Genomic DNA, 122,609 nt, shown 5'->3' with positions numbered 1-122,609 from the left:
ATATACCCGTAAGTTAAGATATCGCATGTCCGACCCAGCTTCATCAAAGCAAACAAGTCTACTTGCTTTGAAGCTCTAGACACAAGGGTCGTGTACCCTCCAACCTGGTCGGACTAAGAGACATATCCTCCATCTAGGGTGTCCTTAGCCCTCACATATGTCTACAACCTCAATAGCCATAAGAATTAGGAGCAATGTGGAGTAGGGATTCATGAGTAGCATCATTACCACAAGACAAAGTGAAAGAGCAATTGGTCTAAGGCGAGGAAGACCAATTGGTACCTGGGGCTACCAACTATTATAGGGAGGTCAAAGTCTCAGATTTTCAGGTTTGTGAAGGACCGTGTTTGGAAAAAGCTGAAAGGTTGGAAGGAAAAAACTTTATCTCGAGCAGGTAGAAAGGTTTTAATTAAAGTTGTGGCTCAAGCAATTCCTTCCTATGTTATGTCCGTTTTTTCCCTTCCGGGTAGTTTATGTTCTCAGATTGAGAGTTTGGTTTCAAAGTTTTACTGGAGCAATGATTCAGATAGAAATGGTTTACACTGGTTAAGCTGGTCCAAGATGAAAGCGTCTAAGCTTGATGGGGGCCTAGGTTTCAGAGATTTCAAATCTTTTAATGATTCCCTCCTAGCAAAAAATTGGTGGAGGTTGCTTAAAAGACCTGACTCTTTGTTTGGCAAGGTTTTTAAATCGGTTTATTTTCCAAATTCTTCAATTTGGGATGCTCGTAAGGGGTCTAGACCAAGCTATGTTTGGTCTAACATCTGCCGGGCCAGGTGGATTTTTAAAACAGGTTGTGTGTGGAAGATTGGTGATGGTACCAAAGTGCGTGTTTGGCATGATAACTGGATACCAAATTTTTCACCCACTCAAGTGGGAGTTTTGACCACACCGGCAACGAATGTGTGTTATGTTTCGGACTTAATAGACGCCAGATCCCATTCATGGGACATGACGGTGTTGTCTACTGTTTTTCCACCGATGGTTGTGGAGCAAATCGCTTAAATTCCTTTGCCTTTGTTCCCTATTGAGGATGATGTTTTTTGGCCATGTACCAAAGATGGTATTTACTCAGCAAAGTCTGGGTACTGTTTCATCAGAAACCATGAGAATAGACTAGCTGCGTCATCGTCCACGAGTCATGAGGTTTCTGTCGGTTTTTGGAAAAGGTTTTGGCAACTTGAGACACAACCAAGGGTCAAGGAGCTGCTGTGAAGATTATGCAGAGGCGCTGCACCTGTGAAAGCAAACCTCAACTCGCGTGGCTTGGATATTGATACTATTTGCCCTCTTTGCGAGTTGGAGCCGGAGAGCTTGGTCCATGCTTTCTTCACTTGCTGCCATGTTGTGCCATTTTGGTTTGCTTCATCTTTGAGCTGCAGGTTTGATGCTATGTCACCTCACCAACCTACTGAATTCGCTCATGTTCTACATCAGCTCTTTGAGGTGGTCGATGATGAGGCGTTGAAGGTGCTGTTCACGGGTTGCGCGGCCTTATGGGAGAGGAGGAACAAGCTTATTTTTCAGGGGGAACAACTCGATATCTGTTGGCTGCTGCAGCGGTGTTGTTCTTTGCTCGAGGTGGTCGTTGGGAAGCCTCGCGCGACGCCTCCGGTTGTTTCTTCACATGATGGTCGTTGGGTTCCGCCGGGACCTGGTTTGTTGAAGGTGAATATAGATGCTGCCTTTGATGCTTCTCGGGGGGCTGGTTTGGGGCTGGTGGTGCGGGACGGAGATGGAAGCTTCATAGCTGCTGCATGTGGCCCGATCACTACGGTTTCATCTCCGCTCATGGCTGAAACAGTTTGTCTTCGTTGGGCACTTCAGAAAGCCCGATCCCTTGGTTACAACCGAGTGGTCTTTGAATCTGATTGCCAAGTGCTCGTCAACGCATGGCATCGGATGATCAAGGAAATTTCTTACTTTGCTTCTGTTATTCATGACTGCAATATTTTAGCTTCGTCTTTTGAGTTTTTTGCTTTCAGTTTTGTTAGGAGAAAGGGTAATTAGTCAGCTGATTTTGTTTCCAAGTTGGCTTATGATTATCCCGATGTTGACTGGGTGGAGAATGCTCCCCCGGGTTTAATTGCTTTCATTCAGGCGGATGTATTGGGTTCTTTGAATTCTTAATATAATTTCGTTTCATATAATAAAAAAAAAAGAGGCCTATAGGAAAGGAACAGGTCATGTTCACCTAGCAATATTGCGATTACCAAACTGGTCGAGACACCGGTCTAAGAGGTCATGCTCACTTGTTTTATCTTTGCACTTCATATGTCAGAAAAATACAGCAGTGAATATTATGTTTTGGTTAACTAAATTGCAAGAGAGTATGTGGATAATCATTACAAAACTTACTTGCATAGACACTAGCACTTTAAAAAAAAATGTATGAGAATTGATTATGTTGGGGAGATAGAGAGCATAAAACAAGAGAACATACACCAATTGGCCAATATCGAACATCATTAAGAGACGAACACCACATTTTTACCCAAATCTTAAGGCATTGGGTTTGTGGAACTTATCTCTTATATAATCTTCACTCATCCATTCTTAACTAATGAGAGACTCAAGACATCACACTTTAACTACCAACAATCTCCCCTTCGTGTGTGAGTCACCTCCATATTACTATTCTCCCCCTCAGCGGAAGATTCGAACTTGCACTGATCGTTTGCCCTTATTGTGTTAATGAGACACGCCGCCTAACCACACCATGATCACACTAACAATCAGCTCCAATTCCACTTGTTGGAGACTTAGCCCAAAGGGACATGGAAACAAGACACTAATAGAATCGAGTACAACATATTTCTATCTGAAACCTTAAGGCATTGATTTTATAGGTTATCTCTTATTGACCACTAGACGACATTTTTCATTAAGGAACAACGATGCCAGTATGGTCCCTTTCACTTAGGGATTAGCGTGACAATGTGGAGGGACTCACACTTCAGGGGGGATTGTTGGTAATTCTAGTGTGATATCTAAAGCCTCACATTAGTTAAAAATGAGTTAGGCGAAGACACTATCGAGATGTAATCTCTATACCTAATGCATTAAGGTTTTGGGTCAAGATGTTGTGTCTAATTTTCTTAGTGGTCTTCTGTGTTGGTCTATTGGTGTTGGTTCTTCTGCTTTGGACTCCCTCTTTCTCCTCCATCAAGATATATCATAGTCGATAGTTGGTATCACCGTGGTGTGATGGCTCATTCGAAAGTCTCCATGAAAGGAGAAGAACATGGTATTGTGGAGATGACACTTGAGAGATAGATTAATTACTAATAATTTAAAGGTGATGTTTTGAGTCCCTTGTAGAGATAATATATGAGATACGACTCAAAGATTTATGTTTTAAAGTTTTAGATAAATATGTGATATTCTGTTTTCTTGATATTTTTTCTTTGGTAATGAACCCCTTGTCTGCTCAAGAGTCAAGAGATATATACATACCCCATGGTGTATCAATTTCCATCCCTACTTTTGATAATGAAACCCAAGACTATTCCTTTTAGTCCAGGCATTTCTTTCGCCACTATCATTACCTTCAAGTCTCACAATCTCTCTAACACCAAAATTGGACCAATACTTGAAGAAAGAGACGAAAAAGTAGTGGTGATAGGGCCATTTGATACTAGTAGATGTGAGGTGAAAGGTTATAAGCTATTTCTGTGACGATGAAGATAACCAAAATCAATGAAATGTTTTCATGGCCATCATTTATTAGCCCCATATTTGAACAATTTATAAATAATTGGAAAATCCTTGGATTCTTTTATCATCTTTTCTTCATCACACAACTTCACAAGTTTGGACATGCACACAAGGAAAATGCATGACCAGCCGTTTTTCCGTTTTCCATGTCATATCAACTTTATTTTCTTCCTTTGCCAATTATATGGCCACCTTCAAAATCTGTGGATGACGTAACAGGCTTTTATTTCCTCTTATTGAACCTGATCAGATGAGCACGTTTCAACTTTGAAAGGTACAAATCAAATAATAAGTATCCATAGAAGTGGAGGAAGAGATTACACAAAATAAAGGGTAAGCTGGGTAATTATGATGATAATTTTAATACAGGCAGTGAATATATAAGAAAATGCTAAATATATATCTAAATTGAGTTTATTCCTTTTGATAATACTCTAATTACAAGGACATCTTAAGATAATTAATTACGCTTATTAAGAAAAGGTGTAATGAAATTAATTAATGTATTAATTTTTGAAAAGCTAAAGCAATTTCTCACATTTACATTAATTAAACAATTTCTCACATTTACAATCAAGTTAATATGACATTGAAGGCTTAAAAAGATTAATCGCCCCACTCTGAACTTTAGAGTGCTTTAGAACATCAGAATAAGGATATCTTAGAGTTTCAACATTTAAACCGAAATTATTTATATCAATGTCTTTGTGGATATTGACAATGTTCTTGAAGTATCTTCAATTCGATGTGTTAGCTATGCAACCGTCAATTACATGCATGATGATATGATATGAAATTCATGATTGTTTCAAAAACTTAATGTATTTTCTCGCCCTTAGTTACATCATGAATGTCAAGTGATCTCACTGTACACTTCTACCATAGATCTCAATCCTTGTATTCATTGCTTCATGTCTTGTGAGAAGTTCACAGTCATCAAATGCTTGTATATTATAAAAATTACTTGACTAAGCATCATCAATAATGGACATGTTGTATTGTGTTCCACTAGTTCAATTCGGTTAACAGTAGCCTGAGATGAGATTTTAATCTTTCACATATGAATTAGCTATTGAGCAAGGAGATCCACGATCTCCCCTTTTAGCATGTGGAACCCGATTGTTATTGTTGATCCAAACAAGCACTATGACTGAACATTCTCATTGGCTTTTGTCCTATCAATTGCTTTTAATATTGTCATGAATGTCTTATTACAATGTCTATCCATCTTTCTCTTCATGATAAGGATTTAGACTTGCTCAGTTCACACAATAGATCAAAGCTGAAGACAATTACATACCAAAGCTTCAACCATCATATTAGTTCATCACTTTTTTTTTCATTACAAAAACTCACTATCTTATCCTAAGACAAACAATCATCTCCATTTACACACGATTCCAACACTTTCATATAAGCAAATTAAAATAAGTGATCCTAAGATAAACGATTAGACGTAGAGTTGTTTCATTTCATAAAATAAGTGATGTGGGGAATCCAATGGAACAACCAAAATAACAAAGGTCATTGAAGAACCGGGTTAAATAGGTTTAGAGATCGAAGGTTGAGAAAAATAGTGGAAGCACTCAAGCTAAACAGGTTAATTTGGAGATCAAAAGTTGATCTAGTGAAGGATTTGGGCACAACACAACATGAGAAACGACGACAGAGAGGCATTAGGGTATTTCACGGTGGTGAAGCAGTAGGGTGGCCACTCAATAGTGAGATCAAGTGGTAGAGGGAGGAGGGAGGAAATTCTGGTGGCCTAGGGAGAGGGAGAGGGTGAGGATGAGGTTGGTAGAAGGAGGAGGAGGAGGAGGATTCTGAGGGAGTAGGAGAGGGTGAGGATGGCAAAGAGAAGGAAGTTGGAGAGAGAAGCCTAGCGTGGGGGTGCGGGTGTCGAAGGAGGAGGGTGGGGCCGAGGAAGAGAGTAAGGAAGAGGATGGTGGAGGAGAGTGAGTGAGTGTGAGGGTTTGAGGGAGTGGTAGAGGGAAGAGATTTTAAGGAATATGAGGTAGAGAAATAATGAATATAGCGTCGGCTAGGCCGATACTAGTCTTTTGCACCACGAAATGGGTGAGACCCAGTTGACATTCTGGTCAGTGACAACCGTCGCTAATTTGGCCACTAAAATGTAACATCAATAATAGACTACAGTTAACTGTCAGAGGGTGGATGCTATGTCAGTTGGTTATTTTAGTGTCCGCTACCACCAACACTAACTTACATAATACCGACTAAGTGGTGTCAGTCTTACCAATGCAAACACAAAGCGTTTTATATGCTTAGCGTCGGCTTGAACAGCGCTACAGAGCAAAAATTAGCGTCACACAGTTTTGGACACTAAATCGAGTCTTTGTAGCATCGGCTATGAAGACCGAATATTGAGACAATCCTTCGGCTGAAATTCAGAAAGGACAAATGTATAGCACAAATTTCAGCACTAACTATAGATGAAAGATACGAACGCATAATCATGTAGTTGAATCAAATATATAGAGCACTTTCGTTCACTTCCAATCTTTTTTTTATCAAATGTATAGCACTAACTATAGATGAAAGACACGAACGCATAATCATGTAGTTGAATCAAATATATAGAGCACTTTCATTCACTTCCAATCTTTTTTTATCGGGCAAATTTTTCCACTAGAAATTTGATCCCTGGATCTTTCAATTCCCTCCCTAACTTATATATCTCTCATCTTTTATCACTTGAGCTTCACGCACTTATCCGCTTTCAATCTAATACCAACAATGGCACTAATTAAGTCACCTGAGTTCGTGACGGGACATACGAAATTATTAAAGGTTATATGCAGCATGTTTTATTAACAGTACTAGCTATATATTATCCTGCTTTCAGTTCAATGATAAAGATGGACTAACAACTAATTTTGTAAGTTAAGCTCGCAGTTGCTTCTTTTGTCAACAAATATTGTAGGAGTCAGAGTCCAAACTTTGTGATCCAAGTGATAAAAACATAAAACACATCATACTATTTGATTTAATGTTGATTTAAAAAGAAATGTTGAATGAATTATTCTACACTTTCTCCTTCCTTCTTTCTGGGTCGATCCCCAAAGGGCCTTCAAAAGTGACTTATAATTGCAGAAAAATATTTTGTTCCCATCCAGTAACTTGAAGCTTCAATCTCACTAGTCATTTCTACTGAGCTATGCTTCAAAAAACCAACCACCACTACCAAATTCTGAGTGTTGGGAGCCAATGGCTTTATCAAACAAACCAATTGGCACATTCAGTTATCTTCTGCATGTACAACATTAAGTCAGTTGTTATTATATATGTAAATGGTTTTTTCATACTAAGAATTGGTAACATTAAGTCAGTTGTTATTGACTTTATTCTCAATTTTTGGAAATCTTTCTAAAATTGATTCTAAACTGAAATTAATTGACAAGAAACTTATGTGAGTAGCTTCTTCGTGTCGAATTGATTTCAAAAAATAAAAAGTTGATACAAACTACCTTAAGATCAGTAGCTTCTGTGAAGAAAGAAGTGATTCTGAAAAGATCAAATGAGGATACAAGCATGTTGTAAGTATTTCAAAGGTTTATCTGAATGCTGTTCAAAAGGGGGAAAGATCCGTGAGAACAAGACTCTTCTGATGTGTTTCTTTTCAGCTGATAGTTCACAATTGCTTAATCAATGTAACAGCTACCTGCCAGAGTAAATTATTTGTTAGTCCTTTAATTAATTTTTCTCCCTACCCTGGTGTCGGCCAATAATGAGAAAAGACACAGGACCAAGAAAAAAAATGAGGCTTCAACATGCCTAACTCAGACCCACCACCACTCATTCACCACAAAATGATCATCATCTTGGTCACATAAACTTCTGTGCTCATTCCATTGGAGCATTATAATTAATGGATATGAACTTGCACATAGCAGGTACAAGGAAAAGAGAAGAGACTAGTACAATTGAGATTCTTTTGGATGTCTCGATCATCTTAAAAGTGACTAATTACTTTAGACTATGCCAATGAAATGGAAATGTACCAAAATATACATTATGAATCGGATATGCGCAACTTGTGATTGCTCTGGCAATGATCCATTTTGATGTGTACACATGCTATGTGTGTTTATCAGGATAATTAAAACAATATTTTGACCGTCCATGTATAATCAATAATAATCTCTCCACACCAACTCAATCTACACTCAATGAAAAAGATAAGAAGAGAAGAGAGAAAAATAAGAAAGAAGATCGATTATGTGATGGGAAAAAAGAGAGATAAGAAGAAAAAGTAAGTGAAAATGAGATGAAAGAGAAGTCTGTTGTGGAAAAAAAAAATATGAATAATGTGAAAAAAAAATTATTTACTAAAAAAGGGTTAAAAAAAATCATATTTACAAAACCGGTGTGTTTTTTAGAAAAAGCAACGACTCAGGGCCACAGTCAATAAACCGTGGCCTAAAGCCATGAAAGGCCACGGTTCCTACCACGATTATGGAACCGTAGCCTACCTTCTTCACATTCACACTAAAATCCACTTTCTTCAAAAAATTCGTATAAATTATTTCCACTTATGAAAAATGAATTTTTATATGTTTTTATAATTTCATATAAGTTTATTATATTTATTTTTGTTTTTTATAAATATTTATTTTAAAGAACAAAAGTAAATATGAGTTTTTCATATATTAAATGTTTAAAATAAATATTTTCACTAAAATTATTATATATTTTTAAAATTTCATGAATTTAATATTTTTTTATTATTTATAAATATTTATATAAAGACTCATATTTAAATCTCGTGAGTTTATTATATTTTAAACATTTAAATAAAAAAACTCATATTTATTTTTGTTCTTTAAAATAAATATCTATAAAAAAATATAATATACCCATATGAAATTATAAAAACATATAAAAATTTATTTCTTATAAGTGAAAATTATTGATACAAAGTTTTTGGAGAAAGTGAATTTTTTTGGGAATGTGAAGAAGTTATAGGCTACGGTTCCTAAACCGTGGCTAGAACCGGTGTTTAGGCCACATGTTCAGAAACCGTTGTATTTTCTGGCTTTAGGCCACGATTTATAATGGTGGCCCTGCTTCCGTGGCTTTATTCTCAAAAACACACCAGTTTGGTAAATATGATTTTTTTTTTACCCTTTTTCGGTAAATAATTTTTTTTTCACATTATTCATATTTTTTTTTTCTGTTGTGAATATATCAAAACCATGTATTAATTCCTTTTATATTTAATAGATAATGAGTCAATTTGGATTCAGACAAGACAATCTACTAGAAAAAATACTGAATAAACTTCAACAAGAACTCTTTAACATGCATGCAACAGGTTCTAACCCTCTCACTTGATATATCATATGTTTAATTTGTTAATGAATTTTTTCAATCCAACCATCAAAATTATAGTTCTTTTGAAGTATATCAAGTTAATTTATAAAATTTTACATAAATCCAAAAATATTGTATATTCAATTGAACCAGTCTATAGTTTACATAATATTTAATGTGGAATATGATATTTAATTAAATATAAGTAAATGCTTACTCTAGTTGTTCTTGCTTTGGATGTTTGTTTTGGTTTTGGGGTTGGTGTTTTCTCTTCCTTTGTGGATGTTTTGAGGGTGAGTTGCTTTTTGGGCTGCCCTTAATTTTGCTGGCTTTTATTCTCTTTTGAGAAGAGGTGTGTATTCCTGTCATATTCATCATCTATATATGCTTACCCAAAAAAATCATCTATATATGTTTTGTTAAAAAAATTATGTTATTCGAGGTGTTTTCTAAATAAGGATGATAGAATATAGAAGGTAGAAACTAAAGGATGGTATCTGCTTTCAGGTCTATGTCCTGTTTCAATTACTTAGTCTTCTTCCTAATAACACCCCACCATATGAGATTTAGAAAAAGAAAAAAAAAAAAAAAAAAACATAAACCCCACCATAGAAAGAACCATTCTCACTGGGATATTTCCTATGAAGATAAAGCTATAGTCAACAGCCTCTTTTTTTTATTGAGGTTAATATTCTCAACTTTAAAGGCTCAAATTGCAACAACTTCGTATCCCTGCCCTTTGATTTCCACGGATATGGATATGCGTATGTATTATGAAATAGAATTGTGACATTTTGTCAGTTCAAATGTCTCCACAAAATAAGTGTTGATATGGATCAATGTGAAAACTCTCGCATGTTTTTTCATATTGAAATTTTGTGTTTATTTTGTTTTTTATATATATTAAATATTCATCATCAAGAGAAAAAGAAATGTAATATTTCACTTGACAATGTCACGTAATATGAAAGGATCATAATCTCAATATCGTGTCTAAGATAAGTCCAAAATTAAAAGAAATGGAGACTGAGAACTAAAGTTCATAAACTTTGCAATGGTGCTCACTGGGCCTTTGTGATGAAATTTGCCTTATAAATAGAAAGGATTTTTTTTCAACTCTTTGGACCACTAGAGCCCAGAAGCCAGAAATGGGGCATAGCAATTTGAAGGCGAAAAAGATACAGGACAATAGTGCCTCCACATTCACATAAATGTAAATATTGTATTGCTTCCCAGCACAAGGGCCTCATGAACTATCACTAAAATTGGAGCAAGGAACTTTTAGATTTAATATCAAGCCATAGGAACTAAAATTAATTTACATGACCAAGATTTTGAAACTTATTCTTCTGGTATTTTTTTTCAAAAAACAAAAAGCATTTCAAAGAAAAAACATTTTATTTTTATTTTTTGATCGGCCAATTTTTTTTTCGGAGCATAGAGTTTTATCCTTTGCCGGGATCAATCCCTCCGCATACTCCTGCATGTTCCTAAACTTTTACCACTTGAGTCATCCTTCGAGTACAATAAAAAAATATAATCACCCCTTAAATACAACAAACAATCCACCAACATGAAACCAAACCCCTCTAAACTGATACAAAAAAGGTTGAAAGAGCCAAGCAATTACCCCTCTAAATAATACAACAAACATTATTCTTCTGTTATTGATACCTGTTTGTTTGGTTGGAGACTCTTGGTAGTAGGTACCAACTTAAAAGGGAGATAATGACATGAGAAAGACACAGTGAAACCTTGTACTGAAGATAGTAACTCTTCCAATATTTATAACTCTCAACATGGTAATTAAGATTAGTCATCAGAAACAGAATAATGTTGTCTACTTGAATGGAAGAATTATAATTGCTGACCTTCCTAAATCCAAAGAAAATCAATAATTATAATAGAGATGCAAGATCTAATTTATGGTTGGAAAAGTTATAAGCAAAGTAGTACATTCCTATTGTAGTTTTTTTATGTTTGTTTGTTTCTTATGCAGGATTTAATAATTGATTAGTGATATAAATAATTATGGAGGCTTCTTTGGCCCCCAGTGACCCAAGCAAATCAGTTAAACTGCTGGGACCTTCCAAAAGACATAGATGATTCACTTGATTGCTGTGTTCCATGTGGAATGTATGTGCAGTTCCCACTGTGCTACTCCTACTAATCCATTTTTTAAGAGACGTATCCTTTATGAGAGTCAATTCTGTTTGAGTTGGGAGCATCCATATTTTAATGGAGTTAACTTTTTTAGCGAGAAGTTTTTTCATTCACGAGATTCGAATTTAATTGAGATATTATTCGAGGGAAATCAAACATGTACTACTTGAACCAATTAATAGTTGTTTTACTAATCCATTATTGATTGCAAAGCAAGGCAAAAGCATATGGGTAGAAAGCAAACAAAAAGTCCTTGTATTTAAATCTGAAAATCCTATGATAATTGCTGATAATTATGGAGCATATGTAGGTACACTCCAAGAGCACCGCAAAATTGGTCCAAGACCGAAACTTGTTTCGGTTGCCACGTGGATATCATACCTGGATGATATCAGCATGAAGTGTGATGATGACCCAAAAGAGTGAAAAATGTATCTTGTACGTTTTTACTATTGACATTGCCTTGTGTTAATACAAAATGATAACATCAACATGTGACTTTGGAAAATTTTTTTATACAAAAACAACAAAAATATGTTGTCTCGACTACCTCCTGCCACCCATAAACCGACTAGTTATCGACTTTGCACAGACCTAATTCACCCTCCTTATTCGCTTGAGTGGTATATATCGGAAGATAATCCTAACAAGAGTAAGAGTTATATCCGACCTTATTATACTCAATAAATAGTCAATGCCTGAACATCCCCACATCAAAACAATAAATAACAAAACGCCACCGATAAACAACTAGATTCCCGCAACAAGTGCATACGTTAGAACCCGATTGTGTTCCTCATAAACCAACTGCGACCTTACAACTGCCTGCCTTGATCACTAAGGACACAAACGTGATGTATCCTCGTCATCCATGTCTCATTCATGGACAACGACCCCCTAATGAAGGAGGAAGCTTGCCGCTCAACCTTATAAAAGGCGGGTCTTAGTCTCTTAGATAAGTCTAAGGTCCATGCTCTTCATTTCTCATCCCCTTTCTTGTCACTCTAATGCTTTGACTTAGGCATTGAGTTTCTTCACAGGTGCCCACACCGACATAACTCGACGATAGAAAAGCTTGAATTCTTTCGGAGACGCACCTTAGGAAGCTCATCGTTCTCCTTCTTCAATCAACACTTCTTTGAAGTGATGAGACCAACTTATCCAATCATATGTCAAAATGAAAAAGTGTGTATGAATGTTATTGTTATTTTATCTTCCTTTAATCTCTTAAGCCCCTTTTCATTTTCTTTCTTCTAAATAAAAATATTTTCTTTTTATTTTCTCTTCTCATATCATATCATTATTTACTTTCTCTCACTTTCTTTTCTCTTTTATTTCTATCTCTCTCCTCCCTCCAACCTTACAAAGGGTCTTGAAATATTTCATACTCTTAGAATTCTTTAAGCTCAACTCTACCTCAAAAGCTTAGAGGAAAAAGTTGTTATAATAAACGCTTATTTGATCATATCTCTAATTAATGTGAGACTTCTAAACACATACACTCATTTCCTTTTTCATCTTATTTGCTCTTTCATTTTTCTCTTATTTCTTGTTACTCATTTGATCTCTCGTTTCTCTTTCTTTTATTCTTATCTCGAGTTATATATAAGCTTATTTGAGATGTCAATCGAATTTTTTCCATAAGTAAATCAATTTCAAGAAGGGAAGCTTTGGTGCAACAGTAAAAAATTACTATTATCATGTAACTGAGATGACAGAGTCAAGTACTCCTAAACCTCACGCATACTCAGAGGCAGAGCTTTGATGTGTGGGGATGTTTTAATTACTTTTAATAAATCAGTCCCCCAAAAAATACTATAAAAGAATCAGCTTTGAGCTACTAAACTTTCCCATCACAAGCTCCTTTCCAACCCAATATAGAGATCCCGTTTCGTGGCAAAGTATCTATCTACCCATCACGTTCCGTTATCCGCCGCCTTGCTTAATTGGTTGCTTGGTGTTGAGTGCTAACACTCACACTCACTAGTGCCCAAAACTTTTATCAAACATTTGATATATATATATATATTCCACAAAAATAAAATAAAAATGTATCAGCATTGTATTTGTACTACGTGATAAACAAAACATCACCTTCAGTTTCACGTCATTCATTCCCTTCTTTGCACTACACAATTCTATAAATACCACAAACGTTGACACCCACCACACCACCACCTTCATAATATCCTCCATCACTCTATAATTTCTTCCTTTTATCATCAGCTTCTTCTGATCCTCTAATGGGAGAAAATAACAACAATGTCAACAACCTTCCACCCGGGTTCCGATTTTACCCTACAGATGAAGAGCTTGTGGTCCATTTCCTTCACAGAAAGGCTTCCCTTTTGCCTTATCACCCAGATGTCATCCCTGATCTTGACCTCTACCCATATGATCCCTGGCAACTTCATGGTAATGTCTCAAGAAAGCTAACAAAATTTCATGCCATTTTGAGCTTTTTTTTAATGCGCGACAAAATAGTTATCGTGCATCTTTGAAAACTCTTCCAAAAACTACGGCGAAGCCAGAACCACTGTGGACATAAGCAAAAGTTAAGAAAAGTCGCTTTTGTCCACTATAATTTTGGCTTTACCGTGATGTTTGAAGGAGTTTCAATTATAAAATTGAAGTTGGTGTGCAGTGTAACTAAGTGTCAATTAATTGTGAATGAGCTTGTGTTGTGCATTTTTTTCAGGTAGAGCTTTGGAAGAGGGAAACCAATGGTACTACTATAGCAGAAGGACGCAAAACAGGATCACAAGCAATGGTTATTGGGTAGCAATGGGAATGGAGGAGCCAGTGGTTGCAAGCTCAAGCAACAAGAGAGTTGGTATGAAGAAATATTATGTTTTCCATGTGGGACAAGCCCCTGATGGTAACAAAACCAATTGGATAATGCAAGAGTATCGCCTACCAGATTCTGCTTCCTCTAGCAGAACATCCAGAAGAAAAACAGTTAGTACTACTACATAGTTTTTTTTTGTTTTTTTTTTTAAATTGCTCTCTCAATTTCAACTGTGAAAGCCGAGAGTCTTTATAACAGTGTGACTCTTAATAATCAAACTCTCAATCTAGTTAGGAGATTTGAACAATCTTTCTTAATCAACGTGACTAACACTTATTTGGTAGCTAATACCGCACAGATAGTACATGAAAATAATACCCCAAAAAATTAAATTTCAAGTGGAAAATTAAAGTATTATTATTGACAGTTGATTTTGTTGGTTGATTCAGGATCATAGCAAATGGGTGATATGTAGAGTTTATGAGATGGATGATGACCAAGATGGTGATGGAACAGAGCTCTCTTGTTTGGATGAAGTTTTCTTGTCATTGGATGATCTTGAGGAAGTAAGCTTGCCAAATTAGATGGTGTGCAAAGTGATATCTAGTTAGCAGCATTTTCCAAATGGGAATACATATTTAAGCTAAGCTAATTGTTGTTTTTGTTTTCATTATTATTGTTATTTTAGCGGTTGTAGTTAAATGAATCCAATACCACTTTAGCTGCCATTGTATTCAGTGAAGTTGCTATAGCTAGATTTCTATATAGCATCCCCTCCAAGTGGGGCACTAGGTGAAATTCATGGCCAAACAATATGCAGTGTGACGTTATGCTTTCAAAGATCCCATTCACTACCAAAGGTCACTTGGAAATTCTATGCTCTTTAGTCTTTGTGACAACACGTGGATAATTAAATATATGGTATCCATTCTAAGCCACTAATATATGATGATCAGCAACCTTGAAAATGAAAATGCAAATTCATATAAGATATATGAAAGAGGCTCATATCTTTTCATTTCAGAGTTTTAATTTGAATGGTTTTTAAATCTTTGTGCGCATTACGACCACAATTGTAGTTGCACCAACTCGCATATGTTCAAAGTTTTTAAAGATAACTGTAACACTGACAATCATAATTTAGAACTCCGTTTCTTTTATTTTACATGTATCATCAGCACCAAAATTTAAATTTGCACTTGACATAATCACATTTTGTACGTTTAAAATTGAGACTACAACAAAATTTATACGTCATCGGTATGTTGCATTGTGCTTGGATTTACAAATTTTTTTTAAAGAAAAATGAAGTGAACATTTCTTTTGGGCAGAGAGAGGATTACTAGGAGCTTAGATGATGAAAGCCATGGGCTTTTTTCTTTTAGCTGGGAGTTTGGGACTCTCACGTGCAAGGAGTATTGAGAAAATAAGATCTACATTTATCAAAACTTGAGGAGATGAAGAGGGTTGTGGGACCCATTGACCACTGTGGGGAATGCTTGCAATTGAACATTGGGGGCAATAGTCCTATAAGGCCTTTATAGCTTTTGCCTACTTTGATGGGCATTTGTTAGCTAGTTGTCTTGTGTCACAAAACTAAGGGACAATTTTATTTCATTTTTATTTTTTCTTCCATTTTCTTTTTTGGTTTTGATTTTTTCTTGCATATATGGATTCCTGCTTAGGGAAGCATCAAGTCATGTGTGATGCAAGCATTCGCATGCTTTGAAGCACAAACACGAGCACTATATAATAATATGCATATATATATGTCATTACAAAAGAGTGACAGACCAATCCATCATGCATACCTTATTGATGAGGTTCTTTCTCTTCACATACATATCCACTAGATCAGACAAGAATCATCACCAGGAGCTCTGTAGTTTTATGACTAAACTATGATGGGTTAGTTAAAAATGGATCACAAATTACTAGAGTTCACTACTTATTACTTCTTGTTTCTATTTATAGGGCAACTCAAGAAATTTCTCAAGCCTCTTAATATGAATTATTTTAAAGTATGTATAAATATTAATTTTACACTTAACATTAATGTTTCCACTACACAAAAAGTTTGTGGTTAAATTGTCCTTTAGCAACGGTTATAACTGCTACGAAAAATCCCTTCAAACAGATGTTCAACCACCACAAAATTTGGTGTTGCAGCTCAAGTTAATGACGATTTTGGTTATGTTGAAACCGCCAAATGAACGCATAAATTAAGCATTTCTTGCAAGCTATAGTTGCATTTATCATCAAAAGGCCCTTCAATGGTGATGTATAGTGAATGCTTAATGCTGAATGATATGTTAGGAAGGGATACCCCACAATAGCACCAAATGTGATTTTTGTTTTATAACCACTTCTCTCATTTATTTTTAGATGTTGTTTTCATATATGTTGTTTTTACTCTTCAATCACAATACAACATATGATTAAAAAAAAGTTAGGCTTAAATGCACTTTTGGACCCTCATGTTTTAACTTTTTGCGATTGTCAACCCTTATCTTTTTTTCTACGAATTGAAACCCTATTCTTTCAAAACACTGCACCGTTTACCCTTCCGTCCAAATCCGTCAAAAACTTGACGGAACACACTGATATGGTCTTCCACGTGGATAAAAGGGGGATTTAAAAAAATAGCTTAAATGCACTTTGGACCCTCAAGTTTACATTTTTTGCGATTGTTGACCCTGATCTTATTTTTAGTTTGAATGGAGACCCTTATCTCTTTCAAAACGTTGCACCGTTTACCCTTCCGTCGGAAGGCTAGATAAGTGGGTTCCGTCAAGTTTTTGACGGATTTGGACGGAAGGGTAAGCGGTGCAACATTTTGAAATATTAGGGTCTCCATTCATAGAAAATTAAGATCAGGGTCAACAATCGCAGAAAATATAAACTTGGGGGTCCAAAAGTGCATTTAAGCCTAATCTTACTAAACTTCATATTTTGCTTTATAGTTATTAAAAGCAAGGTTTTGATATATTCACATAAATTGTATCTTCCATCTTATTTTTACTAATTTTCTTTTTTATCTCTCTTTTCATTTTCCATTACATTATCTATAATTGCTCTCACTTTTCTCTCTTTTATTCATATCTCTCTATCGATGAGGGTGGGATTGATGTCAAGTCATCTGTATTCATCCACAAACAAGTGTTACAAGTGGACCTTAAGTCATTTTCTAAGTAGCATGCAACTTCTCTCTTTATAAAGGAATGTAATTTATTCACGCTCTGATTTAAGCTTCACCTTGAAAGATATAGGAATAAAAGAGTGAGAAGTGAAAATATTAGAAAAAAAATGTGAGAGAAAATGAGACGGAAAAGAAAATTAATGTAAAGGAAACAAAATTGCAACCGTAATTTCCTACCTAAATGACCATGCATGTATGTATAGGAATAGTATGATACAGCTTCAGCCATCTTATTCCATAACCATTTCATTGCATTCAATTAGGATAATACTAACAGTCATTGCCAGCAATTAGGAGTATGTTGTCTGCCTTCAATTTTTTTACATTACAAATAGAATAATAACACTCACAAGTCCCAACTCAAAACCTGCAATTGAAGTAAACCTTTTCTTCCAAGTCATGTCATACAACTTCCAAGTGAGTATGGTAATTTCTATTTTTATTTTAGTTAGTTCATGGTCACGTGGCTCATCTCACAATGTGGTTTGAAACCTTAAGACAGAATCCAACATCTGAAACTCCGTACTCAAATGACAAATTATATATACACATCGGTTTTGTCCTTTTCTCCGTAGAGCACACGAGTTTTAACACTCTTTTTTCAACACTCATTCATTAATTGATTAAAATTTATATGAATCTTACTAAATTAGATATAAGACTCATTTTTTGTGAATTTTACTAAAATTTCAGCCAATCAATGAAAGTATATTAAAAAAAATGTTATAGTGAATGCTATTAGCGTTTCGATGTTCGTGTACACGAGTACAAAACTACTCTCTATATGCACTCCAATATTTCTTAAAATAATACTATTTCACTTCACTCTTGCTTAATAAGCTCGTAACCACTGAACATCCCAATCATCTCACTCGTGCTTGCTTATTAACATCCCACATGTGATTTTCAGTGTGATTTTCGGTGGCAACTTCAAGTAGACCAAAAGCCATTACTCAAAACACATAATCATACTTTGAGGCTCTCAAACTTAGAAACTATGTGCCCTCAGTTTGGACTTGGAAAGTAGAAAATGCCAAATCATATTGGAAGTCATAATGACTGTCTGTCAATGGGCCTCAGTTTTCATCTTATTTATAAAGGTTTGGTTGATTGCAACGAAGTTTGTGTGTGTATAAAGACATAAAGGGGAGAAGACAGGGGTTTGACATGTACCAGTCTTAGCCTTTGGCTTGCTTGTTTTCTTGGCATGATTATGACTTTTTCTTCGCCCTCCTTACATTGGCAAAGAGTGCAACAAGCCAGAATGATTGTGAGGCCAATACCTAGGTAGCTTTTGAGTGAAGTTAATTTATACCAATCCATCCATGCAACCATCAAAGGTCAACAAAAAAGTTCAAAATAAGTCAACCCCACACAATCAAAAGGGAAAAGGAGTTCAAAGGTGGAAATGCTGAGTTAGTTTTGAGTGTTATGAAGGAAAGATAACTTGTGGACTAAGGGACAAGATCCTAACATATAGAAGAAACAAAATATAACAAACTCTTGTTTATCATCACACCATGAGAGTACAAGTGAACAGTAGCCCAATTAAGGGCCATAGGACAGGGTAAAGGTAAATGTGAAGTTTTTTATTGAAATCAAGGTATATGTGAAGTTGATAACCAAATAGCTTGCTTTTGTATATTACCAGACTACTAGAACATACCTTATATATAGATTGTTTATATGCGGACCAAAAAGCACTTATTGGAGCTTATCAGTGTTTTTTAGTTGATAAGCTCCAGTAAGTGCTTTTTTGTCTGTATTCAAACGAGCTCATAGACAAGAATCGTTAGACTTCAGGGAGAAAAACGGGTGTGTGTGGGTGTGTTGTTCATAAAGCTAATTACTTTTGTATTCAAAACTCTAAGAATAGGATGAAATAATACATGCTAAAAATCAGTCATTGGATGGTACAAAATCTTGATAAGAAAACCAAATTGCCATTGCAAATCCCCCAAACCAGAAGGATTTTTCGTATGTATTGAACAGATGCTGTCCTCTCTTTCAATCTCTGGATTACAATGTACTGATCTAAACCAGTATCAAACTCAACTGTATTCAGCATCAAGTACTATCTCTTTTCTATTTTTCTTTAATGACTAGAACAGAGCAGCACACCAATTTATGTGACTGTTCTTCACTAGGAGAAAAAAGTAGTAAACATTAAACACTAATCAAAAAGAGGTATCATTATGTGGCAATTAAGTCAAACTAGAAGCAAGATGGTCAACAACAAAGAAATAACTTCCTACAACCATGAATGATGCAAGACCAGAGCGAGCCATCCGCAACCCAACACCCCGGAACAAGACATTTCTGTCAGAAGGATGGATCCCAGTAATTCTTTCAAACTTGTTTCCCAGCCGTTTCCACTTCAAGAACTTTCTCTCCATAGAGACATACTGGAACAAGAAAACATGTAAAGTGAGAGATGCACTTTAGAGGGTTAAGTGCAGCTGCAAATGTTGATAAAAAAAATGGTTGAGATTTTAACAATTTCATAGTTTGTTATATATGTGTATTTATCATAACCTTAACCGTCGAATTTTCAATCTACTGTTATCCTCACACTTCATCCTCTAAAGTGTGCCCCTCACTTTAGATCCGAAAAAGAGATGATAATCTGAATTACAGATCACTTATGATAATCTGAACCCACTAGTGAGCTTAATTTGGTTCATTGGACATTATGCAACACTATTTTAACCAACTGTCTTCAGTTTTAAAGTTTTATTTCACGAGCCAGGTATCAGTACTAAACTTCTAAACAGCAAGTGCGAAAACATAAAACTCGATGGCTATCAGGAGATAATAAATATCCTATAGGTGCTTATTGGGATAATAAAGGAGCAACTCTGGAAATAAGAAATGACTCCACCCTATGGGATTTAACAGAAAACTTTTATTTGAGGGTGAAAAGGAGGCTGAGTTCTTGAACTTCGATTCAAGTTCTGACCTGGCAATCTGGGACAGGACAGTTTTTGCAACATCTTCAGTAGATGGTTCACTGCTCCAGGATTGAAAAGTAGCGATTTAAACTTTAAAGGGATTTTTTTGTGTCAAAAACTTTAAAGAGATACACTGTATAAAATCGTGTTTGTTTTTCTTTTAGTTTAAGGAGACTATCTTAACCTCCGTAACCTTTTGTACCCTTTCTATCTTTCAAATACAAATTATTTTTAAGTTAATAAAAAAAAACAATGCAGTGCTCAGAATATTATTGTAGAATGCCAAAAATATTATATAGAAAATAACTTTCCTTTTTGTGATTAAGGCATTATATGTCATGTAAGAGTAACCAAAACAAGAAGACCATAATTCACAAGATGTTTTCAAAAAAAAATACTAATGTTCATACCTTTGGAAGAACAGTACATTGTGTTCTATTTCTTGCAGTATCAAAACCATGAGAAGCAGCAGCAGCAACTGAACCTGAAACTCCAGCAGCAAGGCTAACGGCCAAAGGAGACAACGGACCAACCTCTTCATTTAACCTGAGTCAGGGTAGGCACACTTAATTTAGCAAGGATCGCATGAAAAATCCAATCATACAAACCATCACCAGATGTAAATCAGTACCTTAGGTGCAAAAACTACAGATCACTAGTTTAATTGGAAGAAAACTGTAGAGGATAAGGTATCCCGTATCCACTTAAAAATAACCAAACAGAATAGGGAGAGGGGCACATCAACCCCATACATACTACATAGTTTATTGAACAGGTCCTCAAAAAAAATAAGGGCCTTCAGACTTAAAGGTTATAGCAAGTTGCAACTCAATCTATGTACAAGGAAAGCAGAAAATCTCCCAAATGATAAACATCATCAGCTTATAGTTTGACATCTCCCAAATCAGAATTTTTTCTCATAGCTATACATCATAACATTAACATGAAATGACAAAAAACGAAAGCTTTAACAGGACATGAGAAATAAGTTGGAGTAGCGGAAAGGAGAATGTTAAGATGGATGAGTAACCACACTATAAAGGAAAGGAACCGCAATGATTGTAAAAGAGGAGATATTTGTGTGGCACCTATCGAGGAGGAGATGACAGAAAATCAGTAAAGATGGTTTCGACATGTGCAAAGAAAGTCCTTAGAAGACACCACTGAGAATGGCTGATACTTGATAACATGGTTCTTAGTCCTTCAAGGGGTGTGGAGAGGGGCCAAAAAGGACATTGAAAGATATTATTAAAAGTGACCCTATGGTTAATAATATCTCACAAAATTTGGTTTTTGACCGAGCGCAATGTCGCTGGGTGATCCATATAGCCGACCTCACTTAGATAAGACTTTCGTTGTTGTTGTATACTTCATAAAACATAGATGACTAAACAAAATATAAGAAAGAATGATAGATAAGAAATGTTCATTTAATTAATGAATAAGAGATGAACCTGGGTGGAGGATTCATCCCTACAGCCTTCCAATCAAGCATGGCTTGGTGCAAAAGTTGCCAACTTGAAAAAAATATACCACCAAACACAGAATCTCGAACAAGTCCAGAACGGAAACCTCTCCATAATGTACTCCATCCTTCCAAAGATATAATATCTGATGGCCTTCTCACATTGCAAACTGATGGTGGCTTCCCAGATCCTGTCATGGTCCATGGATACTCCAGTAAAGCACCCTCTAAGTTAGCATTTTTGGGTTTTAGGGTGGAGATGAGATCAACATATTGGTTCAAAGACCTCTTTTCTGGATGACAGCCATTAAGTAATCTTGCAACTAAAGGTTTGCGGCCCCCCTCTTCCAAAGCAAAGTTAGAGCTTGGAATGTATGAAGCAGAGCTAACTTGCATACGAAGCTTAATGAGTTCAAATGGAGAGCTTATGAATGTCTCTATGGCACCAGCTGCCATGCCAGCCAAAAGAGCCTCTGAAGGATAGACATAATTATCTTCCCGACCATCTGCCAAAAAAGCAAACGTGAGCACCCAAACACTCTCAACTTAGAAAATAAAACACTGTAAGATCGTAATTCACAGATAGAAAACCCCAGAAGATATAGAAAAAATAAAAAGACCCAAGCTCCCATGACCTATTGGTCAAACAAACAACAGGCATCTCAAAATCTGAGATTGCTACGCAATCTACCGAAATAATAACCAAAACTTCAATATTGAATGATTGATGTGGAGAGAAACATGTCTCATTAATTTAAAACAAAGTAGCGCCATTTTCTTTTATGCATATTTAAAAAAAAAATGAAAGAAAAAAAGGATACTAATCACACATAAGGAATAAAAGGAAAACAAAGGAATTACCTTTAGAAAAGGCTGCCAGGATTTCATAAACCCCAAAACGTGCTCCCAAACCAAAAGTCCTTCCAAAAGCCAACCAGCCATAACCACTGAACAGACCTGAAATTCCCAAATATAACAAGATACCGAGTTAACATACAGCGTGCATAAGTTTGTAGGCTGAGCCAGCAGGGACATGCAGTTAGTTTCTTAACACCTATAACATCAGACCAAATCCACAAAGTGCCAAAACAACTGTCACTTTATATTGATCCAGTGCACAAACTACTTAGTACATTACGTCTATTTAACAAGTTTTTAAGCTAATCCTTCAAAAACAGGATGAGAAAAAAATACTTTGGTCCAGTTCCAACAGTACAATATCCATGGAAATAGCAAGAGAACACAAATAACTATCACCCAACATTCCACGTCTTCTATGCGTGCTTACATTTATACCCAGTTGCAACCAACAAAAGTTTCAGTATTGTTATTCCACGCAACTTATCATCGAGTATGCCAAGCCCACCAGAGAGTTCAAACGAAATTAATTTCCAAAAGAAAGCATACCTGCATTACCCGACACAGAGAGTACTCTCATTAAAACCTCAGCAGCATTCAATTCTTTACCGGCACTGGAACCAACCTTTGTTTAAAAAAAGCAAAATAAGAAAAGAGACTAGTTTGAACATCATTTTTGTACTCATTTAACAGAAAGGGGGTTCTGAAAGGGAGAACCTGAGTGAGGACTTTAATGGTATCCAGAGGATAGGTAAAACCTGTGGCTAAAGCCACTGACCCAGCACCAGCAATCCCATGAACAGCAAAAATCTGGTTCTTGGACAAGTCGTCCATCTTAACACCTAAACAAGAAAAGAAAAAAAAAATGAAAATTCTTAGAGAACCTCTACATGTAGCTTTTAATTCGTTGATTATCACTGCCTAATGTAATAATCCCTTCCTTAAACCAAAGTTATAGAACTCAGATGGGTCATTGACTCCGTCAAGGTACTATGACATTGGTCAAACCGCTTAATCACCGATAGTATATATCATAACCTATAAATTGCATACTAAAGAGGGAAATGGAAACATTTCATAGCAAACGGGGTGGGGCAGGCACGGGTAGTAGTCCCTTGCCACTCACCATGTGGGCTCCGACTCAAGAGGGAAATGGAAACCACCAGTGTTGGTGGGGTTAAACAAGTCATAGCAAATAATTATGATGGAAGAACCACTGCTGCAGGTGGTAGTGATAGCGAGCAGCATCACTACAACAACAAAAGGCCTTATCCTACTAAGTGAGGTCGGCTATATGGATTACACTACGCCATTGAGCTCGATCAAAAAACAGAACCATACTAGAGCAGCGAATATTAGCTCCCAGAAACATGGAAACACACCACCATCATGTTCATTAGATTGTATTCCCCACTGCCAAGTACCAACCTAAATTGAAAAGCAAATTCACAAGACCCCAAATTTACACAAGAAACGATTTCAAATCCCCAAAACCCACATTTCAAATTTCCAATCAGGTAAGCCAAGCAGAGAATTAAAAAGCACATTCAAATAAGTAAACATGTTCAGATGAAAACAGAGGAGGAGGCGAAATTACCTGGACGTGAAACAGCAGAGGCGAGATGAAGGCTGCTGGTGACGGTGGAAGCAGCGGCGCAGGTGGGAACTCGCTGAGGAGGCGAGAGTTGAGACTGAGAGGCAGAGGAGGCAACTACCACCTGGCTCTGGCTCACAAATATGCTTTGTTCTGTTTGGTTGATGAGAGAAAGAAACAAGAGAGAAGATAGGTAGAGAGAAAAATCAGTGTTTTGGACCGGTCGGTCGAACCGGGTCAAATTGTGGACCGAAAACCTCACCGGTTTGAGTTAAGAGTTGGATCGGACATGCAGGGGAACCGACCGGTTTGGCGGTAAAATCGGTGTCTCGACTGATTTTAATGAGACAAATTTAGTGTTTTAACAAAATGTGTATTGGAAATGTGCTAACCACTTTCAGCTTACTTTCAAATCTTAACCAAACACATTCTTAATCATTGTTACTTTGTTAGTTTTAAATTTTATCGCACTCCTTCTATGTTTTTCGTGCCCATCCTTTTTGCCAACCGGAGCCTCATCTACGCCACCTTCATTTTTCCTTATGTTGTTGATTTGTTTATTTAATAATTCTTTATCTTATCTTACTTGAGTGAGGTTGAAACCATCATCAACCCCCATGTCCTTCTCCCCTCCCATGTTCACTATCATCAAAGTGAACATCAACAATAGAATTATCATTACAAATGTCTACGACTTAAACAATTGTGTCTTAGAATGCTTCACATTTGCATGCACCCTTTAGAACCTTCTAACTTTGTTTACTTCCCCAATAGACACTTTTCTTCTTGCAGTCTCCTTCCTTTTTTCCTCCTACAACATCCATCTTCTTGCCACTAATAGCCACTTTCTTTTTACCCCAAGCACCAACCTCTTCATTTTTACCCCTAGTATCAGCCCAACCACCTTCATTTGTTCTTTATTTTTACTCCCAACATCAACCTCTTCATTTGTCCCATTCCCCTTAGCCTCATGCCCTTCACCAATTCCCTTCCTCATAGTTTCATGAAGTCCACAATAGCTGCAACAATATTAGCTCTTACTTATTATGACTTTCACTAATAACACTCCCAAAGTCCCAATACTCACAACTCCCCTATGGGTTACACCCTTTGTGCGCGGAGCTGGTAAAAGCACACAACTTTGAGAAATTCTTATTTCATTAATTTCATGTTCAACAAATATAGAAACTTTACGCCTATTATCTATGGCATATGTAGCCAACACCAAAACAGCACTGCCACTCAACAACTCCCTAAACTTGTTCCCAATTGCATCTTCATTTGTTCTCCACCATAGTTTAAACTTCCCATCACACCCTAAATCTTTCGCCATATCCACAAATTCTCAAAAGACCACCTATCTATATTCAACTCATGCACATCACGAACCTCACCTCCTTTATAATGCAAGTTAGGCTCATGCACAAAAAACTCAATTACTTTACAACCACAATAAAAGTCATCCTACAACAGCAATGATAATCGTAATTATAACGATATCTATAATGCGAAAATTTAACACACTCAGACATCGATATCCACAAGACATCTTAAAGATAAAAATGCAATTGAAATAGAATATGACACACACAAACAACTTTTAAAAACTATAAGACGCTCTAAGAACCGAGGTAATGATGAACGAGCCATGAGGTCGAATAGAACCTAAATTCTCTACAACAAGAATGACGACATATGAAGGGGGAGCGATGACAAGGTCTCATCGGTCTTCATTTTTCGTTAAATGAGAGAAAGTGGAGGGAGGGGCCAATTCTAACCCTTTTTCTTTTATCAATTTTGCGGATAAAACTATGTTAATGTCATTTGACGATTGAATTAGGGTTAATTTGGTCAATAAGGGATTAAACGTTCTGATTAAATAAGGTATAATTCACTTAAACCCACTCAGATGTTGTATAAGCTAAGCTAACTAATACACCACATCACGCTTCACCATACATGCAACAACTAAAATTCAGGCGAGAACTATAATCAAACATTTCTCTAATCACAAAGATCAAACAACAATTTTGCTCCGACGAGAAACTAAAATCAAACAACCATTTACGAGATCAAAATCGTGTTTAACCCATTATGCAAACGCAATGTCCTCTTTCAGATAAAAAGAAAACACCCTTTTTTTTCAATGCAAAGATGGATCTGATTTGGGCCACAAAATTCGACCCAATCAATGTATACATACCCTACATATATTTTGTACCAAAAAGCCCAATTAGTACCACTGAACAGTAAACCCTAATTCTCAAAGCCATTAAAACAACACCTAGACACTGGTATCGTGTTTCTTCCTTTGCTCAATCGATCTTCAATTTCGCCGCCGCAATGGTAATTTCCTCTTCTTCTTCCTCTTCGCTATCTGCTTCATGCTTCACCCCTCTTTGTTGAAAAATTCCCAATCTCCTGCGATGTTGATTCCGAAATGCATTTTGATTTTGATTTGGATTTCAGGTGAACGTTCCGAAGACGAAGAAGACCTACTGCAAGAGCAAGGAGTGCAAGAAGCATACCCTGCACAAGGTTACCCAATACAAGAAGGGTAAAGATAGCATTGCTGCTCAGGGGAAGCGTCGTTATGACCGCAAGCAATCTGGTTATGGTGGACAGACCAAGCCTGTTTTCCACAAAAAGGTGAAACAAAAGCCAATTTCTTAATGGGTTTTCTTTTTTCAGTGATGGGTATTGCTCAAATTCTATGCTTTTTGTGTTTTGATTAGGCAAAAACTACCAAGAAGATTGTGTTGAGGTTGCAGTGTCAGGGCTGCAAACATGTTTCCCAGCATGCTATCAAGGTAGTAATTGTGTGTGGGTTGTGGTATCGTTTTTCTCATGTGGGTTGTGGTTAACTTTGCTAATGGTGGGTTATTGTTTCTGTTTTGCAGAGGTGCAAGCACTTTGAGATTGGTGGTGACAAGAAGGGAAAAGGAACCTCTCTGTTCTAGGTGTTCAACTACTACCATTTTGCAGTTTTCCGATTTGTTTTTCGCCCATTTTGCTTTCCATTTGGCTGGCTTTTTAGTCTTGCAGAAATACTGTGTTTGAGAAATGTTTTAAATATCAATGGATGATTTCTCCTTTTTGTCATAGTTGTTTCAATTTCATATCCTACGATGTGCAAACTATTCTTTTACTGCCGCGTTTGATTTCATTTATATTTGCTGTCTCTTCTGCACAAGGGCAACATAGCTGTTGGTTCTTGAAGAGCTTGCTTTAATATTGTTTAAAGCTTGGATGTGATTTGTTCATTTCGTTGTTGCTCTTAAACAATACTCATCTCATGGTTGTTACTTTTAGGGATGAAAGTAGGAGGCATGGTGAGATTCTATTAACTAGTCAAAATAATGCTGTGTCAGTTGATGATAAATTATTGCCATTGGATTTTGAATGCTAAAGAAATTAAGCCAAACTATAGCGCAGAGCTCTGGTTTGTATTTTTCAGGGTTGCATCATTGATCATTTTATTTTAGGTTGTAGTAGGTACATGGCTTGTTTGTTGCACTTGCTCTGTTCCTTAAACTTCAATCTTCATGCTGGGAGTCTCTTTTGGAACAATTCTATTACTAAAATAGGGGAGCCACAATTTATCTATTGAGCTTTTTGATGAATACTTTAGGTTATAGCTAATAAATAATTTGCTATTCTAGTCATATAAAGGGGAGGGGGCAGATAAAACAGAGTAATTGTCTTTACACTTGTGAGTGTTTGTTCAATTGCAACAAGTTCAGTAACAAACTTTTCTAGTGAGCTGGTTAACATTTACTGCACCTTGGAAGAGGGGGCAAAGAGAAGAAGTTGGGTCAGTTCGAACTAGTGATAAATTATCCTAATTAATAATGATAATTGCCATAGTATTGTGAATGCCCATGCCCTCCCATGTAGATATTGTTGGATTGTGGTCTTGCGAATGGAGCTTGTCCTTGTATGCCACCATATGCATATTGCTGCCACATTAACTGTTCCTCCACTAATAACCTCTGTTTCTTTTCCATCTCTGACATTTGCACATAAGCTGGAGGTGCCATGGCCAGCGAAGCTGCAAACGGATCTAAACTTATTAAACCTGAGCCACTCCCAGATATTGGTGGGGCTGGCAATGCTAGCATCGCAGGCCCTCCAGCCGACCCTAGCGCGAGGCTGCTTGCACTGCCGTTATAACCTAGCCCTTGCATAGCTGCATTTGTTTCTGCATGTTTGTACATGCCATCCAACAACAATGTATCGAAGCCACCACCCAATGCTGGTTTCTGGTTGGACAAGTTGCTAGATGATTGGACCAACGCTGTTTCCCAATCCCCAGTGTCATCGAAAGCATGCCATGGAAGAGCTTGGGTGGTGCTCGTTGCTGGTGCAACTCCATCAAATAACGCCAAGGCTAGTTTGTCCACATCTTGTTGACTGTCCAATGTAGTGTCTCCTAAATTTAATAGATCTCCTTCTGTTTGCACTATTTTTTCTTCTTCTGGCTCTTCCTTTGTCTCTTCCTGAACTTCTTCTGCCGGTTCCTCATGGAATTCTTCTGGTGCCGGCAGGGCCTTGATTGCATTCATATCCTCTTCTGGTTCTGGTTCTGGATCTTCTTCTTCATTCTTTTTCTCTTGGGGATTGTTCTTCTTAGTTTGTTCTAACATGGACTTGTCTTTGATGTACTGATCCATGACATCTAGCTTCTTGGTTGTGACCCTCTCAATCTCTGGGTATTCTGAGGAGCGTGCAATTCCAATAGTCTTGGACCAGCTGTAAAAAGACTCTAGTTCATCGTACTGCTTTCCAACACGGCAGAAAATGTCATACACCTTGATGCAATCGGGTACCTCCATGTCAGTTAAACGATCAATGAAGATACCTAGTATGTCTGTCATGTCACGATATATTTGAAAGCTCTCCTTCACAATTGGGTAGAGAGCCACTATAACAAGTCGATGGGTCTTTGCTTTCCCTGTTAGGTTAAAAATAAAATAACCGTTAGATAGGTTTTTTACATGAATATTACTTATATTATATATGGTAAATTCTGTGTTTGCAGTCCTTGATACGGTGCATGATCTTGAAACAGTGAAGTGAATGTATTTGCTAAACTAGCAATAGCAATTAGTACGTAATTAGGAAAAAAATGCTATGAAGCATCAACATGGCCACTAGACACGACAAAGAGACTTCCACATGATTAACATTCAAAAAGTACGACATTGTCAGTGCTTATATATCCACGTTCTCAATCAAGACAAGTTATTCTTTTTACGCAAATAGCCAATTAGATTGAAAAAAACAAAGACTTCATTTTAAAATGAAAGAACTTTGTCTCGGAGAAGAAGAGTTGATCTAATGGCTTTACCCTCATAGACTCTAACCCCTGTTCATCAAATGACTAATCAACAACTTGAAGAATTTTACACTCATCAAGTGATTTAAACTTCATCTCCTGCTTCGTTCCTTTTGTAAATTCCTTTATTGCATATGAAGGATTTGAATCTTTCTTTCATAGCATTTTTAAAATGCATGTAGGCTCTTTTTTCTACCTATTTTCCAACAAATATAAATATAGGTCTGGTTCTCATGCTTTATCAAGGAATTTTGCATGTTTTAATATCATTACAAACCTGTAGGGCGGCAAGCTGAAAAGCGCTCAAGCAGTAGCTGCAAATGCTGCATTTTGGAAAATAGTTGCTCATTCTTCATTTCAGGCAATGGTGTGGCTCTCACAACAACTTCCCTATCTCTATCGCTATCCCTGTCTCTTTCTCTGGCTCTTTCTCTGTATCTTTCTCTAAAACTTTCCTTGGGTTCCTCATCCTCATCAAGAGAAAACCTGCTACGCCTTCCACGCCTATTCTGCATCCTGTACTCAAGCCTCTCATCCAGATACAAAGCATATGTGCGGACAAACGCAGAGAAGTCCCACGAGTTAGATTTCGATTTGTCTCGAAAATCAGACATGTTGAGAAGGCGAGTCCCTTGCCGCGTCGAGAAGAACATCTCTTGCTCGTACGCCGGATCACCATCTGCCAGCAACCTCTGGATCAAGATAAGTGTTTTCAAAGCCACTGTCCAACTGCTTGTCTTGCTCAACCGCCTTGAGAGGGTGTTCACGCACGCGCTGATGTACGCGCGAGAGTAACATGTTAAGCTCAGAATCTCCCTTATATGCTTCTCGTCAGCCGGGTATTCATTGTGCCTTGTTGCCTTCACAATGGCTATGTCAAGGTCAGCAAGTGAGGTGCTACTTCCAACCTTGGCTAGGCCTATGCTTGTTTGATCTTTCACTGCCCCAATTGCTTTTCTGAATGTGCTTGGAGACATAATGCTTGTTGCTGGGTTTTATTTATGACTTGTTTGTATCAGGCTATTTGATGTTATATATGATTTTGGAGCTCCACAATTATCGCCGCCCCCTGCAAATTAATTAAATTATTTATCATTAAGTTCTGATTTTGTTAATTAGATGAAGGCGTAACGTTTTCAGAGAATCGTATGTTTTACATGCACTTCTAAAATGATAAGGAATGTTCGTTCATAACATAAAATTTATGGATCCATTAGCTATAAGAGAAAAGGAAGAATAAACGGGACAGTACGCTACCTGCTATGCTTTGAGAGCACAAGAGGGGGCAGAAATATGTAGGAGAATGGTGACGATACTTTTGTCAAGCCTTGCTTCTTATGGAGATCTATCTATGCAGAAAAACAAATTAGAAACAAACGCAGGAGAATAAGAGTGTTATTTGTTGTCTTTACCTCTATGCCAGATGTTTAGAGGGAACATATATAAAAATGAAGGAATGAGGTATAGAAGGTTAGATAGTTATTTTCTATCTGTTCTGTCTTCTTCCCTCTTCCTGTTCTCTGTGTTTCCTCTGGGTCAAAGCATTATGACCAGGCTCAAAATTGGCCAAGCATAGCCCGTTTTTCTAGCATGAAAATGTGGGAACAGAATGAGATGTCATGACATATATGCATTGTTGACAACCCTCTGACCTTTTCAAAAGAACCGTGATCACCTTAATTAACATTGTGGTTGGTTTAAAGAGAGGAGAGGGGTGGAAATTTTGATATTGAGGGGGAGAAAAAAATTATTATTATTTTTTAATGTCTTACCTGTACTTTTTTTAATTTAGTTTTTCATATTTTAGTTTTTCTTCCATCTCATTTTCACTTACTTTCTTTTCAATTTTTCCCCTATCACATTATATATTATATTACTTAATTTTCTCTTTTTTCCTACTATCTCTCTTAGAGCATCTCCAATGCAAGGTTCTTAGTTCTTATTTTGGAGTTAAGAACTAAGAACTAAGAACTTTACCATTGGAGGTGCTGACATGGACTCCTTAGTTCTTAAAAATAAGAATTCAGTTCTTATATAAGAAGTTTTGCTTTTTGAGTTCTTAGCTTAAAATATTAATTATTTCTCTCACATCCAAATTACTTTATCACTTTATAAGTTTTGTTTAATTACTTTATGAAAATAAAAAGCATAAATAATGTGGTTGGTGGGACCAAATGAATAGAGGTAAGAACTAATAACTAAGGGTGCATACTAGGATACCTCAACGTTTACTCAGGTATGATACAGAAATAAGTTAGGGTATGACGTGGACCAATTAGAAAGGTGCAGGTGGCAAGGAATTTATTTTCAGTTATTTCATTTTTTAATAACCGAAAAAGGGAAAAAGAAATTAAGTTAACCTTAGATAACCGAAGTTAACCCAAGGTGGCAGGTAGTCAAAGTTGAATGACTACTCCACTTTTCCCCTTGCATCAGCTTTATCTTCCCGGAGAAGCTTTACTATTCCCAAACAAAGACCAAGGTCAGTGCAACTCCGCCGGTCCTTTCTCCTCTGAACTTCAAGGTACCGCTTAGTGTTTTGTCTCACTCTTTCCCTTTCCCCTCTCTTCCTCCTTTGTCGTTACGTTTTTCAGTTTCAGTTTAAGTTTTCCGTTTTGTCTCTGATGTCGGTTTCCATTTACTTGTCGTTTTAATCGTTTGGTTTTTTGTTTTGTTTACATGCTTTGGTGCGTGTTCGTGTCTTGTTCGTGAAGGGTGGTAAAGCACGATCCTTTTGTCGCTTCTCTTTCATTATCTGACGACTGTCACAAGGTTAGTTATTTTCTGTGTTCTGAGTGTTGATGTTAGGGATTTTAGGGATTTTGTGTTGCATGTTGATATTGTTGCGGTGTTTGGCCATGGGTTTAGTGTTTGAGGTTTTGTTTTTCGATTATTGGGTTAATCCAATCTTTGTTGATATGGGGTTTGATCTGGTGTTAATGTTGGCATACCCTAAAAACAATTTTGATCTGGGATAGGGTTTGTGGTTGGTAATCTCTTTGAGTTTTCTCTGTTGTTTTTTGGTTGAGGTTTTTCTCTGTTGTAGATGTTGTTTACAGTTATGACATATGTGGCTCAATGGTAATGTGTATGACATATGCTTGTGGATAATTTTTTGATTCATAATTTTTTAGGTGATTTAATCTACCTAAATTTTTTTATTGTGAAGCAATGGATCCCTGTGGTTGTTCCTATCGTAGAAATGCCCCAATGTTTTCAATCCCTATAATTCTGGGAGATTTTAACATGAGATTGCCAAAAGTTTTTTATGAAAGTAAGAAAAACGAAATTAAGAATGAGGTGCAGCTGACTGATCCTATGGGAAACTATTTGAAGTTGAAAGTTTTGGTGGGGCCGTCTGGAGGGATTCTTTTTGAGGCTATTCCTATATTGGTTTCATTTTATGGTCTTCAAAAAGATCATGATATGGTTTTCATACATGAAGGGGGGAATAGGTTCAAAGTTGAAATTTATGATGAAAATAAAAAGCATTTCCCGTATCCAAATCATAGTGAAAAAGTGAAGAACAAAACACCAACCCATTCCCCTTCTCCAAAACCCCCAACCCCAGAGGTTATATACTTGAGTTCTGACAATGATGAAGAGGTTGTGGCTGTGGCTGAGGAAGAGCTTGTTCATGAGGAGGAGGTTATGGCTGAGGAAGAGCTTGTTCATGAGGAGGAGGTTATGGCTGAGGAAGAGGTTGTGGCTGCGGAAGAAGTTGCTGCACCTGGCCAACCTCAAAATGGAATTCAGACCTTTGAGAAGAATGTGACTAGTTCTCTTGCTAGTGGTGGTCAGACTGTGGTAAGCATCGATGTTTGTATTTTTTTAGATAGATGCTTGTAGTATATGTATATGTCTCTCTAATGCAACTTTTTACTTTATTTTTTTCAGGCATTGCCACGGTCATATGTCCATGGCCACCTTAGAGAGAACTGGCAATGTGTTTTATTGAAGAATGAAGGGGATGAAGAGTGGTACATTTGCAAGCTTTGTTGGAGGAAGAGGAATGGAAGAATTACCGATTGCCATCTTGGCGATGGGTTTTACAAGTTTGTCACTGACAACTCTTTAGCCGAACACGACCGGCTGTTTTTCAGAACTGTTAATGGGTCCAATAACATTCTGCATGTTAGGATTGAGCGCCATAATGGCAATGGTGCCAATGGCAATTAGATTAGTAGTTTTGTGGCCATGATTTCATGTTGAGGACAAATGATGTTTTCTATTGCACTGCTTATGTTTAGCGCTGGTTGAATATGGTTTGCTTAAAATAAGTTTTATATTTTACTGCTTATGCTTATGCTTAATATTTGTTTTGTAGTTAAAGAAATGGCCTCCCAATCCTTTACTTCCCCTAGATCTGGAAATTTTGTTAATGATGGAAGGCGTTGCAAGTGTGGTGTTTATCCGACCCTTAAGACGTCATGGACTAAGTTCAACTATGGGCGCACTTTTTATCAATGCCCCACTGGGGTAAATAAACTAAACCTAAACTAATTGGTGTGAAATATACTGTGTTATTCCTAATTCTTGATCTTAGTTTAAGTTCAATGTGTAGGGGTGCAATTATTTTGATTGGGCTGAAGGTCCTACTCAAGCTGTGGATGAAGTACCTCAAATGAACCATTCTACTGTGAGTAATTCACGAAGTAACATGGAGACCACTGCTGCTCAGATTGAGGAAGCCACTTTTAAAGTTTTGCTAGCTGATGCAAGGAGGAGGGAGGAAGCTTATGAGCAGGTTATTAGGGGCACTTGGGTGTTTGTTTTGGTTTGTATTGTGCTTGTGATTGTTGCAATAGCTTTTGCAAGCAAAATGGGTTAAGTTTAAGTGTCTGAAATGTAGTACGTATTTAAGACTTGAAACTTATATGTTTTGTTGCAAAAGCTTTTGGTTCCATGTTTCTACGTAGCTTATATGTCTTTATGTAATGATGTACATTGGTCCAGAACCATAATTTATGCTAGCATGAAGTTTAGTATGGAAACATGAAACATGAAATGTGTAAGTATGATTATGTTATATCGTTTTTTACCACCTTTTAATTGTTCTTTCTTTAAAAAGATCATTAGTGGATTAATGCATCTAATTAAGTAAAATCAAATAGACACCAAAACCAAATGGCAAGATCAAGATCAGATTTGTCCGAAAATAAAGTTAAAGGATTCCAACATCCAAGCAAAGATCAGATCAGAAAATAATGGCACACAGGCCAAAGTTGTCCAAGAGCAAGATTAATAATTAAACATTCACAAAATCATGGGGGCGGGCATTTTAGACAGAATTCCAAACAACATGCACAAAAGCTAAACCGCAGCTTTCTCCCCATCCTCAAAACATGCTAAGCTTTGCAAAGGCAGGTTCAATTCTTCCTAGTGAACATGGACTTCACCAGGGTCCCATAATTGTCAAAGGACTTCCTTATCAACACATCTTACATTTCGTTGAACGGGTGGAGAGCAAGCTGCAATGCCAGTGTCAAACGAGTCCCATTGTTAACCTGCAAAAAATACATACATTGATCACAGTTCTGTACCCAGTTCATAAAGTCTCAGAGCACAATTGTTAAAGTTTCAGAAAAGTAAGAAACCTGAAGATTGTAACCACATCTTCTACTGTCCTTCATCCAAGATGCGACCCAAATGCCACAATCATTTCTACAAAATTCATCATGAAAGTGATACAAAAAGTTAGAAGTGGTTAAAATGAAACAAAAAGTTAGAAGTGAGATGCACTTACGAATTAGCTCTCTGCGCTGGTAATCCCTGGGGTATGACAACCCTAAACTGGGAGCAACGTGGCCTTGGAGTTGTTTCAAGCTGGTAGAATGTGCTGTCCCTGAGCATGACCTCCATGTAGAGTGCCTGAATGAATGCAGAGTGAATTAGTGTAGCTTTAATGATAAACACATGTAGCTGAATAAGTAAATAAGACAAAAAAAAATAGATGTGAAGACTTACAACTAGCTTTGCATCTGTTATCCTATACTGTAGCCTATCAGATTGAGGGAACGAGTCTAATAGGACTACTTCTTGATTCTCAAAGTCAAACACAATCAAGTACCAGTGCTCGTTGTTGTCATTCATCGGCACAAACACCTAACATAATGTCAAAAAATACATACATTAATGTCAAAAAATACATACATTGACATAGGTAGATAGAAGTCATAGGTAACAAACTTTTGTCAAGACTTCTATCTTTCCCATGAAGCTTCTTTGCTGATGGATAGTCATGCTTCGGGGATGGGTTGTCCAACCAAGGATGTATTGTTGTCAAATAAGAAAAGGCAGACAATTAATGCATGGAATAATATAACATTAACTAACTAACATATTTCTACTACAGAGGGAAAACTTACTGAGAAGTAAGTAGGCAAGAACCAAGTGGTTTGATTCTTGTTGAAGGCTCTTTCAGTGTATGTCGACATGCAGGCAGTCAAGTTTATGATTTCTTGGTCAACACTCTTTTTGGGCTTCAGGAATTGCATAATGCGGCGAGTACCATCAACATTATTCAGGATTGGTTTGATGATTGTCTCCTTGCTGTGTTTAACAATAATAAAGATTAATAATTATTAAAAATAAAATACTAAAAGATATATATTGTATAAGAAAAATTATTAAACTAATCTACTATCTACCTGTCTGCACTTCCAGCAGTACACCTCTTAAAGATATAGCAAGCCACAGCAGCCTCCATGTAGCTTAGGGACTCTGTCACAGCAGGTCCAAACAAGCTAAGCAGCCACTGATTCAAACACAAATAAATTACAAATAAAGTAGTCAACGTCTGCTAAAATGCTAAAATTAAAATAAATAATAGTCATTCACATATGGAGAGAGTCATAAAGAACTTACAGAGGGAATATATAATGGATCAATTGGAGGGACTGGAGTGCACAAAGGAGTGTTGTCATTTGGTTTTGATGAAGGAGTTGCTGTCTTGGTGGGATCCATGTCATTTGGCTTAAAGGAAGGGGTAGCTGTCTTGGTGCCTAGTGGAACAGGGTGTATGGTTTGAAACTCAGATGGAGAGAACAGCTTCTTCACCAGTCCACTTACATCTGTGGGTTTAGCTTTCTCATTTGTTGGGTTGGTCTTCAAGAATTTGTGAAGGATTTCTTCAGTAGCTGCAGTTCGGAGAGAGTACTTTGGGGTGATAACATATTCAGTTCCTACTGAAATTGGTTTCTCTGGTGTGGCTGTATGAGAACTTATGGTGTTTTGGCTGCACCAAGCATTTGCTAAGAACCCAACAGCATGCATGAGCTTGTTGACATCTTCCTTCAATCCAGTCACTGTATTTAGAACATCCTGCACAGGGTTGTCAGAAATAATGAGAAAAGTTATTGCAAGGTGGGCATAAATAATGAGAAAAGTTAAAACTGAAATGAGAGTCACAGTCAGACATCATTATGAGAAAGAAATGCCACCACTTTCATTCTCTCTCACTCACTCTTTATCACAGAAGGTTTTTTTGAAGTTGTCAGCAAAGGACAAATAATTAAATTAAACACTAAACACATGGTAAGGTAATAGAGGTTGGTGTCATAAAGGTTTCCAAGTACTGTGAAAAGGAAGTCATTTGTATATGACAAAAAATGTGAAGACAGAAAAGTCAGGAAGAAGAATCTTCTTCACAAGTAAATGACAAACAAGACACATCACATGATAAAGAACAAATAAGCCAGGTAGGGTCCTTTTAAACCAAAGTCAGATACTGCACACACATGGGAGTTTCCTTTTAGGCCTTCCTTTTCCTTTTATACCAACAATCACTTTATAGGAAAAAACAAACAAACAAACCCGAAACCCTACAAAATCACTTTCACATGGGAGTTTCCTTTTATACCAACAATCACTTTCAAAACCCTAAATAAACCCCCCTTTTGACCTTGAATAAAAAAAACCATTTTGACTTCGCATTTGACTTAATAGTAAAATACATTTGTCAACTTCAGTGGAAGAAGATAATGAAAAGATATGGCAGATTTGTCGTAGATTTGTTGGTTTATGACAAAATCAGAATCAGAAATAAGGAAAATATTTGTGCCAAAAACCTCAACCGAAACCCTAAAAAACCATAACAACAGAAATCCTACAAATCTAAACTTGAACATACCTTTTCATTGGGGCTTTCCTTCCCTGTACAGACCTCAGGCCTAAGCAGTGGGTGTTCATCATGGTCGATACCTTTTCCTTTCACCTCATGACGGCTTCACGAACCATGTCATGCAAAAAGAAAAAAAAAATACAAGTTAGAATCCACTATCACATGACCATGTATTTCAAAGAAAACAAAACCACCTTAGTAGCGAACAAACCTGGAAGATATGGCGATGATGGACGGTATCTTCCTTGGCCTGACAGAATGGATAGAAAGGGTTGGGTGGGTGCGAGACTTCAAAGGAGAGGTGATCGAGTCAACATCTCGAGTCCTTCTCTTCCTCGTGGTCATTCTCCGAGGGGTTTTTCCTCTTCCAGTCATGTCTTCGCCGGCGATGATGGGTTTTGTGGTGGTGGGTTTTCCGGTGGGTTTTGCGGTGAGGATTGGGTGTCAAAACGTCTAGACTCGAGTCTAGAGAAGCTTTATATAGCCTCATCACGCTAGCTGGCATGGTTGAGGCCAAACGACGGCTTGGCTGATGATTTCTCACTAAAATGAAGTGGGTCAAGTGTAAATTGCTATTGAAAATTGAAAATAAACTCCAACTCCATAAACCTTTCCACTTCTTCTTCTGATTGATTTGATTGTACCCTATGCCGCCTGTTGCACTCATGACTTCCCGCGTTCCAACACATTGAATCTGACATTTTTAGCCAAAAGTAGGGGCAAACTGGTCATTTCCGGTGTTGATATAGGGGCATAATGGATATTCTGGGACAAAAAAGTAGGGGCATACTCGTTATAATAGGCCATTTAATAGGGGCGAAATCGCCCACCTGCGTGAAATAATAGGGGTATACTCGTGATTCGAGGGTCACGTTTGAACAGCTCATAATGACCTTTACACTTTTCTTTTTTAAATAATTTTTGTCTTCAAAATGTGATTTCTTCCAAAATTGATTTAAAAACCCACTTAATTAGGGCTGCAAAATCTGTGCATCACTTAAATGGTTTAAAATCCCACTTGATTATATAAAAAATCTCTGCCTCAATTATTTGATTTAAAAACCCACTTAAATATATTAAAAAATTTCGATATTAATACTAAATACTAAAGATTATTTTGAAAGTATACATAATGCATAAAACGTAAATACAACTTTTAATTTTTAAAAATAAAAAAAATACAAAATTTGTAAACTAGTAAAATATTAATGCACTGAATTTTCAATACCCATAAAATAAATGAATTGAATATGTAAATTTGTTCAAATTTTAAAAAAATAAATGAATGCACACTCGATTCGGTCCACCTACGCCATCGGGAACCCTAATCAGTCACTAAAGGTTAGCCTTGGTGGAAGGTAGCCCTAAGAGAGTGAGATTAGGGATGCACGCCGCTCTTGACCTAAGTATAAGAACTCACGAATGCACACTCGATTCGGTCCACCTACGCCATCGGGTACCCTAATCAGTCACTAAAGGTTAGCCTTGGTGGAAGGTAGCCCTAAGAGAGTGAGATTAGGGATGCACGCCGCTCTTGACCTAAGTATAAGAACTCACGGATGCACACTCGATTCGGTCCACCTACGCCATCGGGAACCCTAATCAGTCACTAAAGGTTAGCCTTGGTGGAAGGTAGCCCTAAGAGAGTGAGATTAGGGATGCACGCCGCTCTTGACCTAAGTATAAGAACTCACGGATGCACACTCGATTCGGTCCACCTACGCCATCGGGTACCCTAATCAGTCACTAAAGGTTAGCCTTGGTGGAAGGTAGCCCTAAGAGAGTGAGATTAGGGATGCACGCCGCTCTTGACCTAAGTATAAGAACTCACGGATGCACACTCGATTCGGTCCACCTACGCCATCGGGAACCCTAATCAGTCACTAAAGGTTAGCCTTGGTGGAAGGTAGCCCTAAGAGAGTGAGATTAGGGATGCACGCCGCTCTTGACCTAAGTATAAGAACTCACGGATGCACACTCGATTCGGTCCACCTACGCCATCGGGTACCCTAATCAGTCACTAAAGGTTAGCCTTGGTGGAAGGTAGCCCTAAGAGAGTGAGATTAGGGATGCACGCCGCTCTTGACCTAAGTATAAGAACTCACGGATGCACACTCGATTCGGTCCACCTACGCCATCGGGTACCCTAATCAGTCACTAAAGGTTAGCCTTGGTGGAAGGTAGCCCTAAGAGAGTGAGATTAGGGATGCACGCCGCTCTTGACCTAAGTATAAGAACTCACGGATGCACACTCGATTCGGTCCACCTACGCCATCGGGTACCCTAATCAGTCACTAAAGGTTAGCCTTGGTGGAAGGTAGCCCTAAGAGAGTGAGATTAGGGATGCACGCCGCTCTTGACCTAAGTATAAGAACTCACGGATGCACACTCGATTCTTATTCCAGTTAATTGCTAAGTTAATAAGTATTAATTTAAATGCATTGTATAACGATAAATGTGGCTGGCCCTAGTGGTAAATGCAATGTCTTTTAAGTCCCATGACATGGGTTCGAATCCCATTGAGTCATTGTGTGTATTTTGTTTTCAAATCAATTTTTATTCCAGTTAATTGCTAAGTTAATAAGTATTAATTTAAATGCATTGTATAATGATAAATGTGGCTGGCCCTGGTGGTAAATGCAATGTCTTTTAAGTCCCATGGCATGGGTTCGAATCCCATTGAGTCATTGTGTGTATTTTTTTTTCAAATCAATTTTTATTCCAGTTAATTGCTAAGTTAATAAGTATAATTTAAATGCATTGAATAGCAACAAATGTGGCTGGCCCTGGTGGTAAATGCAATGTCTTTTAAGTCCCATGACCCGGGTTTGAATCCCATTGAGTCATTGTGTGTATTTTTTTTTCAAATCAATTTTTATTCCAGTTAATAGCGTAGTTAATAAGTATAAGTTAAAGGCACCTAAGTTAAATGCATTGAATAACAACAAATGTGGCTGGCACCAACAGAACACAGTGCAAATTAATTAAAGTGTATGCTATTAGGTATCAACATTTCCATTAATCAATCCAAAAACTACCACAACCTAAACTACAGTCAATCAAAGTGTCTTCACCATCTACTCCTCCGCATCATCATCCCCAACAACATCAATCTTCTCCACTGCTATCGCTAACATAAATGCGTGCAGCCTTGGCCTTCCGCTCAACTTCATTTAAGCAACCCACAAACTGTGTCACAACAATAGTTTAGTTACAAAATCTGAAAACATAATCTTGGCAGACAAAATTTAATCCCTTTCAAGAACACATTCACACTTACAGTTGGGACTTGTGTAGAAGATCCAGGTTCACATATGCGAATCCCAGGGTATGATGGCAAAGTGAACCCATCCATGATGTTCATTCCAGGATGAAAATACTCCTGGGTCAAAGGAGTCATAAAAGGATAATTCAAATCTTGAGAACAAGCTTCGTTAACACTCTGATCCTGTAAAACAAAGTTAAATCTAAAATGCTCATGGACATGTACTGATCAAAAATGAATGACACAAAGATGGCCCACAAGGATAATACCTTGCCTTTGCCTTTTCCAGCAACTTCAAGTGAGGAGACTCCAGGCATAGTTACATTATATGGCAATACCTCATCAACCTACACACACAAATTAATTTTAAATCACTACTAAACTGAAACAAGTAGAATAAAATATTATAGTTTAAGAACTCCAAATGTATACTAACATCATCAAGCTCCACAGATGAATCACTCATAGCAGTGTCGTGGGAACCAACTCCTTGACCTTCACGCATTTCCGGGCATGTGCGAATTGTATGACCAGGCATTCTGCATCTTGAACATAACCTTGTCTTCTTCCCACCTTTCTTCTTGCGCCCCTTTGTGATCACCACAGCGGGATCACCAATCAAGAATGGTCCAGTGCGGATGGTTTTGTTTCCCACCCTACGCCTTTGAACACTGTCAGCCAACTTATATATGTCCTGCAAGACTTGAGAGAAATCATTCACATTCTCACAAGCTATTTCACTTAGTATGTTGCAAGCAGCAGAAAGCACACCCCTCCTTAACATCGCCAATTTCTTTGAATCATTGCCAGTAACAGTGTCATTAATCTGATTCATGTAGTCCACCTTAGCCGTCCTTGACCACCGTTTACAAATAAGACTATCAGGAACTTCAGCCAGTCTCTCATTTCTCATTGCACATATCATGTGAGAACAAGGAATTCCATAATACTCAAAGTGACCACAATCACACACAAACTTTGAAGAATTCTTGTCATATAACACCACATACTCACGCCTTTCATACAAAGCCTTGTTCATCTTCACCATCACCACATCATTGACCTCAGTTCTTTGGATAATATTTAAGCCACCCACATATTGAATCTGAGTTTTAACTTCATTGAACATGCTCCTTGTCAATTTATGGGAGAAACCTCGCTCAATATAACCAAGGGAAGTAGTGGGCAAAGGTTCTGTATACATTGTGTTAAAATCAGCAACTAACTCATTGTGTCGGTACTCCTTCACAGCCCTCTCAAAATTATGAATGAAATCAATCAAACTGTTTTTACATTGAACATAGCTCTTGATGAATGAATTGATCCCTTCACACATTGACGTGGTTCTTATGCCTGCAAAGAATTTGTCCCTCATAAATGCAGTTGCCCACATTTCTTTCATCCCATACATTCTTGTCAACCACTCATCATCACCAAATCCATACTTCTCCATAACCTTAGCCCAAACATGGTCAAATCTATCCGGATTGAAGTTGCCATAAATCAGAACTTTAAAATCATCCAAAAAGTCTGAATTCTTAAGTTTCTGTAGCGCTTTTTGTTGAATATGCCAACCACACAACCTGTGACGGGCATTAGGAAAGACACAACTTATTGCTTCTTTCATTGCTAAATCACCATCTGTAACAACACCTTTCGGGTGCTTCTGAAACATACACTCAGCAAATGTCTCCAAAACCCACTTATAAGTCTCGATCGACTCATCCGTAACCAAAGCACAAGCAAAAATTGTTGTCTGCCATGATGATTGTAGCCACAGAAAATCACAAGAGGCTTATTATACTTGTTCCTCTTATAGGTGCTGTCAAAGGAAATTACATCGCCAAAAGCATGGTAATCCACTCTGCTCACTCCATCACTCCAAAATAAGTCTTTGAGATTTTCATCTTCAGTTTTAGTATACTTGAAGAAAAACATTGGATCACCCTCAGCCTTAGCCTGAAAATATGACAAAGCAGCAACTGCATCTCCGTTTCCTACCCTTATCCGCTTCTCCTTATCAATGTGATTGAACAGATCCTTCTTCGTAAAACCCAATGCCTCATGACTACCTTTCTGCCCCAGCATCAAGCCCATTATGTTGCAAGTCCTCACCCCATGTAGCTTAAGGCTATTAATCTGAGCCTTGTCAGAATCATTGAGGTGCCGAAAGGAAGAAATCAAGTGGACTTTATCCACAGGTGCCAGAACATGGTTGTGATTCTTGACAAAGTGGACTTTATCCACTTACCTGAGTTGCTTTCAAAGCGAACACGAAAGCGAGCTGGACATGACACCCTGGTAATTCCCTTTGAAACTCTAACCCGGTCCCTCCGCTGCACGTATTTTCTATGCCTCACCCCCTCTTTGCTGCATACCAGTTGACGAGTAACAATGTAACCGTTAGCAGAACGATAGACATTGTCTTTCCTTACACCAAAACCATAACACTGACCATATCTTTCATAGAACTTAATCGCATCCTCTTCAGAATCAAATTCCATACCCATTATATCATCTTCTGTCAAATCTAATATGCTCTTCTCATACACAGCACCATCATCGTCCTCATCCTCCACTCCAGTAGAACCACCATTTTCCTCAGATAATTCATGCCCATTGTTACCTAAACTGACATGGGCTTCTTCCTCTCCATTTTCACCGGATTGTACATTACTTTCCATTACCTAACCAACTTCAGAATGGTACATTTTCAGATCCAAAAAATCGAAGCTATACTAAATCAACACAACAAACACAACCTAAATTCACCATTTGAGAAAGGCCTAAACTTGAAAAACCCATAAATCGAAAGAAACACACACAAATACTAAATAAAGAGGAGAAGGACTTACAGTAACACAAAACAAGAGCTTAGAACCCTAAATGTCGAATTCCGAAAGAAACTCACAAACAAACACTTCAAATAGCTTCAGGAGCTAACCAACAAGCCTTCGCTGCTTACAATGGAGCCTTCGCCGCCGTTGTCGCCTTCACTGCCATAATCGCCTTCACCGCCGTGCACTCTTTGTTCTGCTCCCTCCAAAGGTGACAACCCACTTCAATTTCCCTCTCAGAAATTCAAAGCCTCGAAATGTGTTAACCACAGGGGGACCCACATGGGTTCACTAACCTTAACTCAACTTGGATATAATAATAATGAATAATAAATATGTCTTTTTCTTATATTTTTGGAAAATGTTAAAAATTGAAACAAATATTTAAATACGGTACCAGGTGTCGATCCCCCATTGGTACACGTCATAACTCGTCAGTCGTGTACCATACATTGGGGGTATGGTAGAATCCGCCATAACTAAGAACTCATGGTTGGAGCAAAATTGCTTGAGAGTTGCTTAAACACATGTGGCAATACGGGCCCACATGAATAGTGCTAAGAATTAAGAAATAAGAACTAGCATTGGAGATACTCTTAGGTAGTGGTGAATTAAGAGTGTGAATATAAACTTTTCCTGAATAGTCCCACGGATGCTTCAGCTCTCATTTTCCTTTGAACATGACAAGTCCAACGCACACATCAGAATAAGTCCTTAAGCACTCACAAGTTGTTACAGAACCAACCATTACTTTAGCAATTAGCAATCTTTTCCAGCTTACCCCTCCTACAAGAGTGCATGGAAAAGTAGGGGTGTTCATCGGATCGGATCGATCAGATGAAACCGACGAACCAAACCGAACCAAAGCAATTGGATGAGAAAGATATTATATGCAATTCTACACAATGATATCCAGCCTTGGAGTTTATTAACCTATAAGTCTTTGTTGCTACACTAAGGGGCTTTAGCAGTTTAGCATGATGATTATGAGCTATGTTTACACACTTCATCTTCAGCAAGCGTAGTTTTTTTTTTCTTTTTCCTTTCCGAAGAATGAGTCTTTCTACTAAGATTGTGATATCAGTAAAGAAAAAGAAGATAATCAAATCACACCATCTCTATAATAAGTGAATGCCTCTTTTTCTCCCGAGGTTGTGGGTATTATTTGTAATAAGATATTGAATACAACTGAAAAGGTCTTATCAATAAAATTTCCATTTATCCAAGATCTAAGCATGGGTAGCAATCCATTCTATAATTATTTACTTTTTTTTTTCTCGCGTGAGAAAATAATCCCACAAGCATGGGTAACAATCCATTCAAATTTGTTTATCCCGGGCCGGCCTCAAAAGAGGTTTTTTAACTTTTTAGTTTCAATTGACCGTGTGCGCCCACCCAAATAGAATATGAATGACATATTCACCAGGTTTCTGGATCATAATCATTATGTAGGAGAGATGGCCGAGTGGTTTGCTTCACTCTCGGTTGCTGTCTTCACATATTGTTAATGTTAATGGGGCTTTAGCTTGCTATTCAATGAGCCACTTGAGGCAAGATTCAAACACATTTACTGCTCCATTCACCATCATATACTGAAGTTGCTGCTCCATTCACCATCCACTTTGAGTCTTTTTAAGTTGTAAAATCAAGTTGTAAAGAACACCTAAAATAGTACCGGTATACTCTTTGTTTTAAGTTTGTAAAGGCAGTGATTGTACTATGATGTAACACAGGTTTTGATTTCAATACAATATGGTATAAGTAAATTCCTTGAAGAGGTAAACTGTGATTATGTTCTCCATAAATTCATGCACTACCAACTTTCTACACATTCTTAAGCCCCCACCTTACATCACAATTTGTTCTAGATTCCGGTCTTGAATTTATTGTTTTATAACCCCATTTCAATTTTCTCTGCAACAAATAAATTTACAAGAAGAAATTGACTCATCTTCTTTCCTGAGGATATTGTTTTCTCCTTCTAAATCTAACTCATCCACCATAATCACTCCAAAACTTCAAGGAAGGCATGTTAAAAAATTAATGAGCTTTAACTGAGGTCAAACCTCAGGGAAGATCTAAGCAGGAATTTATCAACTATCAATCTCATGAAATAGAATAAAGGGTAAGAAAAGAAATATCTATGAAATGAGATGAAAATATCAGAAAATAATCACTAAATTGAATAAAAAGAGTACGGATACACTGACTTCCCTATAGTAAAACAGGTTCTCCTCTAGGATAGATAAAAATACAGAGCTGTCTATTGTAATGGTTAGGGCAGGGTCATCAAACCCATGAAGTCTAAACGTATTTTCCTCTGTATTTAGGCTTTTGATCTTTAATTGACTTAAAATCACCAGTCTCAGATAACTGATCATCAGCTGGACTGAAAACTCCAGAATGAAGATTACCATCTTCTAACCACTTCACATGGTTCTCCCTAAATTCAATGTGTTTTATCCAAGCTTCCTCTTGTATTTCCTCTGTGTAAGGACCTATCTTGACCATTGTCAGTAACACTCTGCTATAACGTGAACTAAGGATCTGCTCCGAAGAACAAATAAGTTTAAAACATGGATGCTCTGGGAAATGGATTTCCGAGAAATCGTCATCTCGCAATACAGGATAGAAAAACACAAGCCTGCCCCCCATAACAAGCATCCTGGCAGCAAGATCAAACAAATCATGCACACACTCAACTAAACTGTAGGCTGCAGTTGATGGTATGTGATCTGCTCTTTTATCATCAGGAACAGTGTAAGGTTCCACAATCCCCTTTAGCAGCTTCCGACCACCAGATTTGCGTCCACCAGCTCGCACTCCATAAGGAGGGTCACATATAATGGCATCAAATACCTTAAAAACAGCAAGATTATCAACAAGTTAAAAAAAGTTCAAAACCAATGAATAAATGCGTCCATGCAAAACTTAATGCTGTACTCTTTTCTTATAAACAAAGTTTTTTTTTTTTTGAACTTTTCTTATAAACGAAGTTAGGAATAATGCTTCTAGTTATTTCCCCAAATCCAGCAACTGATGGCAAAATTCCCCAGAAAACTAATGTTTTTATAAATTCATAATTCCCAATTGAGTTTAATCCAGATACCACTCTTATTAACTTCACACTAGTGTCCTTTCCACTCAAATCCTTGTTGTTTCTAGTTTTCTATTACTTGATAATGCGGGTAGTGTCTTTGGATAGTCCCACGGATGCTTCAGCTCTCATTTTCCTTTGAACATGACAAGTCCAACGCACACATCAGAATAAGTCCTTAAGCACTCACAAGTTGTTACAGAACCAACCATTACTTTAGCAATTAGCAATCTTTTCCAGCTTACCCCTCCTACAAGAGTGCATGGAAAAGTAGGGGTGTTCATCGGATCGGATCGATCAGATGAAACCGACGAACCAAACCGAACCAAAGCAATTGGATGAGAAAGATATTATATGCAATTCTACACAATGATATCCAGCCTTGGAGTTTATTAACCTATAAGTCTTTGTTGCTACACTAAGGGGCTTTAGCAGTTTAGCATGATGATTATGAGCTATGTTTACACACTTCATCTTCAGCAAGCGTAGTTTTTTTTTTCTTTTTCCTTTCCGAAGAATGAGTCTTTCTACTAAGATTGTGATATCAGTAAAGAAAAAGAAGATAATCAAATCACACCATCTCTATAATAAGTGAATGCCTCTTTTTCTCCCGAGGTTGTGGGTATTATTTGTAATAAGATATTGAATACAACTGAAAAGGTCTTATCAATAAAATTTCCATTTATCCAAGATCTAAGCATGGGTAGCAATCCATTCTATAATTATTTACTTTTTTTTTTCTCGTGTGAGAAAATAATCCCACAAGCATGGGTAACAATCCATTCAAATTTGTTTATCCCGGGCCGGCCTCAAAAGAGGTTTTTTAACTTTTTAGTTTCAATTGACCGTGTGCGCCCACCCAAATAGAATATGAATGACATATTCACCAGGTTTCTGGATCATAATCATTATGTAGGAGAGATGGCCGAGTGGTTTGCTTCACTCTCGGTTGCTGTCTTCACATATTGTTAATGTTAATGGGGCTTTAGCTTGCTATTCAATGAGCCACTTGAGGCAAGATTCAAACACATTTACTGCTCCATTCACCATCATATACTGAAGTTGCTGCTCCATTCACCATCCACTTTGAGTCTTTTTGAAGTTGTAAAATCAAGTTGTAAAGAACACCTAAAATAGTACCGGTATACTCTTTGTTTTAAGTTTGTAAAGGCAGTGATTGTACTATGATGTAACACAGGTTTTGATTTCAATACAATATGGTATAAGTAAATTCCTTGAAGAGGTAAACTGTGATTATGTTCTCCATAAATTCATGCACTACCAACTTTCTACACATTCTTAAGCCCCCACCTTACATCACAATTTGTTCTAGATTCCGGTCTTGAATTTATTGTTTTATAACCCCATTTCAATTTTCTCTGCAACAAATAAATTTACAAGAAGAAATTGACTCATCTTCTTTCCTGAGGATATTGTTTTCTCCTTCTAAATCTAACTCATCCACCATAATCACTCCAAAACTTCAAGGAAGGCATGTTAAAAAATTAATGAGCTTTAACTGAGGTCAAACCTCAGGGAAGATCTAAGCAGGAATTTATCAACTATCAATCTCATGAAATAGAATAAAGGGTAAGAAAAGAAATATCTATGAAATGAGATGAAAATATCAGAAAATAATCACTAAATTGAATAAAAAGAGTACGGATACACTGACTTCCCTATAGTAAAACAGGTTCTCCTCTAGGATAGATAAAAATACAGAGCTGTCTATTGTAATGGTTAGGGCAGGGTCATCAAACCCATGAAGTCTAAACGTATTTTCCTCTGTATTTAGGCTTTTGATCTTTAATTGACTTAAAATCACCAGTCTCAGATAACTGATCATCAGCTGGACTGAAAACTCCAGAATGAAGATTACCATCTTCTAACCACTTCACATGGTTCTCCCTAAATTCAATGTGTTTTATCCTAGCTTCCTCTTGTATTTCCTCTGTGTAAGGACCTATCTTGACCATTGTCAGTAACACTCTGCTATAACGTGAACTAAGGATCTGCTCCGAAGAACAAATAAGTTTAAAACATGGATGCTCTGGGAAATGGATTTCCGAGAAATCGTCATCTCGCAATACAGGATAGAAAAACACAAGCCTGCCCCCCATAACAAGCATCCTGGCAGCAAGATCAAACAAATCATGCACACACTCAACTAAACTGTAGGCTGCAGTTGATGGTATGTGATCTGCTCTTTTATCATCAGGAACAGTGTAAGGTTCCACAATCCCCTTTAGCAGCTTCCGACCACCAGATTTGCGTCCACCAGCTCGCACTCCATAAGGAGGGTCACATATAATGGCATCAAATACCTTAAAAACAGCAAGATTATCAACAAGTTAAAAAAAGTTCAAAACCAATGAATAAATGCGTCCATGCAAAACTTAATGCTGTACTCTTTTCTTATAAACAAAGTTTTTTTTTTTTTGAACTTTTCTTATAAACGAAGTTAGGAATAATGCTTCTAGTTATTTCCCCAAATCCAGCAACTGATGGCAAAATTCCCCAGAAAACTAATGTTTTTATAAATTCATAATTCCCAATTGAGTTTAATCCAGATACCACTCTTATTAACTTCACACTAGTGTCCTTTCCACTCAAATCCTTGGAAGAGTACCTGACATTAAATCCAAAGACACTACCCGCATTATCAAGTAATAGAAAACTAGAAACAACAAGGATTTGGTAGATTGCATTCTAATCTCAAGGTATAGTGGACCTTACATGTTTTCCACCTAGTGGGATAAGAACACAATGCTTGATTGTTGTTAAGCAATCACTTTAAACAGAATTCAACACTCAAATACTAAGCCCCAAACAGCTGGCTTACAATGAGCCAGAGTCAACAATGGAAATCTAACCCCCCACAATTTAGTAATTAGTGAAATAATAGAAACCTAGAGTCAGCAACACAATTACAAAATGGTAGTAAAGCACAAAACATGCTAAACATATCTGATACTTTTTTTAGATAAATAAAAGGAAAAAAAAAAAAAACAGCAGCAAAATTGCTGATATTAATAAAATTCCAAACTTGAGAGTCGAGATATACAACAAGCAATGTTCCTTTTACAGATTGGACAAAATTAATTGCAAATATAATTACAAGTACTCTTAGGAAAATTACCTCTTTTAGCCCAAGACGCCATGGAGGAAGGTTGTTATCAGCCCTTAATAGAGCAAGTGGCATCGGCAATCCATACTGCAAAATGTGCATCCTTATATTATCAGAATGAAATACATATCATAAAGTATGCTTTTTTCATGCATGTTCAGACTATTATATTTATAACATGAGATGCTGAATTTCAAGTACCCATAAAAACACAATGTTTCATACTACTAATCATAAAACAAAGGTAAGTGTATGGTGCATTTACCTGCTTAAAATTACTCCAAACATTACAGTCAGGACCACGTCCATCGCGTACTACCCTAATGTCAATGTCAGCACCCTGAACAATTAAGATCGGTTCTAGTTAAAGAGAAGTTAAGAAAATCTTCTGCATGCATTTTGACATGAACTTTCCCAGAAGATATCAAAATAGTAAAGGTAAAAGCAGGATAAGTTTAAAAGAAAAAAATCACCCAGAAGAAGAAGAAGAAGAAAGAGGGAGAAGCAGACCATGGTCATAGCTCCAAAATGAGCTGCTGCGACTAGAATACTTCCAGTTCCAACAAAAGGATCGAAAACTAGTTTCCCAGAAGTTGCTAGTGCTTGGTTGGCCATTAGAAAAGCCATTTCAGCATCCATGGCTGTTGGCCCAAGATAATTACGGCTTTTCAACTGATATGTGGGTATAAGCTTCCTATCAGAACCACCAATTTCACGACCAAAGAAGAGTCTTTTGTGGTCAATAGGAGGAAGACCATTATTAATTCCATGATTATCAATTACTATGAGCCAGAAGTTGTGATCTGGATTTCTCAAATTTACCTTTCCCTGCAAAGTGACCATACAATGATGGATAAGGAACACATTATTGACTGATCTGACTTTATCTTAGAAGAACTGTAATAAATTATGAGGAATTACATTCACTGTAACGCATCTGACTTCATAAAATGAAAATGGACCTATTTCCAGATCAAATGAAAACAAATGGGCGAGGACAAAACAACATAGGAAAAAAAGAAAAATAATGCTCCATAAAGAAGAAACATCAAAAAGCTTGATGAAATCCAACTCAGAAAAAATCCTGGTCCATATGTTTGGAAATCTGGTTGATATTAAAAAAACCATAGATTCAGTAAACCAAGAGGTAAAAAGCAGAAATCCAGAAACTTTTGACAAAAACTAAAGTAGAGCTTGCATCATCCCCAGCCTAGACAAGACAATATCACCTCCTATGAAATGGAAGTGAATAGCGATGATTCAAATTGCATTTTAAAAATTTATAGCAGTGATAAACCCCGCGTAAATATAAGCTCGCGTATAAACCCCTGCACAATATTTTCCAAATCTATAGGGCCCAACCAAAGATAATTAATACATGACTAAGGTGATTATCTGCTCATGATCATCATCCTCAATTCAGAGATCCAACAGATTAAGGGATAGGATACCCTACCTTGAAAGGGATATAAGAAAGCCCTTGAATGAGTTCCTTTTGCTCATTGAGGCTCATGGCCTTCCCAAAGCTGTCAACAGTAACCCTGAAAGTGCTATCAGATTCCAAGTACTGCAACTTCCCCTCATCTAGGTAACTCAACACAGATTCTCTCAGCTCCTCATAGCTACCCCCTTCCCCCCACAGCTCATACATTCCCTTCACAAGTATGCCTACAAAATTTCCACCCCAAAAATCAACAAAAATTGAAACTTTAAACATACCCACATAATAAAATTGATAAATCATTCAAGGGCTAAGCTAAACATAGTTCCCCCCACAACCCAAAAATTCAACAAAAGATTGAAAGTTTGAAACTTTAAACATACCCACAAAATAAAAATGAGAAATTATTCAAGGGGTAAGCTAAAAACAGGTGTAGTGATCATTGAGTCCAGAAATTTCCAAAAAAAAATTGAAAACTGAAAAAAAATTTTGAAAACTGACTTCGGTTGGCAATGTCACGAGCAAGTTGTTCAGAAGGGAGATTGACGAGGTGGAAAGGAGAATCAGGGTGGTGATGAAGAGGGAGCTTCCATTGCAACTGGGAGGATGAAACGTCGTCGTCGTCGTTTTGGTTGGCTTCTCCGAAGAGTTGTGCGAGTGATTCAACTTCGGGTTTTCGGTAATCCAACAATCTGTGGAAGAAAACGCACAAGTACCACATGCTTCGATCTTCTCTCTTTCGAAATGAATCAAGTTGAAGATTGAAGAGCACTGAGAAAATCTCAAAGGCGCCACACTGTTAAACCCTGCCCAAAACCCTCGAGGCCTGGACTTCTTCACCTTGGTGTAAGCTCCTAGCCGTTGGATATGTCAGGAAAAAAGAAAGATGAATGGTGGATATTTATTTTTTTTGAGTAAAATACACTCCCTCCCTTGAGGTTTGCCAAAATGACACTCAACTCCATTCTTAACCAAAATCTACACTCCACCCCACTCAATCTAACAAGTTAACTACATGTTAAAAAATTCTAACAGAATATTCTCTTTAATTCCAAACTAATAAATTTAAATAATAATAAAATTAAAAAATTCGGTTTATTACTTTTTATTTCAAGAAGTTTAGGATATTTACAATTAAATATTTTCACAATGTTGTATAGGAATATCAATAACATTTAAGTTTACAAATATAAATTTAGACTAAACAAATACTTCTATTTTTCTTTTAACTTATTTTCATGATTAATTGTACTAACAAAATTTCATGATTAATTAGATGATATTTATTCCAATGAAAAGCCCAAAAACAAATTTATGATTGTTCTAGTCACCTTCTCAATTAGTATATTATTAGCTTCATAGATTGGTTGCACTTGCAACATGCAATATTATCTTAGCAAATAAAATGCGAAATGCAACAAATAACAGATGATTATTACGTGAGGTGCTTGGTCTACTAGAATAACTGAATGAGGTATAGTTTCATATCTCATAAAAATGGATTTAAATTCTTAGTAATCTCAATCACATGATGTTGTATGTCCTCCAATGATAGCTCAAGTGGTAAGAGTTTGGGGATATATGAGTTGGGTATGGGCAGTTGCAATTTATCTTTTCAATGTACCAATATAAAATTAAAATATAATTCATATATGTTGAAATTATATAATCCAAGATGAATTTTATGAAGAAAAAAGTCATATAATATCATAAATTATATTGTGAGAATATTTGTAGCTTTCGTCAACATATAATACAGTAAATAGTTTAAAATAGATTATTATAAAAATATTAATCGTAAATTTCTTAAACTTTTTTAAATAAAAATAATAATAAAAGATTTTTTTATTATTTGAAAATTTAAATCTATTAGTTTGGAATTAAAGAGAATATTCCGTGAGCATCTTTTAAGATATAGTTAACTTGGTAGAATAGGTGGGGTGGAGTGTAGATTTTAATTAAGAATGGGGTTGAGTGTCATATTGGCAAACCTCAAGGGAGGGGAGTGTAATTTACTTTTTTTTTTTCCAACGACTCATTTTACAAAGAAGGACCACTTCCCCTCAAAAGATTGTGTGTTCGATTCGTCGGTTTAAGAGATATATTGGTGAACGATCAGTAAGCTACTTATGGTCTAAGAGGCTATCCCTACCCATAGCAGCCACCGGAGACGAACTCACCATAATTTTATAGTTATACACAAAAAAAAAGATATTTTTATGTTTTAGGAAATAATTTGTGTTAAGTAATATGTGGTAAAAAAAAGAGTTGCTAGCATTTCTTTTAAGGAAAATGGTTAGTGGTACGAATGCTAAGCATACGCGACCATGATTCTTTAATTTCATTTGTCAGTAAATACATACATGATGTCATTTGTTAATTCAAGTTAAATTTTAACATTTATTTAAATTACATATATGATGTAAATACACCGTAAAATTTAACCTAAATTGACAAATGACATCTAATTGTGTAATTTACTCGCAAATGATATTAAAGAATCCGCATCACAACCATACTTGAACTTCCATTATATTTGGATGGAAAACTTAATGTTAAGGACTAAAAATAAAATATTAGATATTTCAGGGATGAAAAAATTAGAATGTTAGATATTAAAAAAAAACAGAAAAAATATTTTTAATGGACTAAATTCAATTAAGAAATAAAAATATATTTAAGTCGTTCCATGTTGGCATAACTCACTTCAGGTTATGGGTTTAGCTCTCACCTCCCCAGAGGTCGAGTGTTTGAATCCTCTTGGGTCAGTAAAATCCCAGTTGGTGGGCAGCCCTCTTCGAGGAGATCCCCCGGCGCTCCTTCCAGCAGTGGCCCTCTACTGATCTACCCAGCATGCCACTAACGCCCTACCCAATAGCTTGGAGGTGCTCACAGTTCTACCATTACTAGTATTTAGCCCGTTGACCCGTGCATCGCACGGGAAATTTTAATTTGAATACAATTGTTATCATTGACTTTATATGAGTATGGTATATATAGATGGTTACCATGATATATTACTGATTATTGTTATTTTCTATTCGTATTTTGCCATATCATCTTCAATGTATACATTAGTTGAATGTGAATTGTGCTTCACACTTTGTGTGAGTGTTCTCCTGCTCAATCGTACATGTCAGTGGCAAACACATAGTTGAACGCATACATAATCTTGCAAATAATTTGTCGATGGCAAGTATATTTATGTTATGGGTTTCTAACAAATGAATTATTTGCATATAATATCCTATAAGTTAATTCAAATAAAGATGTGGAAATAATTCAACTAAAGAGATATAACTAAGTAAGAAATAAACATTGTACAAATGTTGTTTAATTGAGATAGTACACAACATAAAAGAAAGAAATTGGGTAAATTATATAAACTAATTGTTGTAAATCCTTTGAAAAACTTCCTTGAAAACAATGTTCTTCGTAACATGTTGTTGGCCAGTATCTTCATTGCATATTAAAATCTTGAGACCAGAACGACTTTTAATTCTTGAAATAGCAACATACAATTGACCATGCGAGAAAACAGGCTTTGGAAGGTAAACACCGACTTGAGCTAAGGATTGTCCTTGACTTTTATTTATAGTCATCGCAAAAGATACAATCAAAGGAAATTGTCTTCTTTGAAACTTAACTGGCATGCTTTCATCAGATGACATCAAATTCATTCTAGAAATGTATACAACCTTCCCAATGTGTGTTCCAGAAAGAACAATAGCACCAATCACATTTGGACCAAGGTATTCAACAATAAGTCTTGTACCATTGCACAAACCAGTCGAAATGTCAAGATTTCGCATGAGCATAACAGGTGCACCTTTTTTAAGAACCAACTTGTGATCAGGAATACCAGAACATCTAATACCATTTAAAAACTCTGTTGTCAACCAATCAGCTTCAATTCCAATTTCCTCATTGACTCTCCATACATAATCAGAGCTAAGATAAGTTGTTTCGTCCCCAGGAAATAATGACAATGCATATTGATTAATAGACTCTACAACATCCAAAGTAGGAGCAAGTATTGCTTTGTCATGGTAGTATTTGACACAACCCACATTTTGAAGAATGTCAAGGTACATGAAGTGTACAATATCTGCAATAGGGTTAGAAGATTGATGTATCAATAAATCCTCAGGAATTGTAATCTCAGACTCGCCATCATTATAATCACCCAACTTCCCATCTCCAACATCCAAAACCCACTTTGCAAAAGCTTTAATTTTTGCATCATCTCGAGAGGATGAGTTGTTCATCAACCTCATATTCTCAGTTAAAGTTAGAACCTTGCAGAACTTCCATAGCCTAGAGGAGTTAACAGTTGACATCACTATCTTTGCTCGCCTACCTTTGGGAATGACTGGAATAATTTGTCTAAAATCACCTCCCAAAACAATAACCTTACCACCAAATGGTTTTTCAAAACTACCATTGATTTTGAATCTCATTATGTCCCTTAAAGTCCTATCTAAAGCCTCAAAAGCATAACGACTAACCATTGGTGCTTCATCCCAAATTATTAAGCTTGCAAGTTGTAACAATTCAGCTTTGGGACTTCCTTGAGGTATACCACAACAGGAATCCTCATTTAAAGAAAGGGGAATAGAAAATAAGGAATGTGCTGTTCGGCCACCTGGGAGTAAAAGAGATGCTATTCCACTTGATGCAACATTCAATATAATCTTTTTCTCTGACCTAAGTTTATATGTTAGAGTCTTCCATAGAAAAGTTTTTCCTGTTCCACCATATCCATATACAAAGAAAAAACCACCATTGGCTCCATTGATGACTGCCATAATTTCTTCATAAACCTTTGACTGACCATTGTTTAACTTGACAAAGCATTCATTATGTAATCGAGCCATCTCTACAACATTAAAATTCATTTCATTGAGTAGCAATATATTGTCATACTCATTTAGTGTGTTAACTTGAACACAAGGCATTCCAGAGTAATCTTTTAGGGATTTTCCATTGACCATCAAAATTTTCTCAATCTCCATTAAACAAAGGTCCTTAAGACGATGTTCTTCAATAACCAAATCTAGAGAAAAATACAATAATTACAATACTAACAATATTTAATAAACATAATAATAATTTCAATGAATATAGATATCTATATATTTTATAGTAAATTGCACAATTAAGATTGGAAATAAGTGTACCTGGTTTATGATGAGTTTGTCGTAGATCATAAAGAATTCCATCAGCAAGTTCAGTCCATGTTTTATTCCAGACATTTAAAGGATTACTTAGTGTATTACCTAATAAGTATGTAACAAATAAGTTCCTGACATAAGCACCAGATGAATGTGTAGCTACATCATGGATCGCATCAATGAATTCACGATCATCTTTTAACAAACCCATTGCATCACATGTGTCTCTAAAAGTTTCATAGGTGTGATTTTTATGAGTCTTCAATTCTTCATAACTTGAACATCCACGTTGATAAGTCAATAAAAGCCGCAAGTAGTATAATTCGCCAGATCCTGGTGCAACAAAGTTCATTCGACCAATAGAAAATCCTTGTTGCCTTGGCCGCCATTCTTTCTTTTTTTCATCAAAAACAAATCCGGATGGAAATTCTGCATATGTCAAACCCAACCCATCGGGATATTTTGCATTTGCTTCCATCCAAGCAGTGAACATGCTATTCTCAATTTGTTTCTGTCAAGGACTCTCTTAATGGATTGTTGTTCCTGAAATAGGATGACTTGTTTTTTGGGCAAGTGGTAGATGAGTTTTTTTACAGGTGGCCACTTGGCATGGATTTCAAATGAAAATAATCTCCATAAAGATTCACATGGTGAAAGATATCTACAATCATAGTATTGTTTAATCTCATCAACTTCTTCAATCTTATCTTTCTTTGATTGTTGGACAGACATTGACATAGTAACCCTATCCACTCCCTTATTGATGTATTTAAATAAGTATTTAATGGAGTTGGATTTGTTACAATACTCAATGTTGATATGTGCCCGGTACTTCATCAACAATTTTGGATTATAAGGAACAACAAATCTATTATCCAAAGGAACACCTTTCCTAATGGTTGTCACTTTTGTATCTCTCCTTCTGTATATTAGATAACCATCACTATCAAAGGATGTTGTTGATACAAAGTTTTTTGGGAAGAATTTAGAACAACGACCATTCTTCATGCAAGGAGAATCTTTCTTACTCAACCCACATGGACCATGAACCATATAATTTGATACACATTCAAACAATTCAGGATAGAGGAGAGGATCCGGCAGTTCAGCACTTATAACAGAATCAATCATATTAGGAGAACGTAACTTATTTTCCATGCTAAGCCACAAAAGAATATGGGCATGCGGCAATCCTCTTTTTTGAAACTCAATTGTATATGTGCCTAAAATTAAGAACATAACAATTGAAAATGATTTATATTTTGATGCTAAACTTATGAAATATAAATTTAAAAATTACTATAATATAATTGAATCATAAAACATACCTGCGACAGCTTTACCAAAGAAATCACCCCTCTTTAGATCAGCAATGAATTCAAGCAATTTCATATGAAAAACGCGGCATGCTAAATTTGGTCTATCTGAAGCAGTTAAACCGTATTGAGAAACATGCCGTTCAATTTCAGGCCATTTAGGATTGCATGTCATTGTCAAAAATAGATCGGGATAACCATATGTTCTAGAAATAGCCATGGCATCTTGACAATTATTGAACATATCTCGCTTGCCACCTTTGAAAGATGCAGGAAGATATACTCTAGATCCAAAAGTTGATGAATTAGTATCACCACGATTCATTGCTTCCTCAATTCCTTCCAAGAAATGTCTTCTGATTGTTGATTGGTTGTTACGGTAATAATACAATCTCTGAGACTCAATCATTGAATAGCACAGGGCCGGTCCTGACATTTTGGAGGCCCTGGGCAAATAATGAAAATGGACCCTTAATAATTTTTTTTAAGAAACATTATCTATTTAAATTATTTAGCAAAGTAGGGTAGTTTTTGGAGAAAAGGCAACGGACGTGTGCCCCAGTCAAAAAACCGTGGCCAAAAGTCTAAAAAGGCAACATTTTCTAAGCTGTTGCATAAATACTTTAGGCCACACTTTAGGAAGCAACTCAAGACAAAGCATTAGCAGAGGAAAAGGCAACGGTTTCTAAACTGTTGCATAAACACTTTAGGCCACACTTTAGAAACCGTAGCATTTGAGAATTTTTTTTGAGGCCCCTTCTTTTTTGGAGGCCCTGGGCTGTGGGCCTGCTTGCACAGGCCCAGGGCCGGCCCTGGAATAGCAATCAACAACAAACTGTTGGAACAATCGTCTAGATAGAAATATTCGCTTGCATTCAAATTGCCTTTCAAAAAGTCTAAAAACTACCCACTCACGCAATGAAATGTGATCCCGTCTAGGATCTGTATTAACATTATGTGAATTTGCAAAATCAATATCCTCTGAGAAACCTTTTTCACCATGTGGGAATAAAATTGGGTATTGTAATGGCATGAAGGAAGAATGGTTTTCATAAATCCTCTGCAGTTGACCATTTCTTGTACGTAGAATAATATCACGCCCACAATCAGAGCTATCAAAATGACCAACTATTAATGCTGCAACTTCATCTACACTTGGAAGATTGTAAGTTTTGGGATCAAGAGAACAACTTCTGAATAATCTCAAAGCAACATTCTCAGCTTCACCCTCTTGAACATAGTCACGGACTCTTCTAAATAACTTGGCTAAACGATTGAATTCATCAACCATTTTAATCAAGTCAGACACCAAATCAGGATCAATACTACTATTTCCACTACCACTCCTGTTGTAGATAATGATAATTAATACCATAAACGTGTATATGTATATGTATATAATATAACTTGTAGCTAAGTTAATACTTATGAAATACCTGAAATGTTTGATTCGGTTTTCAACTTCATTTTGTGTATCGTATATATACAATTGAGCAAACTTAGGCGGATGACCTTCTTCGGGAAGCAAACTTCCGATCCGATGATAATTCTGACCACTGATAATAAATTTGGGAGGACCATGACCATCATTAACACTGCTGACAACTTTCCCTCCAATTGAGGTGAAAGCAAACATGCTATTGTACGACCTAATGTTATCAAGGAAATTTCGTCTCCTTGGTTCATTATGAGTAAGCAACTTCAACAATAATTCAGGGGAGTCTTTCAGATAAGGAATAGATATTTTGCCTTTACTACAACATATAGAAAAATCTGGGTCAAGAGTTGATTTACTCTTTTCAGCTCGTTCTAAATGCCATAGTTTTGCTCCACAATACTGACATGTCATATTCATATCCCCGAGGTCAACATATGCTACAATAATAAACCAATAATATTTATCATAAAATAATTATAATGTCTTCACATATTTAAGAAAACAATACTTACTTTGTTTTTCAATTTCAATAAAATTGAAATTTTTGCGAATGTTGTTAGAAGCAACTCTTGCAGTAGATGGATTACATATGGACCCTATTTACAAAATGTAATCAATATAAAAAAACAATAACAATATAACATATGAAATAGGAATTTATCTCGACAGTTTTGGTTGGAACAATTATTTAAAAAATTAATAAAATAAATCAAAAGGAATCAATATTTGTATCACGAAGTCATATACACATACAAATATTTGACTCAATAGTTTAATAATATGAATATCAATAATTTACTACTAATAATATAAACATTTCTATCAATTTACAATGTAATATAGTACCTTTATTTACATCTATATTCATTGGAGATGAGTTCTGTGTGGAGCTTTCACCCGGTAGAGTCCAACTGGACACTAATAAAACAATTATTCTGAAATATTAGAATTAATCAAATATGTACTTTGATTATCAACATTGAGAAAACAAAAGTAATGTATTAAATGTTGAGAAACTCACTTCTATCTGTCCTCTTTTTTTAGGACGTGGGATACTTTGTTTTTTAGGAGCACATCCACGTTTGTATTTTTTTGGAGGATTATCTAAAATTTTGAAACAACTCTTAGATAAAATAATTAAAATTAAAATCGTAACATTTGTGTGAAAAAATAATTGTAGAACTTCTAATTGTGCTATTTGAACTAATACTTATAAAGTAATGATTCATATACGAATAAATACCTGTTGTATTTTGAAATCTATCCTTAGATGATACCGGAATCTGATTTGAAATATCTGCATTTAATAATAAAAAGAATAATTATTTTTCCACAATATAGAATGACTTCTAACTACGAATAATTTAGAAAAAAATATACTGTACATAGGGTATGAATTAATGTTACAGTTAAATAAAAAATAATTTTGACAAACTATGATCACAATAGATTAATAATCAATAGTCTATGGATTATAACAAATAAATTGTTTCTACTTATATTACTTGCGAGAACATGACTAAAGAAATAACAATTCAAAACTCTGTACATGAACTATTTTGATAATTAATATTCCTGAAGTCTTCTTCTTAAGTTTAACTAACAATGAAAATAATTATTTTTTTAACATTATCACACTAATATCCAGTATGGTTTATAAAATGGATTAAATTTCCTTCTCCAATTAAATACTTTAAATAAATATAGAACTACTTAGTGTTATAATCATAAATTTAAAAAGAGGTTTGAAATTGAACTAAAGCTTTTCAGCAGTCCAAACACTCTTTGTAGCATAGTTGGAAATTCATTTAGGATTGCCATAATAAAATTAGGGCCATTACTTCTCCTAACTTGATGTACAGATATCAATTCACAAAGGTAAAGTTGATGGGAGCTCAGTCCGAATTGGCTAAAAATAATTTGTATATCAGTAACAACTTCTTATAACAATTTGCTTTTACAGTTTCTTTCAAAAATATTTTACTAATCTTTTAAATCTCTTATTTGCTTAACTGACTACATTTTAGGATGAATTTAAACTATCTATTATAATTGTTGTTCTACTTAAAAATTTATACGAAAATACTATTAGTATAATTTATTAAGAGAGATTACAATATGATGCAATAATGAATAAGGGAGATATTGGTACCTTGAAGAGGAGAAGACATGGCTGTATTCGGTTTTGATAGTATTGAGTTTGTGAGTGAATGTGATATGAATCCACAAGAACTTGGAAACTGACATTATATAGCTCATGGTCCAGCAAAATTTTAACAATGAAATATCATTGGTTTGAAGAAATAAATGAAAAAAATATGTGATCAAATCACATAAGTACTGAAGCATGACATTATATTGAAAAAAGAAAGTTGTATCAGCAAAAGGACTAACTAAAGAAGCCAAGTACATAAGCATTTAATGAAATGCATGATTGGAAAAGTACTTGCAACCGGCTGCAACTGTAGCGTGGGAGAGTTGATACTGACTAAGATAATTATCACCTTTCAATCCAATATACATAGACGTTGGAAATGGATAATCAGGTCAAAAATAGTGTACAAATTGTTGAAGTAACTTGCACCCATCTGATTTGCATTAAATGGATTCACATCATGCATTAAATGCAACAATCTCATGGCCATTCAATTCAAATCATTTGATAGAATGATGAAAGAAAAAGAAATAAATTAAGATCACTTGAGTACTTGAGAAGTAGTAGATAAAATCTGTGTAATATGAACAGTGACTACATCAACTTTTCATATTATTTGCTTTTCTGAAAAAAAAAGTTTCATTTAGATGACACTCAAGATATGGAATGAGTTTTCTCTTTGATTGATTGAGAATTTGTAGATGTGTTGACAAATGTAAAGATGTGAACAACACTCTGATAACAATTATATATATTAAAAAAATGCATAAGGAGTACCTTGTTATTGATTGGTTTTTATAATTCATAATGAAGAGTATTATCAATTATCTCCTTTAACAATTTTAACAAAATTTGACTTTACTCATTTTATTACTTCAATGAAGATAATACAATATAAATATGATTAATATATACCATTTAAAAAAAATAACCATACCAACGATCATGTGGGATACTGACTATTAGGTGAATTGAATAGAATACCTTATAAATTCATATCAAATCATGTACCTTATAAATAGTTTTACACTTAGCAAACTTGAAAAATAAAACACCAACATAAAACAACACAACAATATCATCTTCATTACATAGAGATGAGAGGAATCAAAACATAAAACAACACAACAATACAGGGACTCTTGCTGGTCTAGATGATACACATGTTAATGAACAAAAGTAACATGATGTACTGTAAGAACAAAGTTTTAGGGTCCACAAAATACACTAAGAAGAGTCTTAGTACCTTAAACAACATTACACAATATTAAAATAGACATTAACTAAAAGCAAATTAGGATCTCATGTAGAGAGGTCAACAACTTCCCACATCTCTACCTCATCAGAATTCTCAATAGCTGTATCCTGAACTTCGTCCTCCCCTTTGGTTAAATCAATGAATTCCTTAGATGTAACTTCACCATTCTTTTCCATCTTAGTTATATAAGTAGCATCAAAGGATTCACACATAGTAGCTACTTGAGTGGGTGAGATTTCAAACTCTTCCTTATCACGTGTCAGATCAATGATGTTACAATCCTTAAGCTTTTGTTCAACATTTGCACTAATGATCTCTTTAGCAACATTCATTGTAGTCTTAGTGGAAACTGCACTCTTTTGGACTTCAACATCAGCCTTTTTTAAGCACTTAAAATCAGTTTTAACACCAGAGGATTGAGGTCCAGCATTGCCACCATACTTTTCATCAAATTTCTTTTGTAAAAGAGCATCAATAGCATCAACATCAGTAGCTATTTCAGAAACAAATGTATCAAATTCTGCCTCAAGCTTCCTCTTCAAAGACTTATGGATAGAAGCAGTGGTGGAACTCTCACAAAAAATTGCAACTGGCTTCTTAACCTCTTTATGCATGACTGCAGCAGTACCCTTAGACTCCAAATATCCAACAACATTTTTATCAACCTTGGTGTTGTCAACAACATCCTCCAATTGAATAAATGGAGGAGCAAATTTCACCTAATATGAGGAGGATACACCACAGAGGATTTGGCCTAAAAAAAACATTTGAGGTATGAGGACGTGAATGGTTAGCAGCTCCACGGCGGTAAACTCTTCTTTATCCAAGCTACAACCGGCGCCGAAAGTATACACTTTTCAGATCAATCGGAAATGACAAAGGTGATGGGTAGGTGAGAATGGGTGCAAAAGATGATGGAATACTTTGAATCACAGCTAGAAGAAGTAGTTCAATTGAATTTATGGAAGAAAATTGAGGAAATCTGATAGTTTATTATATTTATATATAAACAAATGAAAGTATTTTCTAGTTGTAACAAAAAAAATATTTTCTAGTATCAAAAAAGAAAGTATTTTACCAATGCGTAGTTGGTTCAAGTGGTACATACTTGATTTCCCTTAAGTAAGATATCAGGTTCGAGTCTTGTGGATGGAAAAAACCTCCGCTGGACTTGAGAGAGTTAGCATCACCATAATGTGAATGTTCCCAGCTCGAATATGATTTACGGATTAAACTTCATTTAAAAAAAAAATTCCAAGTATTAAAAAAATTATAAATAAAAGAAAGTGACACGTCGATTTGAGAGGGTGACCTAAACATATAGGTAGTGAAGAAAGAGAGCAGAATCAGAATTGCTTTCGTTTCTTCTTCTCCCTCGGGCTCCTAGGTTATCCTTCCGCGCCTTTTCTCCAACCAACTCCACCTCCGAATCGGTACTCTTCTTCCATCTTCTTCTTTTCACTATTTCAATCCAATTGTTTTCTCCATTCTCTCGTTTCCGATTCAATCTGGGTTTCTGTTAGTCACAATTGGTTCAGAAACATCGATTAGGGTTTTATTTTTGCAATTCATGTTTGGAACCCTAAAATTGACAATCTTGATATAGATTTGTGTGTTTGTGCGTCTGTTAAGGGAGTAACAATGTTGAATTTTATTAATTTGGGGGAATTTTGGTATTTCTGCATCGTAAAATAATCTTCTTTATGTTTCTTGATTATTTTGCTTAGAGACAAGGTTCTGGGTGTGTGTGGTGGAGTATTTCATATAAAAGGTGGATACTTTGTAGACTATTTGTGCATCTGCAGTATTTTCTGTTTTGATTTGTTAGCTTAACTCTCTATGTAGTTTTATTTTTGGCAGTGACAGTGGTAAGCTACATATTTATTGATAGTTGTTATGATGGTAGGTTCATACTTTTGTTGTGTATGATTCGTCGTTTCATAATCACGGTTTCAAAACTGAATATTACTTTGTAGAGAATCTGGAAAGCTATACTTTGATGAATATTTGACATGTTTGTCCTCATTTAGGACTTAGGTTGTGTGTCGTAGCAAGTTTGAATGTTTAACACCTGTTAGGCACCAGTAGTTTTCTTCTTTTTCTTTGTTCTGGTTTGCATATCCATGGAAATAAATGACCATCTATCAATAAACAAAATACTCATGCAACTTTGATAAACCATTATACAAACTACTCAAAATGTCTATGAATTCAGTCTCAAGTTGATTGATTGCCTGAAAATTATACCCATATTTTATCATGTGGTTTCCTTCATCTTTAACTCCTGTCAAAGTGTTATTAGTTTGATAGGTACCAGCAGTAAAGTATAATAGGGAAACAACACCAATTCCTTGGTATTCAAGAGACCAGGACTCCTTAATTTCCCAATCACAAATTTGATACCTTAACTATTCTCATCTCCCTCTTATTTATTAATTTGGGTGGCTTATCCTGCATAGCTAATTTAACATTATGTGCTAATCTTTATGCGCTTGTCTTCCTTCATATATACAGTTTAAGATGTCAGATGTGGACGAGTATCGCTGTTTTATTGGTGGCCTTGCCTGGTCAACATCTGATAGAAAGTTAAAGGATGCATTTGAAAAGTTTGGCAAGCTTACGGAAGCAAAGGTATCTTATTTCATGTTAGATTACAAGTTGGTTTATCCTGCCTGCACCTTTGGCTTAGATCTAAAATTTATTCTGTTATTTTTTTCATTTTGGAAGGAAAATTGCAGTATATATATACATACTGAGCATGTTTATTAGCAAACTGTGTAATATGATTAACAATTTCTGAAACAGGTTGTTGTTGACAAGTTCTCTGGACGCTCTCGGGGGTTTGGATTTGTCACATTTGATGACAAGAAAGCAATGGACGAGGCTATTGATGCTATGAATGGGATGGATTTAGATGGGCGTACTATTACTGTTGATAAAGCTCAGCCACAAGGATCATCTAGGGATAGGGATGATGGTGATCGCTACAGAGAGCGTGGTCGTGATCGTGATGATCGTGGCGATCGTGATCGTAGCCGAGGCTATGGAGGTAGTCGTGGATCTAATGGAGGTGAATGCTTTAAGTGTGGTAAGCCTGGTCATTTTGCTAGGGAGTGTCCTAGTGAAGGGGAACGAGGAGGGGGAAGGTATGGTGGCAGGGAAAGTCGAAGCAGTGGCGGTGGCTATGGTCCTGATAGAAATGCAGATCGTTCTTCTGGTGGGCGCAGCAGCAGGGATGGTGGTAGTCATGGAGATTCTGGAAGTGATCGATACCATCGTGATCGTTCTGGACCGTATGAACGAAGGGGATCATCAGGAGGCTATCGTTGATATAATTTGGACTTCTCTATGAGGTATGCATCATTTATTGATGATCTCTTCTTTTTGCACTCTGTTTAATTGCTTTTAATGAAATTGTACTTGTGGTTTTTTTTGCAGCTTTGAAATTGAAGGGGTTGCTGATAATGCTTCAACTTTCTTTTTCATAAACAATGTTCTGGGATTGTTGTTTGGATGGACCAATGATACCAGTGTTTTGATATGCAGTACTCAGCACATTTTTAAAACTCTTTTATGTTCCTAAGTGCGATCTTTTGGTCTGTTGAAATCTTATGACTTACAGTCGAATTTGATGTTGTGCTCTATGCTATCAATTATTGCTGCCGGTTATCTTGTGAATTGTGACTTTCATGCCATATTTGCTGCGGGATTACCTGATAAAGTTTAAGCGGTTGTGGATAATTGTGGTGTTGGGTGGATGGGTTTTGGAAAGACCAAGATGGATGTCCGAATGTGGATTTTTGCTTCTTCTCATTGGGAGAAAGAAGTTTTAAAATTAGAATGTCCATTTGGCTATCATGTTTCAGGTTCTTTGGATAGAAATAGTCAAACCGGGTAAATTATTGAATATTTGAATCAAACACCCACTTTCTTATTTACCAGATTTTAGTTTTGGTCTGCTTTATTAATGTTCTTGACCTTTTGGCAGGATTCATGGCTAAATGTGGTCTTTTTGGATTCATCATTGGGTTCTTTTGTTGCTAGTATGCATGGTTTTTGAACTAAAAAATCTTTTCAGCTGCAACAGGCCATCTGCTATTGCACTCTTGTTTTGTTCAATGGGCATTGTTCGAATGGGGTTCCTTTTTCTATGATTGTGCCGCGTTGTTTGGAAGATCTTGATGAGTTGAGCAACTGTGACCCCTTGTTTTTATGCATTATTGCTCTATTTGGTGGAAGATTGCTCTCATCGAACCTTTACCTACCTACATGTGATGTTTTGTTTGCTGAGATCAGTCTGTGTTACCCCCACATGCCCATTCTCTTGAACCACAAGGTTTGGCTCACTAATATCAGATTTGAGATTGCTCCCTTAACATCTGCACTATGCTTATAGAAGGAATTAGTTGTGTTAATCCCTAGAATTTTTTATTCGTCTATCATGGTCGTTAATGATGATTGTCTCTAAGTCTGTTGTCATCATTTTTATACGCCAAAATCCTTTCAACATATATTTTCATTTCATCTGCTAATCTAGCCAAGGCGTAGATTTGATTATTTTCCTCTTTGTATTTGTTTTACTTTTGTGTTATTTCTTTGATCTTCTATGTATAGATTCATATGCCTTAGATAACTGTATCTTTTTGGCCTTGTGTTTTGCTCCCTCCTCAATCCGTAGTTATTAGATGGTCAATGTCAGATATGTGCTGGAAAGTGTATGTGAATTGTGATGTTGTTTAGATGCAAAGGTAGAGTTTAGGGCAATATTATCTCTCGACTATTTAACTTTTATGTGGACCTGTGAAATTAGCGTTCTGTTGTTGCTTTGTTACCCTGATTACTGCCTTTGTGCTTGGATGAGCTTTCAAAAATTTAAAGGATTTAAATGTAGGGAAATTATGTACTTCAATAGTTCAATTAGTAGCATCTTAAAGAATCATTGTTGCATCTTAAATGAGGTTTCAAAGTTCAAAATATTGTTTGGACAAATCTTGAAAACTGAATGTGTTTTGTTAGTTTTTTTTAGAGATTAGTTTGATGAGGAATTTTGAAAGTCCATGTAAAGCTGAAGTTTCGAATCGTTCATTTTGATTAAACTTTTACCTTGTAAAAGTGTCTCATATATTTACATTACACTTTCTCTTCCTTTCCATTATGTTTCTCTTCTTTTCCTATTACATTACACATCATATCTCTCACTCCTCTCTTCTATTCATATATATCTCTATGGGTGAAGGTGACATTAGGTGTCAAAGGATTATTTTCCTAACAATCTATATTATTTTAAAATTAGTTTTGATATTTGAACTTATGCATACATTAACTAAAAGTCTTTCTATAAAAACATTACTACATTAACATCTTTAAATTTTTGGGCAAACATTAATTTGTAAACTCATACACACACGGCCAGTTGAATTGTTAAATGTTTATTGGTTTGAGCCGATATTGAGTTTCAAATCATCATAAGCAACTGCTATTAAGTTTTAAATTATCATGGTTATTTGTGGTTATGGATGAAAATAAATATGGACACCGTAGGTTCTTTCGTTCATGTATGAGCTTTTCCAATCCGAGTCTTTTTCTATCCTAAATAGAAGCAATTCATACAAAACCTATCCTTGGTTATGGTGTTCAAATGTCGATGTGTCGAGTAATTTTTTTGCTTTTTTTTTAGTGTGAAGTGAGAAGAACGAGTTTCAATTGTTATATCTTACCATGATAATCGAAATTAAGAAATAAAGTATTGTAATATTTTAAGTGACTATATCACTATTAAATTTTTAATTATGACAATTCGTAGATGGTTGTATGGTCAATTTCTTCTCTCAAGTAAAGCAAGGAATAGAAGCTTAACAAATAAAAAGCGAGCATTGACATCCTATTGATGTCAACTATACATGTTCTCAATGTGTCCATAACATATGTTTCAAAAAAAAAAAGTGTCCATAACATAGCATTAAGAGGTGCCTTAGACATCATTTATCATTATATACGAATAGAGTATGTATATATGTTCTGGTAGTTGGGGAGACCACCTCCCAGCACCCATGAACAACAGGTTGCCAACTATGCTATTCGGCCATCAGCAACCTTCCAACCACTCGACAGTTCTGCGGAAAACTCGAAGACAACGTCACACCAAACCCGACATGCGGACCTCAAACAATTGAAAAGGCCAACCAAGGCATCCCATGAGGAGCAGAGAATATAACCCTATATCTCTAAGCATCCATACTTGTGCATACCAAAAAATAGGGGATTATGGTTCCGACATAATGGGAGACTACATTCTAGCACAACCGATTGCCAACTGAACGTGGCTCTAATCCTGACAACTTGGGCGCCATCCGAGTTACCTATATCAGATTCAATAATGGCTGTGTGCAAAAGGTTATAGACTTATAGACAAGATAATCCGACCTATAGCATGACCCACCTAGGCCTCCCACCCCAAAGTAGTAAGCTACACAAGGCCATCAACTATGAATCCGCTCACCCAACTATGTTCCGCTGCGTTTGACTACATCCCTCAAATGACTGCACGCATCGCAAACTGACTGCATTCTCATAATCATATGGCTAGATAGAGAGCATAAGTACAAAATGTTCCCATCATCCGCATCTCATCTAAGGTTAATGAATTTCGAATCAAGGATTAAGAGTGACACTTGATTGATCATACATTGTGTCAGAATATCCAATAGCTCCCCTGACAAGCTGCACCTAATACTCATCATGACGCCTCGAATCTTGGAGCCCCTATAACTCAACACTACAAAAGGTGGGTCTTAAAAAACTTAAGGTACACGCTCTACGTTCCATCTTACTCGTACTTGTCCCTCCACCATTCTGACTTGGGCATTAGAGTTTCTTCGCAAGTACCCCACGATGTGACTCAATGACGGAAAAGCTCGTGTTCTCTCGGAGAAGTGCCGGACCTCTGAAAACCCGTCGTCCTCCCCCTTCATCAATAGCCTGTTGGAGTGATTTAACTGAATTCATCCGATAAATATATAAACTCAAAGAGGTAGGCATAAGTATTTGTCCCAAGAAAATACTCTGTTTCCCCCTATTTTCTAAGTTTTGAGAAAGTGCGTATTTAAAAAAAAAAATTCTCAGAACCGACCGTAAAGCATACTCCAAAGCCCGAATGTCTGTTATATATGATGGCTTTAAATCAGGAGTATCAAATTATGTATACCCATTTAGCGCAACATAGCCAACTCAATAGTGGATTGAGTTCAAGTATCATTTGTTAAAATTAATCACAACTTTATGGATGTAGACTGAAGTTTATGACTAAACAATTCAGGAGAGTATGCATTCCACGCGAAAGCCACAGGGCTCAACCCACTTTCACAATAACAAATACTTCTATACAAAAAACTAATATTCTCTGTATGCAATTCCTCATAATTTAGAAACATTCCACTCAAATGGTGGACATGTAATATTGTATTGTTAGTTTGCTTTCGGTGGGTTAGTAGTCATTACTCATTTTCTTAGACTGAATTTACTTTTATCTTCTCTACTTTTAGTTTTGTTTTTATTGTGATCTTAACGCCCATTAACTTTATTTGGTTATCTTACCTCATTTTGTCTTGTGGTTGAAACATCCTTTCTGGCAACTTAATTAAGCAGAGAGCCTGATAATCAATGGGCCTAAGCTATGCAAGGCACAAAGAGAATCTGACACTACATTTTTATGTAAAATCTTTATGCTGGTTTTTTATTTTATAATTTTCTTTCATCTATGTTTATTATTATCCAATGTACTCAAAACCGACTGTTTCATGGGCCTGTGGCTTAAGTGTCATTTTCAAGTTACTAGTTGTGAATATGAATTGAGAAGGTAATGCCTTGACAACATTATCAAAGACAGAGTTGTAAAAAAGAATTAAGTTACTGATTTGGTGGCTCATAATGGCTGAAAGAAATGCACAAATCTGGATTGCCTTTAAGTCATTTTGACCATGTGTATGCATCCATCTTTTTTATTGGTTCAGTGGAACAGCTCAGTATGAATTAAGCTCTGCAGTTATCATGATCCACTTAGACAGGGGTGGAAGGGGTAGCTCACTTGGTTGAGCTAAGGGTAGAAATAAGTGTTGGAGATGGAGGTCCAAGGTTCGAACCCTGAGAAGGAGCATTTGTAACTACTAACGACTAACCACTAACATTTGCCTATAAAAAAAACTTACAAGAGAAGACAGCATACTTGGACTTCCATTAAGAAAAAAGGCTTAAATATGTTGGGGGCCCCTATAAAATAGGGGTCCTTTGGTTTAAGCCCCTACAAAATTTTTTCTTGGGAATAAGCCCCTAATGAGAAAATAATATATAGTGATAAGCCCCTGCCGTCAACTTCCGTTAAAAAATATATGAGTCAGCAAACGGAGCTGACGTGGACCTTTGCCACCTCATCAAGTGGGCCCACAAGCTGCTGACGTGGAAATGAGAAGAGAAATATGAAAATGCCAAATGTGGGATTTGAACCCAAGACCTAGAACATAATGGGCAACATCCTTCCCACTAGGCTACAAGCTGCATCATTAGTATAAGTGCAAAATTTAATATATATCTTATTTAAACTGAAGCTGCTAATATTTCAACCAAAAATTTAAAAATGTCCTAAGCATGATTTGAACCCAAAACATAGAGGTTCATGGAGGAGGCTCTAACCACTAAGTCAATGCCTAATTTATGCATGTATTTTTAGCGCAAAACTAAATATATATTTAAAAACAAACTGATAATGCTAAATAAATTTGATGTGGTAGATCTAAAAATTACATTTTTAGGCTCTTAGACGCTCTTATATAATGTATCAATTTGAAACAAAATAAAATATTAAATGTAAATAGAAAAACATATTTACAAAACTTTAAAACGTAAAAAAGTTAAATCTTACAAATTTATTAGAGTTCATATATTGACTTTTTTTAAGTACTAATGAGTATATATACTGAAAGAACAAAATAATAGTTTTTTATGATTTAAGTGGGGTTGAATTCTTGTTCTTTTTTTTACATAATATATATATATATATATATATATATATATATATTGTTGTGCGCATGAATAACAAAATGAGCCAGTGGCTCAATTGTAAGGACATTGAGTATGATCCTCCATTTATGGTGTTCGAATCCTGATTATGGTGTTTTTAAAAAAAATTGTTAGTTTAAATGAGATATATATCAAATTTTGCACTTGTATTAAAGATGCAGCTTGTAGCCTAGTGGGAAGGATGTTGCCCATTATGCTCTAGGTCTTGGGTTCAAATCCCACATTTGACATTTTCATATTTCTCTTCTCATTTCCACGTCAACAGCTTGTGGGCCCACTTGATGAGGTGGCAAAGGTCCACGTCAGCTCCGTTTGCTGACTCATATATTTTTTAACGGAAGTTGACGGCAGGGGCTTATCACTATATATTATTTTCTCATTAGGGGCTTATTCCCAAGAAAAAATTTTGTAGGGGCTTAAACCAAAGGAACCCTATTTTATAGGGGCCTCCAACATATTTAAGCTAACAACAATTAAAAACAAAAAAGCATAGAAGAACAAAACAAAGAGAAAGACTAGAAGATAAGATGTTTAAGTTACTGAGAAATTTTCCGTTGGTAAATGGATGATACAATAAATGCATCGATCTAAAATGTCGGTAAATTCCCCGTCCATTTATATGTGGCCGCCACTTATGTCTTCCGGCCAAGCATTTTCTATAAGAACAACATGATTTAGCATTCAAATTTAGCATGGGCCAGGACGCCAACGTTAAATCCGACTAGTTTGCGTCAATTTAGTTGATCCAAAACCGACGATACGAGGTAAAAAACCCACTTACAATTGGTGTCGGCCGGTCGCTGCAACAGAGGCTAAAAGCATTGTCCAACTTAGCGTCTACCCACCGATACATAGTGGTGGAAGTTGGCCGACGATACATTCATCATCGAGTATTGTGCCAACATGGATCGACGCTACTTTCCTTAGATTTATTTTCCAAGACTCCCTTATACGCCACTTTCTGTTGTAGATCTTAACCCAAATTTCACTCTTCTATTCCTTGTCGGCCCTGTGAAATTGAGTTTAGATCAAACAAGTTAGCCTTGGAAAAGAAATGAGTGTTATTTGAGTTTTATTTTTTCATTTTGTGTTTATTATATGAATTTGTTTGCCAATGTGTAACCAAAATAGCTTGGACAACAAGCTCCCAGGGCCGGCCCAACACCAAATGAGGCCTAAAGCGAATTTTAATTTTAAGAGCCTTGAAACATGTTTGATCTAATATAAAATTTTGTTAATTTTAATTTTGGAGGCCTTTTTTACTTAAGAAAAAAAATCGGAGGCCTTTTTTACTTAAGAAAAAACAAAAAAAAATTGGAGGCCTAAAGCCCTTGCTTGGGTGGCTTTACCCTTGGGCCGGCCCTGCAAGCTCCTTAAGAGAAAATGAAGTTAGAAAAGCAGTGAGATTTGTCTTCATAGGAATCACCATAGTTATACTTATATATATGTTGATCTAGTTATACCTTGCCCAGGATCAAAGCCACAAAATCGATTATGATGAACAACCATAGTTATATGTTGATCTAGTTACACTAAGAAGATCCGTTAGAAAAGCCAACTTTCTAGAAAGTACGCTGCTAATGATTATGTTCTGGTGACAAATGGTAGTGAATTAGAATCTTTTGATGAAGCTATGTAGGATGAACATAATAAAGAGTGGATTGAAGCCATGCGAGATATAAACATAACTTTATGTCTACTAGAAACACTTCAAAAGTAAGTGTTTGGTGAGATTTAACTCCTTTAAAATGAGCGAGTACACGCTATATAATAAAGTAAGTTGTTACAATCGTTAATATTACTTCAAAAACTAGTAATATTAATGTCAAGAGAATAGTACAAATTCAATACACACCTTATTTTTTGTCTTTATTGATTGTCCTAGATTTCTTATCTGATGGGTTTTGTATTGTCACTCCAAGCTCACTTGAGAGAACATGTCCATCGACCATCAACCTCCTGCCAACTAGCAATCTAACCACCACGACTCAACGAGGTGTGGCGTGGTGAATAATTACTCACTTCGTCTTATAACTATGACGTCAGAGGTTAATTATCACACATGGGACGAAGCATAATTCATGAACAATCATTTATCATATAGTTAATCACTCGTTATAAGTGAATTAGTCATTGTTGATGGCAGTGAACACAACTGATTTACAAAAAATAATCCTCTATCTTTGAACGACAAATAAATCAGAACGGACGGAATATGCATACATGTATAATTAATGGAATATCAACAGGCAAGATAACATGATGGTTCACACAAAATTGCACATTCCATATTTGAGTTGGTATATATTACCAATTTAATATTCTTCTTGATCGGCATTCTGATTGAACTAGTCCAACAGTGTCTCCCCTGAACTTTAAACAGTTTTCTGCATGCTTGGTAAAGCATTGATCAGTGGCTTTAGCATCGCGTGAAACATTAAAGAAACAGTAATTAAAATACTCTAATCATAAGCTTATATAACAAAACATTGTTTTCATTATTGTGCGGATTCGTAGTCAAGATCTAAAAATCCTACTGGTAACCAGAATGTCATGATCCAAATATGCTCTTTATGAATTAATTTTCATAAAGCTAATGTCTATTCTTAGGTGACATGAAATCTCACATAAAATAATGCATTACAGCAATGCTCATATTTAGTTCAAGAAAAACTAAATACATATATGAGAAAGAATACTAGAGAAATGGAGGAAGTTGGACCAATAACGTGTGTTAAGGATGATCATGGAAAGGTTTTGTTACCGGTCAAGCTATTATTAGAGAGATGAAGGAATTACTTTAACAAACTCTTTAATGTCAAGCCTTGACATGGAAATCTTATAAATGCGAGAGGATGAGTAAAATTGGTTGTCTAAATGACCCATGATAATATTTGGGTTAAATAACCCACCATCCAATCATATTGGAGATAAATGAGTTGGAAATAAATTAATAAATAAAATATAAAAATTCCAACTCATTTATCTGCAATATGATTGGATGGTGGGTTATTTAACCCAAACTTTATCCTGGGTCATTTAGACAACCCCTGACTAAAATATAACTTATTATAGAATTTTGTCAAAGAATTAAAGAAGCTCACACTAGTGGTTCTATTGATAACCCTATTGATGTTTGGAAATGAATGTGTAGGAGGTCAAGGTACCAATTGACTCAGTTGTTTAATGAGATTTTGAGATATCTAAATAAATGACAGGTCATGATATATAAAAACAGGGATCTTTAGGATTTCGGTAAATATAAAGGAATAAAACTTATGAGCAACACTATGAAATTATAAAAAAATTGATTGAACATAGACTAATGGAAGAGGCTAAGAGAATCTCCAATTCAAAGTTCTTAGTTCTTATTTTTGAGTTAAAAATTTAGAACTGAGTTTTTAACCATTGGAGGGAATAACGTGGAGTTCTTAATTAGTTCTTAAAAATAAGAACTAGGTTCTTATATAAGAAGTTTTATTTTTTGAGTTCTTAGCATAAAAAATTAATTTTTTCTCTCTCATTTCCTTAATTTAAGTATTGAATTAGGTGACCCCTAATGTGCACCCTTTTTAAAGTGGTGTAATTTTACATCATTTATTTTAACTTACTATAATAAGTAACACATCTTTTTTTCAAATAATTAAACATATGTCAAATTTTTAATGATAAATTAAAAAAAAAGATTTATTGACCTGCTATAAAAGGTTAAAAGCAAGTGGTGTAAAATTACACCACTCAAAAAGTGGTGCATATTAGGTAGACAATTGAATTAACATTTAAATTTAAATCAAAATTATATGGAAATAAAAATATTAATATAATGATATTGTGGGACCGGATGAATAGTGCTAAGAACTAAGAACTCATGGTTGAAGCAAAATCTGAAAGAGTTGTTTGAACTCATGCGGCAGTACGGGCCCACATGAATAGTGCTAAGAACTAAGAACTAGCATTAGAGATGCTTTAAGAGAATCATCTTCCTCTTAAGAAGACCGTGAAAAAGTACTAAATTAAAGTAAAAAAGAGATATATGCACAAGATTTTAATTGACTTGAAAAAATATATGATTGCGTGCCAAGGTAAGTGTTGTTGCAGGGTTTAGAAAAAGAAATATGTTTGTGTTTTTTTTTTTATAAGCCAAAGAAATATATTAAGGGAGCACAAGGGTGCCCAACCCAAAATACAAAGAGAGGAAAAAGAGACTAATAAAAGAGGTAAAGACTGTCCTCTAAAAGAGACTAGAAACAACAAATGAAAAACTAAGGTCCTAGCTTAATGCTAGCATCACAGAAGTATAGAAAGCTAGCACCCCAAAGCTACTAAAGACCAGTAAATAAGATACTAATACCCAAAAAAGATGTGACTTAATTGCCTGGCTCCTTGTATAACTCTCAGCAGCCACCGAATAAACTAGAAAACTGCCAAAATACATAGCACAACCTTGAATTGAAAACCCCTTCACACTCCCTGGAGGCACTCTTGAGGATTTGAGATCCATTCAAATAGAGAATAATGGAAGCTGCGCATCTTAGCCTTGAGCCAACTCCAAGCTTTGAATTGAACCAAATCAAAAACTGCATTAGCATCAAATTGCATATTTCTAAAAACTGCAGAGTTTCTCCCTTGCCAAATACCCACTATAGCAGCAAGCCACACAACCCAACCCCCTTTTCTAATCTTTAAAGATCCCAAAATTCCCAAATGTTGCAGAAAGTGGCCAGAACTGTCTGTTGGAAGGACTGAAAAAACGCCAAACCACGCTGAAATCTTCGACCAAACCTTCCACACAACTGGACAAGAGAAGAATAGGTGATATGTTTGTGTGACATATATTCGAACTATACAAGAAAATATATGAATTTAAGGAAAAATTACTAGTGTGATAACTCGATCCTGGTTAAATTACAAATGACTTTCCTATTAGGATATGTTTACATCAAGGCTCAACCTAATATATGTTCGGACCTATTCAATATTCTTTAAAGATATATACAAAAGAGCATTCCTGACTGCAAGATGTTTGCAGATAATATGATTATAATTCCAGAATTAAGGGAATCTGGTTAATTCTAAACTCGAGTGTTGGAGAAAGACTTAGGAATCTAAGGGTTTCCGATTGAGCATGCGTAAATAAGAGCATATGCCACATACATTGCAATTTTAGTAAGAACGATGTTGGAAGTAATCGACAAGTAAAATTTGGATCATATGCCACATGTTTCACAGTTTAAGTACTAAATTCAAGCTGGGTGGTTAAATTGAGAAAAGCATGAGAAGTCATCTGTGACTACAAAGTACCTACCGACTTCAATTTGTTTTTTACCCAACCTTTTTAAGACGTACTATCCTCTTAGTAGTGAACGTTGGGATTTAATGAGACAACCTGAGAAAAAGCCATTGGAGTGGCAAAATGAGAATGTTAAGATGAGTGAGTGACAACATTAAAAAGGATATGATAAGCAATGTTTTGTTATGCTCTCCTTCATTCCAACATTTTCCATGGACCTAAAGTGTTATGTTGTATGAGCCTTATATTCTGTTACATCCCCATCTTAAAACCCCAAGAAACATGGAATAGAACTCATATGTCCGTTCCGTTCAATTTCCAGGCCCTACCTGTCTACCAAACGTTACCTTAGTTTAATTCATCATTATATTATAAATTTATAAAAAAAAAACTAAAACCGTGATTAAGCATATAAGATGAGTTAATGATATGGCTTCCATTAAGGTGGAATGTCTAAGACTTGGATCCATTTTTTAGCTATAAATTTTTAAATGACAGATTAGTTTATTGATTAATTAAGAATAGTCATCGACTCTTGGTTAGTGCCCTCCTCACTAACCCATCTCACCAAACTATAAAGACCCATCATTATAGAAGCTTGATCTCCACAAACTCATTGTACATATCATATTCCCATATCCTCCTTCTCTATCTAAGTTTAATTTTACTCTTGTCCTTCATGGCCTCCCTTGGAACTAATGGAGTTTCCTCAAACCATGTTGAGATCCCTATCCATTGCAATATTATTATTATGGGGCCAAAACAAAGCCTAGAGGTTGAAGAGAGCAACAATATTGACTACTCTGGAAGAGCTCAGTGGGTCCGAGCAGCTGTGTTGGGTGCGAATGATGGGTTGGTCTCAGTAGCCTCTCTGATGATGGGTGTTGGAGCTATAAAGGAAGATGTGAGTGCCATGCTTCTTGCTGGTTTTGCTGGGTTGGTAGCTGGAGCTTGTAGCATGGCAATTGGAGAGTTTGTCTCTGTCTACACTCAGTATGACATAGAGAAAGCTTAGATTAAAAGAAAGAGGGAAGCTGATAATAATAACAATAATAAAGGGCTAAGTGTGGATGATGAAGAAGCTGAAAGGGAGAAGCTTCCAAACCCATTTCAAGCTGCCTTAGCATCAGCACTTGCATTTTCTGTGGGTGCTCTGGTGCCACTCATAGCAGCTGTGTTTATCAGGAATCGCAAGATTAGGCTTGGTATTGTTGCTGCTGTGGCTAGCTTGGCATTGTTGGCATTTGGAGTGGTAGGAGCAGTACTCGGAAAAACTCCAGTGGGGATGTCGTGTTTCAGGGTACTTATTGGAGGTTGGATGGCTATGGCCATAACATTTTACCTCACCAAATTGATTGGCTCTTCTGGCCTTTGAATGTTACTATATAGCTATATTTTTTGTTTTTTGCAAAGCCAAAAAGAATGTGCTACTATTTATTAATAAGGGATGTCTTTTCAGAAAAAATAAATAGTAATAAGGGATGTTACTAGCTATATATTAATAACTAGTTTCTATTGGTGCTGTTTTGTTTTTTGAATCAAATTGTATTATATGGGTACTACTTGTTTTATTGGATGTTGATAACATTTGGTCTCACCAAATGTTTGGCTCTTCTGGTCTTCGTAGTATCAATTAATCACTAGCTATATATTACTCCATCAGTTTCAAAAGTATTGTTTAGCTTTTATAAATTAATTGTAATACCGTAGGTGAAAATATGAGTTGGTAATTGAGAGATATATTAGAAATTGAGATGCTATACTTAACTACAAAAGTTAGCTCAAGAGTTGAGGTTTGCATTGCTTTTATAAAGGCTATCTATGCTCTATCTCTAGCCAATGTGAGACTTCTAACATACCTTCTCATGTCCAGGACTGAAGAACCTGGAACGTGAGATCAACAACAACGGGTGACCCAATTATGGGAGGTCTCCACAACAAACAACAAATAGATATATGATAGGCTTTGATATCATATTAGAAATTGAGATGCCTATACTCAACCACAAAAGCTAGCTCAAGAGTTGAGGTTTGCACTACCCTTATAAAGGTTATCTATGTTCTATCTCTAGCCAATGTTAGACTTCTAACAAAATATAATACTCCCTCCGTTCCTATTTATAAGAACCAAATGGGAGGTGCACCTTGGTCCTTTTTATAAGAACCAACTTGGAGTTTGTGGTGCATTAATTAATTTTGTACAAGAATGCCCTTATTAAATGAATTTTCTCTCTCTTTCAACTTTCTATAGTATTAATGATGCATAAAGATCATGAATAATGAGTGGAGGGTAGCTTTGGAAAACTTATATAAATTGAGAACAAATTTAATGCAATTACCTAAATTTACTAAATTTCTTAAGGGGTGTGAAGTTGTTGCTTGGTTCTTATGTTAAGGAACGAAGGGAGTATTAAATAATGGTAAGATAGAGTGCTCCGGAGATGTTTTTGTTATAGTAAATTGTTTTATAAGTTCAAAGCATTCTATCTTACCATTATTTAATATTATATCCCTCAACTACCAACTTATATTTTCACCTACTGTATTTCAATTCTCATAAATTAGTTGACTAATAATTATTCTCTTCCTTCAATATTATAACTCAACATTAAATAAGAGTTTTTCAATCAAATTATACATCAATTAATAAATTAATAAATCAACAATGTTACACACCTCTTTTTGAGGTGGAAGAGGTGGAATGAGGAGAGAGATAGGAAGAAAAGAAAAAGTAAGAGAAAGAAAGTATCAGATATGATAGATTATAAGATGAGAGAGATAGAAATAAAAATAGGGAAAATGAAGTGTTTAAAAAATAAAGTGTGTATATATCATTGTTTTTTTTTGAAATCTGTATATATCATTGTTGGTAAAACTATTGATACTGTTTTAATTTTTTAATAGCTCAAATTGTATTTTATGGGTACCACTTGTTTTTTTTTTATTTATTGATACTGACACCATCTCTCTAAGATGAGAAAACGATAATAACACCCAACATAACATAAAGAAAAACAATCACTACTCCACCTTTCACAATTATTCTCTGGGTATTTCATAATAAAGAATAAGCCAAGACCCACCACCTCACTAGAACCACAAGTATTCCGGGCACAAAAACAGCTATAATGCTCAAATAAAGAAGAGCATAACCCTAGTAGCCATCGTTAAAATGATCTATGATCCTTAAAATTCTACAAGATAAAGGGTGCGCAGAAGAGAAGAATGGAGCAATAACTCATCTCTCTCTATCATCGAATACACAAAATTAATGGATCAGTCCAATCTGAAAGAGGATGAAAACCCTTCCAAGGAGAATGTTGGGGAGTAGAATGCCAAACAAACAACTTTGGGGAAGCATTTCTTGAACTCATATTGAGAAACAAACCTACGCTTGAAGAGAAGAATGGAGCAATGACTCATCTCTCTATCATCCAATACACAAAACTCATGAATCAATCCAATCTGAAAGATGATGAAAACTCTTCCTAGGAGAATGTTAGAATGCAAATAAACAACTTTGGGGAAGCATTTCTTGAACCCATATTGTGAAACAAACCTACGCTTGAAGAGAGGAGGGTTCAAAACCCAATATTAATGAACGAAAGACCTTCACATAATACAGAAAGGGAAGCATTAAGGAAACGTCTGCCCTTTACCTCCTTGCCTTCCACCACTATGGCCCACCACATTTCCAACAACCCATACTGTTAGAAGTCTCACATTGACTACAGATATGACCAAACAAGTGTTTATAAAAGGTAGAGAAACCCTCAACTTTTGAGCTAGCGTTTGGGTTGAGTTAGACCTCCCTAATTCTAATATGGTATCAGAGCCTATCCGAGATCCATTTGTTTGTAGGGACCTTCCATATTTGAGCCACCCGTTGATGATGTTCATTCCACACTCTAGATGTCCAGCCCTTGGCGTGAGGGGTGTGTTAGAAGTCTCACATTGGCTAGAGATATGGACAAATAAGTGTTTATAAAGGGTAGAGCAATCATCAACTCTTGAGCTAGCTTTTGGGTTGAGTTAGGCCTCCTTAATTCTAATATGGTATCAGAGACTATCATTTATCCATTTGTTGTGGAGACCTCTCATATTTGGGCCACCCATTGATGTTCATTCCACGCTCCAAATATCCAGCCCTGGGCATGAGGGGATGTGTTAGAAGTCTCACATTGACTAAAGATATGACAAAGCAAGTGTTTATAAAGCGTAGAGAAACCCTCAACTCTTGAGCTAGCTTTTGGGTTGAGTTAGACCTCCCTAATTATAATATGGTATCAGAGCCAATCCTAGATCTATATGTTGTGGAGACCTTCCATATTGTGGCCACCGTTGATGTTCATTCCACGCTCCAGATATCCAGCCCTGGGCGTGAGAGGGTGTGTTAGAAGTCCCACATTGACTAGAGATATGGCAAAACAAGTGTTTATAAAAGAGTATGGAAACCCTCAACTCTTGATCTAGCTTTTGGGTTGAGTTGGACCTCTCTATTTCCAATACATACCGCTCACGTTGGTTGGAGAAATTCAGACGATCACTGTTGCTTGCCACCGACGTAATGATAGAATAACCCATGAGGCACAATGTATACTTCCCAACTTTTTCTTTGCCCTAATATGCAACTATACAGTAATTGGAAAACAACGAGAAGATTGAAGAACTTACCAAAATTGAAGAGTGTTGGAGATCCTTGTGAGAAGTGTTTCACGTGTCCTGAGACAAGGTTTACAAGGATTTTCAGATGTTTGATAAAAATGGTGAAAATAGGAAGAAGGCGCAATGACACATAAATTCTTTATTGAAAGGAAACAAACTAGAGATAAAGATGATCTTTCACTTCCCAACTGAGTGCAAAGACAACCTTTTGTACTCAGTGACACACAATTGCGCCACCTTTAGAGGATCAAATCAAATCAATCGTCTCCAATCCAGAAGACGTAGACGTTCACTTACTACATCAATAGTCAAACCTTGGCAATCTATTTCTATCATGGGAGATCTTGGACAAAATGTCAATGTAAAGGGTTTTTTACCTCACTAGTGTAATTTCTACCAATAATTACCGATATAGTGCAACTTTATTTTTATTTACAGGTTTGGTATATATCGCCAGTGTTGCTGGCAGTATCCAGATAACTTTTCAAATGTCACCACCACAAATGGCGATACATGTGTTTTTTTATTTTTTTTTTCTTTCTCCACATATATCGCCACCACCATTGGATATATGCTTATATTTTTTTTTAAAGATGTTGCCAATCTTGTTGGCGATACATCTTTTTTTTTTTCAATGTTGCCAACCATGTTGGCGACACACACCTTTTTTTTTTAAACCTAAATCTCCACCCTTAGTGGCTATAATGAGTATCTCACTATATATATGGGTTCGTGTAACTAACATTCATATCACATTCACTTGCTAATTTTTCAAGAGCTTCTGAGACTATTTTCGTAAGCCAATTGAATTTTTAAAGGTAATCAATTCATTTTTTTTCTTATCTTTATTCTTACTTTCATTTCTTAAAATGTTTACATCATCTTTTAAAATTTGCAGATGTCATCTAATGTTATTGGTAGTTCAGATGTTCGTGATAATACTACAATAAGAGATATTGTGACTGAATTTAGTGAAGAAGAGGATAATAGAAATGATGAGTTTGTTGATGAACCTTCTAATAATATGATGTTATCACCTTTTTATACTAATACTATCACTGAAGCATTTGAAGATCCGAATTTTCCATATGGTTATAGACATGGAAGGATAGGTGCCAGCCAAAGTGTTAGTAATGAACTTATGGTTGGCATGTCTTTTGAGTCTAAACTAGCTACAATCAATGCAATTAAAGACTTTCACATAAGGCATTCATTTGACTTTGTGGTTGAAGAATCAAGGCCAGACAGGTATGTGGCTAAGTGTACAAATTTTGGCAACGGATGTGAATGGAGGATAAGAGCATCTTTCTGCAAAATTTGTAATAAATGGGAGATCAAGAAGATTGGTGGAGATCACACTTGCATAACTTATGTGATGAGGCAAGATCATGGAAAGTTAGACTCATATGTTATTTCTAATTGTATTGTTGAGTTAGTAAATGCAGATCCTAATATTCCAATAAAAGCTTTGATTGCAGAGACTACAATTTGGCTTTTATGTAACTTACAGAAAGGCTTGGATTGCAAAACAAATTGCAGTTGCAAAATTATTTGGTGGCTGGGAAGAATCATACAATTTGCTACCAAGATGGTTAAATGCGATCCAACATTATGTTCCTAGTACATTTGTTAAATATGAAACTTCTCAACCAATGGAAGAGGGTATGGGAGACCCTTCCAATTTGATCCTTGATCGTGTGTTTTGGTCATTTAAACCATGTATTGAGGGGTTTTCGTATTGCAAGCCCATTATTCAAGTGGATGGGACATTTCTGACGGGGAAATATTATGGCACATTATTAGTTGTTGTGACTCAGGATGGAAATTGTGACATTTTTCCGATCGCCTTTGCAATTGTTGAAGGAGAGGCAAAAGAAGCTTGGATGTGGTTCTTATACCATCTACGCAGATTTGTTACACCACAACCGAATATATGTGTGATATTTGATAGAGGAACAAGGTTGTTGGCCGCTTTGCGAGATCCGAGTGTCGGATTTGGGCCCAGTGCACAATCAGTGTTTTGCATTCGGCACATTGCAAGTAATTTCAACAAACGATTTAAAAATGTTGAGCTAAAGAAAGATGTCGTCAACATGGGTAAGTATATATTTTTGTGCTAAAGTATTTTAACTTTGTGAGTGCATAATTTAGTATAACTATGAATATTATTGACAAGATATGAGATGAGGCAGCCAAGATTTGAACCAAAGCTACGTGAACTAAGATCGGATTTTCCAGAAGCTGCAGCGTGGTTAGATAATATCCCAAAAGAAAAATGGACTCAAAGTAAGATGAATCTTACTTGGTTAGAAACCACATTTGAAAATCTTCTTCCTAATCCAACTGATGAAGTCATAGCTCAACATGCTAGGGCGCACATCTTGTTACTTCTTGGTGGTCTTTTGTTACCCGAGACATCAGGGAGTCGTGTTCACCTTATGTATCTTCTTCTTTTAATAGATTTGCCAGCTGCTAGAAATTATAGTTGGGGCTCAGCTGTTTTAGCTTCCCTATATCGAGGTTTGGATCGAGCAACTAATCCTCTACAATCAGAGCTTAGTGGAGAGCTAAGTGGTTGTTCCTTGCTTTTCCAATCATGGGCATGGGATCACATTCCATGCATTGCCCCACGTCTAGGTTTTTCTAGGGTGGATTTGCCTTTGCAAGAAGGATCTCTCTTCCCCCTTGTACGAAGGTATTCTTACCATTAAACTCATATTTTTTGTTTACATATGTCATTATTTTTATTACTTACAATTTATGTGTCAGGTGGAGTAATCCATTATGCACAACTAACATCCCAAATCATGCTGTTGTTATCATACGAACCATGTTTGATCGAATGCATATAAATGAAGTTTGTGTTTTCCATTTTTTTTCCTAACAATTTGCCTATAAATAGTCTCTTATAAAATTTAAAATTGTTTTAAACAGTTCAAATGGACACCTTACGACGAGCCTGAAATAAGGACGATAATTGGTGATTTTGAGGTGTCGAATGTTATATACGCAGTTGTTCCCCTTATATGCTATGTTGTTGTGGAGTGGCACCATGTAGATAGGGTGATGCGACAGTTTGGGTACCAACAATGTGTTCCAAACCCCCCAGCTAATTTAGACAAACTCCACAAAATTGATCTACGTAGCAGATCAGGAAAAAGTTGGCCAGAGCTTCATGAATGTTGGATTGCACTATGGAATAACTGGCCTGCCCAATTGATTAGGGGACAACCGTGTACTGGTTTGTTTGATGAAAACTCAAGATATATGGAGTGGTATATACCTCGTACTCGTCGATATATATATCTCGTGAGGGGGTCATTGTTGCTGCTACGGTAATTAAGTTGATCTTGGCTAGTTTACAAATTTTTATATCTTATGATATTTTACCCTATTTGTGACATGATAATGTTTACTTTACAACACTCATTTGCACGTTGTGTTACAGATTACACTGAGTCACCCACTGTTTTCAATAATCCCATACAAACAATTCAAACCATTAGGGAAAGAGCCATTGCGTTTTCAGGTGCTTTAAAAGAGACCAATCCATCACCTTCACCAACAAACTATGAACAAGCTCCACCAACTCAAGATTTTGCCTTTGAAGCTGTGACACATCAAGAAACACAACATCACTCATAAGCACCTACTTCTCAGACACAATATCATTCGCCTGTGCAAAGAGATTTTTATGCAGGAGAAAGTTCGAGTTTTTTTCCTAAAAACTCGTTTTCGCAGGTTCCTTTAATGTTTGACCAAAGATCAATGTTTGCCACATCTCTTACCACATCTGCGTCTGCATACTTGCCACCATATCAATTGTCTACACATCAACCACAAGAGTCTTTCCCTCGTAGGTTTCAACCTCAAATTGAAGAAAGTGATGATGATGATGATGGTGATGATGATGATAATAATAATGATGATGATGATGAACCCCGACCCTCACTACAACTGCACCGGATTGGTCCGAGAACAAGAGGTCAGCTGCCACAGCAGGTGGAACAACCTCAAAGGGAGCGACCACAACGTCAAAGAAGTAGGTCTCATTGTGGAACATCATCCCAACATTAATTAGTTTTATGTGTAATTTCATTATCACTGTATCACTTTTTAAATTATCTTAAGATGTTTAATGCATGACTTTGCAAGTGAATGTGGTAGGAATGTTTGTGGCATTAATATTGTTATAGTCTCTTTAAGAAAAATAAAAGAAAGCATAGCCCCTAAGGGTGGCGATTTAGGTTTTCAAAAAAAAAAAAAGATGTATCGCCAACAAGATTGGCAACATCTTTAAAAAAAAATAAAAAATAAGCATATATCCAATGGTGGTGGCGATATATGTGGAGAAAGAAAAAAAAAAAAACATGTATCGCTATTTGTGGTGGCAACATTTGAAAAGTTATCTGGATACTGCCAACAACACTTGCGATATACACCAAACCTGTAAATAAAAATAAAGTTGCACTATATCGGTAATTATTGGTAGAAATTATACTAGTGGGGTAAAAAAGCCCAATATAAAGGGTAAAACCGTACGTCAGTACAAATTCTATCCATATCATCCCTAAGACATGCCTTGTATGTTTTTAAGCTGATCTCGGATCACAAATATATTGCATGGTACTGGCCAAACATCTAGTATGCATAGATTACTCGATACATTGACATGAGTTACGTACTCATGCGAAAATGAAAAGGAACAATATGATCATAGCGCGCTAAGAGGAAACGCGAAGAAAGCAGTAGTTAGGCCACTTGAGGAGAATTTTAAATTGCACAAAAATGTTGAAGTGCCAAGTTTTGGTTTCTTGTGCTTTTTGGGAGTGCGGAACCCGTGGCCTTCGTGTGGGCTGCACACTCTTCAATTTATAAATTACACACTTTAGTTGCCACTATCTTGTGGAGTGCACACTCCATGAAACAATAATATATACACTATCTTTATCATTCTAAATCTGAGTCTACTTATCAATGCAAATATCAATATCAAAAGTTTCCTATTATAGAAGGATATGTTGCTTGATAAATTGCTTCTACGGCTTAAGATATGAATATTCATGCAAGAGTCTAAGGAAGGGAAAGTTTACTAAGATATGAATATTCCTGCAAGACTAAGGAAGGCAAAATTCATGCAAGACTAAGGAGCGTAGATATGAGTGATATTAGAGTTTTCTCTTTCTTGTTATAATTACTTAGTTAGTCATGATGGCTTAGAAGTAACGATGTCTCACTCGGTATTGCTCACATAATCACTTAATGTGTTGGAAATTAAGTGCTATTTTTATAGTTACATATTTTGGTTTTGGAGACCCATATGGTGACTTAGTACTTGTATAAATATCACTACTACAATATTCGCGACTTAGTGGCGGTTGAATAGCGGCGGTTTATTGAAACCGCCGCTAAATGTTTTCCTTTGAGGCAGTTGAGCAACCGATGGGAAATGACGTCGGTTGTTTTTACTTACTGGCGGTTTCAACCGCCAGTAAATTATTTATAGTTAAAAAAAAAACTAAAAAAACCTAAACCTATTTTCAGATTCATTTCTCACTCCTCACTCTCACTCTCACTCTCACAGTCTCACTCATTCATTTCTCACTCTCGCGCCACCGTCCCTTCTCTCTCTGTTCGCCGCCACCGTTCTACGCCACCGTTCGCCGCCACCGTTCTCCGCCACCGTTCTCCACCACTGTTCTCCGCCATCGTTCTCCGCTATCGTTCTCCGCCGTCGCAGTTCATCTCTCTTTGGAAATCGTCCCTCTCCCTCGGCACCATCGTTCTCCGCCACCTTCGATTTATTCGATCTCTTCACACTGAAGGCGAGTTTTATTGCAATCATCTCTGTTATCTTCGATTGCAAATCTGAGATTACTCTTTACTTTGATTGCAAATCTGAAAATCATTGATCTCTTCACTTTGATTTCATATCTGAAAATCTAGGGTTGTGTTTAGTCTGATTTTTGTTAATTTTTGTTTTACATTTATCTTAAATTGCAGAATCGGAAGAAGTGATGGAATCTGAAGTTGATTCAATCTAAAGTTCCTCTTCAATCTGAGATTACTGTTTGATCATTATTTCAAAGCCACATGTTAATTGCATTATAATTGCTGAATCTGAGCTTGTATTTTTCTTCAGTCAACACATGACTATACATATTTTTCTAATAATCACACAATGACTTGTATGATTGTAATTTGGGTATTATATTAAGTGGAATTTATCTTGTTGTCTTGGCTTATATATTGATGCTTACTAAAATTGAATCATGTAGAGTATCACTAGTTGGGTTTCTTTCCTGCGTCTGCTACTGGTTTGGAGAGTTTGGCTTGATGAGGGTCTTAATGCATAGTTGGGGAATTTATTCTTGTTTTCTCTGACAAACTTATGTGCATACTGCTACTTCTGTAACTCTTTTTTCCCGTTGCTCGTGACTAGAACTTGCTGCTATAGCAAGTAGTGGCTGGATACTCTTTTCTTTCCATATGTTTCTTGCTTTCCCCTGCCTTTCTATGTTTCTCTGTTTCTGTCTTTTTGGCCTTGGGGCTGTATCCTGTTTGTATCTACTAGCACATCTTGTGCTCTATTAATATATGAATTTGACCTATTCAAAAAAAAAAAAAAACTCATGATTCAATTCCTTGGAGTTAGGGTGTCTCTTTCACTTATGTTGTTTTGGCCATATACAAGCTGTTTTGTCTCTTTCACTTATGATTCAATTCGTTTCTTGGCCCACCTTTAAGAATTATTACTCTGTTTTTAGCAACTTGAAGCTTATCCCTGAAATCAGATTTGGGTTGGTTGAGTTCTAGTGAAGCATGAAGTAGTGATATTTACATTTATTTGGACCTTGTGACATAACATATGAGATTTATTTATTGCTTTTTTAATCTCGGGGTTCTGAGTAAATGGTGTTTTTTTCTTTGTTTCTATTATGTGGATACTTCAACTAAAGTAACCTGTAGTGTACATACAATGCAATGAATAAATGCACATAATTGATAATATCCATTTTTCTTGCTTCTCCTATAGCTCTTTGCTTCTAACATAGTCTTTTCCATTTCAGTTTTGGGTCCTTCTACCACCAGCTTCTGGAGTATCTTCAACCTAACAAAGGTTTGATTTTGTTCTCTCTTTACTTAGAATCTCAACTCTCAACCGTCCATGTAAAATTAGAATGGTAACCAGCTTGACATACTTTTAGATTATTACCCTGGAAAACATTATCACTATCTGTAAAATTAGAATGGTAACCATAAACTAAATATCTTTTTTTGCTGCAATTACTGTAGTGGCTCATGTGAAAATTTCTTTTCTGTAGCTAGCTTTCATTGATTTCTTCACCAGTTCACTGTAGCTAGCTTTGATTGATTTCTTTTTTCTTGTTTACTCTTGTTGTTGCTTTTCTGCTCTTTCTTAAATGGAGGAAATCAATATATATGCTTATTAGTGTTAGTCCATATGCCTAGTTTCTTATGACAGTAATGTATAAACTTAGTTGTGTAGTATGTTATTTGTATGTTGTAGTTCTCTATAACATGTATAAGCCAATTCTTTACACTGCAAAAGAGAATGGTTAATTGACAATAACAGCCTAAAGATTGAAAACGTATGCAAAGTCAAGGAAGAAATAAGATATTAAGCTAAAAGAATCAATTAGTGTACATGTGTCTTGGTTGGATTAATACTTGTCAATACATGTATTGTCATAAATGCCTTTCATACTTTTCTTTGATGTGTTTACAATATTAATAAATTGCTCTTTTATATTTTCTGCAGCAACAATCTCCTAGTCATCACCAATCAAAGTAAAGAAAAGGTATGACATAGCTCTTTGTCGTGGCAATTAATAATGCTTATTCTATTGACTTGTGTCTGTATGAGCAACCAGTAGCTGCTTCTGTATAGTTCATCTGGATTCTCATCCAAGTTTTGAGAAACATAGAATATAGAATTTCTGTCCAATTCATTCTAGCACAGTTTAACACATTCTTCTATTTATGTTTGTAGAAACCTGGAGGAGCTGAGTTGCTGTCAAGATCACTTGTAGGAAATAAACATGGGGAATAAAACACAAACTCTGAGTGAACTTTGGTCTGTGTATAGATTCTGCTTCATGTTTAATTGTAGTCTTCAAGGGCAATGGATGAGACCATGTTGCTTGATATATTTGTTATGATGTGATCTTTTCCAGTGGAGAATATTGTCCAACTACATGTTGCTTTTTTTTTATTTGGTATTTTTTATCTTTGCTTTCCTTATTTGTAATATAAGATGTTCCTCTTGCAATTGTTCTATTGCAGGTTACAGGTTTTGGTTCTGAATATTGTGATCATGGTATGAATTTATCAAAAATTCTTAAAAGTAATATAATGAAATGAGTAGCTTGTCTTTACACTCTATTGTATATTCTTAAAAAGTAGTCATATTTTTAAAATGCCTTCTATTTTTAAAAATCTAAAAGAAATTTAAAAAGCTTTCAATTGTGGTGTCAAAATGAACTTCTATTGATTTATAATTTAGAATCAAACATGTAATATTTGCACCAACTATTTGTTATTACGTGAGAGTCAAAATTGATAGTATACAATTGGATAATGTATGTATGTCCTTTTAGATGAAGAAGCTAGTAATAGATGAAATTAAGGACCAGTTAATAAGAAAGGATAATTAATAAGGAATCACAAACAGAAGGAAATAGGGGAAAATGGTGCACTTGATCAATCATAGTCTGAACCCACCAACTGCCACTTCTTATATAAAAAACATTTCTTTTTCTCTTCTTTATTCCCTTTTCTCCCTTTCAATATTCACATATGCACACATGGTTTGCATAGTTAGAATAAGAAATTTTGGAAACTTGACTGCCATTTTTTCTATTGCTTAGATCACATCTAAGACACCTTTGGTTTCTTGAAAGTGAAAACTTTGGTTACTTGTGTCCAAATGCCTTTGTGAAAATGTTTTTATGTATTTAGAATTGCTAAATATATATCATATGTCTAGGAAATGTGTTAGGGCACTAGATAAAAGTCATTATGCTTTTATTCAATAAAAGTTGAAAGTAGAAATTTCAAAAAAAAAATGAAGAGGTTATCGCGGCGGTTTAAACCGACGCCATAAATGCAGAACAAGTTGCAGCGGTCTAAACCGCCAAAAAAGTATGAGATATAATACTTTATTAACTCACGTCGGTTGCAACCGACGTTATGTTTTAGTTGATCCTTAGCGGCGGTTTAAACCGCCGCTAAATATTTAGCGGCGGTTATTCCGGCGGTTGCCAAAAAACGACGTTAAGGTGACTCGCGGCGCAAAAAACTGTGGCGGTTGGACAACCGACGGGAGATTTTTTTGCGGCGGTTTAAACCGCCGCTATTTACAAATCCAACCGCCGCGAAAGAGCGCATTTTGGTGTAGTATGATTGTAAGCTATCACTAGAAAACTTGTAATAGTCTACTAAAAGTATGTAATTTTTCAGTCCTTCATTTACACTGTTCCAATTTCACCCACACTTTTTTGGCTTTTTAAAAAAATGATTGAACCAAAAAAGATGAATCATATTATAGATTCACATTAAGGTGGAATATCTCAGACTTGCATATACATTTCCGATAGTGATGAATTTTTAAACGCCAACCAGAGGTTTATTAATCAAGAAAGTCACCAACTTGTAGCTAGTGCCCTCCTCATCACTTTCTTCCTCTCCTTTATATACGTGGCCATTAAATTTACGGGGCTTTATCTATGTCCTCTCTAAAACACTAAAAAGATAAAAATTTATCACCTATAATTTGAAGTATAAGTAGAGTGAAAGAATCACTAATTAAAAAATTAAACTTATGACTAACAACTCGAAAACCAAGTAAAGATAGCACCAATATCATTTGAAATATCATGCCATGAAACGCCCCCTTAACTTACAAGGTCAAAGCTCCCTCTCTATAAATACTCATCAGAAGCGTGTGATCACCACAAGCTCCCAATATCATATTCCCATTTCCTCCTTTTCTGTCTCACATCTTTGTCTTACTTTTGATATTCATGGCCTCCCATGTTGAGATCCCGATCCATACCAATGTTAATATTGTGGAGCCAAAACAAAGCCAAGGGGTTGAAGAGAGCAATAATAATATTGACTACTCTCAGAGGGCTCAGTGGCTTCGAGCAGCGGTGTTGGGAGCGAATGATGGGTTGGTGTCTGTTGCATCACTGATGATGGGTGTTGGAGCTGTTAAGAAAGATGCGAGTGCCATGCTTCTTGCTGGTTTTGCTGGGTTGGTAGCTGGAGCTTGTAGCATGGCAATTGGAGAGTTTGTCTCTGTCTACACTCAGTATGACATAGAGATAGCTCAGATTGAAAGAGAGAGGGAAGCTAATCATAATAATGGAGTTAATTTGGATGAAGAAGCTCAAAGGGAGAAACTTCCCAACCCATTTCAGGCTGCATGCCCTAGCATCAGCACTTGCATTTTCTGTGGGTGCTCTGGTGCCACTGATAGCAGCTGTGTTTATAAGGAATCACATGATTAGGCTTGGTGTTGTTGCAGCTGTGGCTAGCTTGGCATTATTGGTATTTGGAGTGGTTGGAGCAGTGCTTGGAAAAACCCCAGTGATGAGGTCTTGTTTCAGGGTGCTGATTGGAGGTTGGATGGCTATGGCCATAACATTTGGCCTCACCAAATTGATTGGATCTTCTGGTCTTTGAATGTTGTAAAATCAATAACTAGCTATCTATTTATATTAATTGCTGATATTTATTGGTACTGTGTGTTTTTAGTTGCTCAAATTTGTATGGTAGCATTTGGGTACTCATTATCTTCTAAATACTAGCACTTGCAATACCAATTCCTCTTTCACACATGATAATAATTTTAGTTTGGCGGGTAGCTCTCTCGTACCTTTTTTCAATTTTATGGTCGAACCTGTCGATTTATTTAACACGTGAGAATTATAGACGACACAGTAGTAATTAGATAGATATATCAAATCGAGAAGAGAGGATCCAATAGCATTGCAATATCGAGTTTTTTTGCTTGTTTCCATGCTCACACTACCACCATCTTTCAAATACTGATTTTGCTGAACTATGAAATCACCGCCAAGAATTAGTTTGATCTTTTGGTTATTTGAATTTGATAGCTGAGGCTTACAATTATGTATTACTTAAGCCATAGAGTTCACTTGCTATAATTTGCACATGTGCGTTTTTAACGCAACAAGTTTTTGACGTAGTTTTTTGAAGCTGGATTGAACGATTGATTATATAGCTTGTAGATTTAGAATTTTATTTGCTTTTCCTGTGTTTTACGGTTGTTCAATTCCCCTAACTACACGACCGTGTTAAGTAAAAGAACACGATGGTGCTCATGAGATAGTGATTGTGCTCTTGAAAAAAACTTTTATTTTTTTTTGTTTTCTTTAATTTCATTTATTTTCCATTTATAGCTTTTATTTTCGATTTTTTATTTTGTTGTACAAGTGCATGCTAATTAACCAGCTCTTGCGAGCCTGTTTTGTAGTTTGACAAGGAAATTGAAAGAACACCTTGCAAACTCATAAAACAACAAAGGTTTGAAAATGGAAGGAGAAGCACAACCTAAGATACATTGCATAAATTCTTCACTCCTACCATTGATGTGAAAGATATCATCAGTCGCCCTGCAGTAGCAACTGCTAACTTCGAGATGAAGCTGTTGCTCATCTAGATAGTCCACAAAGCTGGAATTTCACTTGCCTACAGGGCCAGGGTATGTTGATTTGCGTGAATAAGTTCCTCAAAATAATAAACATCGTCAAGTACAACCACGTACGTGCATATGTCATTCATCTCAGATTATTTCTATTCTCCGTAGTTGATAAGACATTAGATTGGTTGAGTTCGTTGCTCGATGATAGCATTATGTTAAGCTAAAAATACACCCTATGCAATCTAGAGCAAGTGTACTCTATCGCTCAAGTAATATATGATTTGCTCAATTGTCAAACCCAAGGGACCAGGTGGTGAAACTAATTCTAGGGGGTGAATTCAAAGTTCAGGAAAATCATTGGTTGGAAAGGTTGTGGTGGTGTGATCATGCAAACAATTATTAGAGGGAAAGAAAGAAAGAATAAGAAAGCCTCGAGATCGGAATGACTTTGGATTATCTCCCCCGACAGTGGTATTAGGATTAATTCTTGGTTAAAAAGCCCTTTTGCCCCTTGATGTTTCAAGTTTGTGTAAATTCTGCTTTTACACTATTTTTGTCGATGTTTCTACCCCTCATGTTTTCAAAAAGTGCACCGTCTACCCCTCCGTCAGTCAGACGTTAAAAAACTAACAAAATGAGCTGATTTGACTTTTTATTTTATATTTTTTCGACCTGCCACGTGGAAATTGCAAGTGAAATTGGATAAAGGGGCACGAGAGATTCAAACTCAAGACTTGTAAGTAGCAATACATGCATTTAACAAGTTCAGTTACATACATAATTGATATATACATCAAGTAAATTTAATTTATATAATTTCCTTGATCATTATCAACTTCATATACTCCTCTTCATCTCTCCAATCCCCTCAGGAACCTCTCCTTAGAAAGCCTGACTAACGGAGGGGTAGACGGTGCACTGTTTGAAAACATGAGGGGTAGAAACGTCGACAAAAATAAAGTAGGGGTAGAATTTGCACAAAATTGAAACATCAGGGACAAAAAAATCCTTTTTAGACTTAATTCTTATATGCTTTCGATTCATCTTTGATTAAGTAATGAAATATCCTTTAGTAGTCATTTTCTTTGATTTATCTTTATCATTATCATATAGGTTTCCTGACGAATTTCTTTAAGTAGTGTTCCCGTGAAAGTAGTTTAGGTAGAACTTGACAGTTTATCTAACACCTGAGAATTATAGTGGTTCAATAATAGTAATTAGATAACATGTATAAAACCAAGGGGAGATGATCCAATAACATTGCAATATAGACTTCTTACTCTTGATTCTCTTTATTTCTATTATTGCTTGTTTGCATGCTCACACTACACCCATCTTTCAAACATTGATTTACCTGAACTACGAAATCACATACCGCTTAGAATTAGTTTGATCATCTGGTCCCTTAAGTTCGATATTTGGGACTTGTATTACTTGAGAGATAAAGTACATATACTTGCTCTAGTTTGTGTATGTGTGTTTTTTAATGCAACAATTGTGAAACACATTCGGAGCTAGATAGGTTCCAACGGCTTGAAAAGCACCACATGTCGCGTGATATTTGATGCGTCCCAATGACCTTTAGAAATTCGGAGAATCTAGTGTCTTCTATGTTTTTTCGTCCTCATAACCGCATCAAGGTTCTAAGGTAAACAACCTCTGACTGATGGACCATGTAGAAAATGAAAGTCTCCAAAATTACAATATTTCAGTTGGGTTAATGGTCAAATTGGTCTCTGTCTTTGTAGTGAGTTTTGATTTTAGTCCCTCCCCGAAAAATATTTAGCGATATCTCCCTGCGATTGCACGCGTTTTGGTATTAGTCATCGCCGGAGGGTGGAGGTCCGACGAGATTGCCTAGTGACAGGTCAATGCTTACGTGGCATAATTCACATATTTTTAATTAAATTTAATTTCCATATATTCAATTAAAAATTTAATTTTATAATTAAAAAATTAAATTTACAAAAACAACCTTAGTCACTAAATTAAATCACCTAATCACTAAATTAAACCCTCCATCATCTTCATCTACCTTCATCCTTTCATCTTCAATCTTCATCAACATCCACCTCTAGTAATCAGATTTCCAACATCAAACCCCCACAACCACTAGAACCCATAACACCAAACTCAAACCCCACAAGATCCCCAAACTTTCAAACCCCACAAAATCCCCAAACTTTCAAAACCTACATAATCCCCAAAGCGTTCCATACAAAGTGTTTTTTATATGAGAATCAAACCAAATTATATACTATATGAAAAGATTAACACTGTAGAAAAACCCAAACAACTAGAAACGAAAACAACACAACAAGAAACAGGGGAAAAACACTTCCAGGACTGGATCGCGAGCTGCTGGGCACAGAGCAGAACCATAGAAACCAGAACAAGGAACACATAGCCATCACTTGGAGAAGGAAACCAGGAAAAGACCGAAAACAACAGACCACAATCCTTGGAACGAGAGAAACCACAACAAGTCTTCTCCTGATTCAATCTCCATGGAGGATCTCAGAGGGGAATAAGAGAGAAGAGGAGTGGTTATCGATTGGGATACAGAACGAAGAATATGAGAGTATCTTTGGTTTCTCAGATTTGGGGCAGAGAACATAGTGTTCTAGCAACGAACATTGAAGGAAGGTGTAGTACCTAGAGAGTGGAGAATTGTGCTAGAGAGAGAATGAGAATGAGAGAGAATGCTGAATTTCATGTATGATTTCATCAAATGAGCAAAGGTCCCCTACAATTGGTAGCTCCCCCCTATTTATGGAGTTTGGGCACTATCTCTTGGGCCAATTGGGCCTCCGAAGCCAAGGCTCATCTTAAGGTTAGGGCCCTGCCCCGGGGCGGGCTACATGCTAGGCGTTGCCCCTCTAGGGGCTCGCCCAGTCCACTAGTCCACAAGACACCGAGCTCGAAGTATGAGAGCTAAGTGTGTCTTTTAAATGCCTTTACATATGTCCTATAATACACTGGGATTTGAGCTGCCAACATGGCTTAAGAAAAGAAAAGCAAACTACGTCGCCAACATGGCGTGAGCAAAAGGAAACTAGCATCTTTAGTCATCCAGTCCACTGACTTGGCGAGCAACCTGAGCTGACAAGTCCACAAGTCCACAAGCGGCGAGCGACCTGAGCCGACAAGTCCACAAGTCCACAAGCGGCGAGAGCGATCGCTCCGTACTGGCGGTCAGCTGGAACAGGTGCATGATCGTCTACCGGCGGGAAAGGTGGCAGACATTGGTCACGTGCCGATCACCCAAACGTTGATTGGCAGTATTCCCGGCGAGCGACTAAACTTTGTTGCTGGTATCACCTATCGGGCGATGATGTTTGGCTATTATAGTGGCGAGGCCTTTCGCGCTTTCCCCTATTTCAAAAACCCTTCGAATCCTCAACTGCCCCACGTGATGCGTCAATTACATCAATTTCCCTCTTTCTCCGGAAACGTCACTTCACTTTTCATAACCGTCCCATCGTGCGCAATAACTCCCCATTACACGCAACCCACTTCCCCAAAAACCATCATGACTTCCAACCTTCCACACGCGTCCAACACGCGTCACCCCTCCAGACTCCCCCCTTTCCCTATAAAAACCCTTCTTCCCTACAATCATCTCTTTCCGAAACCCCTCTTTACCTCCCTAATCGCTTACCAGACTCCCTCTGCCAACTTCCGTTCCGGAGCCATCGCTTATCACCCCTTCCGCTACCCACTCTTCACATCTTACTCCGGTGAGTCTTACTGCCCTTATCTTTGCATCATATACATACTCATCTTCTCCTGTCTTTCACTTCGCTGGTTTCTAAAATGGCTTCAAACCCTACCTCCCCTAATCACTCCACTTCCTCCTCCGAAAGCGACCCTGATTCCATCGCAGCCGGCGGCCTCCGTTTAGAGGTCCCGGAGATCCCTGCTTACCGGCTAAAAACCTTCGCCACTCTGCCCCTTCCAGTCCAAGTAGCCCCCAAACATGAGGCCATAGACCAACCTTCCATCTTCCAAGATAGCAACCTCATTGTGGAATTCGTGGGTTCCTTAGGTGGCTTGTCTAATGATGACGAGTTTAACGCCAAACTCAGGATCTGGATTTGCCTTCCTGAGGACCGCCCCTGGGCTCACAAGCTAGACGGCGACGTAAAGAGATCTCACTTTTTCTTTGCGTACGAATACATGTTTAGCGAGCTTGGAATCAGGCTCCCTTTTTCGCCTTTTGTCCAAACCGTCCTCCGCGACATCAATGCGGCGCCCTGCCAACTTCACCCCAACGCTTGGGCCTTCATTCGATGCTTTGAAATCTTATTCGCCGCGGTTGGCATCGCCCCATCCCCCACCAGTTTCTTCTACCTCTACGATGTTCACCCCAAATCCATCAAAAACAAAGGATGGATTTCCTTAAAGGCCCAGGCCGGCCGGAAGTGCCTGAATCCCCACAAAAGTAACGCGAAAACCTCCTTCGCACGGAAGTACTTTCGCGTGGCGGTTCACCCCGCCTATCCGGAGGCCTTCACCCTTAGGGACGGGACCGCCCTTTTCCCTCTTTACTGGACGGAAAAGCCCAATGGGATTACTGATCCTTCCGAGGAATCCTTGTCCGCCAACGACAAAGCTTTTCTGAATCTCCTTGCCCCACTCCCCATCCTTGACTGCTCAACAGTCCTTGAGGGCGCTGGCTCCTCAAGGACTCCTAAATACTTAGGTCGTCCATGGCTTACTTTTATTATCGACATTTTCTTTCTCGCCTCTTGTGTTGTTACTGATGTTTTTTCATTGTTGCAGAAGATATGAACTTCACAAACGCCGAACTCCTGAAAGCCCGCGAGAGGAGAATGGCTCGCTTTTCCCCAAAGTTCAACGCTGAGGGCGACGTGAAAAAGCGGGGCGGTGCCGAGAACCAAGGTGAGGGTGCCAAAGCCCCTAAGAGGAGAAAATTGGTCAAAGCCTCCTCCGTCGCCGGCCCTTCCAACCCTGGCGCTCAGCCCACCACTGCCGCTGCGTCTAAAGGCAAAAGTGTTGCTAAAGCCTCCGCCGCCACAGCTACCGAGACAATCACTGTCCCGGCCCCCAAATCCACTACCGCGGACGTGGCCTCCGCAGCCGCCGCCAAGTCCACTACTATTGGCGCTACAGCTGCTTCCACCGGCGCTACAACTACCTCTGCCGGTGCTACAACTACCCCTGCTGATCAGTCGCCAACTGCTGACACAACCGCCAACATCTCCCAACCCTCAGCCGTTGAGAAATCTGCCACCGCTAATGCCACAACAGCCGCGGCGTCGTCTGATGCTCCTGCCGGGGAGAACATGAAAGAAAATAAAACCCCCCAGTCCCCCCTCGCCAGGACGCACCTCCTAGCCCACCCCCAACAGATGATGGGTGCCCCGCGTCTTCTCCACCTCGCCGCGAAGAGGGATCTTCTGATGTCGCCGCTACCCAGATCGAGCGAGCTCCTAGTAAAGAGAGCGGTTCCTCCAACTACTTCCACATGCTTCCCAACGCCATTGAACCTTCCGAATTCTTGCTTACCGGCCTCAACCGCGAAGTCATAGAGAAAGAAGTCTTGAGTCGGGGCATTAATGAAACCAAGGAGGAAACTCTTGCTTGTCTCCTGCGCGCTGGGTGCATCTTTGCCCATGTGTTTGAGAAGTTCAACGCCGCCACCGCCGAAGCCGAGCGGTTGAAGGCCGAGAGCGCTCAACATCAAGAAGCCGCCGCTGCTTGGGAAAAGCGCTTCGACAAACTGGCAACGCAGGCAGGAAAAGACAAAGTTCTAACCGACAAGTTGATCGGCTCGGCGGGAATTAAAATCGGCGAACTGGAGGATCAGCTGGCGTTGATGAAGGAAGAAGCGGATGACCTTGATGCAAGTCTTCAAGCTTGCAAAAAGGAAAAAGAGCAAACTGAGAAGGACCTGATCGCCAGCGGCGAAGCGCTGGTTGCCAAGGAGTCGGAGCTCGCAACATTGCGCGCTGAGCTGGAGTTAGTGAAGAAGGCGCTGGCGGAGCAAGAGAAAAAGTCTGCCGAGTCCCTGGCCCTGGCGAGGTCTGACATGGAGGCGGTGATGCAGGCTACATCTGAGGAAATCAAGAAAACTACCGGCGCTCACGCCGAGGCCCTCGCCACGAAAGATGCCGAGATTGCTTCCCAACTGGCAAAAATCAAAGTGCTCGAGGACGAGCTGGCGACGGAGAAAGCCAAAGCCACTGAGGCGAGGGAACAAGCTGCTGACATTGCCCTTGACAACCGCGAGCGCGCTTTCTACCTCGCCAAAGATCAGGCCCAACATTTGTACCCGAACTTTGACTTTAGCGCCATGGGAGTAATGAAAGAGATAACCGCTGAAGGACTGGTTGGTCCTGCGATCCTCCCCTGATTGACCAACACCTCTGGACAGCGACTGAAGAAGAAGAGGAAGAGGAAGAAGAAGAAAACAATGAATAATGTAATTTTTAAGTCATTTAGCTTTTACTGTCCCCTTGTAGTATACTTTTCTGCCATTCATCTATGTTTAAGCAACCCTTCACCATAGCTTTTCATATCGCCGTTGGATATTTTGTAAATCATGTTGGAATACTTTCGCCGTACATTTTTTGGTCGCCGCCTTCTTATTGCTTAAAAAATTTAAGAATGAATTCCATGAATGAATTTCATAGCTTAACGCCCCACCACGCCGGAGTAATAAAATACTCAACATCCTGAATGTCCAAGCACTCGCCTTCCACCTTATTCATTCGCCGACCTTATATCTTGCGCTATTTTTTCACGCGTCATATGATTGAATTACGCCTAACGACTTCGTGCATTAAATTTAACTAGGACTTGTTGCTTGGTATTCCACCACCAAGACTTTAGACGTTTCCTCCAAAGGAAGAAACAACCTCCAATCTCGAGGGCTTCGCCCGGGGCTTTGCCCGCTCGGGGCTTACAATGCTTGGATCCCAATGGCCATTTGGGAGTCCCAAGACTTTTGCCTAGTTAACGGTGCTCGTCGTATTCTGGCGAGACTTATCCAGCACATCGTTTACGGGACCGGCGATCACGTCAGACTTTCCGGGGGGTGATTCCCAGGCGTCAAAGGCCATTTGTGGAATCGCCGCCACCTTCAGGGTTCCAGCAGGCCCCTTTGGGGATCAAGCCTGTCCCACTTAGTGATCGCTGTAATTCTTTATGTCGATCGGCAATTCCGATCGTCAGGGAATCCCTGGAATTTTTGGACACGAATTTCGTGAAATTTCGTTTTATTTTATTGATGGAGCGCCTCATTAAAAAACTCCTTTCGGAGAAGAAGAGCACGCTTTGTTATTGCAATACATTGGAGAATTTGAAAACACTTTTCAAAAAATTTCAAAGATATCTGGCTCCGGCGACTCCGCCTTGTTCGTTTTTCGCCTGCGATTAACTATAATAGTAACGCAAGCTCAAACCATTGAACGACCGAGGTAGCCGCCTTCCATCAAGCTCTTCTAAGTGATAGGCCCCATTACCAAGAACTTTAATAATGCGGTAGGGCCTTTCCCAGTTAGGCGTGAGCTTGTTTCCCGGGGCTCCCGATCGCCACTTGAGGACCAGGTTGCCGACCTGCATATCTCGGACGCGAACCCTGCTGTTGAACTTTGCCGCCACGCGCTGCTTCATCGCTGTTTCCCGAATGTGCGCCTCGTCACGCGTTTCCGACAAAAGGTCCAACTCCGCCGCCATATTGGCTTGATTCTCCCCTTCAAAATCTGGCTGGGTTCGCCATGTGAAGTTGTCAATCTCCACTGGCAACATAGCATCAACCCCATAGGTCATTCTAAAGGGGGTTTCCCTTGTAGTGGATTGCACAGTGGTGTTGTATGACCATAGCACCACCGGAAGTTCCTCCAGCCAGGCTCCCTTAGCCTCCTTGAGCCGTCGCCTTAATCCACGCAGGATTACCCTGTTCGCAGATTCCACTTGCCCGTTTGCTTGCGGATGCTCCACAGAGGCAAACCTCATCTGTATGCCCATTTCCCTGCAAAATTCTCTAGTTTGGTTGCTTGAAAACTGGGTCCCGTTGTCGGATACGATCGCCCTTGGGATCCCGAACCTGCAAACAATTCGCTTCCAGTAGAAGTTGACTATCTTCGCAGAGGTTATTTTGGCCAGGGGCTCGGCCTCAATCCATTTAGTGAAATAATCCACCGCTACCAATATAAACTTCATTTGCGACCTGGCGATCGGAAAAGGCCCTACTAGATCCACCCCCCACATGGCGAAGGGCCATGGGGCGCTCATCGTTACCAGCTCCTTTGGCGGTGCCTTAGATAAATCAGCAAACACTTGACATTTTTTGCATTTTTTCACAAAGTCCATGCAGTCTTTCCTGAGGGTGGGCCAGTAGAATCCCGCCCTCAACACCTTGCAAGCCAAAGATCTCCCCCCAATGTGGCTTGCGCACACTCCCTCGTGCACCTCAGACATTATCGCCTCGTATTTTTCCGGCTGTACGCATTTTAACAATGGCGCCGAAAAACCACGGCGATACAAAGGTCCGTCGATGAGAGTATAGTGGCTCGCCTCCCGCCGTTGTTCCTTCGTGCATTGCTCCACTTCCGCTGGGTCCCCCGCCAAGATGGACAATATAGGTCCCATCCACGTCGCTCCCCTGTCCACGCATGCCATGAGCTCGCCTTCAATGCTGGGGAACGCCAGCGTTTCCTGAATCACACTTCTATTGTTGCCGGGCTTCCGCGTGCTCGCCAATTTGGCCAACGCGTCCGCCCGCTGGTTTTCAGTCCGAGGAACATATTCCACCACAACCTCTTGAAAAAGTGTCATCAAATATCGCACTCGCTCTAGGTACTTGATCAGATTAGGATCTTTGACCTGGAAAGTGCCCTTCACTTAGTTCTCCACCAACTGCGAGTCCGTTCTTATCAACAAACTTCCAATCTTTACTTCACGCGCCAACTTCAACCCGGCGATGAGAGCCTCATACTCTGCCTGGTTGTTTGTGGCCTTGAACTCGAATTTCAGCGATTGTTCCAGTACTAGATCTTCTGGTCCTTCCAACGTTACTCCCGCGCCACTGCCACTGCTATTGGAGGATCCATCTACAAAGAGAGTCCACTGAGTGTCTACTCTTTCAAACCGATCTGGGGTCAATTCCACCACAAAATCAGCCAGCGACTGTGCGCCAACCTTGCCTCGTTTATCGTATTGCAAACCATATTCGGACAATTCAACCGACCAGGCGACCAATCTGCCTGACAAATCCGGTTTTTGCAACACTTGTCTCAGGGGTAAATCCGTTCGCACCCTTACTGGAAAACTCTGAAAGTAAGGTCTTAACCGCCGGGCGATGACGAGGACCGCCAATGCTGCCTTCTCGATTTTCTGGTATCTGACCTCTGCGCCCTGGAGTGTGTGGCTAACGAAATAAATGACTCGATGTTCGCCATCCACCTCCTGCAATATCACAGAACTCAGAGCACTATCACTCACAGCAAAATACAAGTGTAGCGGGTGCCCCTGCATTGGTTTTGACAAAATCGGCGGTGATGACAGGAGTTCTTTGAGGCGAACAAAAGCTTCCTCACACTCCGCTGTCCACTCGAATGCAGTATTTTTTCGAAGACACTTGAAAAATGGGAAAGATCTATCGCCAGACTTAGGGAGAAAACGAGATAGAGCTGCTATTCGCCCGGTTAAACGTTGGACTTCTTTCACATTAGAGGGACTTTTCATCTGCTGAATCGCCTTACATTTGTCCGGGTTTATCTCTATTCCCCTGGATGTGATCATGAATCCCAGAAACTTGCCACCCTGAACACCAAAAGAGCACTTCTCCGGGTTAAGGCGCATATTGTGCTTCCTGATCTCGCCGAATGCTTCTTCTAGATCTTGATGATGATCCAAACCACGTACTAACTTAACGATCATATCATCGACGTAAACTTCCATGTTTCTCCCCACCTGCCCAGCAAAAACCCTATCCATCAATCTTTGGTAAGTCGCCCCAGCGTTCTTTAGTCCAAACGGCATGGTGCGATAGCAATAATTGACTCTGGCGGTCATGAAAGCCGTTTTGTCCTCGTCTGCCGGGTGCATGCGGATTTGATGATAGCCAGAATAAGCATCCATCAAGCTAAGCAGCTCGTTGCCCGAGGCACCATCAACGAGGCTATCAATGCTGGGAAGGGGATATGAATCTTTTGGACATGCTTTGTTTAAATCTGTGTAATCTACACACATTCGCCACTTCCCGTTCGCCTTCTTCACCATTACGACGTTCGCCAACCACGTCGGATACTTCACTTCCCTGATGAACTCTGCCGCCAGCAACTTGTCCACTTCCTGTTGAACCGCCTTTCCCTTGTCTCCTCCCAAGCGCCGCCTGAGTTGTGAAACTGGCTTGACACTTGGATTCAATGCTAATCGATGGCAGATGAAGTTTGGATCAATTCCAGGCATGTCTTTGCAGCTCCAAGCAAACAAATCTAAGTTCTCTTCAAGCAGCTTTGTCAGGCGCGTCTCCTGCTCTTCCGTCAGTCTGGTCCCAATCTTCAAAGTGCGATCGCCAAACTTCAGCGCCTTCGTGTCCTCAATTGGCGTGGGCCTGTTTACCCGCCCCTCGCCACGTGGGTCAAGATTTTCATCCGAAGCTTCAATTTCATAACATCTATGACCGACCAACGCACTCTTCTTGCCGTACAAGTTAAGGCAATTATTGTAACACTCCCTCGCCATCTTCTGGTCCACCTTCAGCTTTCCAACCTTTCCACTGCTTAGCGGATACTTGACCGCCAAATGGGCTGTTGAAATTACAGCACAAAGGCGATTCAATGTATTCCGCCCAATAATGACATTGTAAGATGCCACCACCTGGAGAACCAGATACCTTACCTTCAAAACCCTGGCACACTCATCTTCCCCGAATATTGTGTCTAGATCAATGTATCCTCGCACCATTACTTGCTCCCCCGCGAAACCTACCAAGGTTCCCGCATATGGAGTCAGATCATTGTCAGTTAGTCCTAACTTGTCGAATGCATCACCATAGATAATATCAGCCGAACTACCCTGATCCAGGAGTACCCTTCTAACGTTGAAACTGTTCATTCTTAACTGCACTACGATCGGGTCATCCTTATGAGGCTTTATCCCCTCAAAGTCTGCCATCGAGATTGTTATGTCAGGGTGTACGAATCCAAAAACGACCTCATGAACAGAATTAACCGCACGAACATGGCGTTTCCACGCCGCATGGGTGTCGCCACCGCCGCCAAATCCCCCAGCGATGGTGTTTATGGTCCCGACGGGCGGTCCTGAGTGTTGAGCGAACGTGTCATCAGCTCCTCTTGTGGCGATAGCCGCTGATTCTTGCGTTGTTCATAATCATCACGCCGTGGATACAACTGCTCCTTGGTCGGCCTCAATGCCGCCTTCCCTTTATCTTGCCTTTGCTGCTTGCCATCCCCCTTATCTTCGCCATTCTTATCTTTTTTCGCGCGCTTGGGCGACGTGTCGCCCTTTTCCAACTTCGGCGCTTTCTTTTGAAAGCGTCGTCCTCCTCATCAAGAATATAAGTGCTGGCGCGAGCACGCATCTCCTCCATCGAACGCGCCGGCTTACGTGTCAATTTGCTGTTCAACCCTCCCGGTAGCAAACCGTTTTTAAATGCTCGAGCACAAGCTCGAGGCTCCTCGTCCTCAACCTTGACCGACGCTGCGCTGTACCTTGCCATGTACTCTTTCAGTGACTCTCCTTCTTGCTGGCGAATATTATATAGGTCATTGATCGTCACCGGCTGATTCCTATTCGCCGAGAATTGCACTAGAAACTTGGATGAGAAGTCTCTGAAATTTGAAATCGATCCGCGCGGCAAAGTTGTGAACCACGCCATCGCCGTCGATTTGAACGTCGATGGAAACATCCTGCACTTCACCGCATCTGACGCCGCAATTATCACCAAATTCGTATTGAAATACAGAAGATGATCCTTCGGATCGGAATCTCCGCTGTAAGAATCCAGAACTAACGTTTTCATATTATCCAGAATCGCCACACTCTCAACATCCTCCGAGAACGGACGGAACTCAGCCACGGAATCTGCTTCTCTGCTTCCATCGTTCCGCTGCTCGCAACGGTAGAAATCCAACTGAGCCTGTAGATGCTCATTCCTCTGTTGGATGTTGCCAATGCTGCACATCAGATGGCGCCATTGCTCCTGTGTCACCGCCGGTTGTTGCTCCGGAGCAGGTGAATTCTCTGGTGAGCGCTCCAGAGATCCAACCTGTGAAGGCGATGGAGGAGGTGGTGGTGACGGAGGAGGAGAAGGCGGCTGTACTCCCGCCGTTCGCACCGGAGAATCCAGGATCACACGATGAGGCCGCGGAGGCGGCGAAATTCGCTGTCGCACTGGTGAATGATGCTGCCTCCTGCGTCGAGTCTCCATCCAAACCAAGAACGATGCAAACTCGATCGGAAAACGAACACCGGTTACAGAATCAAAATCAAAAGACCAGAGAATTGCCTAATCACCAACAGAGATAACTTCCTGCACAATCAATCCACGTGAATGGGAGTAGAAAGTTTACAGTCCCCACAGACGGCGCCAAATGTTCTAGCAACGAACATTGAAGGAAGGTGTAGTACCTAGAGAGTGGAGAATTGTACTAGAGAGAGAATGAGAATGAGAGAGAGAATGCTGAATTTCATGTATGATTTCATCAAATGAGCAAAGGTCCCCTACAATTGGTAGCTCCCCCTATTTATGGAGTTTGGGCACTATCTCTTGGGCCAATTGGGCCTCCGAAGCCAAGGCCCATCTTAAGGTTAGGGCCCTGCCCCGGGGCGGGCTACATGCTAGGCGTTGCCCCTCTAGGGGCTCGCCCAGTCCACATAGATTTAGTGATTCTGGGTATTAATTAATTAAGGGCATTTAGGTTTTTATAATTTTTTATTTTTAAATTTTAATTAGTGAATTCTTATTAATAGGATCCAAACCAAAAGGGATTTGGCTCGTCGAAATGCTCTCCCTCCCGGCTCTGGTCTGGAATGTGGTCTATGCTTGGTAGAGGAGGAAAATTGTTCACATAATTTTTGATAAGCTGGAAAGTCTGGATGCGTGTTTGTACGTGGTTTGGTGTGTCAACAGTCTTGCAGAAGGATGCCAACACTACTAAAAAAAGTACTTTTCACATCGGTTATTTTTGAGTTTTCACATCGGTTTTCGTCCGATGTGAACAAAGGTGATGTGATAAGTCCTCACTTTTCACATCGGTTATACAACCGATGTGAAAAGTACTTTTTCACATCGGACGTCTAATATAACTGATGTGGAATCTATCACTTAAAACTGAACGTACATGATTTCACATCGGTTATTTTGCCAACCGATGTGAAATGTATACATTTCACATCGGTTATTTTGCCAACCGATGTGAAATATATACATTTCACATCGGTTATTTTGTCAACCGATGTGAAATCTTTTTTTCTTTTTTTTCTTATTTACATATTTTTGCGCTTTTTTCACACTAATTTGAGCCGAATATTTTGACATCACCAATCTTACCTTAGTTTTTTTTGAAAGGAGAAATAGATATATTGATAAAAAAAACCTTGGGAACAAACTCTCCCAAGTAAGGATAAAAATCATAGCATCTCTTAAAAGAAAAGAGCAGCATAAAAAAGAAACAATAAAAACAAGAAGCTACAACTTATAACTAACTGATAACAAAAAACAACAAACTGCAGCTGCATAACAACAACATAACACATATCAACATATATTTTTGTTGTCTAAGATCAGATATAGGCACCCCTCAAAAAGCCGTAAAGCACCTTTGCCTTCTGCCATACAATCAAACGCACATCAACAAGGATCCAGGTAGATATCACTGGAGTAAATCGCAGCACCCTTTTAGAGTCCTAGCAGCAAGTAACCACCCCTCAAAGGCCATAAAAGACTGAAATTTCTGCATTAACCATCATCTCACAGTACAATAGTTGAAATCACGACAGCAACTTGCTTGTACACCAAATTCTGAAAACACCGGCATGAACCACAATGGACTAGGAATCACAACACACCAAGCAATCATATATCAGCAGCAGCAAGCATCAGACATCTTCCACTCACTCACACAATGAAAGCAAAGGTATATCACTAGCAAAAACGAACCAGATCAGATGCGTCAATTCAGTGCAGAAACAGAAAACCTCCGGTAGCAGAATTGATAAATAAACCTCTGCAGTCCAACCACCTTTAGCACGTCTTATAGGGCCAGTGGTCCTCCTGTACATAAAATTATTCACATGAGAAAAATCAATATATGAACATCACACTGAAGATTTGTCAAAATAGATAAATTTTCCACTAGTATAATGGGAGTTAGCTACTATTGAAGAATGGGAAATTAAGCCAATGCCAGATAGGCATAAAACATGCAGTCGAGCAAGCTTCCCTCAAGGTTCAATAGGATGATCACATTTCTAAGTTGAGGCTCCATAGCACTGATGCAAATTCACATCACTCCACAAAATTGACCTGAGAGAAGCTTGATTTGCAGGAGCTCATATATATAGAAAAGAATCACAGATAGATTAGTTTTAAAGATATTACCATGTTTTCCATCCTATGCACCTTAAAATCCTTAAGCTTGATTTCCAAATCCAGCAAGTGACTGCTAAAAAATAGAATACTCCTTCCTCTCCAAATCCCTTCTTAATCCTTGCTGCCACATTTTAGAGTGAACTTTGTTATTAAAATAGTGAAACATATAATCTTTCAAAATCTAAGTTTGATTAATAATAAAATTCATTGAACAAACAGCACCCCTTACCTCAAGTTCTAAATTAGAATCTACTTCCCTCGTGTAAGTTATAGGCATCAGAATTGGTTGTAATAATTTCAGAACCATTTTCCTCCATGATAACATCAGAATTGTTACCGCCACAGCCAAAAAGGTCAGGTGATTTCCTGATATGTTTGTTCCTTCTTATAGATGCATTCTAGATTGCATAAGATGATGTGTTGCCACCATTACTTGCACCATCGTTACAAGTACAACAAAGTTCTTGGACCCGTTCTGCAGAGCAATAAAGGCCAGAATTTGGATCACAATAATAGCCCAAACTGCTGCTGTAATAGTACCTGGACCATTATATTGATGTCAGATCAAGTTTTCAACAGAGCTTTTTGATAAAAAGATTCATTTAAAGAAAGAAGAATCGAGTACTAAACTAATTTTTTATGGCACTGCAATATAGGTGACCTAATGTCACATTTGTCAGATTATTTCCAAAAAAGAAGAGGGAAGAGAAGAGTCATACCCAGAAGATTCATCATATACATAATCATTTTGCAATGCTTCACCTGGAAAGAAAAGTAGAACCATGTCAAATAAAAAACTTGTCAGATAAAAATCAGCAACAAAATTTCCAATTCAGATGTCAATTTGTTGTGGTAATATATTTACCCTCTTTACCAGAATTTATGGCATCTGATGATGGTTGACTAACAGTACTATTTTCATCAGTAGATGGCTTAGTGATAGCAGGCTCATCATTGTCAGCAAACATATCAACGTGGATTTGAAGTCCCTATGGCAGTAGTCAATATAGAGGCCACACCAGAATCCCGACCATCAGAAAGGAATTTTTCCTCCCCATTCAGATAAAAATTCCCTTCACCTAAGTGCAGAGATGTGCCTTTTCCTTTTGCCCGGCAACCTTCTCATATCCTTCTGAAAAAGGAAGATTATAAAAGGCATAGGCTTTGAGCAATTAGTTACCCTTCTTTTCTGCTCATAAACATATGTCAGTATCATCATCGAAGGAAAGAGAAGAGACAAAGAAAATGTTGAAATTAAATCCAGCTGAGGACCAACTTCCCAAAATCCAAAGCTTAAGATGGAGGCTCGAAAAATGGTTTCTCTGATACTTAGAATTGACAAACACTATGATATAGAGAAGCTAATTTCATCTCATATCATGACCATATTTGTAGCAATCTCTTTTAATAACTAACATGACAAACTAAAATTTCAGATTTCAAATGAGAAATACTATCAAACCAAACCAAATTTCAGAATAATGACTTTCAGCGAGATAAAATACCAAATAACTTGTATATTATCAAACCTATCCAAAATGACATTTAAGCATAATCAAATGAACCAAAACCAGAGGTAATGAGGACAAACATGTTCTTGGTGAACTCTTGAATTTGCCTTCCAATTCTCTGCCAACTTAAATGAAGCTAAACCAAAACTTTCATTGATGTACAATGTCACCAACTTATCATCATCCATTTAGAAGAAAAATAATCAATAACTTCAGAATCAAACTAATATGCATTTGGTATGCAAGCGAGGGAAACTCTCAGCTGGTAGGATCTTCACTTCAAACACATCTCCTAAACCCACAAGAATTTTCACAAAAGACCCAAAAGCTATGTCCACAATGTTAAAAGTGTCTCCTCCAAAGAATTTCACAAAACTGAACAAGAGCAGTCTGGAACACAAATTGATTACCTTGATAGTGTCGAAGCAGGAGCGGCGGCGAGTCACAGAGCAAGAGCGGCGGCGAGTCACAGCAGGAGCGGCGTCGATTCAAAGCAGGAACGGAAACTGAACAAGAGCAGTCTGGAACACAAATCGATTCGAAGCAGGAACACAAAACCAACGGCGCCACCACCAACGGAAGAGTCGAAGGGGGTTTAAGATTAGGGTTTTGATTCACATCTCAAGAATAGAATCCCAGGAACGGAAACTGAATTACAGTAACAGAATCGAATTGAGAAGAAGCAAATATACGTCGATAAAAAAAGAAGCAAAAACACCATTGTACCTGAGCGAGCTTCTCGAAGCCAAACGCACAGCAATCGGTAGGAGGGCGTAGAGGGTAACTGAGGGAAGGCGCGGCGGATTCGGAGGGCGAGTGGTGGGGCTGGGAGTCGGAGGAGAGGAATGAGAGGTCGAGGTGATTGACGTGGCGGAAGGAGGTCGGGAAACGGTGGAGGAAGCTCCGGCGTTAGAATCTCACGAGAGGTGATGGTTGTGACTTGTGAGCGAGTTCTCGAAGAAGAAGAGAGGGACTTAGGTTTTTTCGTGAATGGATGAAGTACTTTTCACATCGGTTATAATATAACCGATGTGAAAACTAAAGAAAAGATTGGCTTTTTACCTCGCTTATATTATAACCGATGTAAAAAGTACTTCATTAAAATTTCAAAAATGCCACCGCATTTAGCTTTCACATCGCTTATTCTAACAACCGTTGTAAAAAGTGTTTCCTAATTACTTTTCAAATCAGACATATTCCTAACTGATGTGAAAACTATCATAAAAGTTCACCATAATTTCAATATTGCCACCGCGTCATCTTTTACATCAGGTAATTGCTTAACCGATGTGAAAACCCTGATGTGAAAAGTCTTTTTTCTAGTAGTGCAAGGCACACTTGTTACAGTTTAGTGCAAATTCAGGGGCTGGAATGAGGTTTTCTAAGACTATGACCTTGGTTTGGATAGCTACTGTAGAGGTAGTTGAGGTGGAAAAAATTGTTGATCTTGTGCAATTCAGGTCCTGGCTCTGGTTAAAAGCAAAAGTAAAGGGATTCTCTGTGTCTCACTATGAATGGGTCTCAAACCCCTCTGTCTGTATCAGTTTGGTGGGAAAGTAAAAGAGATGGTTTGGTTACTCTATGCTGTTAGTGTGCAGGTTGCGGATTGGAGTTTTTTCTTGTGTTGTGCGTATTCCTGGGGGGTGTTGGCTACATATCCATATTCTCTTCAAAGGGAATTTTGCTTGTCTTGTGGAGCTTTTTATTTATTAGCTGGGAGGTTTTTGGTTTTATCTGGTGCCGCTTGCCTTGACTACACTGAGTCTACTTCTTATGCAGAATGTGGATGCCTCATGTGCTGAAGTTTACTATGTTGATCTCCTCCAGTAGCATTATATCTGTTTGTTGGAATATGTATTGAGGACAGTGGTGGAGAGGAATTCTTTTCTTATCTTGCTATGTTGTGTTGTGTGTGCCTTGGATGTGGGAACTGAATTGGATGCAAGGCTTGGCAGTTGGGTTTGGGGTGGGGTATTAGAATTCTCTGTAAGCTTCCTTAAAGATAACCTCTTGGCTTTTCAAAATTGATACTCTTTTTCCTTGTTAGGTTTTCCCAAGGGGGTTTTTTTCCTAGCAATGTTTTAATGAGGCCTGTTTTATTAAGTCTATTTTCTTGGAAGTATTAGGTGGGGTAGTTCCGTCACTTTAGGGTCTTTGTTTTGTACATGTTAGTTCTTAGTCTATCTCTTTTCTCTTCTGCATTGGGTTGAAGTACCCCTTGTACTTCTATTCAATATAATTCCTATTGCCTATAAAAAAATGAGGTGTAATAAATTAAAATATATATATATATTACACGTAGGACTCATTAAACACGTAAGTCTGCCACGTGGGGTCTCGTCGGAGCTCCACCCTCCGGCGAGGACTAATACCAAAACGCGTGCAATCGCAGAGAGATATCGCTAAATATTTTCCGGGGAGGGACTAAAATCAAAACTCACTACAAAAACAGGGACCAATTTAATCATTAACCCATTTCAGTCTTTGGGAAGATGTTGGGCTTATGAAGTTGAATTACATGTTATATTGAATGTACTCCAATTTTGCCAAAAATTCAATTTACATAACATATTAATAGATAGTGGCTCTTCTCTTGGATGTTGTAATTGTGCTTCAAATTAAATAGGCCATAGAAATTGGTAAACCAGTTAAATCCTACTATCCTTGTGATCTATTATGTAAGGTAGTTACATGCCATCAAATTGGCCGTGTATTTAGGGAAGCTAATGCCAACGTTGATGCATTGGCTGAGCAAAGGTTGTACTTAGAGCATCTTCAATGCAAGGTTTTTAGTTCTTATTTTTGAGTTAAGAACTAAGAATTAAGAACTTTACCATTGGAGGTGTTGACATGAATCTCTTAGTTCTTAAAAATAAGAACTCAGTTCTTATATAAGAAGTTTTGCTTTTTGAGTTTTTAGCTTAAAATATTAATTATTTTTCTCTCATTTAAATTACTTTATTACTTTATGAGTTTTGTTTTTTACTTTATGAAAATAAAAAGTATAAATAATGTGGTTGGTGGGACCAAATGAATAGTGGTAAGAATTAAGAACTCATGGTTGCAGCAAAATTGCTTGAGAGTTACTTAAGCACATGTGGCAATACAGGCCCACATGAATAATGCTAAGAACTAAGAAATAAGAACTAGCACTGGGGATGCTCTTAGAGTCTTTAATTGAGTATCTATGATCCTTTGTTGTACGTACAATTCTTAATTCCCTAGGTATATATTGAATGAATGATGTTTTTTTTTTTTTTCAAAATAACTTGAGCATGTGATGCCACATGCAAGCTCCCAGTATCATATTTCCTATTCCCATGCATCTGGAGCTGTAATTAATTAAAAAAAAAATTTATTTCATAATAGGATGATTACTGCCAAAGTCAGGGCCGGCCCTGGGCCTGTGCAAGCAGGCCCACAGCCCAGGGCCTCCAAAAAAGAAGGGCCCCTAAAAATATTAAGACTTTTACAGCGTTTTTACTTAAAAAAGCGCTGTAAATAGTCAATCTTTTACAGCGCTTCGTACTGCTGTATACTATTTAACAGCGGCGAGAGGTCCGAAGCGCTGTAAAAGGCATTTTTTTGGCTTAGTGTACCTATTAAACTTTCTCCAAAAAAAAAAATTTAGGGGTCCATTTTTATTATTAACCCAGGACCTCCAAAATGTCGAGACCGGCCCTGCCCAAAGTGCTTCTACATCTTGAATGAACAGCCTAACTAGCAAGTACTAAGAAGAAAATGATGGGAATGGGAACATCATGTTGTACTTCTTCTTGATATGTTTTCTTATCGGTAAAGGTATTTCCATTTTTGGTATTTTTCTTGTCGGTAACGTATTTTCTTTTTTGGTTCTATCCGAAATTGATGCAAATTGAACAACCACTTTCTTAGGAACAATACTGTCTATTAGTTGTTGTCTTTCATTTCTCGTGATGAAGATAACCTTTCAACTGACGGCAATACACAAGAGTGACCCCCATAAGTCACCTTTCAGGTGACACTATTCTTAATCTCGACTTTTGCAATACTTTTGCAATGGAGCTTGCCTTCCAACATGAGAGCACACATTGGTATATATATATATATATATATATATATACACACATTGGTATATATATATATATATATATATATATATATAACCGTCATAAAGGATATAAAAACCATCAACTAGTTTTTTTTATAATTCAGTTAAGTTTCTCAAATTCTAATATGGTGTCAGAGTCTATCTTATATTTTTTTGGTGGTGAAGATCTCGTATGTGTGAAGAAAGCATTAGATATCTCACATTATTAGAGATATAATTTTTTTTTATAAGCCATAGCAATACATTAAAATGGAGTACAAGGAGTACTCCAACCCTTAATACAATAGAGAGAAGAAGAAAGGGGAAAAAGATACAATAATATTAAGGCTAAAAAGCATTTTTGGCCCCTGATGTTTCAAGTTTGTGCAAATTCTGCCCCTATCTATTTTTGTCGATGTTTCTACCCCTCATGTTTTCAAACAGTGCACTGTCTACCCCTGACGGAGGGGTAGACGGAGCACTGTTTGAAAACATGAGGGGTAGACGATGCACTGTTTGAAAACATGAGGGGTAGAAACATCGACAAAAATATAGTAGGGGCAGAATTTGCACAAACTTGAAACATCAGGGGCCCAAAGTGCTTTTTAGCCTAATATTAACAAAACAAAAGAAAAGAACAAGAACAATTCCCTGCTAGTTCCAACAGCAAAGCAAGCTAAAAAGCCTAATAGAATGCTGGGATATTGAACCCCTCGTGCACCAATTGCTGCAAGATGCCAAAGCAAAGCCTGTACAAAGTCAAAACTCTTCAAGATCAGTTACAGCGATCTCAAACAAATTAATGGGTTTGAGTGCCACTCATAAGGAGAAAAGCTGAACCCTTTTGATTTTGCACGTAGCCAAGACCAAGACTTGTGTTGAGCCAGATCAAGCACCTGGTTGTGGTCGAAAGAATCACCCTTGAACACCACAGAGTTCCTCATCTCCCAAATGCTTCTAATCGCTGCAACCCAAATTACCCTCCCAGCTTTTCTAGCACTCACGCTGCCACCAAAAGGGGGGTGTTGTAGAAAATTAGCTTAACTCTTCTCGGGGAGCACAGTGGTTATGCCAAGCCAATTAAAGATTCCCATCCAAACTCTCCAGGACAGCATGCATGTGAAAAATAAATGGTCAGAGTTCTCTACCCCGTCATTAAATAAAGGGCAAACTATGTCATCAACATTCTGCAACACTTGACGCTTCCACAAGTGGTCTCTTGTTTGAACTCGATCCAAGAGAACCCTCCACGCAAAAGCCAGCTGGTTTGAGGGAACTGGAACATTCCACAAGTGTTTAAACAAATTTTCCCCATCTGAAGAGTTCACAACAGACCCTTGAATCACATCATATGCAGATTTAACCAGGGACGGACCCATGTGAAGCACCATGGGGGCATTTGACCCCACTATTTTTTTCAAAAAGTCCACAAGAGTATTAGATTACTAGTATATAAGACTAAATTATGCCCCCACCACTAATAGTATGCCCCCACGTTTGAGTATTTCTCCATTTCCTTTCACCCGTCTCTCATTCATGTGCATAACCTTCAATTATAAAGTGTTATTTTTTTTTTATTTACTACATTGAATGCCCCATATTTATATTGGTCTATTGCATAATGATGATTTTAGAGTACTACTAACTATATTTACATTAACACATTTATTGAGATTTGTATGGATCCAACTAAATTTTTCTGTATAACCCATATTTTTAGTAGGATCCCATACAAATAATTCATTTAAACATATTCGAGCCGGTTTTGATGGGCTAGAAAGAACAACGTTTAATAGTGTTAAGAATGAAAAAATTGTGCAGTGATTTTGAAAAATAGACTCTTAAAAATCATTTATGATGTATATGCTCACTTGTTATAGTAAATATCACTTTTTTAATGCTATAAATTTATATGTATAAATTGCCCCCACGACTTAAAATTTCTGGATCCGTCACTGGATTTAACAGAGAATTTTCCTGAACTATCTGCCAGCCATTTCCAACGATCCATTTGCCCTTGGAAGAGAGAAATTTGATTTAACCGAGTAGCAAGTTCAGCAGCTTTTCTCTAGTCCCTATCCCTCAAAACCGAACCCCATTTCAGATCCCACACCCATGCACCATTGCACCAGCTACCAACCTCATTTATCAGACAATTTTTCTGGGCTGAACAATTAGAGATATAATATAGATAATGCTTATAAAGGGTTGAGTACCTTTTAACTTTGAGTTAAAACCTATAACTGTCCCTGAACTTTGAGCAAGTTTTAAAAACCGTCCATTGCCGGAAAATTATCTGGAAACCATCCTCGAACTTTTAAAAACAATTTCAACCCATCCCTCCGGCCGCCTTAGGTTCGGTCAGTTGCTTACATGGCTGTCCACGTCAATTAATGAGCCCTATGTGTAATTTTATTATTATTTAAAATTAAAAAAAAATTCCTAATTAGCAATTAATTTTTTTTATATAATTTTTCAAAATATTCAATAATCTTCATCATCTTCTTGCTGCTGCCATCACCTCCTTCCCTTCCGTAAAAAAACTCTAAATCCCATTTCATCTTCCTGAATCAAACCTTAAATACCTTCCCAAACAAATCGAATCCTAAATCCATTCCCAAACGGTCAGATCAAAACAATTGAACTTTGATTTTTCATTTGCATGTTGTTGTTGCTGTGTTAGTTTCTTCTTCTTCTTTTTTTTTTTTCTTCTGGTTTTCTTGACAGATCTGTGGGGTTGGGTTTGAGTTTCTGGGTGGTGGGGGTTGTTCGATGGGGTGAGGGTGGTGGGAGTAAGGGTGGTGGGTGAGTGTGGTGGTGGTGGGTATGGGTTTCTGGGTTGGTTAGGTTGGGGGTGGTGGGTGGGTGTGGTGGTGGTGGGTATGAGTTTCTGGGTTGGTGAGGTTGGGGTGTTGGGTTTGATTATTGGTTTAGAGTTAATTAGAGATTTAGAGAATCAAAGGGGGTTTAGGGTTAGTTTGGGGATTTAGGGTTAATTTAAGATAATTGGGTTAAATAAAAAAAATTAGGATTTTTTAAATTTTAAATGATAAAAAAATTTACACATAGGTTCATTAATTGACATGAACAACTATGTAAGCAACTAGCCGGACCTAAGGCGACCGGAGGGATGAGTTGAAATTGTTTTTAAAAGTCCAAGGATGATTTTCAGATAATTTTCCAACGAGGGACAGTTTTCAAAACTCGCTCAAAATTCAGGGACGGTTATAGGTTTTAACCCTTTAAGTTTTGAGCTATCTTTTATGTTAGCATGTGATAGGTCCTGGAAGTTATCAAATATATTAAACAGAATTGATTTTTTGATAGCAGATCAATATATATGGGTTTCCAGGTTGTGTGTGGCTCTTGTATTTGTCCTCTTTAATAATTTTTAAGGAAGCTTTTTGTTTTGATAATATATTAATTAAGAAAATTGATGACCCTCTATAAATAACTCTTCATTAGAAAAGTGATCCTCCACGAGCTCCTAATATCATATTCCTATATATATATAAATATATACTCCTTATTTTATCTTAAGTTTTATTTTACTGATCTTGTCCATCATGGCCTCCAATGAAGCTATTGGAATTTCTCCAAACCATGTGGAGAACCATATCTTTACCAATGTTAATGATATTGATTACTTTCAAAGAGCTCAGTGGCTTCGAGCAGCGGTATTGGGAGCGAATGATGGGTTGGTCTCTATTGCCTCACTGATGGTGGGTGTTGGAGCTGTTAAAGAAGATGTGAGTGCCATGCTTCTTGCTGGTTTTGCTGGGTTGGTATAGCTGGAGCTTGTAGCATGGCAATTGGAGAGTTTGTCTCTGTCTACACTCAGTATGACATAGAGATAGCTCAGATTCAAAGAGAAAGGGAAACTAATAATAACAATGGAGTTGTTAATATGTATGATGAAGAAGCACAAAGGAAGAAGCTTCCAAACCCATTTCAGGCTGCCCTGGCCTCAGCACTAGCATTTTCTGTGGGTGCTCTGATGCCATTGCTAGCAGCTGTGTTTATAAGGAATTACAAGATCAGGATTGGTGTTGTTGCTGCTGTGGCTAGCTTGACATTGTTGGCATTTGGAGTGGTAGGAGCAGTGCTGGGAAAAACCCTTGTCAGGAGGTCTTGCCTTAGAGTGCTAATTGGTGGTTGGATGGCTATGGCCATAACATTTGGCCTCACCAAATTGATTGGCTCTTCTGGTCTTTCATTTACCAGCTATTTGACCACTGTTAATTATTGGTGCTCTTTTTGCTTTTTTTAATTGCTCAAATTTTATGGTGGCATGGGGATTAAAATTCTTCGTCTTCAATTGATGATTCTTGTCTCAATCAATAAAATTAACATGTCAATTAGAAAATGAACAAACTTCACACTTATATTCTTGAACAATGATTTTAAATTGATGTGGCACGATTTCATTGTACTATAAAATATTTTGATCTTTCTGGCATCCAAAAATCTGTAATGGCTATAAAGGCAGCCGAACCGTCTTGCCTAAACAGACATGGCAAGTTAGTCGCTGAGAGGTGTTAATCGAGATAGTGAGACTAGCTGATGATGGGCATCGAAGCGGCGAAAAGTATGAACTTGGACAACATTTAAGGAAAGGTGCAGGGACCTCAATGCACGATGAAAGAAATATGCAAGCTTCCAGAAGGTCCCCACGTGCCATAATCACTTTGTGGTTCATCCCTTCAATATTTAGGGAAATTAGTTACTGCTTAAGAATTAGTAGATGGAAGGAAGGTGAGCTTAAACCGAACTTCCAGGCTGATCAGGAGAAGCAACCGTCAATACCCACTTCTATAAATGCTTGTAGATACCAAGAAATGTGGGTAGTGGCAAGGGTTTGTCAACTGTTGCAGGTTATTTCTATAAATATAGGAAGGGTCACTTGTACAAAAACACAACTCATCACCAAATCAAACTACAAATCTGTCGCGAGTTTGTCTTTTACTTTCATGCCTTTACTTTTCAGCCTTTAAGTTTCTTTACAATATTTCAACCATTTACCATTCCAACACTTTTTTTATTCAGCTTTCAGTCGTTTAATTTCAGCCGTTTAAGACTTCATTTATCCATTTTCTTCTTTACCTACGTTTAGTAGCTTTGTCACCAATACAAACTTCTCAATAGCGATCACTAACAACTTTTTGAAATACCTTATGAACCCCCATTGAAGAACAAAGTCTATTCCTCAAGTAATTGTTTGATTAGGGTATCGTTACGTTAGTTTTCTCAGCCGGCTTAATCAGATATCTAGTCTTTCATTTGTTTGTAATCCAACAAATTGACATGCCTAGTGGGAATCATGTCGCTAGAGTCACGTAGTTCCATCAAATATTTCTGTTTTTTTATATTTTATTATTTTCATGGTTTTCATCTTGATTAATTTGAAAAAAAACCTTGATTTATGAGATTACCTTGAAGAAGGGTTTTTACTTTGGGGGGTCTGTCTACTAAATATCCTAGCCTACGTATTTTCTCTCTAGAGACATCAAGGCTAAATGACATGACAAGCTATTCATAGTGCCCTTTGATGAGTCCTGAAAGTTGTTTTATGCCTATCCTCTCTGCTGACTAGTATTTGATGGTACCCGGATCTAAGATCAAGCTTAGAAAAAATGTGCCCCAAATAACTCGTCCAATAATTATTCTACAGTGGGAATAGGGAAGCTATCTTGACTGTGATTGCATTAAGAGCCCTATAGTCAGTGCAAAACCTCCAAGTTCCATATCTCTTTTTAACCAGAACTATAGGAGAAGAAAAAGCACTCCTACTCGGTTCTATGATGCCTTCAGCTAACATTTGTTCTACCATCTTTTCAATATGTTCTTTCTGACTATGAGGGTATTTATAAGGTCTCACCTTGACTGGAATGTTGTCCGGAAGTAAAGGAATGGTGTGATCCTGTGACCGAGGAGGAGGTAAGCCAACGTGCTGTGAGAATATGGCCTTGTAATTATGCAATAGTAGAGCCAATTTAGGTTTGATATCATCAGGGAAATCCAACAATTGTTCATGTGGGGTGTGAATAGGCTGGAATTGTAAGGTGAATAACTCTGAAATAGCATGTGTGTTATGCATCCTTCTAATGTGATGAATTTGAGCCACAGAGGTTAACTGAGGCTTTTCCCCATAGAGTCTCACAAACTGATCGTTCAAATAAAATTTTAAAGTAAGAGAATTGTAATCTGAAATATGAGGACCCAAAGTTATCAACCAAGTGTTAGGAAATAACACAGCTGAAGAAGTAAAATAAATCAGGAGCGTAATCAACAATACAAGAATATAACGTGGAAACTCCAAAACCGGAGATAAACCACGACCGTTGTCAAAACCAACAACCAGAGAATAAACACTATGTGAAAATTGTTACAACACATAGACTTCACTCTCAACTACCCCATTACCCCAGTACACCCACACTCTCCAAAGTAAATATTTGAACTACATCTCACAATACTCTAAAACAAGAGCATAAGAGAAAATGAAAACACAAATATAAACTTAAAGTGTTTTCAGGTGCTACATCTTTGGTGTTTTGGTGTGTTGAAACAAGGAGCTTGAGATCCCTATATATAGTCTTAGATCCTCTCTCCCCTCACTAATCTGAGCGATGTGTGACTTCTCCAAGATGCATAACTTGATCTTTTTTCTCCTTCATTAGCAATGTGGGACTTACATTGCAATCAACCACAACACCAAGTAGCTCCCAAAACCAAATCAGCATCTGAAACTTGCAGAAGATATACGGGTAATGTAAGAGTATGCCCTTGAATCTGTACTTGTACTTCCTCGACCAGTCCTTCTGCAGCTAAGGAATGACCATTTCCCACCACCTCTTGGAACCCAATAACTGGTTCAACAAGTGGACTGGGCGGGTTAGTACAAGCCCATGGACCCGCCCAGTAAGATTGACACCCTCTGGATAAAGACATGGGTCTCAGCGCAAAGAGATGGGCCCGAGTTGCTTTGTATTAATCATATTAATGATGTATGTATTTGTCTTATTCCACATTGAGATTTGGGCCTTGCATGTAAGGCACAAATCCATGAATATTCTAGATATGGATCACTCCCACTATAAAAAGGGGTATCCTCACCTTGTACTAGGTACCTTTCTATCATTAATGAGATAATTCCCTTATTCTTACATCACGTATATTTTTTTAGCTCTGTTAGGGTTTATCAAGGGTGCTTCATATCCATTGTTAGACCTTAGACCAGAACAACAGGTAATTTGAGACAATGAGTCAATCGTGGTTGCAAAATATTATCAGAACTTCCATTATCAAGGAGGATCTGCAACTTAAGACCATTTAACAATCCTTGAAATTTCATAGTTCCTACTCTCGGAGAATGAGACATGGACAGAAGAGAAACAAAAAATCAAGGAGGTTGTGGCAGGAGAGTAAGTGTCGGGAGGATGAGGTTGGAGGAGAACAGGTCACCGCTGGAGAGATGGGGAGGGGCTGAGGATCGGAAAGAGTGGGAGGAAGATGGAGAGAAAGGGGTAAAAGTTTGAAATACCCATAGTGCAAAATTTAAAATACACATAATATATCGGTGGACTAAAATAATAATAATTCACCCTAAGTGGGCACCAAAATCTTTCATACAAAAGCAAAGAAAAATCAAAGAAAGCAATATATTAAATTGCAGATACATCGAAGTGCCAAGTTTTGGTTTCTTGTGCTTTTCGGAAGTGCGGAACCCGTGGCTTTCGTGTGGGCTGCACACTCCCTTCAATTTCTTAATCACACACTTTAGTTGCCACTATCCTGTGGAATGCACACTCCATCAAATATAATATACACACTATCTTTATCAATCAAATATCAAAACCAAAAGTTATACTGGGATCTGTTACTTGATTTCTACGGCTTAAGTTATTTGATGAAGGAAGCCAAACTTACATTTCCCGGTAGAGTGGCGCATGCAGTAATGAATATTCTCACGGTTTTTACACGATAATATCACCTGGAAATCAAAGGAATATACAACAAAACTTCAAACACGTTTGATAGGTTTTTAATAATAGGAACTACTTATAATTTTTTTTTACTTCGGAAAGATAAATTGCATCCGTCAGAGATTGATCTATGGACATCTCCCACTCAACCCAGCTACATATCTCATAACTCTTACCACTTGAGCTATCATTCGATGACAGGAGGCAGGAGCTACTTATTTACTTTAATTTCTTTACATTTATTTGGGTTAAGTAAATTTTAGTACTTTTATTATAGGTCACGTCTAAATTGGTTTATGAAATTTCTTTTCATAATTGCTCCTTAAATTTTCTTTTTAAAAGTATATTGTAGTACTTCCATTATAGGGTCAAGTATTATTGTACATGTCTCCTCAAGCACATTGAGTGTTTTTTAGTTACTGTCTCTCCAGGCATTGTTGAATATTTTTGTACAAGTCACTTCAGGTTCAACAAGTATTCTTTTATACACTATCTCTCCAAGCAAACAAGTATTCTTTTATACACTGCCTCCTGTCTCTCTAGGGAAACGAGTATTTTTTTACACTGCCTCTCCAGTCAAACTAGTATTCTTTTATACACTGCCTCTCCAGGCAACAAATATTATTTATATATCCTGCCTCTCTCGACATTCTTAAGTATTTTTTCTCATACATTTTTAGGCATTGTTGAGTATTCTTTGTCCTGCCTCTTCAGGCATTACAAGTATTCATTTTCGTGCCTCTTTAGCCACATTGATACATGAATTGATTACATTTGAGAATGTTGTTCATACTAATTAACCTATGAGATGTACACAAGTGTTCAGTACAATCAATTCATCTTTAGTTGTATATGATATAGCTAATAGACAATGAATTGCTCTTAGTCCTTTATGGAGTTGACTTGATCTCCTTGATGAGTAGACATTGGAGCTCTTGATCAAGATCATTCTTCCTTCTAGCATAAGCATGGATGTTGTCATTGAATCAGCTCAACCTTGCTTTTCTTCTTTGTGGTCATTTGGAAGTGAGAGTATAAATTTGGACCATCAACACCGGCGAGCTTCTTCTTCTTCTTGCTACATGACTCTTTGAGTGAATG

The 122,609-nt window shown here is 37.5% G+C and overlaps 12 protein-coding genes, 2 long non-coding RNA genes and 3 pseudogenes across 16 annotated transcripts; 7 read left to right on the top strand and 10 right to left on the bottom strand.

Annotated features, from left to right (window-relative positions):
- Window positions 1–13,346: 13,346 nt before the first annotated feature.
- Window positions 13,347–14,847, top strand: LOC130716141 (NAC domain-containing protein 104-like). 2 transcript variants are annotated; one of them, XM_057566343.1, is made up of 3 exons: window positions 13,365–13,629; window positions 13,913–14,172; window positions 14,452–14,847. In XM_057566343.1, the coding sequence occupies exons 1-3, from the start codon at window positions 13,458–13,460 to the stop codon at window positions 14,584–14,586; spliced, it is 567 nt and encodes a 188-aa protein (XP_057422326.1). In that variant the 5' UTR covers window positions 13,365–13,457; the 3' UTR covers window positions 14,587–14,847. The 2 variants fall into 2 exon arrangements, with proteins under 2 accessions (XP_057422327.1, XP_057422326.1); XM_057566344.1 differs by lacking the exon at window positions 14,452–14,847 and having other exon boundaries at window positions 13,347–13,629; window positions 13,913–14,205.
- A 4,277-nt stretch (window positions 14,848–19,124) lies between these two features.
- LOC130715265 (mitochondrial arginine transporter BAC2) lies at window positions 19,125–24,244 on the bottom strand. The gene is made up of 7 exons (XM_057565344.1): window positions 24,073–24,244; window positions 23,193–23,317; window positions 23,025–23,100; window positions 22,479–22,574; window positions 21,607–22,123; window positions 20,563–20,698; window positions 19,125–19,606 (listed from the first exon to the last, which is right to left on the bottom strand). The coding sequence occupies exons 2-7, from the start codon at window positions 23,307–23,309 to the stop codon at window positions 19,406–19,408; spliced, it is 1,143 nt and encodes a 380-aa protein (XP_057421327.1). The 5' UTR covers window positions 23,310–23,317; window positions 24,073–24,244; the 3' UTR covers window positions 19,125–19,405.
- A 2,039-nt stretch (window positions 24,245–26,283) lies between these two features.
- Window positions 26,284–27,171, top strand: LOC130714188 (60S ribosomal protein L44). Its single transcript, XM_057564078.1, has 4 exons — window positions 26,284–26,415; window positions 26,539–26,718; window positions 26,805–26,879; window positions 26,970–27,171. The coding sequence occupies exons 1-4, from the start codon at window positions 26,413–26,415 to the stop codon at window positions 27,027–27,029; spliced, it is 318 nt and encodes a 105-aa protein (XP_057420061.1). The 5' UTR covers window positions 26,284–26,412; the 3' UTR covers window positions 27,030–27,171.
- Window positions 27,172–27,708: 537 nt separating this feature from the next.
- On the bottom strand, window positions 27,709–30,949 carry LOC130714186 (putative clathrin assembly protein At1g03050). Its single transcript, XM_057564077.1, has 3 exons — window positions 30,665–30,949; window positions 29,685–30,476; window positions 27,709–29,023 (listed from the first exon to the last, which is right to left on the bottom strand). The coding sequence occupies exons 2-3, from the start codon at window positions 30,382–30,384 to the stop codon at window positions 27,915–27,917; spliced, it is 1,809 nt and encodes a 602-aa protein (XP_057420060.1). The 5' UTR covers window positions 30,385–30,476; window positions 30,665–30,949; the 3' UTR covers window positions 27,709–27,914.
- Window positions 30,950–34,604: 3,655 nt separating this feature from the next.
- Window positions 34,605–35,679, bottom strand: LOC130710357 (uncharacterized). Its single transcript, XM_057559578.1, has 4 exons — window positions 35,597–35,679; window positions 35,375–35,512; window positions 35,154–35,278; window positions 34,605–35,071 (listed from the first exon to the last, which is right to left on the bottom strand). The coding sequence occupies exons 1-4, from the start codon at window positions 35,648–35,650 to the stop codon at window positions 34,966–34,968; spliced, it is 423 nt and encodes a 140-aa protein (XP_057415561.1). The 5' UTR covers window positions 35,651–35,679; the 3' UTR covers window positions 34,605–34,965.
- A 63-nt stretch (window positions 35,680–35,742) lies between these two features.
- On the bottom strand, window positions 35,743–37,904 carry LOC130712150 (uncharacterized). The gene is made up of 6 exons (XM_057561989.1): window positions 37,741–37,904; window positions 37,539–37,632; window positions 37,125–37,176; window positions 36,275–36,801; window positions 36,058–36,164; window positions 35,743–35,959 (listed from the first exon to the last, which is right to left on the bottom strand). The coding sequence occupies exons 1-6, from the start codon at window positions 37,902–37,904 to the stop codon at window positions 35,743–35,745; spliced, it is 1,161 nt and encodes a 386-aa protein (XP_057417972.1).
- Window positions 37,905–40,487: 2,583 nt separating this feature from the next.
- Window positions 40,488–44,100, bottom strand: LOC130712148 (protein FAR1-RELATED SEQUENCE 5-like). The gene is made up of 7 exons (XM_057561987.1): window positions 43,650–44,100; window positions 43,046–43,489; window positions 42,634–42,983; window positions 41,231–42,550; window positions 41,064–41,141; window positions 40,810–40,977; window positions 40,488–40,718 (listed from the first exon to the last, which is right to left on the bottom strand). Exons 2-7 carry the CDS (start codon window positions 43,476–43,478, stop codon window positions 40,638–40,640), a joined length of 2,430 nt encoding a protein of 809 aa, XP_057417970.1. The 5' UTR covers window positions 43,479–43,489; window positions 43,650–44,100; the 3' UTR covers window positions 40,488–40,637.
- Window positions 44,101–45,935: 1,835 nt separating this feature from the next.
- LOC130712146 (uncharacterized) lies at window positions 45,936–46,940 on the bottom strand. The gene is made up of 2 exons (XM_057561986.1): window positions 46,929–46,940; window positions 45,936–46,490 (listed from the first exon to the last, which is right to left on the bottom strand). Exons 1-2 carry the CDS (start codon window positions 46,938–46,940, stop codon window positions 45,936–45,938), a joined length of 567 nt encoding a protein of 188 aa, XP_057417969.1.
- A 1,413-nt stretch (window positions 46,941–48,353) lies between these two features.
- LOC130715370 (uncharacterized) lies at window positions 48,354–52,158 on the bottom strand. Its single transcript, XM_057565461.1, has 6 exons — window positions 51,798–52,158; window positions 51,312–51,523; window positions 50,366–50,683; window positions 50,121–50,195; window positions 49,868–49,942; window positions 48,354–49,052 (listed from the first exon to the last, which is right to left on the bottom strand). The coding sequence occupies exons 1-6, from the start codon at window positions 52,015–52,017 to the stop codon at window positions 48,498–48,500; spliced, it is 1,455 nt and encodes a 484-aa protein (XP_057421444.1). The 5' UTR covers window positions 52,018–52,158; the 3' UTR covers window positions 48,354–48,497.
- A 2,481-nt stretch (window positions 52,159–54,639) lies between these two features.
- Window positions 54,640–57,348, bottom strand: LOC130710065 (uncharacterized). Its single transcript, XM_057559220.1, has 2 exons — window positions 56,477–57,348; window positions 54,640–56,352 (listed from the first exon to the last, which is right to left on the bottom strand). Exons 1-2 carry the CDS (start codon window positions 56,961–56,963, stop codon window positions 54,683–54,685), a joined length of 2,157 nt encoding a protein of 718 aa, XP_057415203.1. The 5' UTR covers window positions 56,964–57,348; the 3' UTR covers window positions 54,640–54,682.
- A 26-nt stretch (window positions 57,349–57,374) lies between these two features.
- Window positions 57,375–61,470, bottom strand: LOC130710064 (uncharacterized). Of its 2 annotated transcripts, XR_009010277.1 has the most exons (7): window positions 61,377–61,470; window positions 60,468–60,521; window positions 60,246–60,328; window positions 60,071–60,142; window positions 59,737–59,820; window positions 57,799–59,661; window positions 57,375–57,693 (listed from the first exon to the last, which is right to left on the bottom strand). XR_009010277.1 is itself a non-coding variant. In XM_057559219.1 (6 exons), coding segments are annotated over exons 3-6 (1,314 nt in total). In that variant the 5' UTR covers window positions 60,247–60,328; window positions 60,468–60,521; window positions 61,377–61,470; the 3' UTR covers window positions 57,375–58,504. The 2 variants fall into 2 exon arrangements, 1 of the variants encoding a protein (XP_057415202.1); XM_057559219.1 differs by having other exon boundaries at window positions 57,375–59,661.
- Window positions 61,471–63,936: 2,466 nt separating this feature from the next.
- On the top strand, window positions 63,937–66,315 carry LOC130711731 (glycine-rich RNA-binding protein RZ1A). Its single transcript, XM_057561451.1, has 4 exons — window positions 63,937–64,070; window positions 65,152–65,268; window positions 65,443–65,990; window positions 66,076–66,315. The coding sequence occupies exons 2-3, from the start codon at window positions 65,158–65,160 to the stop codon at window positions 65,965–65,967; spliced, it is 636 nt and encodes a 211-aa protein (XP_057417434.1). The 5' UTR covers window positions 63,937–64,070; window positions 65,152–65,157; the 3' UTR covers window positions 65,968–65,990; window positions 66,076–66,315.
- Window positions 66,316–77,605: 11,290 nt separating this feature from the next.
- On the top strand, window positions 77,606–78,402 carry LOC130711915 (vacuolar iron transporter homolog 4-like; annotated as a pseudogene).
- Window positions 78,403–87,798: 9,396 nt separating this feature from the next.
- LOC130715216 (uncharacterized) lies at window positions 87,799–90,063 on the top strand. The gene is made up of 3 exons (XR_009011596.1): window positions 87,799–88,784; window positions 89,448–89,487; window positions 89,679–90,063. It is a non-coding gene; the product is annotated as an uncharacterized LOC130715216 (long non-coding RNA).
- A 1,473-nt stretch (window positions 90,064–91,536) lies between these two features.
- LOC130715889 (vacuolar iron transporter homolog 4-like) lies at window positions 91,537–92,432 on the top strand (annotated as a pseudogene).
- A 14,492-nt stretch (window positions 92,433–106,924) lies between these two features.
- On the bottom strand, window positions 106,925–108,470 carry LOC130715515 (uncharacterized). Its single transcript, XR_009011681.1, has 3 exons — window positions 108,173–108,470; window positions 107,953–108,064; window positions 106,925–107,625 (listed from the first exon to the last, which is right to left on the bottom strand). It is a non-coding gene; the product is annotated as an uncharacterized LOC130715515 (long non-coding RNA).
- Window positions 108,471–117,148: 8,678 nt separating this feature from the next.
- On the top strand, window positions 117,149–117,845 carry LOC130714410 (vacuolar iron transporter homolog 2.1-like; annotated as a pseudogene).
- The last annotated feature ends 4,764 nt before the right edge of the window (window positions 117,846–122,609 follow it).

The sequence above is a fragment of the Lotus japonicus genome, chromosome 4 (assembly GCF_012489685.1).
Source record: "Lotus japonicus ecotype B-129 chromosome 4, LjGifu_v1.2".
Classification (NCBI taxonomy): Eukaryota; Viridiplantae; Streptophyta; class Magnoliopsida; order Fabales; family Fabaceae; genus Lotus; species Lotus japonicus.
Note: the sequence above shows the minus strand (reverse complement) of the source record. Positions and strands in the feature narration are given on the sequence as shown.

Coding starts and splice junctions, on each gene's coding strand:
- LOC130716141 (XM_057566343.1), top strand. CDS start 13,458: ATGGGAGAAAATAACAACAATGTCAACAACCTTCCACCCGGGTTCCGA. Junction 13,630..13,912: donor TGATCCCTGGCAACTTCATG/GTAATGTCTCAA, acceptor CATTTTTTTCAG/GTAGAGCTTTGGAAGAGGGA. Junction 14,173..14,451: donor GAACATCCAGAAGAAAAACA/GTTAGTACTACT, acceptor TGGTTGATTCAG/GATCATAGCAAATGGGTGAT.
- LOC130715265 (XM_057565344.1), bottom strand. CDS start 23,309: ATGGACGACTTGTCCAAGAACCAGATTTTTGCTGTTCATGGGATTGCT. Junction 23,101..23,192: donor CCATTAAAGTCCTCACTCAG/GTTCTCCCTTTC, acceptor TTTTAAACAAAG/GTTGGTTCCAGTGCCGGTAA. Junction 20,699..21,606: donor GGGATGAATCCTCCACCCAG/GTTCATCTCTTA, acceptor ACCCTGACTCAG/GTTAAATGAAGAGGTTGGTC.
- LOC130714188 (XM_057564078.1), top strand. Junction 26,719..26,804: donor AGCCTGTTTTCCACAAAAAG/GTGAAACAAAAG, acceptor TGTTTTGATTAG/GCAAAAACTACCAAGAAGAT. Junction 26,880..26,969: donor TTTCCCAGCATGCTATCAAG/GTAGTAATTGTG, acceptor TCTGTTTTGCAG/AGGTGCAAGCACTTTGAGAT.
- LOC130714186 (XM_057564077.1), bottom strand. CDS start 30,384: ATGTCTCCAAGCACATTCAGAAAAGCAATTGGGGCAGTGAAAGATCAA. Junction 29,024..29,684: donor TTCAGCTTGCCGCCCTACAG/GTTTGTAATGAT, acceptor TTAACCTAACAG/GGAAAGCAAAGACCCATCGA.
- LOC130710357 (XM_057559578.1), bottom strand. CDS start 35,650: ATGACTATCCATCAGCAAAGAAGCTTCATGGGAAAGATAGAAGTCTTG. Junction 35,279..35,374: donor TAACAGATGCAAAGCTAGTT/GTAAGTCTTCAC, acceptor GCATTCATTCAG/GCACTCTACATGGAGGTCAT. Junction 35,072..35,153: donor CCAGCGCAGAGAGCTAATTC/GTAAGTGCATCT, acceptor TGAATTTTGTAG/AAATGATTGTGGCATTTGGG.
- LOC130712150 (XM_057561989.1), bottom strand. CDS start 37,904: ATGACTGGAAGAGGAAAAACCCCTCGGAGAATGACCACGAGGAAGAGA. Junction 36,165..36,274: donor ATCCATTATATATTCCCTCT/GTAAGTTCTTTA, acceptor TGTTTGAATCAG/TGGCTGCTTAGCTTGTTTGG. Junction 35,960..36,057: donor ACTGCTGGAAGTGCAGACAG/GTAGATAGTAGA, acceptor TGTTAAACACAG/CAAGGAGACAATCATCAAAC.
- LOC130712148 (XM_057561987.1), bottom strand. CDS start 43,478: ATGGAAAGTAATGTACAATCCGGTGAAAATGGAGAGGAAGAAGCCCAT. Junction 42,551..42,633: donor ATTACCATGCTTTTGGCGAT/GTAATTTCCTTT, acceptor TCATCATGGCAG/ACAACAATTTTTGCTTGTGC. Junction 40,978..41,063: donor CTGGAAAAGGCAAAGGCAAG/GTATTATCCTTG, acceptor TTTGTTTTACAG/GATCAGAGTGTTAACGAAGC.
- LOC130715370 (XM_057565461.1), bottom strand. CDS start 52,017: ATGTGGTACTTGTGCGTTTTCTTCCACAGATTGTTGGATTACCGAAAA. Junction 50,196..50,365: donor ATTTTGGAGCTATGACCATG/GTCTGCTTCTCC, acceptor TTAATTGTTCAG/GGTGCTGACATTGACATTAG. Junction 49,053..49,867: donor GGCGTCTTGGGCTAAAAGAG/GTAATTTTCCTA, acceptor GCTGTTTTTAAG/GTATTTGATGCCATTATATG.
- LOC130710065 (XM_057559220.1), bottom strand. CDS start 56,963: ATGTTCACTGCTTGGATGGAAGCAAATGCAAAATATCCCGATGGGTTG. Junction 56,353..56,476: donor ACAAACTCATCATAAACCAG/GTACACTTATTT, acceptor ATTTTTCTCTAG/ATTTGGTTATTGAAGAACAT.
- LOC130710064 (XM_057559219.1), bottom strand. Junction 59,821..60,070: donor GAATATAGATGTAAATAAAG/GTACTATATTAC, acceptor TTTTGTAAATAG/GGTCCATATGTAATCCATCT. Junction 59,662..59,736: donor TATTGAAATTGAAAAACAAA/GTAAGTATTGTT, acceptor TTATTATTGTAG/CATATGTTGACCTCGGGGAT.
- LOC130711731 (XM_057561451.1), top strand. CDS start 65,158: ATGTCAGATGTGGACGAGTATCGCTGTTTTATTGGTGGCCTTGCCTGG. Junction 65,269..65,442: donor GCAAGCTTACGGAAGCAAAG/GTATCTTATTTC, acceptor TTTCTGAAACAG/GTTGTTGTTGACAAGTTCTC.